At 50.6% G+C, this 138,162-nt stretch overlaps 28 protein-coding genes and 1 non-coding gene across 29 annotated transcripts; 17 read left to right on the top strand and 12 right to left on the bottom strand.

Annotated features, from left to right (window-relative positions):
• Positions 1-16,678: 16,678 nt before the first annotated feature.
• Positions 16,679-17,679, top strand: HRG_06229 (uncharacterized protein; the record flags this gene model as incomplete). The annotated part of the gene is made up of 2 exons (XM_044864700.1): positions 16,679-17,182; positions 17,272-17,679. The coding sequence occupies 2 exons, from the start codon at positions 16,679-16,681 to the stop codon at positions 17,677-17,679; spliced, it is 912 nt and encodes a 303-aa protein (XP_044721232.1).
• Positions 17,680-29,208: 11,529 nt separating this feature from the next.
• HRG_06230 (amino acid permease domain-containing protein) lies at positions 29,209-31,782 on the bottom strand (the record flags this gene model as incomplete). Its single annotated transcript, XM_044864701.1, has 16 exons — positions 29,209-29,351; positions 29,415-29,641; positions 29,700-29,828; positions 29,893-29,970; positions 30,030-30,231; positions 30,312-30,336; positions 30,404-30,436; positions 30,498-30,526; positions 30,579-30,807; positions 30,864-30,935; positions 30,997-31,061; positions 31,178-31,206; positions 31,272-31,344; positions 31,444-31,513; positions 31,611-31,644; positions 31,697-31,782. The coding sequence occupies 16 exons, from the start codon at positions 31,780-31,782 to the stop codon at positions 29,209-29,211; spliced, it is 1,524 nt and encodes a 507-aa protein (XP_044721233.1).
• A 1,820-nt stretch (positions 31,783-33,602) lies between these two features.
• Positions 33,603-35,637, top strand: HRG_06231 (flavin containing amine oxidoreductase domain-containing protein; the record flags this gene model as incomplete). The annotated part of the gene is made up of 7 exons (XM_044864702.1): positions 33,603-33,727; positions 33,803-33,833; positions 33,924-34,061; positions 34,117-34,147; positions 34,210-34,229; positions 34,298-34,550; positions 34,625-35,637. 7 exons carry the CDS (start codon positions 33,603-33,605, stop codon positions 35,635-35,637), a joined length of 1,611 nt encoding a protein of 536 aa, XP_044721234.1.
• Positions 35,638-37,846: 2,209 nt separating this feature from the next.
• On the top strand, positions 37,847-38,919 carry HRG_06232 (SMP-30/Gluconolaconase/LRE-like domain-containing protein; the record flags this gene model as incomplete). The annotated part of the gene is made up of 3 exons (XM_044864703.1): positions 37,847-38,169; positions 38,245-38,550; positions 38,622-38,919. The coding sequence occupies 3 exons, from the start codon at positions 37,847-37,849 to the stop codon at positions 38,917-38,919; spliced, it is 927 nt and encodes a 308-aa protein (XP_044721235.1).
• Positions 38,920-39,534: 615 nt separating this feature from the next.
• HRG_06233 (sugar transporter domain-containing protein) lies at positions 39,535-41,467 on the bottom strand (the record flags this gene model as incomplete). Its single annotated transcript, XM_044864704.1, has 8 exons — positions 39,535-39,777; positions 39,841-39,916; positions 39,974-40,149; positions 40,216-40,358; positions 40,412-40,837; positions 40,898-41,134; positions 41,208-41,285; positions 41,362-41,467. The coding sequence occupies 8 exons, from the start codon at positions 41,465-41,467 to the stop codon at positions 39,535-39,537; spliced, it is 1,485 nt and encodes a 494-aa protein (XP_044721236.1).
• A 3,530-nt stretch (positions 41,468-44,997) lies between these two features.
• HRG_06234 (d-isomer specific 2-hydroxyacid dehydrogenase, NAD binding domain-containing protein) lies at positions 44,998-46,326 on the bottom strand (the record flags this gene model as incomplete). Its single annotated transcript, XM_044864705.1, has 5 exons — positions 44,998-45,102; positions 45,178-45,791; positions 45,842-45,956; positions 46,018-46,116; positions 46,219-46,326. The coding sequence occupies 5 exons, from the start codon at positions 46,324-46,326 to the stop codon at positions 44,998-45,000; spliced, it is 1,041 nt and encodes a 346-aa protein (XP_044721237.1).
• A 337-nt stretch (positions 46,327-46,663) lies between these two features.
• Positions 46,664-49,210, top strand: HRG_06235 (fungal zn(2)-Cys(6) binuclear cluster domain-containing protein; the record flags this gene model as incomplete). The annotated part of the gene is made up of 7 exons (XM_044864706.1): positions 46,664-46,773; positions 46,835-47,392; positions 47,456-47,892; positions 47,948-48,207; positions 48,255-48,309; positions 48,361-48,680; positions 48,737-49,210. 7 exons carry the CDS (start codon positions 46,664-46,666, stop codon positions 49,208-49,210), a joined length of 2,214 nt encoding a protein of 737 aa, XP_044721238.1.
• Positions 49,211-50,679: 1,469 nt separating this feature from the next.
• HRG_06236 (gamma-glutamyltranspeptidase periplasmic precursor) lies at positions 50,680-56,019 on the top strand (the record flags this gene model as incomplete). The annotated part of the gene is made up of 1 exon (XM_044864707.1): positions 50,680-56,019. The coding sequence occupies one exon, from the start codon at positions 50,680-50,682 to the stop codon at positions 56,017-56,019; it is 5,340 nt and encodes a 1,779-aa protein (XP_044721239.1).
• A 2,705-nt stretch (positions 56,020-58,724) lies between these two features.
• HRG_06237 (reverse transcriptase (RNA-dependent DNA polymerase) domain-containing protein) lies at positions 58,725-60,443 on the top strand (the record flags this gene model as incomplete). The annotated part of the gene is made up of 6 exons (XM_044864708.1): positions 58,725-59,100; positions 59,151-59,281; positions 59,348-59,401; positions 59,452-59,847; positions 59,940-60,086; positions 60,147-60,443. The coding sequence occupies 6 exons, from the start codon at positions 58,725-58,727 to the stop codon at positions 60,441-60,443; spliced, it is 1,401 nt and encodes a 466-aa protein (XP_044721240.1).
• Positions 60,444-64,372: 3,929 nt separating this feature from the next.
• Positions 64,373-64,965, top strand: HRG_06238 (uncharacterized protein; the record flags this gene model as incomplete). Its single annotated transcript, XM_044864709.1, has 4 exons — positions 64,373-64,552; positions 64,610-64,699; positions 64,765-64,872; positions 64,933-64,965. 4 exons carry the CDS (start codon positions 64,373-64,375, stop codon positions 64,963-64,965), a joined length of 411 nt encoding a protein of 136 aa, XP_044721241.1.
• Positions 64,966-66,365: 1,400 nt separating this feature from the next.
• Positions 66,366-68,828, top strand: HRG_06239 (uncharacterized protein; the record flags this gene model as incomplete). The annotated part of the gene is made up of 1 exon (XM_044864710.1): positions 66,366-68,828. One exon carries the CDS (start codon positions 66,366-66,368, stop codon positions 68,826-68,828), a length of 2,463 nt encoding a protein of 820 aa, XP_044721242.1.
• Positions 68,829-70,644: 1,816 nt separating this feature from the next.
• Positions 70,645-71,243, bottom strand: HRG_06240 (SOS response associated peptidase (SRAP) domain-containing protein; the record flags this gene model as incomplete). The annotated part of the gene is made up of 2 exons (XM_044864711.1): positions 70,645-71,100; positions 71,217-71,243. 2 exons carry the CDS (start codon positions 71,241-71,243, stop codon positions 70,645-70,647), a joined length of 483 nt encoding a protein of 160 aa, XP_044721243.1.
• Positions 71,244-71,834: 591 nt separating this feature from the next.
• Positions 71,835-72,284, top strand: HRG_06241 (uncharacterized protein; the record flags this gene model as incomplete). The annotated part of the gene is made up of 2 exons (XM_044864712.1): positions 71,835-71,922; positions 71,980-72,284. 2 exons carry the CDS (start codon positions 71,835-71,837, stop codon positions 72,282-72,284), a joined length of 393 nt encoding a protein of 130 aa, XP_044721244.1.
• Positions 72,285-76,669: 4,385 nt separating this feature from the next.
• On the top strand, positions 76,670-78,402 carry HRG_06242 (uncharacterized protein; the record flags this gene model as incomplete). The annotated part of the gene is made up of 3 exons (XM_044864713.1): positions 76,670-77,177; positions 77,238-78,215; positions 78,272-78,402. 3 exons carry the CDS (start codon positions 76,670-76,672, stop codon positions 78,400-78,402), a joined length of 1,617 nt encoding a protein of 538 aa, XP_044721245.1.
• Positions 78,403-80,663: 2,261 nt separating this feature from the next.
• On the bottom strand, positions 80,664-82,250 carry HRG_06243 (centromere DNA-binding protein complex CBF3 subunit; the record flags this gene model as incomplete). Its single annotated transcript, XM_044864714.1, has 5 exons — positions 80,664-80,773; positions 80,853-81,063; positions 81,146-81,691; positions 81,742-81,947; positions 82,136-82,250. The coding sequence occupies 5 exons, from the start codon at positions 82,248-82,250 to the stop codon at positions 80,664-80,666; spliced, it is 1,188 nt and encodes a 395-aa protein (XP_044721246.1).
• A 1,238-nt stretch (positions 82,251-83,488) lies between these two features.
• Positions 83,489-85,079, bottom strand: HRG_06244 (centromere DNA-binding protein complex CBF3 subunit; the record flags this gene model as incomplete). The annotated part of the gene is made up of 4 exons (XM_044864715.1): positions 83,489-83,598; positions 83,678-83,888; positions 83,971-84,516; positions 84,567-85,079. 4 exons carry the CDS (start codon positions 85,077-85,079, stop codon positions 83,489-83,491), a joined length of 1,380 nt encoding a protein of 459 aa, XP_044721247.1.
• A 594-nt stretch (positions 85,080-85,673) lies between these two features.
• On the bottom strand, positions 85,674-85,812 carry HRG_12095. Its single transcript has one exon. It is a non-coding gene; the product is annotated as a tRNA-Val (tRNA).
• Positions 85,813-87,789: 1,977 nt separating this feature from the next.
• On the bottom strand, positions 87,790-89,836 carry HRG_06245 (peroxidase domain-containing protein; the record flags this gene model as incomplete). The annotated part of the gene is made up of 4 exons (XM_044864716.1): positions 87,790-88,490; positions 88,550-88,836; positions 88,886-89,280; positions 89,348-89,836. The coding sequence occupies 4 exons, from the start codon at positions 89,834-89,836 to the stop codon at positions 87,790-87,792; spliced, it is 1,872 nt and encodes a 623-aa protein (XP_044721248.1).
• A 2,504-nt stretch (positions 89,837-92,340) lies between these two features.
• On the bottom strand, positions 92,341-94,027 carry HRG_06246 (major facilitator superfamily domain-containing protein; the record flags this gene model as incomplete). The annotated part of the gene is made up of 2 exons (XM_044864717.1): positions 92,341-93,328; positions 93,384-94,027. 2 exons carry the CDS (start codon positions 94,025-94,027, stop codon positions 92,341-92,343), a joined length of 1,632 nt encoding a protein of 543 aa, XP_044721249.1.
• Positions 94,028-95,975: 1,948 nt separating this feature from the next.
• On the bottom strand, positions 95,976-97,165 carry HRG_06247 (beta-L-arabinofuranosidase domain-containing protein; the record flags this gene model as incomplete). Its single annotated transcript, XM_044864718.1, has 2 exons — positions 95,976-96,709; positions 96,790-97,165. The coding sequence occupies 2 exons, from the start codon at positions 97,163-97,165 to the stop codon at positions 95,976-95,978; spliced, it is 1,110 nt and encodes a 369-aa protein (XP_044721250.1).
• Positions 97,166-98,519: 1,354 nt separating this feature from the next.
• On the top strand, positions 98,520-99,762 carry HRG_06248 (uncharacterized protein; the record flags this gene model as incomplete). Its single annotated transcript, XM_044864719.1, has 3 exons — positions 98,520-98,534; positions 98,608-98,834; positions 98,892-99,762. The coding sequence occupies 3 exons, from the start codon at positions 98,520-98,522 to the stop codon at positions 99,760-99,762; spliced, it is 1,113 nt and encodes a 370-aa protein (XP_044721251.1).
• An 830-nt stretch (positions 99,763-100,592) lies between these two features.
• HRG_06249 (beta-1,3-glucanase domain-containing protein) lies at positions 100,593-101,951 on the top strand (the record flags this gene model as incomplete). Its single annotated transcript, XM_044864720.1, has 1 exon — positions 100,593-101,951. The coding sequence occupies one exon, from the start codon at positions 100,593-100,595 to the stop codon at positions 101,949-101,951; it is 1,359 nt and encodes a 452-aa protein (XP_044721252.1).
• Positions 101,952-104,832: 2,881 nt separating this feature from the next.
• On the top strand, positions 104,833-106,144 carry HRG_06250 (BAR domain-containing protein; the record flags this gene model as incomplete). The annotated part of the gene is made up of 3 exons (XM_044864721.1): positions 104,833-104,965; positions 105,032-105,318; positions 105,377-106,144. The coding sequence occupies 3 exons, from the start codon at positions 104,833-104,835 to the stop codon at positions 106,142-106,144; spliced, it is 1,188 nt and encodes a 395-aa protein (XP_044721253.1).
• A 588-nt stretch (positions 106,145-106,732) lies between these two features.
• Positions 106,733-107,855, top strand: HRG_06251 (Cyclin-related protein; the record flags this gene model as incomplete). Its single annotated transcript, XM_044864722.1, has 2 exons — positions 106,733-107,560; positions 107,619-107,855. The coding sequence occupies 2 exons, from the start codon at positions 106,733-106,735 to the stop codon at positions 107,853-107,855; spliced, it is 1,065 nt and encodes a 354-aa protein (XP_044721254.1).
• Positions 107,856-113,451: 5,596 nt separating this feature from the next.
• HRG_06252 (NADPH-dependent FMN reductase domain-containing protein) lies at positions 113,452-114,060 on the top strand (the record flags this gene model as incomplete). Its single annotated transcript, XM_044864723.1, has 1 exon — positions 113,452-114,060. One exon carries the CDS (start codon positions 113,452-113,454, stop codon positions 114,058-114,060), a length of 609 nt encoding a protein of 202 aa, XP_044721255.1.
• Positions 114,061-122,550: 8,490 nt separating this feature from the next.
• HRG_06253 (triose-phosphate transporter family domain-containing protein) lies at positions 122,551-123,976 on the top strand (the record flags this gene model as incomplete). The annotated part of the gene is made up of 6 exons (XM_044864724.1): positions 122,551-122,601; positions 122,667-122,692; positions 122,773-122,840; positions 122,973-122,998; positions 123,276-123,611; positions 123,665-123,976. 6 exons carry the CDS (start codon positions 122,551-122,553, stop codon positions 123,974-123,976), a joined length of 819 nt encoding a protein of 272 aa, XP_044721256.1.
• Positions 123,977-124,497: 521 nt separating this feature from the next.
• HRG_06254 (glycosyltransferase sugar-binding domain-containing protein) lies at positions 124,498-125,628 on the bottom strand (the record flags this gene model as incomplete). The annotated part of the gene is made up of 1 exon (XM_044864725.1): positions 124,498-125,628. One exon carries the CDS (start codon positions 125,626-125,628, stop codon positions 124,498-124,500), a length of 1,131 nt encoding a protein of 376 aa, XP_044721257.1.
• Positions 125,629-129,923: 4,295 nt separating this feature from the next.
• Positions 129,924-131,032, top strand: HRG_06255 (uncharacterized protein; the record flags this gene model as incomplete). Its single annotated transcript, XM_044864726.1, has 2 exons — positions 129,924-130,508; positions 130,724-131,032. 2 exons carry the CDS (start codon positions 129,924-129,926, stop codon positions 131,030-131,032), a joined length of 894 nt encoding a protein of 297 aa, XP_044721258.1.
• An 813-nt stretch (positions 131,033-131,845) lies between these two features.
• Positions 131,846-132,564, bottom strand: HRG_06256 (uncharacterized protein; the record flags this gene model as incomplete). The annotated part of the gene is made up of 2 exons (XM_044864727.1): positions 131,846-132,193; positions 132,358-132,564. 2 exons carry the CDS (start codon positions 132,562-132,564, stop codon positions 131,846-131,848), a joined length of 555 nt encoding a protein of 184 aa, XP_044721259.1.
• Positions 132,565-138,162: the final 5,598 nt, after the last annotated feature.

Genomic DNA, 138,162 nt, shown 5'->3' on the forward strand with positions numbered 1-138,162 from the left:
CCACACCGTCTCAAAATAACCCCATCGATAAGCAGGGTGCAGGGCCAGTGCTATATAATATATCGGAGTCTTATCTAGCTTATTATAGTATTAGTCAAGCTTCTTCTAGCTAAGATTAATATTAGCCCTAAAATGCTCAGGGTTAGGATACTAATCGATCCTAGCTTTGGCCTTCTCTAATTCCGCTAGCAGGAATTCATATCCTACAATCACGTCCCATATATTGCCATAGGACTCGAAATATCTCTACTTGCGCTTCCGTTGAATCCCATCACCTTTAAGCGCCTTAACTACATCCTCAAAGCTCTATAGGATATCCCCAAACACCTCTAGAACGGACCAGTCCTTGTTATTTAGTTTATTCTCGTCTCGACATATGGCAGGCATAATAGCGCTTGCCTTGAGCCGCTTCGACCGCTTCGACGTGTTGTCCTTTTCCCATTCTTGCTTATGCTTTAGGACCAGCGTCTCGAGATAAGGTCGAAGCTTCAAGGCCCGCCGGATCATATATAGCTGCGACAGCCAGCGCGTTTCGTTGTCGACAACTACATTGAGGGGCTTCCGAATTCTCACGCTCGGGTCCTCGGATGCATCGAACTGGCCAACCGACCAACCGACTCGCCACTCCCCTTGTTAGGGAACCTTGGTAAGGTGGCCTAAGGTCTATTCGCTTTGCTGGCTTGGACCCGTTACATGGGCTTTTGGCGATGCTTGCACCCGTAGCAAGGATACAAGGAGAGCCTGCTGGTTCGCCCTATAGGGTGGGAAATGCGAGATATCGCGATACTTCTAACCTCCTTTTAAGTAACTCGATTTATAAAAATATGCATTAACAGGCGCAGTCTACTTCCTATTCAACACAAGCGCCAGCCGGACACCCTGACCGTGGTTTATTGCTAGTGTGGTCAGGGGCATAAGTATAGTTCAGGGCCGCTATTTATAATGCTGCTTGCACTTGGCCCTATCGCATCTCTCCGCTTATAAACTACTATTAAACTAGACTAATAGTATGGATGTTTGCCTCTCTAGATCATATTATGTTTCCCGGAGCTTCTACCTACTACTCTATATAATCTATTCGTAGCCTTAACTATACACTTAACCTTCTAGAAGACGATATCGCAAACCGAATCTCCTCCTTTCGGCCCCTCCGCATATTCGAAAGGTTCTTCGGCTACCTAGGAACAGTCCGGTCTTCACTCCGATATTACTATAGCCGCTTAACGGCCCTATTTTTAGGACGATGGTAAGAATAACTTTATAATTTATTATAACGATAGTTAGCGATTAGCTAAAGTAAAAGGAATAGGGGTAATAGTCACTACTATAGATAAGTTAAATACTATAAGTAAGCGTAAGCCTAAGACGATACGTATCTAAGAGACTATTAACCCTAACGTCGAGAATCTTTATTAAGCTATTAGACGTGTTCCTAGAATACAATAAGAGTCTCTGCATCACGGACGAAGCTAGGAAGAAGTGACTTATTCGATATCTCACGAAGAGAGCTAGGCAGAGGGTGTAAAGGGGACAATTAGGACGGTAGGGATAGTTAGGGTGCAAAAGTATTAATTCCTTATTATTCTATCTTAGATAGCCTCCTCCCTATAGCGATGAGAATTAGCTAGGCATCTATAGTAGCTTCCCCGAGAGATTCATAGTTACTTATAAGGTAATATTTCGTTAGATATTTAAGTCTACTAGAACTACTTTTATCGGTCCGTTTTACTATCTTAGGTTTAAAAAACACGTAAATAGTCGCTTTAGCCACTTCCTCCTCACGGCTACTAGTCTTAATATATTATAGCACTATAAACTTCCTATAGAGTCGAAAGCGTATAGGGTAGTTGCCGCTTAAAGCGTGGTTATTTCCCTTAGAGTCTAGGCACGACGTAATAATTCAGATTATAAAAAGCCAGGTTAGTCCTAGGTATATATCGAAGCTTAGCAGATAACCTAAGCACCTATAGTATAGGTCTAGGGGCATCTATCTTACGCCTCGTTAACGTTAATAAAGCCGCGGCTCGGGCCACGCCTCGTCGCCAGTGCCGACGCTCCCTCCGTATATATTGCGCCCCCTCGGCCTGCTCGTCTCGCCTCTACACACTTCCTTAGCCTTGAATAGGCGGGCACGTTCCGGCCTCCTCCCTTGGCACCACGTCGCGATAGTTGACCGCGCAGCCACGACGACTTCTAGCACTCTACTATAGCGACGAAGCCTCTTTCGGCTCGCCTAGACACGCAGCTTCGGCCGCGCAAGAATAAGCCGACGAGTCGAATCGAGATAACGCTACGCTCTAAACCGCGCGATTACGTCCCCGGCAGCGGCCCGCCGCTCCAGGGCATATGCCTCCTCCCCTACATTATCGAGGCATTCTGCTGCCCTCGCCGGGCCCGGCTGCCGACCGCAAGCCGCTGTCGAAAAGCATGACGTACGTTGTCGGATAGCACGACCTCCTCGCTGCCCGGCACCTAGTCCCTGCCATAAAGATCCTCGACTACGTTTCGCCGCGAGCCCTCAAGGAATAGGAGTCTAACATAGAGGCAGAGCTCGACGGGGACCGCAAGAAGCTGGCCCATAAAAAGCACGCGGGCGGCGAGAAGTAGGGCTAACCGCCCGCCCACACCGGCATTAAGTCGGCTGCCGTTGCTGAGCCCGGATATGGGACCCCCGACGCGTATCAGAATAGGCGCAATGAGCCTAGGCGTCTACGTCGCACAGGACCAGGCTGGAAGGCTTTGACGGGCTTTCCAACGACGAGGGCGGAATCCCCTCCATGCAGATAGCTCGCGAAGCCCGCTGGTACATGGCCGACGACTTCGAAGTCGACGTTGTTGATGATGGCAAGCAGTTTGCGGCTCCATCTGGTGCGCTGTCAAATGAGGCATGTCTTCCTTCTCAACACACCCCCTTAGGGATCGCAGCAACGCTGGGATTCCTAGACCCCTACCGCCCAGTCATCAACACTCTGCACTATGGTGCTCGCACCGGGTGGCAAGGCCGGCGACTACGCAATGCTGTCTTCGGGAATCGAATCTCGCCCTCTTAGGTGTGTCGCGCGCAGTGTAACCGGAAGATGCAGGGGTGGTTTGCCACCCCCACTCCCGGGCTCATAACTGTCGCGAAGACCACTTTTTGCCTGCGTGTACGGTGGCACATTAGCTAAGGTCCGTAAAGTGTGCCAAAACCTAAACCCACTAAATTACTATACCACTTTATTTATATATCGTTCCTAGTAAGATTCTCGTACGTATATAAAAAAAATAAAGCTATTTATACGCGGGTAATTAACTGGTCTTTGCTTTACCCTAAGGCTCGTACGAGCTAAGGTTACTAACCTAGAACACCACGAGAAGGTGCTAGTCGTCGTTCTAGATCAGCTAGGACTTCCTAACTAATACCTCTATATAAGGCCACTTAGCTAAGGCTTTATAGGTGCCCGCTGCCTATTATTATAGATAAAGAAATACTCGTACGTACCTTTCTAGAGGACGACTAGGTCGTCCGCGGTTCCGTCCTCGAGCAGCAAAATCGCCTAGCTAGACGAGGACCCCGGAGCCTCGTCGACTAAGATCGGCTGCTCTCGAGAACCGGACATAAGGGCGCCTCGTACGCCAGGTGGAAACTAAGGATCTCCTTCGGAACAGCGAGCAGCGCGATCCGGCCACTTACAATTGCCGCAGCAGCCACTAAAGTAGCCCAGGAGGCGAATATAGTAGGGAAAGGGACTTGCGTACGCGTCCCTATCTATAATTATCTTATTTTAGTAAGATTTATATAGACGGGGATAGAGAACGCCTCGACTTTAGATAAGGAAGGCGTTTACGTACGAGTCCCTTATGCCCGTGACCTACTCTAGTCGTACGCGCTCACGGAGGAAAATAACGCGACGGCTAGGCAGGTCAAGGATAGCGCGCTGCACTATATTTTTCGTGTACGGCCGGAGTTGCTGCCTACTTACGTCGACCTCGAGGAGGCGCGGTCTTCGTAGGAGCTCGCGTACGAGATCCTAGTCGAGTGCCTTAAGAAAGTTAGTGTCTCGTATAAGAAGGCAAGTGCTAAAGAGGTTTTACTTACCTAGGGAGGCGCGCCTTAGTAGATAAGCTAGTTATTGGCGTTTCTATATAAATATATTAGCAACTTACTACGTATAAGGAGCTAAGGAAAGAGATACGTACGCGCTTATAGTAGTAATACTGCTAATGCTATTGCTGCTATTGTTATTGCTATTGCTGCTGCTATTACTACTATTGCTACTGCTAGTAATACTAAAAAGAAGAAAAGGAATTTATATACGCGAGCGTAGATTAAATAGGTAGGTAATGCCTAAGGCATACGACCTACTAGCTAGTAGCTGCTAGCTGCTAGCTGCTAGCTACTAGCTACTAGCTAGTAGGTCGTAGTAAATAGAATAAGAGAATAGCTCCTATTAACGATAGCTTTATTATAAGAAGACTATATATTATACTTTCGTATGAATATATAGTGCTATTCTATTTATATAGTAGAGCAAGGTTTTTCTCCCTTTTCTTTTCTCCTCTTTCCTCCTCCCTCTTCCCTTTTTTTCTTTTCTTTCCTTTCCTCTTCTTTTTTCTATTTTTTCGTTACGTACGATGCCGCCTTATTTCTACTAAGAGAAGTGCCCGAAATCTTAGCGCCTTTATTACTTAATTTAGAATATATTTCTATAATCTATCTACTACCTATTTTACGCAGTCTCTTAGCTAGAGACTATTAACCTTACTATAGAAGGAAGTCCCCGTCGTACGGCGTCTATGTTATCCTCTTAAGTCTTTAGCCCTCTTCCTTTAGGAACCTTAAGCTCTTCTTCTCTTTCTAAACGAGACCATACAATAAACTTTACGAAGAACTTCTAAGCAAAGGTATAAGAGGCGTTTAATGCTACTCGTGCTACTAAGGAAGCTAGCCCGTACGACTATCCTACTAGCTTGCCGATTCGACTCTATAGCCTACTCTCTCTTAGAGAGTACGAAGAGGACTTCTTTCTTTTACTAAAAGTTACGTAGCTTCGTACGTATAATCCCTTATAATAAATATTTTTCTCTAACCTTTATTAGATACTATTAACCTTCTACTACTCTCCTTATCCGATTTTAAAGAACCTTTCGGTATTACTAAAAAACAATAGATTAAGCGATACGTATAACCGAGCTTTATAAAGCAATTCGATAAGAAGATTCTATAGGAACTTAGTAAGTCTTAGAATAAGAAGAGTAGCTTTAATAAGCTCCCTGCCCCTTTTAAAGATACGGATCGTATAGTATACGAGCTTTTCTAACGAGATAGGAAGTATAAGTAGAATATCTCTAATAGTAAGATTAAAGTCTAGATTAACTTTTAACTTTATAATTCCTTAACTCTTATATATACGAACTAGCGAAAGAGAAGAAAGTAAAATAAGGTAAAGGAAGAGGAGGAATCTCCTTTATTCTTAAGTTCTTCTCTCCCTTCGCCTCGTATAAACTAGCTAAATATATAAGACGAGGTAAAGAAGGAGGAACGTATTTCTTTAGCTTCTTATACGAGCAATAGTTCTCTTTTGTGTTTCTTTTAAGTAAGTCTAAGCCTTTCCCCTTAAGATAAAACTAATAACTAGAAGGATACCGCTTAAGGTCGTATAACGACCCTATTACTAGACTAAGTAGTATCGCTATAAGCCCCCGAAAGCGGCCCGTCGTACTATATACGCCGCATTTAAGAAAGACGACTAATTTAGATAAAGAAGCGAAGCGTATATAAAGACTAGATATTTTTAACGTCTTCTTATACGAAGTCTTAAAGTTAGGCTTAGAGAGCTTATAGTAGAGGGTCCCCTTAGAGGTCTAGGTTAACGATAGGCTCGTAATTTCGCTAGAGAAGTATATACTAGGAGAATAAGTATATATTCGTACGAGATAAAGAGTTTTCCTTATAAACTACTATACCCCCCCGTACGAGATAGTAGTAAGTAATAAGATCGGAAGTTAGCTACTTTACTAATACTCTTAGATTCGCTATCGAAGTCTAATATACGAAGGTAAGAAAGGCCGTCGATAGTCGTCGATTCTATCTTCGTAAAAAAGGGAAAGCTCTCTTATATACTAAGCTATTATTTCTTCTAAAAGAAAGGAATCGATATCGTAGTCTTTAAGCGGTTTAAGCATCGTACGAAGCGCTGCTCGGTTATTATCCTCTTCGTCCTAGCTTAGAGGGATGCCCTAATTACGTATATCTTACCTATAATAGAGGTCTATTAGGATCCTAGAAAGAATATATTAGCGATTTCTTTACGTATAGATCTTATACTTATTCTAAGGGGATATAAAATTAGCAAATTCGTCTTATAGAATCGTACTATAAATTGCATATAATGCAATTTAATTAGTAAGGGAATCTTTAATAAAGAAAGTATATTCTATAAGCTCGTTAAAGAAAGACTAATAGAATAAGTTAGTATAGATATATTCTATACGAAAGGGGAAAAGTTTATACTATCTACCGATTAGTTACCCCTTTCCTTAACTAAGACTACTAGCTTTTAATACGTACGTTCCTTGTACTCGGGCTATATATATAGTAAGAGTTAATTCGTTCCCCTTATCGGTACTAGTGCTAATTCCCTGCCTCGTCCTTATACGAGATTTAAGCTAGGTTAGCTTAAGTAAGCATTACTTAGGCTACTACCTAGAGAGGCGTTTCAACGCTATAATCCGAGCGAGTAAAGAATAGCCGCATCCCGAGCCGCTATATCGTACGTAAATACTACTTAAGAGTACTTAAAGATATAGTTATAGATCGGCCAACGTAAAACCAAATAATATACCGTAAGTACGTATTAATATAGGCGTATATCTAAAACCCGAATTTCTTTAGTTTCTCGTACCTATCGAGGCACTAAAGGAAATTTAGTCCTAGGACTAAGAAGTCTATACGATGCTTAAAGTTCCCTTCTCGACGTCGTTAAACTTCCTTAGGGAGAATTAACCGATAGAAATTATAGAGGCGATTTTACGAGACTAAGATATTTCCCTTTTATCGTACGTAGTAATAAAGGTAGCCTCTCCTAAAGCCTCGAATTATAGAAGACTCTTAGAGGTCTTTTTCGAGGAATGCGATTATAACTTAAAGGGCAGCCTCTCTTTCTTTACTCGTACGGAAACGTCTTTTTATCCTATTCTCCTAGCGGATACGTCGAATTATAGAAGGAGATACTTAGAGCCTATCTTAATGCTAGATATCTTAAAGGATAGAAGCGTTATTAAATCCGTAGGTATAAAAGTAAAAGCGTACGCGTTAAATAAGCTAGTCTAATACTTGAGTGTGCTATTGCCGGGTAAGGCCCTACGACGTAAGAGATATCTTAAGGGTTCGTAGGCTAATACTCTAACTCCCTTATACGGAAAGTATTTAATTAACTTAGCGAAGAATCTCTTAGTTTAGCGCCTTAGTAGTATAAATTTCGGCAATATCCTCGTACAACGACTTAAGATTAACCTGCCGCGATAGTCCCTAAGTAGAAAGCTAGCGCTAAAGAGTCCGTAGGCTAATAGATTAATGCCCTTAGGCGATAAGGCGCTCGTTTATACGCTAGAGGATGATCTAGTTAGAATATCCTTAATAAAAAGAAGAAAGAATCACGTCTCGTATATACTCGAGGTCTTTTGCTGGTCGCATTGTAAAGAGTAGAGACTAAGTGTATAATCTAAATTGAAGACATTTTTATAAATAAAGTGGTATAGTAATTTAGTGGGTTTAGGTTTTGGCACACTTTGCGGACCTTAGCTAATGTGCCACCGTAGCGTGGCGCGATCTTTGCCTTATCCACCTAACAGTCCCTAAACCAAAGGAGGCATATTAAGGGGAAGTCGCGGCCTAGGGAATCAGCCGAGTCAAGGCATTGATACTATCACCCCCTGATGCCTCAATGGCTCCTAGCGGCAGGACGCCTAAAGGGCATGACTCTTATATATACAGGGACATCTCAATGTCTTTTTCTAGTTAGTTATATCGGCTTATAGAGGGTATCTGTACCTATAAAGCCCCTCACTTGTCTGCATAAATTCATCTTTTTAAGACGCCCTGCGCCTTCCAACGCGTTTGAAACCCTCTGCTTAAGAATTAGCCGTTGCTATGACTACTAGAATTTCGGAATGGCTCCTGTATGCCCGTCAGGCTCTACGCCGCCCGAATCGTGCCACCACAAGCTTAAGGACCCTTAACAGTAGTCCTAGTCTCCCTGGTATTTTATCCTCAAAGCTATTTCGTTTTATCGCGAGCATTTTCATCGCCAGTCTTACCCTTATTCTACTTATCCGAAACCACAACGCTCTGCTTACGGTGCCTGCATGGCCTCAATCGAATAACGACCACGCCGCTCAGCCGCCTGACCTTACCCGCGTTGTCGATATTGACTGGTCGAGATTTGCCTACACCCAGTATGTCACGAATAGTGACTACTTATGCAACTCAGTCATGCTCTTCGAGACATTACACCGACTCGGCAGCAAGGCCGACCGAGTTATGATGTATCCATCTTATATGGTCGACCCGGAAGCGTCTGAGGCTAATACTAATGACGCACGATTGTTAATCAAGGCTCGTGATCAATATCGTGTGCATCTAGTACCTATATCTGTGCAGCACAGAAACAGCGCCGACAGTATGTCTCCTATTGCGTATTTACCCGATAGTTTGCCTAGGCTTCCTATCTTGTTCTAACAAGGGCCTCTATAGATACATGGGCCGATTCTTTTACAAAGCTGCTTGCCTTCAACCAAACACAGTATAGCCGGGTTCTTTCCCTCGACTCCGACTCCGTTATAATGCAAACAATGGACGAGTTGTTTCTTTTACCGCCTTGTTCGGTGGCAATGCCTCGTGCCTACTGGCTCTATCCCGACAAAAAAATCCTATCGTCGCAAGTGATGCTAGTTCAACCGAGTACTGTTCAGTTCCAACGCGTCATGGACAGGATAAAGAGCGCAAATGGTATCGATTATGACATGGAAATTGTCAATGGCTTATATCAAGATAGCGCTCTAGTCCTTCCCCACCGTCCGTACAACCTTATCACAGGTGAATTTCGTACAGACGACCATACGAGCTATCTCGGTTCTGATCGGGAAGTATGGGATGCTGTTACTATCTATAACGAAGCTAAGTTTGTGCACTTCTCAGACTGGCCGGTTCCTAAGCCGTGGATCTTGATGCCGGATGACCTGCGAGGCGAGAAACAGCCCAAGTGCCATGCCCAAGATAGCGTGGAGCAGTGTGCTGACAGAGAGATATGGAATAACTTCTACAACGGCTTTCAAAAGCGCCGAGAGGTAATAACCCTGTTCCCTTCCGAAATACGATCCAGGAACTATAGTATCCCTCTGACCGCCGCTAACCTAATATAGTATGTTTGCTAGTATTGTTGCATTCAGGATACGTACCCTTTGCACTTGACATATCACGGATCCTGTAACAGGACTATTCCCCTTTGTTTAAGCCACTACCCCTTTTCTTATGCATATCTGCAATCTGTCCTCATTAGTTTATGCGTCGTTCCCTAAACTCTTCTACTCTCCTTAATCATAAATAGGGTTCTGGCTCACTCCTTCTTAGATAGAGAAGACGAATCTCAAAGTATATGTTGACCCTTACCTTTCCAAATTACTACCCTGTGAGAGTTATGAGCCCGGTTGGCCCTTAGCTGCGCCATCGGATTCTCTTGCACCTACGTTTGGCATAAATCGTCTCTAAAAATCAGGGAACTAGTCGAAATCGAACCTCTTCGTTAAAATTAGCAATAAGGGGTAAAAAGGGGAGGTTTTTAAGCAGACCTTCCGGATCGGGACGAGGATTCCTCGAAGACACGAAAGACTAGGCGAAACGGCTGCCTAGCCTGCAAATCCCTAGGCCATCGATTATCACAATGCTAGCAGGTCTTCGAGGAAAACCGACCTAAAGGATTTAACCCTTTAAAGAGGTTATAAGAAACGATATAACAGTCTCTTAAGGAGGACCCCTCGTTGCAGAAGAAGATAGACGAGATTCGGGTTGCTAAGAAATAGCAACGAACGCCGCCGCCCTTATTCGAGTCGCAAATTCGAGGAAAAATCGTTAGTATAGCAAATCCGGCCTTCGTCTTCCCCACGGATCAATAAGGCCAAAACCAACCGTTAGAGCCCTCTAATTATCCCCTACGAAAATCAGCTATCCTCGACTCCGGTGCTTCCCTCGATATCTATAATACACTCTTATAATTCCGGTCCTTTAAGAAGGCACGAAGGGAATACCTTATTGCCGGGGAATTAACCGTACGGATAGAGGGATACGGAAGGGTGAATTTCACGATAAAATTACCTAATAGGTCTATATAAATTCTTCGACGAAAAAGGGTAGCTTTTTGCCCTTGATTTTTAACGAGCCTGATTTCCTTCCGCCTTCTTCGAAAGGAAAGGATCTTCTAGGATATAACGTCTAAGCCGACGAGGCTAGTCTAGAAGAATTAGACTATCGGGCTTATCGAGGAAAAATTCGGTTAATTTATTCTCGAATTCCGACCTATCCTTAGGAAGGAACCTCTCGAGAAGTCAGCTTTCCCTGCTAGGAGGAATAGGTCTACTATAAAGGACCCTCTTCTAGCAGCCTAAGGAGACGGCATTCTTTAGCACGCACGACTTAGTTACCCGGGCCCCTTAGCTTTGCATAAGCTAGGCTAATAATAAGGCGTACGAATAAGGGGCCTAAAGACCGTCGAATGCGAATACTACGGTTAAGGAAAGACTAGGAGACGAATTTCTAGACGAACGCCTTTACGGCCGGACTAGCCGTGTAAGGAAATTTAGGTCGACTAGACCGACGTCTCTAGGGATTAGGAAAGCTTCGTTAGGGTAATGTTTTTTATAGACGCTTTTTTAAGGATAGTTTTCCCCTATTTCTTACGGACCTACCTAAGCAAGTATAACTAGTCTGCCCTCCGGGACTTCGTTAACTAGATAAAATCCTACTTTAGCTACGAGGTAAAGAAGATATAGTCTAACGGAGAGCTATTTACGAAGGATATCTTAAATTAGCTTCGAAAAAGGGGCATTTTACCCCTCCCGTTAGCACCGAATACCTAGGCCTAGAACGGAGGGGTAGAAAGATTAGGGGGTGCTATAATAGAAAGGGCCCGTACGATAAGACTTACTGCAAGGCTTCTATACGACCTTTAGAGGGAAGTTGTTAAGACCGCCTATTACCTTCGGAACCGGACCCTAAGGGACCCTAGGGGACTAAGGGACTATAGGGACCTAGAGACCCTTTTTAAGACCTAAGGAATAGACTAGAAATCCCCCCTTAAGCTCTTTACGAAGAAGAGGGCCTCGCTAGCCTACCTTTATGCCTATAGCTATAAGGCATACGCAATAACTACCGATATATAGCTAAAAAGGAAGAAGAAAAGAAAGCTTAATCCTAGAGCCTTTATTAGTTACCTCGTTAGTTATAATTCTACGAATATCTTTTAGATCTAGATTCCTCTTCTATAGAAGGTTATTTCGACTAGGGATATAATTTTCGATGAATCTAGCTTCTTCGACGGAAAGAGGGATTAATAGCCCCTCTTACTCTCTTAACGTTAGCTAATTTAAAAGATTTAAATCCCCCCTTCCTAATAGTCTTAAGAAGAGGTCCTAGATAAGGAAACGGAAGAAGAAACCGACGTCGAAGTAGTCGAGGATAACGCTAACTTCGAGGAAGAAGAAAAAGAGGAAGCTACTAGATTAGATAATCTAGACGAAGAAGGAGACTATAGGAAAGCGGTAGAACTAGAATACGCCTACCTACCTACGCCTCCTCTTACGGAATAAGAAGAAGATCTAGAAGCAGCTTTCTCTATTAGTCTTCCCGTCTCGACCCCTAAGGGGGTAGGAAAGGCACCTCTCTTAAAGGATTACCCGGCTGCCTTTTTATCCCTACTTTAAGAAGCAAAGGAAGGTATAGGGCCCGATACGGATACGAAAGAAGACTAACCTCTCCCCTATTTCGATTATTTTTCCGACTTCTACCTAACGCCTATAGAAGACGGTTCCCACGGAGCGTTCATAGCAGGCCGGCTCTTTAAGCCATAGCTATTAGCAAGGAAGGTATATAAAAGAGACCTCCCGGACCTACTAGTAAACTAGAAGCAGCTAGAAAAACACCCCTTTAGAGACTAGTTTTTCTAGGCCTAGAAAGACCACCTAGCCTTATATAAAGAGATAGGGTCTTTCGAAGAGGTCCTTAAGGAAAAAGCAAGAGGAAAATAGGTCCTTAGCTATAAATAGGTCTTTATCTATAAGACTAATAAACACGGCTTCCTTTAAAAATATAAAGCCCGGCTAGTTATCTATAGGAATTAATAGGAAAAAGGGGATCTACCTACTAAGGCAACCACCCTAGCAGGGATGTCTTTTCGGACCCTTATAGCTATAGTAGTAGAATTCGACCTCGAGCTCGAATAGATAGATATAGTTAACGCCTTTATTAACTGCCTACTTAAGGAAGAAGAAGTTATCTATATACGCCTTCTACTAGGTTTCTAATAGCTAGGAAAGGTTCTACGGCTTAAGAAAGCTCTATATAGACTACGAAGATTACCCCTTCTTTAGCAATAGCATTTAATAGGTTCCCTTAAAGCCTTAGGCTTTAAGAAAGTCCCTTAGGAACTATATATAATATAGAAGGGTAAAATCATAGTCTTCTTCTACGTTAACGATATTATCTAGGCCTACCTAAAAGAGGAAGAAGCTGCTACTAGGGAGGCTATATAAGGCCTATAATAAAGGTATAAGATAACTAGGCTAGGGGAGCTAAAGTGGTTCCTAGGGATACGAATCCTTCGGAATAGGTCCTAACGGACTATCTAGCTTACCTAGGACGCCTATATCGATAAGGTCGCTTATAAATTCCTCCCTAATTCCCTTAATAAGAAGCTTCCCTCTACGCCTATATTAGACGAAGAGCTTTTGCTTAATCCGTCCTTTTAAGCTAGGGAGTAAGAGAAACACTAATATTAATAGAAGGTAGGCTCCCTGCTTTTTTTAGCTATTTTTACTAGACCGGATATCTCTTTTACGGTCTCCCGGCTAGCTAGGCATAACTAGAATCCTAGCCCTAGGCATTAAGAAGTAGTAGATAGAGCTATCCTTTATTTCTATTTAACGAGATTATATAGTTTGCGCCTAGGAGGGTAGGGAAGGAAATAAGCTACCGAAATCTTCCTTTATTTAAGCGATTCGTCCTTTACGGATAATTCCTTAGATAGAAAGAGCTTATAAGGGTATATTATATCCCTTTTTAGAGGAACTATTATATAGAAAGCTTCGAAGTAAGCTACCGTTACTATATTAAGTATAGAGGTAGAGCTACTAGCTCTTTTAGAAGTATTAAAAGAAGCGATTTTCCTTAGCCGGCTACTAATATCTCTACGACTATAAATCCCGACCCCGTTAGCTATAGAATACGATAATACGTAGACTATATATATTCTTACGGAGGAAAATAGTAAGCTATCGACCCGGCTATAGTATATTAATATCTATTAGTATTAGTTACGCTAAGAGGTCTAAAGGGGACTTATTTCTATCCGTTAGGTTCTAATAGTATTAATAAAAGCCGACGGTCTTACGAAGCCCCTACCGAAGTAGAAGCTAGCTGTCTTTTTATAGCAAATTAGGCTAAAAGACGTTCGAGAGAAGCTATCCTTAGAAGCCCGCCTTAAGAGTCTACGAGAGGAGCTAATAGCACGTAGGAGGAAGGAGACGTCTATAGCCGAAGAGAGGAATTAGGACTTATCTTAAAGGAGGGCCCCTAGCTTAATTAGGACTTATTCTTCTTAAAGGCCCCCTTTTTAGGGACATATCCTTAGAGAAGCCCCCCTTTCGTATAGGACTTAATTTCCTCCTTAGGCCCCTTTTTCTTAAAGTAGGTCTAAAAGAGCCTAGGGCTAATATTACGACCACGGTTAGCGGGCCGTAAGAGAGCCGGCTACGTTTACGTAATAAGGCGGCTTAGAATAATAGTCGGGACGAGAAGTTACTTAGGCTTAGCTTACTTAGAGCGTATATAAGCTAAGTAAGCCTTATATAGATAGATTACTACTTAGGAGCATAGCTTACGAGTAAGCTATAGTAAGCTATAAAGGGGATCACGGCTAGGACCGTAATCTAAGGATAGTCTCTATAGGTATATATAGCTACCTACTTTTACTCCTTTAGATAGATAGCTCTCTAGCTTTTAATATAGATCTTTATTACGATTCTATCTCTAATTCTAATTACCTAGTTATAATCTACGGTCTACGACCTCTAACTTATTACTAATATAATATACTTATTATTACTTAGACCACGCCCTATTATATCTACTAATATAAACCCCTCGATAGGTTTATCCCTTAGGAATAATACTAGTCGTTATAGCTAAAACCCGGATTTCTTAAGTAAGGGATAAGTATAAACTAAGACCTCCTCTATACGCTTACTAGCCTAAAGCTATATTTAGCTTTACCCTTTCTATAAGGGCAGGCTATAGCTAAGGGGGTATATCGTAAAGCGTAGCTTAATTTCGTAGTTCTCGGAGATATCTCTTAGTACGAGGGACCTAGGAAGCTAAAAAATAGGTTTTAAAGAAGGAGCTAAAAAGAGGTATAGAGAAGAGGGTAGGGGTATAAGGGGAAGTAAAAGTAGCGATAGCTTCCTATAGAGGTAGCGAGAGATAAGACGGATATACCGGTAACGGCTAGAAAGGAAGGGAAAAACTAGTAAAAAGCTCGGTAGTTAAAGGGATATTAGTAGCTTCTTTAAGTAAGATCTTCTTTATTAATTAAGATACTAAACGGGTATAAAGAGGGGCGTTAGATAGAGGAAAGAAGAAAAATAAAGGCAATATAATAATTACTCCCCTACCTTTACTACTACTCCCGCGAGAATTAAATCTCTCTGCCCTGCCTATCCGACCCCTTACTTTTAATTTTACCTTTATATATTTTTATATACTTCTTATATCTCTCTTTATAAGAAGTTTAGTTCTATACTTTAATAGGGTTTCGAAAGTACTTATCCCTTAAACCTAACTAAGAAAGCGTCGTATTATACCTTTATTTAGAAGTATATTATATAATCTAGGTAAACGTATAATATCTATAAAATATACTTATAGTACTTATAAGTAAGTAGTATTTATAAATTATCTTTAAATTCTCCTTATAGTTACTATTCTTATTATAAAGCTATAAAGGTATCGATATAGCAATAGCTATAGTATAGTCTCTTTTATATAGTACTAGTTAATATTAAATTAATATAGCTTATTAGTTTTCTATAAGAATTTAAGGTATTTATTAGGTTTTAAATTTAAGTATTTCTTTAAAGTCTTTAAAGTATAGAGCGTATTCTCTAATTATAGTATTTTCCCTTAATATTAAGGGTAGTAGTATAAGTTTATTCTTATCTTTTATTTCTCTAGGTATTTTTTATTCTTTAAAGCTTATATTATCGATACTTTATTATTCCTCTTTAGGTTATTATCCGAGTTTTATAAGTATAAGGGCTACGTTTATATCTTCTTTATTATATTATTTATAGACTACCTATTATTATTATCGATTTTTATTTTATATATCTTCCTAGAATTATTTACCGTTCTTCTTAATCTAGTCTTAAGAGACTTCTTTAAGATAAGGGTATTTTAGTTCTATAAATTTAACTTATTTCTATATTTTAAGATCCCTTTATTATATTATTATAAGGGTTTTCCTTAGTAGCTTTATAAACTATCTAGTACTGTTCTTATCGCTTAAGTATACTATATATTTATCGTTATAGTATATAGTCTAACTAAGGAGTTTATACTTTAGTTCCTATCTATTAATAGCGTTTAAGTATTTCTTACCTTTTAGGGCTAGTGCTTAGTAGGTTTTCTTCTCTTTATAAAGTTATCTATATTCTTTAAAGTAATATCTACGTTTCCTATAGTTAAAATACTTTCCTTTACTTTTTTATATTATATCTGGATCTATCCTACCTAGGTTAGTTATATAGGTATAGGTAATAGGAGTTTCGCGGTTCTTTTTATAGTTAGCGTATTAGTTAAAGTTATTCTTATAAGAAGGGTTTTAGTTTCCTCTTTCTTATTTCTTTTCTTAGCGTCGCGTATACTATCTATTATCGATTTATACTACTATAGTAATATAGTCTAAGAGGTTATTAAGTCGATTTTCCTTATAAAGCTCGTCCTTAACTTCTTCTTTAAGCCTATCGTAGAATTATAATATAAAGGGTTCGTCGTCCTAATTAAGCTTTAAGGTAACTTAATAGAACTTCTGTCACACATAGGATATCAGCCTCCAACAGTCTGACCCCCTATTCGCACAGTCCGTTTCCACATTTCCCCACAGAAACTTCTAGGAGGCATCATCAACGCATCAGTGGCTTCCAGATGATCTGATCAGATGCTTCCATTCACTACCATTCCCTTCCATTCTCATATTCAGGCAGTCTATAAAGATCTCGCCTCTTTCCCACCTTAGATAGCAGAATCAAGAGTCTTCCAGTCCCTGATCTTTATGCCCACTTGCTCATCCTCCGTGCGATAGTTATGAGCCCGGTCTGCCATTGACTGGGTATCTTATTCTCGTTCATTCCGCTGCGCAGAATAGCTTCCACAATGAGCTCAGCTCTAGATCTTGATGGCTCTTCCAAGGGCACCGTGCTCAACGGCCCTTGCGACTGGAAACAATGGATTTCTATCATCAAGAAATTCGCCACGTCCCACAGTCTTTGGGACTTTCTGGACCCTGCCGTCAAGGAGGGTAAGCCGGTTCTTCAGCAGCCAGTTGAACCAACATTCCGACAAATCAACCACGAAGCATCTGATCTCGTGGATCTGACCTCGGAGGAATTTCGCCGTCTCGAATTCCTCCACACCCAATACCGCTCGAAGCTTCAAGGGTATAGGGATCAAGTGAAGGCACTCGCCAGCCTTCAACAACACATCGTCAAGACCATCGGCAACTACTACAGCACCATTGCCGAGGAACACGACGTTGCAAAGCAACTTGCCTTGCTTCAGGCTCGTGTGGCCCCAACCGACTGGGCACTCGAGAGGGAAGTTGTTCAGCGTTATCGTTCCACCCTTCAGTCGCCAAACAGGACCAAGATCGAAGCTTGGGTCACCCAATGGCAGAAAGTCCTCACTGAGGCAAAGCAATTAGGGCTTCCTGATGTCCAGGACCTTCGCCCTACCAAGATTTCCTACAGGCTGTTTCGTCCATCAACGCCCCATTCACAGACTATTGGGTCAACAAAATGGAAGACGAGGCCGTATTCGGCAAGCCTGATTGGAAGACGGACTTCCCGGACGGCATTAAGATCAGTGAGATCTTTGAACGAGCTCACCGAATCAAGGCCGCCAACAACAGCAAAGGATCATTCGGAGCTGCCTTCCAAGGCAAGGGAGAGAAATCGGAGAGGAAAGAGGACAAGCCTAAGTGGTCTTCAAGCAAGAACGCTGATGGTGTTCCTATGTGTGTCTGCGGAGAATATCACCGCTTCGTAGATTGCTTCTATCTCATCAAATCAGCTCGGCCTGATGGCTGGACTCCTGATCAGAAGGTTGAGAAGAAGATCAAGGAAATCCTCGACTCAATCCATGGGCAAAGAAGATGACGGAGAAAGCACAAGACTTCAAGAAGAAGGAAATGGAGAAATCGTCCGACTCCTCCGTTAAAGGCACAGCGTTTGCCGGTCTTCTACCAGCTCCTGACAACACACCGCCTCCTCAACACCTCCATCAACCAGTTTCTCGACGGGAAAGGCAGTCTACCCGCTGTATGACTCCTTTATCCTTGATTCCGGATCAGACACACACATTTGCAACAACCGATCCGTTTTCTTGACTACACCGCCCTTGCAGAGCCAAAAGAGCTCTTTGCAGGCGATAGTCAACTTCAGATCCTTGGCTACGGCACAGTCCGTATGAAGCTTGAAGAAGGAGGACTTTTTCAGCTCAACGAAGTTGCCTTCGTGCCAAAATTCCACACCAACATCGCATCCTCGACCGCTTTCTTGGGAAGGGATACAACTGGAATCCACTATCTGGACGCGTCTCTAAAGACGATCAGATTATATTTCATACGAAACGCCGCTTTCGTCAACCGGTCATCGAGTTCAACCCGATTAAGGAGGACTCACGCCTCCAACTTCACATCTTCATCTGCACCTCGCGCAGTGAAAACAGCAGATGCTACGCTTTGGCATAAGCGCCTAGGCCACTTGAACGCTCAAGCCCTAGAGCGTCTTGTTGAGAACACGACGGGTTCGAAGATCAAAGGCCCAGTTACCATCGATTGCACCGCGTGTTCCCTTGGGAAGGGAAAGAAGGTCGTCTCTCGCCGAACCCTCAAAACCGAGCCCCAGACCATTCTGGAGAATCTACGTTGATATCTTCAGTATGAACACCTCATTCAACGGCAAGGAAGCTGTTCTTCTTATCAAAGATGAATTTACAAGCATGATCTTCATCTACCTTCTGAATGACGCGACACAAGGGTCCGTTATGACTGCTTTGAGAAACCATGAGGCAATGATTCAACGCCAATGGAATCTCAATATTTGCATTATCCACCGTGATAACGATCGTTCTCTTCAGAGTGCGTATGAGAGCTGGATCGAGGAAAAGGGTATTCAAGATTAGCCTACAGCCCCTTATACTCCTGCTCAGAACGGCGCTGCAGAACGATCTGGGGGGGTAATATCTGCCCAGGCCAGAACAATGGGAATTGATGCCAATTTACCATCTGATCTTTGGCCAGAGACTTGGAAAGCAGCAGTGTTTTTGCACAACAGATCGCCCATGCAGAACCACAGCTTCCGAACGCCTTTCCAGCTGCTTCATCAGTGGCTGCGAGACAACAACAGAGACATAGGCTACCAGCAAGACCAGCCTGACATCACGTTTCTCAAGGCATACGGCTGCAGAGCCTATCCTTGACACCCCAGGCCCTTCAGAACAGACAGAAGAAGGACCTAAAGACCGACCCTCACACAGAAATCGGTTATCTCGTTGGATATGATTCCACGAACATTTTCAGGATCTGGATTCCGTCCACATCAGAAGTCCGAAGGGTCCGAGATGTGACCTTCAATGAAAGCATCTTCTATGACGGAAATGATCAGCCACCAGAACCTATCCCACAGCGCGTGGAAGTACAGCTTCCAGCCCACATCGAGGACGAGTCGGATTACGAGGAAATCCCCACTCAAATCGATGAACCTGAACCTGACCCCGTTGAGCAATCTCCTCAACCTCAGACCAAGGAGACGCCACCACGATTGTGGTACAACCCGAACCATCTGATCATGAGGACTCGGATGATCAGGATGAGTTTCATGACATTCAGCACCCATATCCGACACCGGACCCCGGTCCGAGTGACTCTCAGCCACGGCGCTCAGCCCGCACTCCAAAGCCTCGCAAGCTCAGTGCTTTTTCGACCAACACTAAGGGTCAATTCCACAGCTCTTTCTTTCTCGGCAGAGAAGAAAACTTCACAGACGACACCTTCCTCCCGAACCTACGACGTATAAGGAACTTCGCACCCACAGATTTGGTCCTCAGTTCAGAGAAGGAGCCCACGCCGAGTGGAAAGCACTCCAACAGAGAGGAACCTTCAGAGCGGTCCCCAGAGACCAGGTCACGGGCAAGCTTTGCCACTTACCTGGGTCTTTAAGTATAAGTTCGACAAGCATGGCTTTCTTACAAAGTTCAAAGCCCGTCTTTGTGTTCGAGGAGATCTTCAACAGCTAGGTGACAAGGACACCTATGCAGCAACCCTTGCAGGACGTTCTTTCCGGATTCTCATGGCCATCACCGCCAAATTCGACCTTGAGACCCGACAGCTCGACGCAGTTAATGCCTTCACAAACGCCCTCTTAGAAGACGAGGAGGAGGTCTATGTAGCCTTCCCAGACGGATACTACAGACAGGGATGGGCTCTTCGCCTCATGCGAGCCCTCTATGGCCTCCGACGGTCCCCTCTTCTTTGGCAGAAGGAACTCACTGCTGCATTCAGAGAGCTTGGTCTTACACAGTGTCCCGACGAACCCTGCATCTTCCAGAACGACTGGCTCACTGTTTTCTTCTTCGTTGACGATATTGTTTTCCTCTATCGCAAGGAAAACGAGGACGCAGCTGATGAGATGGTTGCAGCCCTCAAGAGGAAGTACGCGATGACAGACCAAGGGAATTACAATGGTTCCTTGGTATCAGACTCTACGTTGCTAGGGATCTAGTTTCTTTCTTCAGTTTGCACTGCCCACTAGCCAGCACAACCTGGGGTATGTCACACATAGGATATCAGCCTCCAACAGTCTGACCCCTATTCGCACAGTCCGTTTCCACATTTCCCACAGAAACTTCTAGGAGGCATCATCAACGCATCAGTGGCTTCCAGATGATCTGATCAGATGCTTCCATTCACTACCATTCCCTTCCATTCTCATATTCAGGCAGTCTATAAAGATCTCGCCTCTTTCCCACCTTAGATAGCAGAATCAAGAGTCTTCCAGTCCCTGATCTTTATGCCCACTTGCTCATCCTCCGTGCGAGAACTTCGTAGTATAATCCGATACTAAGATCCTTTATTAGAGTTCTTAAAGTTTCTATTTAGCTTCTTATTCCTTATTAGTTATTTTAAATACCTTTATAATAGCTTCTTTAAATCCTTAGAAACTAGTAAAGACTTTATCTATCTTATTATCTTATTGCGTTAGTTAGTTATTAAGAAAGTCCCTTATAATAGGTCTAAAGTAAGTGCTATTTTAAATAAATAATTTCTTATATAGAGTACCTTTTCGACTAAGTCTAAGAGTTTAATAAGGTAAAACCGGTAGTAGGCTTTAAGTTAAGTAAGAAAGTCTTAAAGCGTGCTATAAGTACCGTCGAATAGTCCTAGCTATTTTAGTTTAACTACTTCTTTATAGTCCCTAACTTATCCGTTACCACCTCTATTCTTAAGTAACTATACCTTATATTAAAGGGTAATAATCTCGCGTATTATATCCTATAAGGAACGGTGTTCCTACTATAAATAAAGCAGCTATAATATACTCTCCTAATTATATAAGCTAATAAGTAGTATATTAATTATAGATAAAATCTTATATTATAAAGTAAGAATCGCTCGTTATTTTATATGTTATTATATATTAAACGGGTTGCCGGTTATCGTATAATCGGGAATCGAAGAAATAGAGCTAGCTTAGAATACTAGCTAAGACCTCTTAAGAATACTAGTATAACTAACCTCCTTTAAACACGAATATTAATAGAACTAAGACACTTCCTAATATACTTAAGGTATTACTAAATTCCTTAGTTTTAGGACTATATAGCAGCCTAAATTTAGTCCCGAAAGGTTCTTCCGTTTAGCTATAATTATCTATATAAGATAGTATGTCCGCTAGTAGATAAAGAGAGGATTATTAACTTTAACACCTCTTCTATATACTAATATATTACTAATATATTCTATTAAAAATCCTACCTTATACTCCTTCTTCCCCTCTATTACGTAGTCTTATATAATTCCTTAATTTCCTAAAATTCCGCTTTTACTTATATACCTTAAGATATCTTAAGGCGATATAATAGCTCTAGAGTTAGTTAATCTAGTTTACTATATAGGTATATTAATAGTTATAATATTATTTAAAGTAACGCGGTATTATACTAAATAAGAGCTTTTAATATATAACGACTAGTATTATTCCTAAGGGATAAACCTATCGAGGGGTTTATATTAGTAGATATAATAGGGTATAGTCTAAGTAATAATAAGTATATTATATTAGTAATAAGTTAGAGGTTATAGACTATAGACTATAACTAGGTAATTAGAATTAGAGATAGAATTATAATAAAGATCTATATTAAAAGCTAGAGAGCTATCTATCTAAAGGAGTAAAAGTAGGTAGCTATATATACCTATAGAGACTATCCTTAGATTACGGTCCTAGCTATAATCCCCTTCGTAGCTTACTATAGCTTACTTATAAGTTATACTCTTAAGTAGTAATCTATCTATATAAGGCTTACTTAGCTTATATACGCTCTAGGTAAGCTAAGCTTAAGTAACTTCTTATCCCGACTATTATTCCGAGCCGCCTTATTACGTAAACGTAGCCGGCTCTCCTACGGCCCGCTAACTATAGTTATAATAGTAGGTAGGGTAGCGGGTAAGGTAAGGGCGTAATCGATAAAGTTATTAATCTTAATAAAAAAGTAAAATAAAGTAAAGGAGGATATATTAAATTATTTAAATAACTAGTAAGGGTATAGGTTAGCTTATATATAGGCTATAGTATATAGCTAGGCGCTAAGAGACTTATAGTTATAGTTATAGCTACTACTATTAATACTAATAATAATAGTATAGTTAAAAGGAAAAAGTAATAAGGGCGTACTAGTAAGTTATTTACCTCTTAGCCGCGCGCTAAGTTATAAGATTAACGTTATAAGGGACCGCTTATAGATAGAAGGGCGAGGACCTTATATAAAGGTATTTACCCTTAGTATAGGTCTAAGCGTTAGCTTAAACCTTAGCCGATAGCGTTATAAGGTAAGGTAAGCTATATATATAAATATATATTTATTAGTAATAGGTATAGTATATAGTTAGATCCTATATAGCTTATTATTATAATATAATAAAAGGTACCTATAGTATAACCCTTTACTTACTTATAATAATAACTTACTTTTACTACTTAACTTAGTAGTTAAAGTTTTATTATTATTAACCCTTCTTATAAGGGATATAGCTATTATAAGGCTAGGTAAAAGAAAAGGGATAGTATATAAAAGATAAAAGCTAGGACTTAAGGGAGAGGATATAGGGCGAAGCCCTTTATTTCCTTTCCCCTTAAGTCCTTAAGTTTATTACCCGCGCCTCCCTTAAAGTATAGTTATATATATAACCTACTCTTTTACCTTAAAGGGAGTTAAACTTATAATTACTAAGGTTATATAGCCTACTCTTACTATTTAACTAATAGTTATAAGTTATATTTATAACCCTTTTTATAAGGAGGGGTATAGCGGGGCATCCCTTTAAGTAGCTTAAGTACTATAGTACCTTTACTAGCGATATTATCCTTTAAGATAAAAGTAATTTTAAAGGTAGGCCTTTTAATAATATATTCCTTATATTAATTAGTCTTAATTTAGTAAAGCTATTATAGTTATTATAAGTTTAAGCGCTATAGTATTATACTATTTAAGGGGTAGTTTAGTAATAGCCTTACTTCTTAATAGTTAATAGGGTAAACCTTTACCCTTAGATCTTTATAGTTTCTTAACTAAATTAAGATCTAACTATACTATTAAAATCCCTTAATCTTAGTATATATAGTAGTACTCTTATTATTAGGATCTAGTAATTATTAAGTTTACTATAGTATAGAGATATTACGCTTTAATATAGTAGTTAGGTATATTATCTCTTAATATATCTTCTAGCTATAATACTTACCTTAGTTACTTAATAAAGCTTTAATACTTTTAGTATATAAGCGCCTTTATTATACTATTAACTAGGTTATTTACTAATATAATCTAGCTAACTTATATCTAATCTTACTATACCTCTTAATAAAGCTAGTATCTATAAACGTTAACGTACTTAAGGTTTATCTTAAGGTTTACGCTTAATTTAGTTAAAAGCTTAATAGTTTAAAGGTTATTATACTAAAGCTCTATAGTCCCTTTAATACTAATACTAAGCTCCTTAATTAGCTAGCTAAATACTACTTATTCCTTAACTATCTATAAGAGTACTAATAATTTAGCTTTTATAAAGGACGTTATTATAATAGCTTACTTAATAGCTTTTTAGTTAATTAGCTTACTAAGAAATAGGAATATATATCCTTATAAGGACTTCTTAGTCTTTAAGTTATTAGCGTATAAAGAGTCGGATATATATATTAGCCGCCTTATTAGGTTTATTACTATAAAGTAAATATAGCGGTTTCTTATATAATAAAAGTAAGCTCGGTACTTATATACTTTATACTTATAGCGCGGCCTAAGGTTATAATTATATTAAGCTAGCTTTCTAGCTATAAATATAATATCTAGCTTAGTATAAATTACTAGATAAATAAGCGACTTAATTAAAGATATATATTTATATATCTCTTCTTTTAAGGCTTAATTTTTATAGGGGATAAGCTTTTTTATTATTAGCGGGATCTTAAGCTTATAAAGGATATTATTATTAAGGATATAATATTTCTTCGCGGTCTTAAAGATATAAAAAGCTTATAAGAGCTATATCTTCTTAAGATCCTTATCCTTAATAATCTTAATACTAAGGAACTAGTATAGCTCTTCTATATATATAATAGTATATTTCTTTATAATAGTCTTATATAGCTATTATTAATCTTATTTTTGCCCTTTAAGATATATTATAATAATATTATCTATAAAGATAAAGATAATAACGCCCTTATAGACTAGTATATAGGCGTCTTTTACGAGCTACTAAGCTCTTAGTTTAGTAAAGAAGCTAAATATCTCTTTAAACTATAGCTTTAAGGAGATATAAAGCCTATATAGTACTTTTAATAGCTTTAAGGATAGCATAGGTATTAAGAATCTTAGTAGAGGCTAGTAATAGACTTCTTAGTATAGGATTATATATAGAAATACTATTTTTATATCGCATTAATCTATCTTAAAGTCCTTAAGGTAATAAAAAGCTATTAATAGTCGAAATATTTATACTTATAGTATAGCTATATATATATCCTTATTACCTTTAGGTTATAAGTCTTTATAAACTATAATATATACTTTAAAGCGTATAATATACCTTTATTTATCGGTCTTATATATAAAGACCTAATATAAGGGGATTAGAAGGTAACCTTTTTATTTAATAATAGCTTTTAAGATAGTCTTTTATATACCCCTTACTAAGTTTTCCTTTATTTTATAGTCTATAGCTTTCTTCTATTTATATACGAATTCTAAAGCTATTACCGCGTTAAAGGAGGTAGGGGGAGGCGGTATATCTTTAATATAAAGCTTATACTTACTTACCTTTATAATAATATTATTAATAAGGGATCTCTTAGGCCTATAAGCCCGTTTTCCTTTAATAACGTTACTTAGGTCGATCCCTTATAATATATCCTTTCGTTTACGTTATTCTTATATTTATAATATCCTTAAGCCGGCCTAACTAACTACTAAGTTAAAGGTATAAGGTTCGGACTAAGGGTTATCTTCTTAAACCTATACTATAATTATTCCTTTACCCCTTAGGTTAAGAGGTATATTATCGCGTTTATCTTAAAGAGATAAGTTAATTAATATAAGTATTATATCTTTAAGCTATATCCTTAACGAGATATAGGAAGGGTTACTAGCTATAGTATCTATTATAGGTATAGGAGGTATAGAGCTTAGTAACTCCGTATTAAATATAGTATTAAGTAAAAGGGGTAATATTAAAATCTCTATCTCTAAGCTTACTATTTCTAGAAGGGAAAGATATATATATCTATATAATCCCTATAAGAGCGTCTTTAATCCTTAATCTTCTAAAGTATATAAGGGTAATAGGTCTTATAAGAGGGTAATTACTTCTTTTAGTATCTAACTATTATCTATATTATCGTTAGATAAACTTAGTACCTTAAAGGTTTTAGGTTCCCCGCTATTTATAACGTTAGTTATAGCTATATCTCTAAGGATATTATAGCTATATATTTAGACTAGCTAAGCTTATTCTTCTCTTTTTATATCGTAGCTTATAGACTCGTTAAACTATATATTAGCTAATACTATTAGTTTATTCTATTTAGTTAACGGTATCTATATAATATATTATTAAGTAGACCTATAGCTTACTAGGTATTTAATATCAGCTCTTTACTTAAGGGGTAACTACGTCTTATATAACTTAATATATTTTAATACTATAATTATTATTAAGAACGCTATATAGCTAATAACCCTTAAATATATAATATTTAGTTTAATATCTTTAATATAGTAATATAGTAGATTATTTTCTTTTATCTAGGTTTACTAACGCTTATATAGGCTCTACTAGCTATAATTATATAACTTAAAGGGTATTATACTAAGTAAGAATACCGCTATATAGTATATCTCTAGCTATAACTTTTCTAAAAGCTTTAAGTTAAGCCTTATAACCCTTACTTTTTCCTTTACTATTACTTTTAATCTCTTTATATAACTATTTTATATAAGTATTAAAAGGGCTAACTATATAACTTATATCCCTTTATTAGTTATATAATCTATTTATTTTATTATTAAAGAGCTTTTTCCTTATTAGTAACTAATATAGTTATTTTAACTTTATACTAAGTCTTAAGTAATACTATAAAGTTATTAAAGATATCCTTAATACCTATTTTTCTTTTTATTAAGTAATAGAACCTTATAAATATATTTATATAAGTAAATAAAGCAAAGTTCTTTTCCCCGTTATATACTATTATAGGGCTAAGGTAAAGGTCGAAGCTAACTTATACCCCTAGACCTTTAGGCCTTAAGGATAGTATTTTTCTTAAGACTTCCCTCTTAGCTTTCCCTATTATATATATTTAATAGCTATATATTATAGGGCCTTAAAACTTAGTGCTTAAGTAGGCTTTTAATAGCTTCTTTAATAATCTTAGACTAAGATGCCTAAGGCGGCGATACTATAGGTTACCTACCCCCTTAGTTAGCGGCTTAAGCGCTTATATAACTATAAATACCCTCTTACGCTATAAGAGTATTTCTATTATAAATTAACCTTTAAAGTCGGTTAGTTTAATATAAACCTCCTTTATAGGTTTTAAATAAAGGTATCCTAAGAGCTAGTTCTAAAATATCCCTACTATTATCCCTAGCCTAGCTAAGAAGACACTTATTAGTATTTCTAGGATAAAGTAAGTATCTAGTAAAGTTATCTTTCTACTATTAATTATAGGGATAACTACTATTCTTATTCCTTATACCTTAAAAGCTTAGTCTTTAACCTAGACTTTATTATTAGAACCCTACTTAAAGGTTCCTTCCTAGAACTAACCTAGGTTATTAAAGAGGTTAATATTAGCCCCTAAGTTATATATTAATTTATCGGTAAGTAACGGCGCCCTTAATAGCTATATTTACCTTAGATAAAGTAACCGTGTTAATAGTCTCTCCTAGCCCGTTATAACTAATAATAGTATCTATTAGTTCTCTTCCTTTAAGGTAGGAATTAAGGGTCTAAGCTATATATTTTACTTTCTTATCTAGATAGTCCTTTAGCCGTTTTTTTAATATTCTATTTAGCTAGATTACTATATTTCTAGCTTAATAAGGGCTTCTTATTATATATTACCTATAATAAGCAGTAATTTTCCTACTAGCTTATTAAGCTATTAATATACTACTTATAGCTACCGTATTTAGCTTAAGTGTTTAATTTCCTAGAGATTTAATTAGCGCTTCCCCTTTTTATAGGTAGTTATAACTTTTTCTTATAGGTATATTCTTAATTAAAGTTAGCGATTAGGTTCCTTAAGGGAAGTTAATCTTTACTATATCTTTCGTTATAGAGGTTAAGAGCCCTTATTATTATAAACTAATATAGGTCCTACTTATCTACCGCTATAAGAAAATCTTATCTAATTCTTATATCGTTAAGTATATTAACCTTAAGGTCTCGTAAATCTATAATAATTTAGTTAAGCTATTCTACCTATACTTTCTAGTCTTATATACCTCTTTTATTAATAGAGGTCGTATATCTCTTATAAATTAGCTTTTTCTCCTCTACCCCTAAGGGTAGGGCTTACTTCTTTAATTCCCTAATTTTCTCTCTTAGGCTATTATATATTAGGGTTGCCCCCTAAAGCCCTTTATTAATCGTTTTCTTAATTAATTCTTCGAGTATAATTAGGGCTTTCTACTAGACCTTATAGCGATCGAATTATAGCTAGAAACCTTTCTTAAAGTTATAAAAGGAGTCCTTTATATCCTAGTATCGTTCGTTATAGCCTATTTACCTCGTAAGGAATATAGCCTTAGTTTTATCTTCTCGTTAAGAAGGTCTCCCTCTAAGGTTAATAATAAATTACTCCTAGTCTGGCTATTAGGGCTATTTAAGCTCCTTTATACCGTCTAGGTTAGTATATTCTTAAATCTTATAAGTCTAAGCCTATAATTTAATCCCCTTAATTTATAGGGTCTAATCGAGGCTTTCCTTTGGTCTTATAAGATAACTATCCCCTCTTACTTCCTTTAACGTTATCTTAGGAAAATTAAGGGTTCTAGCTTAATAAGTAATATCCTTCTTTAAGGGATACCTAATTCGTATAATTTATATATTTCTAGTAGTGCCCCTTAGTATAGCTAGGTACCTTCCTTGCCTTAATACTATAATTTAAGCGTTATAACGGCGTTAATAGCTCGTAAATAGCTTTAAAGGTAATATCGGCGGGTAAAAGATAATCTAACTATATAGACCGGGCTTATAACTCTTAAGTAGGGGCTTAAGAGTATAGTAAAAGAAATAAGGGTATAGAAAGGTAAATTTAGTAATATATATCTTAGTCTATCTATTAGGATAAGGGAGGGGCTTATATAGGTATAGTAACTATATATAGCTAGCTAAAAGAGGGCATTAAGATATTCCTATACCTAAGTTAGGCCTATATAATATCCTTAGGCTAGGGGAGTTATATTAGTTAGGCAGGCTTCCTTATATATAACTATTAGGTCTACTAGGCATAACTATAGCCTTTTATGCCTACTCTCCTTAATAACTATCTAAATAGTAAGTGTTAAAGGCCTATCCTTTTTAACTATCTAGCTATTAGGTTTATCTTATATATATATAGGATAAGTATAGCTCTATCTATCCCTGCCTCGTACCTAGTAGATCTATCCTTTATCCTATAATATATACCCTCTTTTCTTAATATAAAGACCTAATAATAACTAGTGATAAATACCTCGGGGCTGCTCCTGCCCCTCACTGTCGAGCTCACTAAAGGCGGCGGCACGTCCCGCCCGATTCGGTGGGCCCGATTTAGCGCTTTCTATTATTAACTTGTAGCCAAGATGTGCTTTCATCATCTGAGCCAGCGAGTGGAAGAAAAAACTCGCAATACCATTCGCGACTACACCTTTGGCTCGCTGTTTGTATTCTCAGCCTCGGCGCTGAGAGTATTCACTCGTGGCCCTTTAAAGTTTTTTCGCCCATCCACGATCCACTGGAGGGCGGAGACGGTGACTATCATGGCAAATGCAACAATGCAGTAGTCTACTCACTGCTGCTCAGCGCACATTCGACTATGGGAAACGGTTCACTGGGCTTGCCACTCACTCATATTCGTTCCGGTGACGGGTCGTGATGGAGGGAAGAGGAAAAGGACGGTGGTCAGAGAAATGTATGCAAGAGCAATGAGATCTGCGGTCCACCCGAACCAGCCTGGCAGCCGCCATTTTCTCTCTGGAAGAGTATTTCGCCCTTGCAAACAGTTCACAGCAATTGGCATCGCATACGACAGGTCCAGTGCCACGACGGAGGCCGAGATGATGGCGTTGAATGCGCTGTTGCTTGGCTTTCAGCACACAGCTCAGGCTTCTACGGCTTCATGAGTTGACGCACCTCGTTGATCCCAAGAAAATAAACCCAAAAAGAACCACGATTGCTGATGTAAGGATCAATGCGTTCAGTGGCAAACCAAGTCGGGGATGGACCTTTGCGAAGAACGGGGAGGCTGGCAAACCGCCGTCACTTTTTGTCCATACTTGTAAGCATTGCCTAAAGAAGCTTCATCTGACTTCGAGACAACACGTACCGGGCGAATGCAAAAATCATGCGACTGCTGGTTGTCATGACGCTCAAAGTGGCAAAGATGAGACATACAAGCGGCAACCTTGACAGTCAGTGTCCACTCATACACGGCTGATTCCGAAGTGAGATCACACCACTTACATGAGCAGGCAGATGGCACCGACATGGCTTTTCGTCGCATGATAGAATATCTGCAGAAGCGGACCTGCGCTTGATTCAATCACGTCGCTGATGTTGCCGGCGACAAACAGCAGCACGATCAAGAAGATTGCACCAGTGCACGTCCCAATCCCCACACAGAAAACCATAATCTTTGGGCCTTCTATCGAGGCGGATGGGATCTCTGAAGCAGTTCCCATCAGCGCTGAGACTGGCTATCTTGGAGAATCCTGGCGCGAGGGCCTGCCTTTTCTCACGTCTTACCTTCAATCATGTGTGCCACAGCATCCTGGCACGAGTCCAAGGTGTGAGCTCAGAGATCTCTTTCTTTCCTGGTCCTGAGCCGAGAAACTTACAAAGGCAGTGACACCAAGCCCTCCTTGAAGAAGCTGAAATACCATTAACCGACTAACGTCAAGTCGCTTTTCTTTGGATATGAGCTCAACTCACCCCAAGGAGCCAAGCGATACCATCCGGCCCTGGAGATGAATTCAGTAAGCCTCTTAACCCTTTATAATGTGAAGTACTTACATCCTGTCTTGTTGATAAAGTCACGAAAGACAAAGTATGACGAGTTGTAGCTCGGAGACGCACAAGCGAGCACCGTGATACAAACGAGGACAAACCCTCCAATCGACCACACGAAGGCTCCTTTATATACCAATGGCAGTAGGGAGTTCAGAGAGGCGTTGATAGCAAACGAGAGCAACGTCAATCCAATGTAAATCAGAAATTGGTGCCATCGTTGCGCCTCATAACCCTTAAGCATTGATGAGCGAAGAGTTGAAGCAAAGCAGCTTGACGCCTGTGACCTACCGTGTGTAGCAATGATATGATGCCTAAAATGAGCTGGCTAGACAGCAGCGCATTCGTAGCAACAAGAGCAATCTAAAGGGGCGATGTCAGAGGTACAACCCCAGAAAGAACAGGAACATCGGGGGCGCCGAACCCAACCGGCAACGTTTATCCAGCCGGTGACCCAAGACAGAATGGGAACACATCTCGGCCACGAAACTTTATTGGAGATGATTAGAGACTGTGTGCGGTTGGGTGGAAACAAGAGGCATACTAGCTATTGGTGCGTTCTGTAAGCAACTCGAACCGAAGGAACAGGGACGACAGATGCTTACCAGCTACCCAATGATACTGACCCCCCGCACTGTACGGCACAAGGATTCAGCTAAGCCGAGGCCCGGCTGAGAAGGGGTGGCGGCCTGGACTCACGTCGGGTAAGCCGAGAGAAATTCCGCAAGGGATGCTGCAATGCACAAGTTGCAGATACCAGCCGTGACGAGACCTGCGAATGATGACAATCAGAAGCGGCTCTGCATTTCCGAGCGTGCGTGCGTGCGTATGTGTGCGGCTGCTATCACATTCATGGGGAGTGCACACGAACCCCAAACAATGCTCGCGCTACCGCCAGACGTCAAGCTGACCGGCAGGCTTGCCGAGAGTGCAGTCCAAGACTTGCCACGATGAAGAAACGGTTAACAAGGAGTTTTCTTCAAGAGGGGTGATGCATCGCTGACTGGTCAAGGGCGTGAAGCAGGCTGGGGGTCTCACGTTCAAAACAGCAAAGGCCAAACCGAGCATCGACCTAAGAAACCACTCGTCAGCTATGCCATGCGGCAAGACTAGAGCACTCTCACAAGGCCGAGAAATTGCGCTTCAGCTCAGGCTTGTGGCCCATGGCCGCGAGCTGCGCATCGTCGTCGTGTCTGCCATTCCGCTTCATCGTTGGTTGATTCTGTTTGACACGGGCGAGAGCAAATGGTAAAGGGCCGGCACCGGCCAAAGGCACGGGAAGACGTCAGGAGATCAATTAAAAGGATCTGCAGCGTGCAATGTCAATGTATTGTTCCCAAAGAGAGCAACGCACCGTCGCCGAAAGAGGCACAGTATGCAGTCACGACTGTTGCTACGCTATCTGTTTCAGGTAAATTCGACCGACCCAACTGACAGTCTGGGTGGACCTCAAGGCGCCAACAGTCGAGGCGCAGTAGTTGAGGCCTCAGCTTCCAACCGATTCGGATCCTCGGGGCCCACGGGGCGGGTGAAATGTTGACTAGGCGTGCGGGGAAAGCCATAGGCGCATGTAGATCTTGTTCAAGGAGCGGCTCAAGCCGAAAGAGTAGTATCGCCTGGGGGTATCAGATATGGAGCGATGCCGCCTGGGTCCCCCAGGACAATGCCCTGATCTGGCTTGCGATTATCGGTGGACAACTGGGGTCGGAGACCCGAAGCCGTCCGGTCGGAATTGTCACATGAGTCTTTTCGTCGGCGAGGACTCCAAGTTTGGCCCGATCTTTAACGACCGAGCGGCCTCAGCTCGACCGGCTTACTGTGGACTTGCGCGTAATCCCAGAAGTATGTGCTGCTTGCAAGTCATGCGCACGTACGAGTGCTTCGTACGGCTGACCGTGTCATCGGCCCCAACAAATACAGACGAGCCCCGAGCGCATGAGCTTTGATCGGCCACCTCCGCTTGGTGTTACCCAGCTCTTCGTGTTGATGTAGCGATATCACATTATAAAAAGGGCTGCACTTCGTGGCTGATCTCACGTGGCCCTCTTAAACATGAAGTACACGGGTCGGGGATTGCCACGAGCATACGCATGTCTCGCCTTGGCAAACACGTCCATGAGACCCTGTCCGACCACTTCTAGCCGAAGATAAGTGCAGAGCTATATGCCTTATGCCCCACGGTGCCAGGACCGCGCCAAAGGTGCCCGCATGAGACAGCCACAGCCCTTCTCGTCGCCGGGACTGTACCGACTTGGCATCTTATCAGCACCATGCCGGGGCAGTACCACCTCAGTTCTAACTTTCAAGCACCTTTCCCAAGGTGCCCGGCAGAGTGCCAACCAGCTGCCAAGGAACTGACTTCATCGCTCGTTACTTTACTCCGCATGGCTTGACCAACACTTGTCGGTAGCTTTGCCATGGGAAGCCGGAAGATGATATTTTTGTGCCTATCAAGGTTAAGACAAGATCTGTAGCGACATTTGATTACAGTGCCGTTTCAACACCTGTTGTAATTATCCCAAGCAACCTTGTTGGTTCAGCGGGGATGGATTAAATATTCGGTATGGCCTATCTGCCTATGTTTGCCTGTGAGGTCGGCGGTGAGATTTTAGTGCGTGACAAAGCAAATCATACGGCCTTGCTACTCTTCTTCTACACTCACTAGCGCTCAAGCATGATATATAAACGCTGAAGACTTGACAAACGGATGCTAGAGCGGTGTAGTTAAGCGAGATACTTGTCTCGGGCATTGAGCTGAGTGCGGAGAGAGTAGAGCTACTTTCGGCGTGCCGGCCAGCTACGACAGCAAAGGAGTCCCTGTACCCTGTCAACAGGTACGGGGCTTGTACGATGCACCTGTCGCAGGTCTGGAATCTTTGTTTGGCGGTTGTGTGTGCCGACAACAGTCTCAATGCATGCAAGGCGTTTTGGTACATATAAGAAGGGGACCGAGTCTCGGCCGCACTCCAGAGCCGTGTCCGGCGGTGACGCTTGAGCTCTTTTTGCAGCCAAATCCAACCCAGCTCGCCAATGCTTTCCAAATCATCGCTTGTCGCCCTTGCCATTGTGGCGTTGGCCGTCCATTCCTCACAGGCCGCTGTCGCGCAGCCCCTTCAGCAACATGATTCCTGCAGGAAAACCACGGTCGCCGTCTTGTATGTCACTCGCCGGTCCCCGCTCGCGGCATCATGGCGGGGACGTGAAGAAACCTAGCTGAAGCTCGTTTGAAGGGGTGGAGGCATGGCTGGTATAGCTGCCGCTGTAAGTTGATTCTGCTGATATAACGAGAAAACAAGCTGCCGCGAAACTTCTGCCATGTACTTGGTATCCTGTGGCCTGACTCTAGAATAGCAAGCATTGTCAAATGCCTCCATATCGGATTTCCTCATCCTCGAGTATCAGGACAGAATCGGCGGGCGTGCCCATCACACAACCTTTGGCGCAAAGGAAGACGGTTCGCCGTACACGGTGGAATTAGGTGCCAACTGGGTGCGTCGACCCTCGCTCAAAAGCTCTTCGGTCATCTCACAAGCAATCGACACAGATCTCGGGGCTGGCCAGGCCAGGGGGGCCAGGTAAGTCCTTTTCACCCTTTTGCCGGTGAATTTACCTGCTCTTAAACTAATACTGTGATTAGAAAACCCTGTATGGACCTTGGTAAGTATTGACGGGCAAGCCTCGACGAAACGCTGCTGGCGGGCATGAGGGACTGACTGGTATCCAAGGCAAAGAAGTACCGTCTGGAAAACACCTATTCAAATTACAAATCCATCCTTACTTATAACGAGACGGGCTACACAGATTACAGCCATCTCCTCGGAACTTTCGAAGAGGCCCACGGCCGCATGAACGTAGAGGCTGCCAAGCTCCTCGTCGAAAATCTGCAAGATCAGAGCGTTCGCAGTGGGCTGGGCTTGGCTGGATGGAGTCCCAAGCACGGAGATATGGCTGCACAAGCGATCGAGTACTGGAGCTGGGGTGAGTGCTTCTCTGAGAAACTGCCGTGATCGCAAAATGAGTATCGAGTCTCTCTAATGGTACCAAAAACAAAGATTTTGAAGCTGCCTACCCTCCCGAAGAATCATCCATGATCTTTGGGGCGGCGAGTGATAGCCTAACCCTAGCCAAGTTCAGTGACGAAAATAACTTCGTCATTGATCCGCGTGGCTTCAGTTCCATAATCACGGGCGAGGCATCGTCATTCTTGCAGCCCGACGACCAACGACTGTTGCTGAGGAACAAGGTTGCGAACATCTCCCACTCCGACAGCGGCGTGACCGTATACGCCGACGATGGGAGCTGTGTATCTGCCGCCTACGCCATTTGCACCTTTTCGCTGGGCGTTCTGCAGAGCGATGTAGTCCAGTTTAGCCCTGAGCTGCCCAAGTGGAAGGAGACGGCAATTCGAAAGTTTTCCATGGGCACCTATAGCAAAATATTTTTCCAATTCAACGAGACGTTTTGGCCTCAAGACACGCAATACCTTCTCTACGCATCCCCAACCACTCGCGGATACTATACTCTCTGGCAGTCGCTGTCCACCGAAGGATTCTTGCCGGGGTCCAACATCATCTTCGTCACTGTCACGCATGACGAGTCCTATCGAATCGAGCAACAATCAGACGAAGAGACCAAGCAGGAGGCCCTGGAAGTGCTGCGCGACATGTTTCCAGACAAGACGATACCGGAACCGACCGCTTTCATGTATCCACGATGGACAAAGACGCCGTGGGCGTTTGGCAGCTATTCGAACTGGCCCATCGGGACAACCCTGGAAATGCACCAGAACCTGCGGGCCAACGTAGGCCGACTCTGGTTTGCCGGCGAGGCAGCTAGTGCCCAGTATTTTGGATTCCTCCACGGTGCCTGGTTCGAGGGCCGCGAAGCTGGGGCACAAGTTGCCGGGCTTGTCCAAGATCGCTGCGTCAAGCTTGACGACGGGCCAGAACAATGCGGGCCGCGGACACACTACGAGGAGCTGCACGGGACTTCACCATTAGAGCATTACACCTGGCGCAACGGTTGGGCGAACAGGGGCGTCCTCGTCAGCAAATCCGAGGGGTGATGCGATTCGCTTTCATGAGATTGTACGGTTTGCCTACTCAGGTGAAATGAGAAATGATATATGATACTTTCATGTAGCTAAACAATTGTTGTCATTCAACGCGCATATTCACGCAATGGTTGAAGCCAGAGCTTTGGCAGCAAATGGCGTCTTCCCGCTCCCTATTGTGTATCCGAGTTAATTTGCTGCCCCCCCAGAATCGAGTATTCGGGCTCCTGATAAATTAGCTGCATTCACGGGGCTTTGCATCTCCTTGCGTGTTAAATTGGGATGATATATCTGGAACAACGCCGGCTACAAAATTCCAATTCGAAAGCTTTGCCAAGACGTATAGCATAGATGCTGCAGGCCCCGCGCGGAAATTCGTCACTTGACTTCCTGATCCCTTGGCAGCTTAGAAGGTCAAATCGTTGGTAAGCAATGGATTCATAGTCATCCGTCACTCACTGCCCAGGGGCGAATCGAGAAGCCCTTACTGCTTATCCTGGGACATCAGTCACATCCAGCCACACCTACTGCTGAAAACCTGTACACACAGATCCCTGACAGCCTCAGCAAGTATCCGGTGTCCGGTGACGACGAGGGGAGACGTGGAAGCCTTCATTATGCGCGCAGAGTGTATAATATACCACATGCTGCGATGGCGCAGGATCAATCAAGATGTTGAGGCTGCGTGTTTGCGATGAACGCCCCTGCGAGCAAAACCCGAGCTCCCGCATTCGTGTTTAACATCAACACCAACAAGCAGTATCGAACTACTTGGTCTGATCAAGGAAGTGGATCATGTCGTTGCTCTCCATCCGGGTTGTCTCATGCGCGGCAACCCAAGTTCCCGTCGGCAATTGAATAGCTTTGTCCCTTTGCCGGCTGGCCAGCGTCTTCGTCCCAAATTTCGGGCGGCCTCCACAGTGGAGTTGCATGGATGAGAGATCCAAAGAATCTGTAGCGAGTCTTTACGCGATTTGAGTTTTAAGCCCTATGGACCCAAAGTGGAGGCCCGCGCCTTCTGGAGGGACTCGGCAACTGGTGCTGACCCCCTGATTCCTCGCATTCGCACACATTATCAATTGCCGCGGGCAAGTGCACCGGGTGTGCATTGATTGCTTCATGCCGTTTTAGCATGAGCCGCGAATGTGGGATGAGACAGCCAGTGAGTGAGTGGGCTGCGCAGTGGGCAGACTGTGCTCTCATAGCTGCCGACTGCCAAGAGGCCAGTAACTACGTTGCGTTACAGGGCGGGTAAGCTATTACGTTCATGTAATACTTTGTAGGCGCAACGTGCTTGGTAGGGGCCATCCGGTGGTGTCCGTGTAATGGGCAAGTGCATGGATGCATTCTAAATAGTGTCTACAAATACATTTACAGGGCTGTTGTGGCCTCTTGGATTCGACACTACGGGAAAACCCTTTTGAGAAGCATGACTAGAAATCTTCAGCCCCATTTTGGAGCCCCTTTTATTTATACCGTAGACATGTTCCTACGTAGAGTGCTTATGCAAGACGCACCACTGAGCAAGATCCCAGTCGCATTAATACCCTGTTATCAAAGTTGCACCAGTGACCCATCCTGGTCTGTGGTCGGGCTGCGGAGCACCAGGTGTGATTGCTGCAGGACAGCTGTCACAGACCAATGTCGTAATAGGAATTAGACCAACTTGTAGGAATTAGGCCATGGTGTAGGAATTAAACCAACGAGTAACACCACGGGGTGCGCCAACCAAGAGAATAATGGTGACGGAAACAGCCGAGGGCAACAGGGACGCCGCGGGAGGCAGTCAACTTGTGAGACACACGGGGAATTCACAGTTTTCGGTTTGTTCATTATTAGTAAGGAATCCTGTTGTTTTGGGCATGTCATGTACATATAAAGTCGCACCTGTAGACCCCCTTCTTTCATCAAGGTCGGCGCAATCAAACAAGTCTCTTATTAATGCAAGGTCCACATAACTAGCAACAACAGCCACCACCATGGCGATCCAGAAATTAGAGTCGCTTGTGGTGGGCCGGGAGCGGGTCTTGGAACGGGAGCAAATGAATCCAGTCATGCGCGTGTAAGCGGCGAACTTAATTCATCGGCTCTCCCCTTCAATTCCCACCGTACCTGCATTTCCGACAGTCCCGAGGCAACAAGTTCTTCTCTCGTGTCTGCAACCCGCGTAGAGACAGAAATGAGATTTCTTCCTACGGCCGCCATCGGAAACTTGTCCGTCATGGCAGCCGATCTATCCTCGTTCCAAAGGCATGACTCCGCTGTCCACAACATCTTTGGAGATGCCCCTACCCTTGAAGTGCTTCTCGAGAATAAAGACTATCAGTTTGCCCACGAGGCAGGTGTCTTTATCCCATCAGACAATGAAGACACTCTATATGTGACGAGCAACTTCATCACGGACCAGGAAACCAGGCAAAAAAGGACCCAAATCTCCCGGGTCGTGTTGCCCAAGGATGGGTCCAAGGCGCGCGCCGAGGAGATCAATCCGCCTACCGTGCTACCACTGCCAAACGGAGGCGTCAACTATCTGCACGGCATCGTGTTTTGCGTACAGGGGGACAATAACACGGCGGGGGGTCTTGCTTTGATGGAACTGAAACCGCCGTACAACTCCAGCATGCTTGTGGATAAATTCATCAGCCGTCCATTCAACTCTCCTAACGACGTTGTTGCACACAAAGATGGATCGCTCTGGTTCACGGATCCCAAATATGGATCCGAACAGGGTATTCGGCCTCCTCCGAGGCTTCCCCAGCAGGTCTACAGGTTTGACCCCAAGACAAATTCAATCCGTGTCATGGCGGATGGCTTCGGACGACCAAACGGAATAGCATTCAGCCCGGACCAGAAGATTATCTACATCACGGATACAGATTCGACCCATGGCGATGGATCCAAGGACGAGAGCCGAGTATCGCAAATGTAAGAATCCCCGCTTCATCTTGCCTGAATCCCCCACTGCGTTTGGATCACAAGACTTACCGGCCATCCAGTTATGCCTTTGACGTGACAGACCAGCCATTCCTCACCAACAGAAGGGTCTTTGCCATGGCCGATGTGGGAATTCCCGACGGGATCAAGACGGACCAGGAAGGTAATGTCTATAGTGGCTGCGGTGACGGCATTAATATCTGGTCCCCGGGAGGCGTCTTGTTGGGCAAGATCTTGATCGAGGGCGGCGCAGCGAATTTCTGTTTTGGCCGCGACGGGCAGATGTTTATCTTGAATGAGAACAAGATCTGGGTGGCTCAACTAGGGGGTCGCACCAAAGGGGCTCTCTTGAACATTTGACTGAGAGGTCTTCCTCTGTGTTTGAGCGGGTTATGGTGTTCTGATTTCGCTTCAGCTCATACATCATTTTCAACCATAGCGCCTCATAGCTCAAGATACGTCACCTCTAGACTGTGATGAATAAATACTTAAACGGCCTCTTTGCTTCGTGGGTATTCGCGTTTATGATCTTGGGAGATAGCCAACTTGAGGTTGTGTGTTCAAGCATGACTCGAGGAACTCGGAGCGTATGCAAGTGTGATAGAAAGGATCCGTGACGATCCCTCGAGATGATTTTGTTGACCATATATTATGACAAATGGCATGGAACGAGCGACTCAGATTTCCAAGAGTCTTTCACCCCTAATTTACCATGATCTACAAAGTTTCAAGCTTGGTTGGCTGCGAATCGACACGCTTGACATTTGCAAACTAGCCTAGGCATGGAAGCTCGGGGCAGCAGGAGAATGAGCAGGGGACTTCCAGCAGTGAATACGCATATAGTGAAGAGGGGCTGGAGAAATCATGTTTCAAAGAATACAGGTTGACCAAACCTCAGCTAATGCCAACGTGAGAAAGTCCTCATGACGGACGATCGTTGAGCCCCCGCAGCCCGACGCTGCACTCCTGTTAGTCTTAAACGGATTTTTCATGAAAGTCAACCTGGACCGCTGCCACAGAAGTAGGCTGTACTCTGGTAGAGTCATCGAGAAAGTTTTGCTTTGCAAAGAGACGATCCACATCCTCCAACTCAAGCCCCTTAGTCTCGGGGAAGAACAGAAATATAATTGGTACCCAAATGGAGTTTAGAACAGCAAAAATAACATATGTTCTCCAGCCAATTCTATCGATGGCAATAGGGGTCACTTGTACGACCATCTATTCGTAGTGTTTAGGGAATATTTCCATCCAGCGCTGAAAGGGGAGTATTCATGTACTCACGTAGTTGAAAATCCAGTTTGCTGCCGTGGATAGAGATGAGCCTCGCTGGCGCAGTCGCAGCGGAAGGATCTCTGAGCTACGAACGTGTTGGTGCCTGTTGAATTCAGACGCTGCAATGAGGCAAGAAACTTACGGATACACCCAGACTGTCGCTTGGAATCCAACTGTAAAGGCGCCTTGGAAAACAAAAAGCATAACTGCAGCCCCAATGGCGGCCCCATGGGCACGGGGCGTATCATTGTCTACTTGGTAAATGAGTCCTGCCTGTATCGCCATGACGCCGGCCATTAAGCTAATCATGGAGAGAAACTATATGGGAGAGCTTCAAGTTAGGAACAGGTGAAACAAGCATTGGGGATCTCAGGCCACCATTACCAAGGGTTTCCGTCCTATTCTATCAATCAGGAACCACGGAATAAACGACGCGATGAAGAACCACGTCTGCAGTATTCCCGACATGAGCGCGGACATGTGTGGGCTAAATCCCACACTTTTCTCGAAGAGCGTACTCGTGTAATCTGCATAGGCGGAGGGTTATTAACATTCCGTGATGACAAGAAGGGATTCTCACATATCACAGCGTTGATACCGCCGAGCTGCTGGAAACTCTGAATGGCGCAGGCGATGAGCAGTCTCTTTTGAGACTGGACCTGGTCATTTTTTAGAAAATCTCCCCAGGATCCTAAATTCATGGACGACTCTAGAGCAACTGTTTGGAGTATGTTGCCGTGAATCTTCAGAACTTCGGCATCATCAGTCGCAGCCGATCGCATCCTGGCGAGGACCTTGAGACACTCGTCTGGCCGATCATGAGCAGCGAGCCATCGAGGTGTCTCTGGGATGAACGGGAGGATTACTAGGATGGGGACAATGCAGAAGCATTGCAGAATGACCGGCACTCTCCATGCATAGCTGCGAATTCCAGATGAAAAGGCATAGTCAATCCAATAAACAAGAAAAATGCCAAAGTTGAGCGTCGAAAGTTGGGCACAGACATCTGAACCGCGGTTAGCAAGTATGGTTTCCAGGGAAGTTTGCTCTTGCGAGGTGTTCTAACATATGCCCCGACTTGCTCTGGGACTAAACTCTGCCTGTAGGACTGGAACAGTTGAGTTGACAATGCCTAGCCCGATGCCGGACACGATTCGGCCGATGATAAGCTGTTCTCGGCTGAAAGAAGTTGCTTGCAAGACGGCGCCTACTATCATGATCCAGCAGCCATGGCCAATGGTTCGGCGACGTCCGAAGCGGTCCCCAAATACTGCGGCGCTGATGGAGCCAAGGAAGCACCCAACTATGCGTAATCAGAGACGTTCCCGTCTTCAGCAGAGGTCCCAAGAAATTAATTATATCAAGGTTGAACCCACTTTCGAAAATGGCCACGATAAGCCCTATCATTCTCGGCTTGGGGCTGCGAAACGTCGCGTTAAACGCAGGCGAGTTGACTGGCCTCGCACCGTGAGCCAACGCCTCACGCCTTGATTCCAGCAGGGGCTACCGGCCAGAGAAGAGTTATCTTACCAAGTCCACCCATGAGCCCGTTGTCGTACCCGATCAGCATGAAGCCGAGAGATGTCACCGTGCTGATCGTTAGCAGGAGCCCACGTCCGTGAAGTTCTCGCACCATCACTACTGAGTGATGTAGATGCGGCTGAAGGGCTGTCAATGGAGCATGATGTGGACGCCTGAAGGCCAATTTTAGTGGGAACCTGGAGAGTGATGTTGCACGGGCGAGGAAGCAGACTTATCCAGGACTGCCAAGCAAGAGATTCCGAAGGCGTTGCTTCAGCACGACCACTGTTCCATCTTGAAAAACAAGAAACTCTAAATTGCTGACGGGATGGCAGTCTGGAACTCGAAGCTGTGGGGAAGAGGCCCGGGTAGACTCGACCTCGCGGAACACATTTTCAGAGTCAGCAGAAGTCTCCAAGACATGCCAAACCTTCAAGGGTGTACCGCGCATGCTGTATATGCAGGGTCTGTTTTGACTTGCACGGAAGCGTCCGAGGACGATACAGTACATCTATAGGGTGGATCGGGGTTCAACGAGCGTTCGAGAAGCCAAGGCGACATGGCCGGAGGTATCGGGTTAAAGCAGGAAGACAGCAATATGATTGATATTTTCTTTAGATGCGTTTCGTGGATTTGGCCTATATATTAAATGAATTTCTGTGCGTAGCTCGTGTTGTTCTGTCAGCTTTGGTAACACATAAGTATCTTGCTCAGCTGGATTTGTAACAAGGTTCGCGTACATACCTATTTGCCTTCAATGTTGCCATAACTGGACATATATAGAACAAGGGGTCATTGATATGTTTTATGCCTGCGTGTGAGGGCCTAACCCCACAGCGGCTTGGAAACTATCAAGATCCCAGCACCCGCATCTATGTCCGGCCCAGAACGTTTTCGGTGGCCTTGGGTGATATTCAACATCGTTGCTTGCTCTTCGCTGGATTGGACCTTAGCTCTCGTACTTTAATAACGTGATGAATGCCTTGGCGATGACTAGAATCGCTCGCCGACGCATAGCAACGCAATCTAGCCGCTTCTCTTCACAGTTCGCCTGCATGGGGAGAGACCCCCGGAAGCGATTCCGACACACCAAAAAAAATATTGATTGAATAGTTGGAAGACCGTTTTCCTCAAAAGTTCAATATTGTTATCGAGACTCGGGCCATCTGTATCCGACAGCCCCAGGCACAGAGTAGCGTTTCCCGCGTGAAGACCTTTGGCTGGTTCAACCCGTGAACTTCAATGTTGCGTATCTAATACTAGATTGTTTTTAATTTGGTAGAATAGAGTAGCGCTTTCGTTCCCAAGAGCCTACTTACGAGGCACACGCTTTCTCTCTCGAGCATTGCTAAAATTGCAACGTCTCTAGCCACATGTATGACCTGGAAAGGAGAAATGGCGTGTTCATCTGTTGGTATCGCAGGCCGAGATAGCACTGATTGGTCTCATGACAACACGATGGAGTGGTGAGAGGGACTTGTATAATGGTGTCACCGAACTCAAAGTGAATGGAACGTCTAGCTCTCCGGATAGAGCAGTCAATATGACAGAATTCACTAGCATACTAGGCCTCGGAATGTGCAATGCGATTTCTGATGAGATGCATCTCGGAAAGTTGCGAATGGGGGCTCCAATGTCAACGGCGAGGATATGGCCATCACGCGTAAGGAACACGTCCTGAACGGTAGTTGACAGGTGCTTGCGCCAAACATCAAAGTTGTAGATCCATCTCCATTTCGAATAGAAAGGCAATCGAGCGTGATATAGTACCTGGATTGATCTGTCAGACACGCCTCTTCATATCTCCCATGTAGCAAGTGAGAAAACTCTTGGCTTGTTCCATTACGCAACTCACCGATCAGTCTTATCAGATTTCGGCAAAGACACCATGAGTCGCATTTGCTACTGTCAATCTCACCGAAGGTGATTGATCTGGACTTGTATCTGGCGCTGCCGATTAAACAGGAGAAACTCTACCGTTAGTGACGCCTTGCACGACCATGTTGTCTTGTATCAAGAATTCCGCAGCTATGCTGATAAATGTACTGGTCGATCAACGTACATAATTCGTCTCCCTGCATTGGAGCCTAGTGGACAACGCGACCGCCCGACTCTATACGACCTCAAAGAAGTAGTTGGCTCTACAGTAAACTTTGACGGGGCCTTTATATCAGACCCCCTGTGTAGGTGTATTTCGCCAGTCATGTCAGTTCTCAATCTTAATAGAAACAATGTACAGACGCTGCTCAGACATTGGTTGTCGTCATCTAGCTCTACGCCCGACCGCCTTGGATATATGTGAGGGGGAAGACTGTTGTGGGCGTGAGAAAAGAAACAGAATGGGCCAGGCCCTACTACTCTGACGCATCTAAGTTTATCGTCAGTCTTTGGCAGAAAAAAGGATTATAGATAACTTTCATTGCAAGTCAGGGCAAATCGTGTCGCTGCACGCTTCGCGAGCCCGATCTGCGTCTAGTCTGCAGCTTTCCACAGAGGCAAGCCCAACCCTCATTCATTAGCGTAGAAGCTATATGGCCCGCATCGAGCCCTTGCCTGCCATGCTCGAGAATTCGGGCGGCGTCCTTTGTGCGTGCATACGTATACAGAGTATAGAGCCCAAACCAGACAATTCATCGAGCTCGCCTCTCATCCCTTGTTGTTGATGGGGTGTCATCGATACATGCTTGGATACGAGCTCTTGTGATACCGAAGATTGCGTTATAAGAAGGACAGATTTTTGACTGTGGCTAGATCTGATCCCGACGGTGTAGGACCCTGATCTCAAATTTTTGACAAGCACGAACACCTACAACGTAGAAGCACCAGACAATAAGGAGCCGATGGTTCACAACGTCCAAACGACAGGCCCAGACTGACATTTGTTGGTTTACTCTGCGTTCGAAGTTGGCCACATGGCTAGTAAATTGGAAGGACTTGGAAAGCCGCCTCGTATCATGTGGCCGTGGTTTTATGTACTCAGTCAATGACTTGTCTCACCGTCCAGCTGCAGCAGTCGTGGAGTGTTCTTGATAATATTTTGCCCCTAAAGGATTGTCATACTTCTTCTACGTGTAAGTAGATTCCTTCCTTGTGTCAAGCGTGAACCGGAAAAAAAACGAGCGGCTATGAATGGCACGCTTTCGATCTCCATGCCAAGCGCGGCCTTGGTTATTGTTGACGTCGTGCGGATTGGTGGTGGCAGGTTTCCCATCTGAGATAAATGCACGCAAGTTCCACGCCTGACGAAAGTATAGATGGCGCTTTCACTTGGCCGGTTGTCCATCATCAAGCTGTGGTAAACCGGCAGTCCACGCGGTGCTGAAGCAATAACTTAAGGTTTACCCAGACAGGGTCCGCAAGAAGATCAGCAGATTGTGCCTGTGCCCGCTGTGGAGAACGTGGAGTGTCGAAGACTGACGGCAAGACGGGCTTTCTGCCGTGAGGGAGGGGCTTTTGCAACCAGGACAAGTTCACGCGTAACATGACAAGGCAGATGGTGAGAGGCGCGCGTCGCCGCGCAGGTTGATCTGGGGCGTCATGCTGCCAGAAGTCATCGCCAGATGCTCAGAAGTCAGTCTATTGATACATGACAAATACATGCTGTGGTTTCCTGGACCATGACATCTATAAGCTTCCCTCCACCTTCTAGACCTTGGCCACGGGAGGTCTCTGTTCGGGGACCTGGGTAAGTAGCTTTCCTCGGGTGACTGCACTTTTGACATTGTCGATTACGAGAACCTCCATCCTTCTCTGCAACGTCGGGAGCCTGTCAGCAGGGGTCCTTGCGCACCTGGACCTTGGCTTGTGGAGACAGGGGCTACGAACCTGGGTATCGACGGTCGCGGTGCCTATATGTGGCAGAAGCATGGTTCCGGGATGCTTGAGCAGGCCGGGGTGAATCTCCGGCTCCTTTTCGTAAACATCGAGGCCGACGCTTCGCACCTTGCCGGATTCGAGGGCACTGACCAGGGCGGCCTCGTCTATGATGGGGCCTCGAGCCGTGTTGACAATGACAACGCCGTCCTTCATGGCGTCGAGTTCCTTTGCGCCAATCAGACCCCTGGTGGCCGGCCCCAGCGGCAGATGCACCGATATAACATGGCTCGTTCGCAGCAGCTCCTCGAAGCTGACATATCTCGGAGCACCCTGCTCTGCAAACAGCTCGTCCAGCCCGGCCACTCGACTTCTATTGTGGTACTGGAGCCGGAATCCAAACGCAGCTGCTCGTTTAGCCGTCGCGGTGCCAATGCCGCCCATGCCCAGGATGCCCAGCGTCAGGCCGTCGGGGTCGCGGCCAAGAGCGCTGTCGCCTCGCCACTTGCCCTCACGGACGGCGAGCTGAGGAACCCACGCGCGACGCAGGGCGCCCAGCATGAGGAAGATGGCCGTGTTGGCAGTGGCGGCGTCTACTGCGCCCGGCGTGTTGGACACGGAAATGCCTCGTCCCCAATCAGTGGCCGGCCCCCCTGACGGTACGTGGCGGACTTACCCCTTTCTGTGCACGCGTTGACATCAATCTGGTCATAGCCGGCGCCATTGTGCGACAGAAACTTGACGGAGGCCGGGAGGTGCGAGATGAGCTCTGCATCGAATCGTCCGGTAATCTACATGGACGAGAGCTGTTAGCCACGGGTCCAGCGCTGGCGACGCAAACGGGGTCCTTACAGCGACGGAGTCGTAGGTGCGTGATATGGCGACGACATGGCTGTACGTGCCGGCATCACATTCGCGAATGAAGCCCTGACGAGTTCCTGACGTGACTTGCTATAAAGAGCAACGACGCAGACGTTAGCATCTCATGCTTCGCGGGATGCATGGCAGTCTTGTTGTTCTAGCCATGAATGGTGTCTCCCCCGCCAGACGTACCTCTATGCTGGCGACCTCGGAGAGTTTCTCAAGCTCTGGCTTTGCGTGATGGACCGTGCCAAGCATCAAGACGCCGGGTCGGGGCGAGGCGGAGTTTGGGACCGTCATGGTGCGGATTGGGGGGGCTATTTCGGAGAGCTCCAGTTACACGGCAGGGGGAGCAGGCAGGACCAGAGCGTTTTCCGGCCACGTCCTGGAAGAAACCTTGGAAGAAAGTTTGGAGCTGGCGAGACGAGGCAAAGGGCAAAAGGGCGGCTGGTCGCGGCGCCAGGGCCGGTGATGCCGGGGACAATAGCCGGCTCTACTAGACTCGGCAATTGGCGGGTCCGTCCCGCTCGGCGGCCCCTCCTCTGGCGAGCGCTAAATATCAGACATTACCCAGGCGCAGCCGTCGACGGCATTTGATGCCCATTCCCGCACACGCATCCTTGCTTGCTGGGCGACAATGGAAACCGCGCCGACACAGACGCCGAGCGGTGGCTTCGCGCGCGCCAAGGGCAGGCGTGTGTCGCGCGCATGCCTGTCCTGCCGGGTGCGCAAGACCAGATGCGACCTGTGAGTGCAGAAATCTCCTCGTCCAGCGACCAGCAACGCCGCTGATGCCTGCATCCCACAGCGACTCGGACGGCGTGTCTGGCAATCCCCCCTGCCGCCGCTGCGTCGAGCACCAGATCGAGTGCGTCCTGGCCAAGTCGAGGCGTGGCGGCCGCCGCGTCAAGGGCGTCAAGGGCGCGCTGCCGCCTTCGAGCACCAGCAGCCAGCGCGCCATCTCCTCCCACGGCCCGGGCGACGACGCCATCGCCGACTACCGCGCTCAGCAGGCGGACCCCGACGTGCGGCAGGGCTGGCCCTCGCCTCAGTCGGCGCAGAACTGGCGCGGCGAGAGCTCGGTCGAATCGTCGCAGGATACCGCAGAGGAGTCGAGACGCGACTCGGACGGTCTCGAGGGCCACATTGCCTCTACAGACCTCCTCAACCCCTCGGACGCGCTGGATCTGCTCGCACAGGTGGCCGATCTCGATCCTGGCGGGCGCCGCAGCTCGTCAGGGCGAGACGCCGCCAAGAGCCGCAATGCCCCGGGCTCCGGCGACGGCGCCGCCCCCTCCACCGCGTGCTTTCCGCCCGTCGCCAACGGGATACTGACCTGGCCCGAGGCATCCTATCTCGTCAGACGGTGCGTCTTCCCCCAGACCCCACCCCTTGTGCAGCCGTCAGGTATTGACCCGTCCCCTGGCAGCTACCACGACAAGTACCATCCCTTCTTCCCCATAGCCTACAGCAGCATCTTCGACGGCCGGCCCGTCTCGGAGTGGGCGGACAAGGAGCCGCATCTGTTGACGGCCATCCTGACGGTCGCTTCCAAGGACGACCCGTCTTGGTCGCGCGTCTACGAGGCCTGCTCGCAGTACATGGAGAGCCTCGTGTCTAAGCTGATTTACGCGGGATCAACCAACATCGGCTCTGTCGAGGCCCTGCTCATTCTCGCCGAATGGGCTCCTCAGCGCCCGCAGGACAATTCGACCATTGGGTGCGGCCAAGAAGACCACGGGGCGTGGATGCTCGTGGGCATTGCCATCCGGCTGGGATACCTCCAGCGACTCGAGCAGACGGGACTGGTGTCGGAGAATGGAGCTCAGTCGGCCGATGCGAGCAGGAAGCGGATTGCGTGGGCGGGTAGGTCCTCTCTCTTGACGCCGTCGGTCTTGTCAGCCGTTGACCGCCAGCGCAGCCTGTTACATGAGCGACCGCCAGGTCTCGATCCGTCTCGGCAAGGGATTCTGGTCGCGCGGGCCGATCCCTTCCATCAGCTGGCGAGCCGCTGACTTTCCGTCCCTGCAGAACCAGGCGCTCGGGCCCGACAGCCTGGCACTGCTGTTCCAGGCCCAGCTGGAGCTGATTCAACTCTTTAGCAATGCCCACGACATTCTCTACTCGTCTTCGACGCACAGAAAGCAGCTGTACACCGGGGGAGAGTACATTCGATATATAGTAAGCGAGCCGCAACCTTTACCGGTCCCAGCACTGACGCGAGTTAGGATGACTTTGCCTCTGTCTTGCGAAAGTGGAAGCTATCGTGGGCTAATTGCACATGTTGGTCCCCCGTCCGTGCTGCCGCGTACTAGAGCTGACGACTTGAGCAAGTTACACCTCCGGTCAAGGCGTCGCTGGTGCTGTCGTTTGAGTTTCTGCGGCTCTACATCAATGCGTTTGCCTTCCAGGCCACTCTCAACCGCGCCGTCGCCAGAGCAGGCCAGCGAACGTCGGTCAAGGCCCAGGCCATCGGCTCCCTGTTTTCGGATGTCGCCGGCAACCCCGACGCGCGATTCATCTACGAGTCTATCGACGCGGCCAACTCGCTCCTCAGCATCCTCAACACCTTCATCGACCCCGTCGCCGGGCTCAAGTGCATGCCGCTAAAGTACTGCCTCTACGTCATTTACGCCGCCGTGTTCCTGTTCAAGGTGAGTCTGCCGCCAAATCACTGTGTGAACACGAGATGGGTTGCTGACCATTCCAGGCGAGACTGGCCGGGGCCATCAGCGGCGAGGGGGACGGAGGCGTGCGGCGGGCCATCCAAGGGACCATTACACAGCTGCAAAAGACATCCAACAACCCGCACAGCCTGGGCCGGCGCTACGCCACGTCGCTCCGCCTGTTGTGGCGAAAGTCTCCGAGCAAGCACTCGGCCAAGGCCAGCTCCCGAACCGAGTCGGCGCGAGAGCCACCCACGCCGGCGCAAGGGGCCCCGAGCCGGCCGGAGGCGATGCCTGCTGGCGAGAAGGCGATGGAGATGGATCCGCTGAATGGTTTCTCGTGGAGAGACCTGGATTCTCTGGGCCAGTACATTGTCAACAGCTCGGCGCTGAGCACGACCGACGGCATGTTGACGAGCCACGAGTTTGACTGGGAGCACAGCTCGGCCGGGTTGGACGACTTGGCCATGAGACCGCAGCTGGACGCAATGTGGTCGGGGCACGACATCATCTTTTAGCGTAAGATTGTCGATAGTACGGAGCCATGGCATCGGGGTCAATAACCTTTGGACAAACAACACATTGAGTGTGTCTTTGTTCGGGTATGGTTGGCCCGGTCCTGTTGAAAACGATGACCAGAGCCGGTAAGCGCTTGACTGGCTGCTGCTGGTCTTTTGCCGTAAGAGTCTGGGAGTGCCTGTTCAAGTGGTCGGAGACTTGGGGTTAATTTTGGGGTTGCCCCTCCACTCTTTGCGGTGACGACGGTGAGAGCCGTAGTTATGCCCCTCTCAGCGTTATAGTCAAGTATTTAGTCATTGGGAAATTTCACATTCCTTCCGTCTATATAGCAACAAGGGCCTAACGGGGTCATGTAAAGGAAGGCTTTGTGATTCGGAGCTGACTGGACTGACGTTCGCGGCCAGATCACGAAGCGGGCGCGTCTAAACACGACTCGTAGCCTCTCCTGACCGCAACGTTTATGTTGTGAAATCCCACTACGCCATGCAGCTAGCAAAAGTGGAATGCTCCCGCCATTATATCACCAGTGCAGTTTGTGGATGATTATACCGGCAACGGCCCTTATAGTAACAGGCCTTGGCTATCAAGCGCAAGGCTCTGTCTAACAGGTGTACGAACAGTGGGGAGGTGCGGCGCAAAGGGAAGCTGACTGGCTACCAATCAAGCTCCTTGAAGTCCAGCACGATAGAATAATACCCTATGCCGGATTGACAACTGAAATTTAAGCGCCGCAGGCCAAGGCTGAGCGTATGTTATTCCCAAGCAGTGGCTTGAGAGCACAGCGGAAGGTATAGGGGTCTCGGAGAGGTGAATTTAGTTATGCATATCTTGGCCTATCTATCGGGACGAGTGAGGGGCTTATATAGATAGAGATACCGCAAACAACTACTAGCCAAAAGAGGGTAATAACACGTTCCTGTACACGAGTCACGACCTCCGCATGTCATTCTGCTGGGGGTGTCATCTTGGCCCGGCAGACCCCTTTGCGGGCTCTTGGGCCCTCTGGGCTCTGCTCGCCTCCACAGTAAGTTATACTATCTTACTGGGAAGCGAGGGTTTGCCCTTGCGAACGTGGATTTTTTGACTATAAGTATCCGTACTCTCTACCTAGCCAACGTCGCTGACCTTCCCCCTTTTAGGCCGGGGCGCCACACCTTAGCCTGCGCCTATTAGCCAGCTTGATAGCCAAGGTCTACTAATACCCAAGCAACGCTCAGAATCAATGCATTAACGAGGAATACGAGGAATGAAGGGAAATACGCAAGGTTGAAGGATTATACCACTTATGATGTTGAGTGGAGGCGACGAGATTTCAAGGCCCCAGATTAACAAGATGTAATTATAAAGGCAGCAAGATCGGCGACAGATTTTTGGGTCGTTGGGGAAATATCTTTAATGAGCAATTGCTTCCAGAATTGACAGAGGTAGAAAGCATTTGATTGTTTCAATCGAACTATTAGTGTGGACAATGTTTGCTCAAGAGTCCTACCTCTCCGATGCCCGATACGGGTACGACTTTGTCGTCTCGACGGCGCAGGAGAGCATCAACGCGAGCCTCAAGCAGTTTCTCAACCAAGGGAATCATAAGCCCCTCAGCCTGTGCTTTCTGGCGGACGAGGCGGGCCGACCCAGCGTGCAAAAGTCTCTTGACGAGGTTCTCAGGCTCACGCAGGGCGTAAACCCTTTCGACATTCCGGCTGGGACCCCGTCCGACGACTCACGGGTCAAGGCCCTCAGCGAGGCGCGCTTCCAAGTCGGACTCCAGATCCAGCTCGGTCTACCGTCGCAGGTTGATATCAAGAGTCTGCCCCCGGTCGTTGGGCTGCAAACGGGGGCTCGCCGGGTCCAGTTTAACTTGTTGTGCTCGCAGCTCACAGTCATCCAGAACACCTCGCCGGCTGGTTCTGCGTCGACGGGCTGCTGGGACGTTTGGAGCCAGCCGAAAACCGAGGCATGGTACTTTACAACAATGGTGGACCTGGTGATGGCCGACCTGGACAAGGAACTCGACACGCCCTACTTCAACAACCACCCGGCCATCAAGGCCCAGTTGAAGCGGCAGCTGCAGAACATGGGCCAATCAGCCTTTAGCCTGCGGCAGCTGTTCTTCGATCTGGACAATGCGGCGCTGCAAGCCACGCCCGACATCAAGGGGCTGCCCCGAGGTTCTAAGGCGGCCAGCGTACTGCGGGACACCTTTGTCTCTGTCTACAGCGCGGCGGCCAGAGAAAAAGGACTGCCGCTGCTGGGCGTCACAGTCGTCCCCGATGGCGCGGATCCTTCGCCGTTGCAGCTGACGGCTTCCGAGCACCAAGTGTCTCTCTTCAAGGGCATCGACGGCCTCGAAGTCAGGAATCCGACCCGGCAACAGCAAGACGCCGCCACTCTGGACTACCTGTGCGCCACCAGCCATAACAAACTGCCGCCTGCTACTGCCTTTACCTGGAACTGGGTACCTCTCGAGGACCTCGCGTCGCAGAGCGGTACCATTGCCATCAACCGCAACGCCATTGCCCGCTTCTTGATACCGTCTCTCGTGACCGCGGCCAAGATGTCCTGCTTCAAATTCAAGTGTTATGTCACAGCCCATGTTGAAATCATTGAGTATGACCTGACATACAAGGGCCTCCAGAATCCAGATAATGTCACTGTGACGTCCAAGGGCCCGGACGTGATCCACATCGACTATAAGAGTGAAGACGAAACCCACGATTGGTGCTTCCTCAACTACGGCAGCCTACGAGTCAAGTCAACTTACGCGTGCGATGTCACCTTTTCGGGCACGACAATCACGCTTAAGCAGCATGTTGCTTTCCACGCCTATGCCCAAGTTGAATTCTTAAGCATAGACGGCAGCAACCTCGTCGACAAAACCGTCACCACCGAGTACGCCATCTCAGTTGACCAGGCAGGAGGCCTGCGGATGAAACACTTGGACACGAAAGTCAAGGATAACTCCAAGAGTATCGACGACAACTTTTGGCTGCGACAAGTGCGCTTGACGGCACTCCTTGAGCACTTGAAGTTCAAGGGTATCCACGTGGTCGATAATGCTGTAAATGAGGCAACCCTCAACAGCATCCCCAAATTCATATTTCCTGGCTCCAGGGTTTTTGCGTATAAGTCGGCCGAGTTTTCCAAGAACCAGGATCTTGTATGTGCCATCACCTATGTGGATCCCCGGGGAATGACGGCCGGGAACCAGGCCCCGTTGCCGGAGCAGTCGGCAGGGACCACGGAGACGGCGTCGACGGATCTTGCCCTCCCTACCACTGGCTCGTGCCTTGGCCTGATGCACCAGTCGGAGCTGATGCAAAACTACCTGGCCGGCGAAGTCGTGTCCCCCACAGGCAAGTTTGCGGCGCTGCAGACGGCCGATGGGCTCGGCATGCTCTTTGCCCTATCCACATCGGGAGCCCTTGAAGTCATGACAGAAGTGAGCGGGAGGCAGCGCACCGGCTGGCAGGTCAGTGATTTGTCGAAGGCCCTAGTCGCGGAGCAACTGCCGGGTCGCAAGGCTACCGTGTCTACCTTTGATGTCAGGCAGAGCGCCATCAACGGCACCATCAGCCTCGCAATGGCCGTCTCGGTCGAGGGCAGCGACAGGCTCTTCATCTCGCTCAACAACGATGGTCGAGACACGTCGTGGATGTCGTGCCCGGAATGGGTCCATGTCCCCTTTGACGCTGCTGGCCCCCCGCCGGCGGCCGTTGGCGTTGCTGGCGCCCTGTTCGCTGAGACGTCGGACCGCAAGGAGCTGCTTATAGTCGACATTGACCGCGCAGGGAGCGAAGCGACTACCAAGCACATCGTCCGCTACCGCATCGACCTGGCCAAGGCGAGCGGACATTTCTGGGTCAAGCAGGACGTGCCCGTCGACATCGAGCACGGCACCTACCAGAGCTGCATCGGCCGTAGCGCCCAGACCCGCGTCGACGGCGTCTACACGGCGGGCAGTACGGCCGGGGCGGCTCAGCTCGTCTACGTGCCCATAGTCAACGTGTTTGGCGATGGACCGCCGCCGCCGGTCCGACTGGCCCTGCCCGAGGACGCTCCGGCGTCTGCCATCGCAGCGGCCCGCCAAGGCGACAAGTCCAGCCCCCACCTGGCCTCGACGGACTTGTACGCTGTCAGCGGGTCGACGCTGTTCCGCTTCGCCGCCGCCGAGCAGCACGATGGAGCTCGCGGGGCGCCTCTCGTGAGCGACGGCTGCCTGTCTCTGACGGACACGCTGCATGCCATGACGCACGGCGGCGTCACGACCGTCTGGGGCAAGAATGGCAGCGGCCAGGTCTACTATCTCTCGTGTACCGCCGGGCAGGAAGCCGTGCCCGGCGCCTGGAGCCATCCCGTGCCCATCCTGACGGACATGGAGCGCATCTCGGCCTACGTCAACTGCGTCGACGGCGGAAACACAATCTTTGCCTCGGGCGGTGGCAAACTCGTCCGGCTGACACAGGCAACCGACACCGAGGCCCAGCTCTGGCGACCGCACGCGATTGTCGTTGACTCCGGGCGGGGGCTGCCCGCATTGCCCCTGAAGTCATACACAACCACTCTTCACGTCATCAACTCAGCAGCCCAAGACATGCCCGTGGCCGACACCCCCGTGTCCATTGCCGCAGAGTCTCGCACACCGGTGTACATCAACGGCATCTACTATGTGCTAGGCCAGAAGCCAATCAGCATCAGAACGGACCACGCCGGCTCGCTCACGGTTATCGAGGCCACCGACGGCTTGCATGCTGCAACTCTGACCGTCTCAATTCCCAACGGCCTCGAGACCCATGTCATCGACCCCAAGGCCGTCCCCTTTGAGAAGATTGCCGCCCTCGACTCGGCCGACCGTCTCCGCAACGCCGACTTCCCTGCCACGACGATAGCCGGGGGCGTCTCAGGTCACGTCGAACGCCGGCCCCTCGTCCAGCCCTCCACGCCCGAGGAGAGCCTCGATGCCGTCGCCGCCGGCATGGTGAACTTGCACCAGATCTACTCCAAGGTTCGGCTGCCGGCCGCGACGACCACCCTGTTACCGCTCCGGGATCGGGGCTGCGGCCCGCACGTCGTCCCGCGCAGTTTGTATGGCATTGGCCACGGCGACCCTGTCTCGGACATAGCTATTTCGATCGGAAACCTTTTCCGTTGGCTCAGATCGGGGGTCGAGGCATTGGTCGAGATCATCAAGGACGCACTTACTGACGCGTGGCACTTTATCGCCAAGATCGCCGGCAAGGTCTATCGGGCGGTCCTCAACACCGTCGACGCTGTTGTTGGGGCTGTTGAATGGGTCTTCCATGCCATCAAGACGAACATTGCCGATCTCGTCCGCTTCGCCGAGTTCTTGTTCGAGTGGGATGATATCCGTCGAACAAAGGACGTGCTCCACAACATTGTCAAGCTATTTCTCGGCCATCAAATCCAGACTGGACTCGAAACGGCAAAGACCTGTTTCGACCACACCATCTCAGAAGCTGAGAAGGCAATAAACAACTGGGCCAACATTGCCGACTGGCCGTCCCTTGGTCCCGCCGCCTCCTTACCCGCAAAATCTAGTGCCTCGAGCCCGGCAAAGGGGCAAACACCGGCTTCGCTGCTGCTTTCCAACCACTTTGGCACTCATGTCCGGGAGCTGACCATTGTTACGGAGCCTCCTGCGGTCGACCACATGCAGGTTGGGCACCTCATTGACGTCCTTCTGGCTGCTCTCTCAAGGGAAGGCCAGGTTCTCTCCAATGTCTACCTCCGACTGAAGGAACTAGCCGAGGTATTTCATACCATGACAGTTGCCGAGGCTGTTAAGGCATTCGCCGCCACCTTGGCCGACGGCCTCTTGTCGAGCGTGCAGGTCGTTTTTGATGCCCTCGTCGATGCCCTTCGCTCGCTCGTAGGCTCTGCCGTCGAGCTGCTGGATACCAAAATTCATATCCCCGTCATATCGGACCTTCTCAATCTCCTAGGTGTTCCCGATGTCTCGATCCTTGATCTCTTCGCGTGGATTTCTGCCGTTAGTTATACGGTTGTATACAAGGCAGTTTGTAAACAGGCTCCCTTCGCCAACACAGCCAAGGTGAGGAAGCTGATATCGGCTGTAACATGGGATGAGCTTACTGCCGTCATTGACGGCAACTCTGGGCGCCAACTGGCCCTCAGCGAGCAAGTCGACGAGGAAACCGAGGACCATCAAGAACTTGTCGAGAACATAAAGAAGGCGATCTTCACCACGTGCCATTGCGTTGCAGGGACTATTTTAATCACAGGCAACTTTCTCAGCGTGCTCGAGGCCGAAGCGATAACGGGCGACAACCCATTCGGAATCCCAGCTGCTGTCGCCAACATCACTGCGGCCACTCTACAGGGCGCCGCCAACTTTCTCGTGCCCGTATGTCCCATTAAAAACCAAGTATTTGTGGATTTGTCGAGAGCGACCCTTGTGGCCTCACTGGCCGTCACAATCATCTTCTGCGGACCTGTGCAAAAGAGACTGGCCGTTACGGAGAGCAGCTTTAAAGGGCTCGCCGTTGGGGATGGGCGGGCTACAGGGTCCATCTTCGACGCAATTCTCGTCATCCCCGCCCTTGTCACCACGAGCTGGCACTTTCACGAGCTGAGCCACGAAAAGGGTAGTGGTGAAAGGTCGGCAGCGATTGTTGGCGAGGTCTACAATCTGGCGACATATGTATCCAGGCTCTCGTACACTGCGGCCGTGAACCTGGACCCAGCTGACAAGCAGATACCTCTTGGGGTTCTTGCGGTCAGCAACTTGACCAGGAGTGGATTGCAGATTGCCGAGGGTTTGATCGAGATTTGAGACTGCCATGCCTCGAGCTGCTTTTTGTCTCCAGCTGTTGTTGCTTGGAGGAATAGATAGAGGGAGAACCTCGGATTCCCGAATTGACGGCGGGGTGGTTCCCTTTCAAGGAGAGGTTGTTCATGCGGCCGTAAATATAATCAGTTCATCTCATAATTACCTCCTACTCTAGTTCTCTCGTTTCCTATTATATGACGAGAGTGTTTGGCAGCCTTCCTGGCCCAGCTCAACAGTCGCAGGGGCCACGTTGAGCTTAAGCCAAGCCCAATGCGTGAAAAAACACAAGCACGGCCGAGATGAAATAAAGTCAGTGCAAACAGGAGTGAGAGGTGACCAGGCGCCCGGTGGTATAGTTATAGAGCCCCAAAAGGCGCCCAGAAGGACACTTCTCACGAGGAATAGAGCAGGCTCATCTGATTACAAGCCACCTTCATGTATCCAAAATGACCTTTGTGATTTCATAGGTCTGGGGTTAGAACAGTCGGCGTGAAACATGCTACGGCGGCCTATAGGTGAGTTAGAGTTAAAACACGATTTGACATTTTATACTGCTACGCGTATACTAGGTGGGTGGCGATTTTAATAAATAAGACGACAAATAGATAAGGGAGACAAGAGAATAGTGTTATTTGCAATATATTTAGACTTATAGACCTAGCTTTACTTTTAAGGTTACAATTAAGCTATATATTAATTCAGTTTTAAAATAATATATATATATATATATATATATATATTAATTTATTTTAAAAGTGATATATATATAAGTAAATTTAAACTATATAATAGAAATAGTTTAAAGTATATATACGTATAACTATATATATAAATTAAATTTAAACTTGGAAAAAAAACATATATATATATATATATATATATATATTGTAACGGGCAAGCCGCTTTAACGGCGGCTGCGCCGCCTAGCTTCTAGAACCTTCCATTGGCTCGAAGCTATAAAATGCCGTTATGCTCTTATGTAGTAGATTCTCTTTCTTTCTTTCTTTCTTTTCTATCTTGATAGTAAACAGCATAGGGACTAGTTAGTTGTATCAACTCACTAGAGGCCTTTCACATACTATCAAGATCACCGAAGACACTGAAGACACTGAAGACACCAAAGTAACCGAGTCCCATCGGAGCCATTAGCATTCAGCGAAGTCGCGATGGCCGAAGATAACAACAACATGCAGCCGGACGTCCTCAGCGCCCTGGTTGCCGAGATACGAAGTCTGAGAGAAGAGAATTCCCGAAGAAATACCCTGTTTGAAGAACGTTTTATTGCCCTGAACTCCAACAACACCAGCAAGCCCGTTCGTCTGAACTCCTAGAGCCAATGCCATCTGTCACCCCGGCTGTCCCCATCGAGGACACCCATGTGGGCGCCAATCACAACCCTCACCCAACCAAGCGCCCCAAATTACGAGACATCCCTAAATTCGGCGGCGACAAGGCCCAGTGGCGAAGCTGGAAACTAGAAACCGAAGGAAAGCTACGAGTCGATAAAGAAGCCCTTGAGATGCAGAAGGCCACTTTATGTACATCTTCATGAGCCTAGAAGGCAAGGCTAAAGACAACGTGACCACATTTGTGGAGATGCAAACCGAGAAGAGAACGTTCAATGTTGCTGAACTACTCAACCGTCTCGAATTGCTGTACGGGGAGAGGGATCGCAAGCAGAGAGCTACACGCAATCTGCATTCGATTAAGCAAGGAGAGAATGAACCATTCACGTCCTTTACCCCGCTTTGAGAGGAGATCGCCAATGCCAACGCCGAGTATTGGCCAGACGACAGCAAGATTTCCTACCTCAGGAGGCACTAAACGACAAAATGAAAGCAGCCCTCATAGGCTCTGACCCCTCTGCCATCAGCAGCTATGTTGGGCTGGCGAGGAGGTGCGATTCGCTGAGCAGCCAGATGGAACTGTTGGGTCAGTGGAAAAGGCCCCGAGGCAACACAAAGAGTTCGGACAACTATGACAACTACCAGAACCATGGAGGCCAGTCTGCCCAGAAACAGTCTGCCCAGAAAACCGAAGTTAGACGAGAGGATATGATGGAATGGGAGCCAACTCTACAAGCATCCGCGAAAGTGAACGCTGCGCGCACCCGCAGTGATAAGAACACATATGGCTACCAATCCAAGCGACCAGAAGACCAAGCGCTGTTGGGCAAGCGTGCCCAGTGGGTCGACCAGGCCGAGATGGACGCCCGTTACCGTGAAGGGCGTTGCCTCCGTTGTGGAAGAGACAACTGCAGAATCGAGCGCTGTCCATTGGCTGCGCCTATCCGACCCGCAAACACGACCCGACGCACTCAGGTCAATGCCGTGACCCTTCACGACCAGCGGTCACTAAAGCCGAGATCGCCGAAGACGATGCTTCTTCTCATAGCGATGAAGATTCAGACTAGGGACACGCGGCGGCTGTGAGAGAATGGGATGTGAGCGGAAAAGCAAAATGGACGGAGAACCGTTCATAGCAGACGTCAGGGTGAACGGCACAGACTTTGTGCCATCTCTTGTCGACTATGGCTGCCTCTGCTACGGCGCGGTCAGCAAGCGCACATTTCACTCTCTCCAGTTGCCACATATACGCGTCCAGCCGCGCATCTTGGAGAATGCAGCGGAGACGGCAAGGAGGTCAAAATCGACAAGATCACGTATGTGTCGATCGACCTCGATGGACATCAGCAGCATCGTGTTTTCATGTACGTCATCGACGATCTGAACTGGGATATGATCCTGGGTAAACGATGGATGGAAGACCAGGATGTTCACATCCATGCGAAGGAAGGATATCTCGAGATCGGGTCCAATGGAGTCCAAGTACGAGACCGACGACGTTACCAGCCTCCTCAGCTAGACGTCTCTAATGTCATGGCCGCAACCTTTTTAGCAGAAGCACGCCGTGACAAACGCAAAGGCGGCATTGGAGTTCACTCGGTCACAATGGCGGATATTGACAAGGCCCTAAGACCGAAACCGAAGACTGACGTAATGGAGAAGCTGCCACCACAGTACCACAAGTGGTCTCGAGCTTTCTCTCAGCAACTGGCCGACCAGCTGCCCCCTCATCGGCCAGGTGTGGACCTGAAGATCGAAGTGCTGAAAGACGAGCATGGCCGAGAGGAGCCCTACCCTGGGGACCGCTTTACAGCATGTCCCGCGAGGAGCTATTGGTGCTACGAAAGACCCTCACAGAACTACTCGACAAGGGATTTATTAGAGTCAGCAGCTCGCCAGCCGCAGCACCAGTCCTTATGGTGAAGAAGCCCGGCGGAGGCATCCGCTTCTGCGTGGATTACAGAGGTTTGAATCACATAACGAAGAGGGACCGCTATCCCTTGCCTTTACTGAGCGAGACCTTGCGAACGATAGCCAAGGCAAGGTGGTTCACCAAGGTAGATGTTATAGCAGCGTTCCATAAGATCAGGGTCGCCCTGGCGACGAAGAAAAGACAGCCTTCAGAACGCGCTATGGATCCTTCGAATGGCTGGTAGTTCCATTCGGCCTGACAGGCGCACCAGCAGCCTTTCAGCGGTATATTAACAGCGTGCTCCAGGATTACCTCGATGATTTTGTGTCAGCGTATATCGACGATGTCCTGATCTTCTCCTCTGGAAGCCTGCAAGACCACCGCGACAAAGTCGGCAAGGTCCTCCAACGACTGATGGACGCTGGGCTGCAACTGGACATCAACAAGAGCGAATTCGAAGTCAAGGCTGTGAAATACCTTGGGTTCATCATCGAGGCGGAGTGTGGGATCCGAGTCGACCCAGAGAAGGTTGAGGCTGTGAAGGGATGGGCAACCCCGACGAATATTAAATCCGTGAGGAGTTTTATCGGATTCGCGAACTTCTACAGGGTGTTTATGCCAGACTTCTCGGTGATAGCGGAGCGCTAACGCGGCTAACGAAGAAGGACGTGCCATTCCGTTGGGATGGATTGTGCGAAGAAGCCTTCGAGAAGCTCAAGGACCTGTTGATCACGGCCCCGATCCTTGCACACTTCCATCCAGAAAGGGAGACTATCGTGGAAGCGGACGCTTCAGGATTCGCGTCGGGAGGCGTGCTCCTGCAGAGAGATGATAAGGATGGACTGGTACGACCTGTCGCATACTTCTCGAAGAAACATTCGGCAGCCGAAGCGAACTACGCTATCCATGACAAGGAGCTACTCGCCATTCTCAGATGTTTGGAGCAGTGGGAACCAGAGCTACGGGCAGTAGAGCACTTCAAGATCCTAACGGACCACAAGAACCTGAGATACTTCTACTCGGAAAGGAGGTTGACAGAGAGACAAGTGCGGTGGTCGGAGTTCCTGTCCAAGTTCCAATTCAAGCTCGAATGGAGGCCGGGCCGCAAGGGCGGATTGCCTGACGCGATCTCGACGGGACCAGGATATGCCGGCAAACTACTCCGATGAACGACTAAAGGGACGCATTATGAGGCTATTCCAAGACGACCACCTTAGAAGGGTCCCAATATCGACATTGTCTACCAACACCGATGGTGCCCAGGAAATCAACTTCGGAAAAGAGATCAGGATATTTGAAGATGAGGAGTTACAGCAGCTGTGGCACGCCGCACGCCAAGAAGACAAGCTCTATCAAGAACTCACGAAGCTGGTAGCAGATGGAGCGAAGAGTTTGCCAACAGGATTACAGAAGGAGAAGGTTGTCAGCATTTCAGAATGCTCGTTAGACAATAGGGGCCTGCTGTGCTTTAGAGAACGCGTCTGGATACCCGGTTCGGAGCCGCTACGTACGAAGATCATCCAGGAAACTCACGACTCTCATATCACCGGACATCCTGGAAGGGACCTCACGTACTCGACTCTGTCGAGACGCTTCTTCTGGCCGGGTGCCGCTAGCGATGTACGTCGGTTTGTGCGCAACTGCGAGGTTTGCGGACGAAACACCATCTGGAGGGATACAAAGAAAGGACTCCTAAAGCCGCTCCCTATTCCGCAACGCATATGGAGCGAAATTACCATTGACTTTATTACTGACCTCCCACCGTCGGGGAAAGATGGCGCGACGAACTGCATGGTGGTCACGGACCGACTCACCAAAGGCGTCGAACTCGAAGGATTACACGATATTTCTTCAGAAGCGGTTGCAAGAAGACTCTTCGAACGACACTACCCTGTCCATGGCATCCCAACGGCTATTACCAGTGATCGGGGTCCCCAGTTTGTCAGTGGTATGTGGAAACACTTCTGTCAGCTGCTAGGATCGAGCAGCGGTTGTCAACGGCGTACCATCCACAAACCGACGGTGCAACAGAACGAATGAACCAAGAGGTAGAGAGGATTCTTCGGATATGGACAAACTATCTGCAGGAGAACTGGTTGGACTTGCTTCCAGTCGCGATGGCGACAATTAACGAGCGGGAAGCAACCTCCACCGGACTGAGTCCGTTCTTCTTCATGCACGGCTACCACAATGAGCCAATCCAGTTAGTTGAGCATCGAAGCACGGAAGACACAACACAGGAAGAAGCTGCAGCGGAGGATTTTATTCAGAGACTACAGGATGCCACGGAGTTTGCGCAAGCAGCGATAGCTATGGCCCAGGAAATACAGCAAGCGCAAGCCAACAAGCACAGGACAGCCGCACCGAGATACAAGCCTGGGGATTGGGTATACCTCAACTTGAGAAATGTCAAAACATCGCGACCCTGCAAGAAGCTCGATTGGTTACATGCCAAATATCAAGTGCTCACCGAAGTCAGCCCACATGCCTATAGGTTGGATGTGCCTGGACGTATCCATCCAGTCTTTCACGTCGATCTACTCCGGCCAGTACCGGAGACCCATTGCCTTCGCAGAAAATCGATCAAGAGAGTGCCCCACCGGTGCTGGTGGACGGCCAAGAAATGTACCTCGTCGAAAGGATTCTGGATGAAAGAATGGAAGGTACGCATAAGAAGGTGCTCGTAAAATGGCATGATTACTCGCAGCCTACGTGGAGCCCCTTCCCACTATTCGACACACTGATGCATGGAAGCAATGGAAGAAACATAAAAGAGTGTCACCTTCTCAAGTCATCTTGACACAGATTGCCACGATCCCAAGGAAGAGGAAACGTTGGACGGGAGGGAGGTAATGTAACGGGCAAGTTGCTTTAACGGCGGCTGCGCCGCCTAGCTTCTAGAACCTTCCATTGGCTCGAAGCTATAAAATGCCGTTATGCTCTTATGTAGTAGATTCTCTTTCTTTCTTTCTTTCTTTTCTATCTTGATAGTAAACAGCATAGGGACTAGTTAGTTGTATCAACTCACTAGAGGCCTTTCACATATATATAACATTATTTGAAATTTAAGGTAAAGAAGAAAGATGTCTATTAGTTATATGCTTAGTAATATGCCTAGCCGTATAATAGTCTGCTTATATATCCCTTTCTCCCTTTTTGCTAGCTGTAAAAGGGGCATCTTCCCCCCTTCTTTAGCTAGCAATAATCAACTTTCAACTGCTTTTTTTCGCACCAAGGAGTATAGGGCGCTAGGTGGCATAAAGCAATATACTATAACCGAAGATCACTTAGCGCAGCGGCCCTATAGGGGATTCCTACGGGCGTAATATAAAATAATAATAGACATACAGCCGCCCGCCAACGCTGGCCCCTGCGCCCATGCGGACGGCATCTAAGAAGCAGGAGTATGGCACGTACGCCAGTTCTGCGCCAAATTTTCACTTAACAATTAGAAATAGAATACTATACTTCCATAGGCCGACCCTTCTAAAGGACACCAACCTTAGCTGCCAGTGGCTGTGTCACAGTGATGCGAGGAACATCCGCTATCGTACTGCAGGTATTAATGTTGATGTATCCCGCTGGACTGAACCTTGAAGTACTATTGCTTTGTCATTATGTGGGTAGCCTCAAGCTAGTAGGATCTGTTTTTGGCGCCCGGACGCCAGTGTATCGATCACCGTACCTTGTCTCGTCCCTACATCCCGCAGGGTAGTTATTTGGAAAGGTAAGGGTCAACATGTAAATTTAGATTCGTCTGTTCTATCCAAGAAGGGGCAAGCAAGAGCCCTACTTATGACAAAGGAGAGTAGAAGAGTCTAGGAAAGACGCATTAACTAATTAAGACAGATTGCAGATATGCATAAGAAAAGGGGTGGTGGCTTAAGCAGCAATGGGGAATAATCCTATTACAGGATCCGTGATGTGTGAAGTGCGAAGGGCACGTACAGTACCCTGGATGCAATACTACACCTTCAGCTACCATAGCTATCAGGCTTCTGGCCCGAGTCTTAGGCCCTTCTTCTTGACACCACGACCGGAAATACAGCGCATGCCGCGTTCGACCTCGATATACTCCGTACCGGCATGACAGTCTCCATAAGACGCCAGTCAGCTCCAGTTCGTCGGCGGCAAGGGCGGGACTGGCAAGCCGCGCGTGATCGAAGTACTCGTGGGCCATTTTGCCGCGCAGGTCATTTCGAGTCGTCAGCTGATTACGGCGACGTCGGGGGACCGCCGCGCCGCGGGTGACAATCTACTCCGCCTGAGTAGGCTTGGTCCTTTCGTCCCTTCGTTCCTTGAGGCATTTACGAGGTGAAACTCGTAAGTGGCGGTGGGTTTTCCTGGCTCTGTGTCCAGAAGCCGTCTTGTCTCTTCGTTCGTCAAGGCGTTCTCCTCTTTTGGCTAGAGCCGCAGGGCTGTTTTAGCATAAGAGAGCCCTTAATAAGTGAGACTTACGCGTAATTACTGCGTACTTCGTAATAGCATAATGTACTATATGTATAACCACTGGGTAGCCTTAAGTAGACAAATACAGAGTAGGCAGACATAAAGACCATCAAGGTATTCTTCCTCAGCATTTCCAAGGCGACTTACTCACGAGCAGATAAAAGAGGAGACCCTAGACAATGCTATAGAATGCCCTACCTTAGCTGCATGTTAAAAGCAGGTTTGTCACACTTGTCATGTACCTTGTATTGTACGAATTGGCAGGGATCTAGTCGTTGATGCTTGGGGACTTCACAGCACGTTCAATATTGCGCTTTATTGTACTCGATGGGAACCCCTCATCCGCCTTTCCAGCTATTCAAGGTATACCAGACGTGCTTGACCTCGTCAACATCACACTCCCGTAGCGTGTGACAACCGCAAGGCCTTGGATATATGCAACAGGCTTGCTTAGGCAATGGGAGACTCCTTTGTAGACCCCTTACGTATCTGCGCGTTTCCGAGTCAGCCATGTTTTGGCGGATGCTCGTCCTCGGCAATATAAGAACCTCCAACATCGCCTTTGCACAACATCTTTCCAACACCATCACACATGATTCATCATTCGTTCGCATTGATACTTCCATCTCTAGGCACTCCGCACTCCAAAATGAAAACCTCGACCACTCTCTTTGCTATCTTCGCCGGACTGGCTGCAGCTAGACCGGCCCTTCATAACCAAAAGATCGACGCCGATCTTGAGGCTGCCGGCAATAATTTCGGAATCACTGAAAGCAGTGGAGGCTCAGCCACGACCTCGGGCAGTGAAGATCATACCACCGACCCTAACGTATGTAACTCCTACCGATGTCAACAAGCAACCGATGTTAACAATATGTGACCAAAGACCAAAAAGTGGGCTCTCGAGGAGGATAGGAGGCCTGTCGATCCTAAGCAGCCCATAGACGACTATATCCCAAAGACCACCTTTAGCTGGGTAAGCAACTCGTTCGTCGTGGAAAAAACGCGCGGGCTATCAGGAGCTCACCGATACGACCGCAGAACTCGAAGACCAACCCGCAGCCAGACCGTCCGCGCACTCAGCAGGAAATCGATGATTATGAGGATGTGAACGATCTTGTTGATGGAAGGCCTCTTCATGAGCACAACGTAAGCGTTTTTACTGGACCACCAAAGAAGTCTGAGGTGCGCTAATATAAGAAATGACAGCGGGTAAGCAAGCCTCGCCCCCAGGAGGACTAGGAAATGGTCCTGTAGGAACGGCAATTGCTGCACTGGCATGGCTCTTACACTGGCATTGGTCATATCTTTGTCGAAGGAGACCAGATGTATATAGAAGGTTCCATGGCCACGACGACTCCATCGGCTATGTCTATATGAAACAGAGCTTTCCTCTCCTTCCTGTTGCTAGACAGACATGATCAGTAGATCATTCATTCACTCTTTCACAGTCTGCGTATGCAGACAACAATCTTTTTGTTAGTGCATTGAGATTCTGCCAACAGCTCCCGTTGCATGTAGCTTAGGCTTGACCCTGCAAATGCGATGCGACGCATCCTCACTAGCTGGCTATTACACCAACTATCTCTCTGTTGCATGTGAAGTCTACTTGGAATGACTGTTCGCGAAAGATCTCATATTTGTCAAGGTCACAGGACTCCACGAGTTCTCGCGAAGTGAGCAGGCAGAAGGGCATAAAATGCGGAAGATTACGCTGAAGTATTAAATTCCACGACGTACCTTCCGGACCAGGCTGCGTCGTACCGACGAGCTGCTCCCGAAGTGCGCCAGGCCAAACCTGATTCCGCGCAAGTTCGAAGACAATCCGGGTTAGCCTCTATTACAAACCGCGTCGAAAGGGGAATTGTTACAGGATAAAGGCTAGATCCACCAGGTACGAGGTAGAAACAGGCAGAGCCACTCTTATCCTATATACTAGATAGCAACGTTAGACCCGTCCGTATATAAGACGGACCTAACGACTAGATAGTCAGAAAGGACAAGCCTTTTACTCCCACTTCTCGGACGGCATATCTTGCGACTGTCTAGAGTCACGGGAAGACTATCGCTAGACATGGCGAGCACCACTTCGTATTCATCGCTAGTCACGGTAGGTCTGACTGACACCCAGCATCCCTAACAGTAGCCCTGAAATAGCCCGTAGGTAGGTGTGGCAGCCTATAAGCAAAAAGCCATAAGTATTTTTAAGTCCACAGTCGTATAGGAGATGCATGCAACGTTGATTCAGCCCCCGGCGCCGGCCCTGACATGGTTGGCTGGATGAGCTGGGCCGCCTTGCCTCGCCCCCACTCGCCTCGGCCGGCGTAGGCGTCTATGCTCTAGTGTAGGCTGCCGCCTCGGCTCGCGACCATTCTAGAGATTTTGGCAGATGTTGCTCCGAGTGGCTTTGTCCAGAGGGGAGAGCGGCTGCTGCCGCCTACGACACGGCTGGGGGCTTACGGCGCCCAGCATCGAGGACGTAGGGAGTCGGGACCGTCACACAAGGTCTCTGCTGTCACGATGAATGCCTGCCATTTCCCTCCCGTCAGGTTTGAAAGTTATGGGTAGATAAGCTGGGACTGCTCGAGACCTCATCACCAAGCCAAGTGTTCACACTCGGCACCCAGGTGATGCCGTCCGTCATGGCACGCACCGCACCGGGGACACTGGGCGACTACGCGGCCGTGGCCTCGCAGGACATGACCGAAAACACGGAGGCCTCGAGCACGGGCATTGGCGCCGGCGGCCGCGCGCCCGGGACCTCGAGCGACCCTCCGGCGCCTCCTTCCGCGGATGGCACCACTATCATGGAGGCTGGCGGCGCGGGCACGGAGACCGGCGACGGTGAGCTCCAAAACCAGCAGCCCGCCCCCCACGCCGGCGGCCGCGCGCCCGGAGCCTCGAGCGACTCTTTGGCGCCCTCTCCTCCGGACGGCACGACAGACACTGAGGCTGGTGGCGCGGTTACGGAGGCCGGCGGCGCGGGCACGGAGGCTAGCGGTGCGGGCACGGAAACGGGCGACGATGAACCCCGACACCGGCAGCCCGGCACCGAAGCTCGGAGCCTACGCCGGCGCCTCGGCATCGACGGCATCCTCACCTTGATTCCGGGCTCGGTCGTGCTGCTCTTGGTGGTGCTGGCCGAGGCTGCGCTCTGGCAGGAGGCGGCGTGGGCAAGGCAGGGGGGAGAGCCGAGACGGCCTTGGATCAATATCTTCACCCGGAACTGGACTACCACGTCCATCACGATAAGCACGGCCATCGTCCGGACCATCGTGGCCCTCCAGGCCGGGCTTGTCGCCGCGCTACTCGCCGCCATCATCCTCGAGTCCATCGGCGCCCCCCTGCGCGACGGACCCTTCTACTCCATCGTCCGGGCCCTGACCGTCTCACCGCTTACCTTGTTGCTTCGGTCGTCGTCGTGGCCAAAGGGTATCCTGGCATTTTCCGTCTACGCGCTACTAGTCACCGAGGTCCTGGTCACCTTGGCGTGCCAGTTTCTCTCTACCCTGCTCGTGTCCGACTTGGCTAACGCGCCCGTCGTCGGCCTTAGCGTCCCCTTGACCGATACGATCTTCTTGGACCAGTCGCCGACCTTCAATATGGTTCAACTGTGGCAAGCGCCTCCTACCTCGAGCTGGACATTTGCAGAGGTCTCGGGATCGCACTTGCAAAAGGGCAACTTCGACAACACGGGAAACACCTATCGAGCCCTGCTCCCCTTGAATGAGGGGCGCCGAAAGCGTCTCCGACGGTTCCACGGGCCGGCGCCTATCTTGGACTCCCAGGTGGCCTGCTTCAGACCGCAGATGAGAAATATCACTATGCGGAGGCCAGGGCCGCTGCTGACAGGCTTCGTCGGCATCTCATCGGGGCAGATCGGAAACCAGATGCTGATGGAGCCCACCTCTATGAACATCAACTGCGAAATTCCGGATGGAAACCTCTATGCGGCCGGCACGAGCCTGTGCTACCCCAATTCGGGCATGAGACCTAGCCATATGCCGAGTTTGAAACCTGGTCAAGACATCAGTACTATTCCTGTCAACATCCCCCTAGACCCGTTCTACTTGGTCAATCCGAGTCGGCAAGCGTCCGAAATGTTCGTCATGGTGAACATCGGTTCTATCCCGGCCATGGACGGGCTTGTGCCTAACTCGACGGCGGACTCCCACTGGCCCGACAACGTATGGCATGACGACGGCCCCTGGGCGGTGGCTTCTAGCAACCTTAGCAACGACGCCGTCCGTGTCACGGCCTGCATCGCCTCCCTCGGCTACAAGACATTGACTGTCGACATTAACAGCTCCGTCGATGCCCGGGAGCCAAGGGTCACCTGGGACTCGTTGGCCGCCAAGTACGACACCGGGGCAAGCAGGATCCAGCTTGGCGCATCGTCTAAGATGGAGAGCTTCCAAGAACGCGGCGTGCTAAGTCTAGCCCCAGTGTCACAATGGGAGCACGAGGATAAGACGACGCAGAACAACGACTCTGACTACTTCCGGAGAGCCATCGAAGTTTCCTTCCCCGCGAGACTTGGGAATCTACCTCAGCAGGCAGACAGCGGCGTCCTGCTCTCCAAGATAACGCCCGGCGCGCACGAAGTCGAGGGCACAGACCAAGCGCACCCGGCACACGTCGACCTGTTCCACGACGTCCTGGGCGATACGGGGAGCCCGGCCCTGGCGCTGCAGGCGCTGCTGACGAGGCTCTGCCAGATGGCCTACTACGAGCGCCTCGACCGGACTAATACGACGGCGCCCGCGTCCGTCTCCTTCTCCTCCTCCGTCTTGATCCCCGTGCGCTGGACCGGCTTCTCCGCGGCCACGGCTCTCGTCGCGGCGCACTTTGTCCTCGTCGTGGCCGTCACGGTGCTGTTCCTGCGCCTCGCCAGGGACTCGCTAATCGGCAACTCGTGGCAGGCCGTTTCGCAGGCCGTCTCGGAGGACACGCGGCCCCTCCTGGAGCAGGCCGGTGCCATGACGGACAAGGACATTGAGGCCTGGGCCAAGCGCCGGTCGCTCGGCATCGCGCGCCCGGCTGGCCTCGCGTATCGACGCAATGGGCGGAGGGCCCTCGGCCTGCTGGATGGAAAGGCGGGTTAACGTGGACTGCTTCGCGGAACCTTTGGGCGTCTGTGTTCGGGCAGGGTCGTCTTTGCGGCTCAAGCTTGTCGGCATGAATATGCATGGGGGGCATGTCTGTCGAGAATGTCGTTCTTGTACCGTGTTCACGGCACATGTATTTTGTAAGTTCGTTCATCCGTAGGCGGGCCGGTCCCGTGAAGAAGTTGTACATTTCCATTTGGGTGACTTTGGTTCGCATCCACGCCTCCCTTCAACCCAAGATATGTTAATGACCGTTCTTTGATAGACGGTCCGTTTGCGAATGCTCTAAGCTGTGGACGAAAGAACAAGAGGGTAGCTTTTCTACTCTATTTTTTTTAGGTAGACACTTTCTCATTCTTTGAATCACACCAACTCCGAGAGAAGCCACATCAACCCTCGCTCCTGTCCTGTTTTCTACAAATCTTCGAATTTCCACGAGCTTGTTTCGTAATATTCAAGCCTCAGTGTACCGACGGTGCGTAGACACCGAAGGCACTCTTTCTCGATGAAATGAGAAAGTCTTGTGTAAATCGCGAGGTTCTGAGAGAAAATGCAACAGTCTGCGCCACTTGTCGAGGGAGCCTTTAAAGACCAGATTCACCATTTATCCTGAGAGGAGGTGGCATTTTTCTTTTTTGGAGATTGGTATCATAAGACCGATGTCTTTTTGGCAGCCCAAGGATCCCCGACTCGGCGAACGAAGAACAAATCGCCGTAGGCTATTGAAGACTTCATGTCGCCTCCCGTCAGATGTCCGCCTTTGAGAAGAGCCTACCACTGCTGTAGGCTCTTTTGAACAGCATTGCGACTTCAACTACATGCCTCAACGAAGGAACACCTTCAGGAGGGGGGCAAAAGGACGCTACCCAAAAGCGCCGACACTTCCAGAAGAACATGGTTGCAAAAGTGCTACGTGGGGACATGTTGGTAACCGAGCATATCTTCGGCTACGAGCCAGAGGAGTCATGAAACGTCACTCCAAATCTCCCAGCCCGAGGCTCCCCAAGGCGGATTCAACTCCCATATCTTCCCAGCCATGTCATGCCACCCATGTTTGCGCAGGCTGTACACCTCTTCTGCCTCCGACAGTTCTTCATGTGAACTCGTCCGTAAGAGATCTCGTCCTTAAATGATGGGCGATTCTATCGTCGCGTCCGCCCTACTCGTTTCTTCAAGTCCGGCGCAATTCCGCGCGACCGAGCAAGCAGAGCAGCAAAAAGAATTGAGACACAGCTGCGCTGACTTAGGAGCCCGAGAACTGGTTTGGCACCGGCTAGAATGTATTCGTGCTTGCCATCATGCCGGAGCTGCCTGGGCGAAGCGGCTTCATCTGGTTGTGTCGGGTGATGACTGTTGCTCCTCGGCGCCTAGATCCGGTCGCGTTGCTGAATTGGTGGGCCCATGCCTGTCTTGTAGACTTATGCGTCTCGATGCTTCTTCAAGACCATGTGGGTTGAAGCCTCACGAATGATGCTCGTGTAAGGCACCGGCCACGCTGCAAAGTGCGATGGCTGACGAGGCTCCGTAACTAAGATAACGGCCTCGCGGGTCCAGCTGGTCTCGTCGGATCCCGCAAACAACTCGATATGTAAAGTCCCGGTGCAGTTTTCGGGCCTGCTTGTTGGCCATCTCGCAGCCAGATCGACGCTTGGAGCTTGGTATGCCTTGGTCGGCTCGACTCGAGTCGAAGCCTTTTCCTGCATCTACGCGCTATTCCCAAAGAACTTTGTAATTTTTGAGAAGCGGGCTCCTTGGACTTGGCGGGGCTTCTATGCTTGTTCCTGGTCGAGCTGATCTTCCTGTTACCCGTGGGCTACTTCAAAGGAGGGCTGCCTCCGGGCAATGGCGCCGCTTTGCGCTTCCCCGTGGAAAAATCCTTGGCGTCCCCGTTACTCGGACCGTCTGCCCCAGCAGCCGTCGATGGCTTCTCAGCCTGCTCCAGCCTGGCCGCGGCCTGCTTCTTCTGCGGGGCGCCAGCGAAGAATTTGGCAATGTTCGTCTTGTTTTCCTTGTTGTCGAGCGGGATGATGAACGATGGCGAGTTGTTGCCGACCTTACCGACGTCCTTGCTCACGGGGTAGACGTCGAGGGCGCTGTCAAAGGGCCGCAGCAGGCACTGCAGGTCGCGTGTCCACTCGCGGCGCGCCGAGTCCAGCCAGGTCCTGGCCGCGTCGGAGCCCGGGTCCCGGATAACAGGCATGCGGTTGTAGAGAAACTTGAGCTGCTTATTGGAGTCGGTGGTGATGATGGTATACCTATATGTCTTTTCCTAGGACCCTGACGGGGCGTGAGCAAAAGACCGAGTTCCAGGCGCCCCGGGGGGGAGGGGGAGGGGGAACCATTGGTAAGCTTGGGGCGTAGACGGGAGCAGCCGGGGCGACTAACCAGAGTCAGAGCGTATCTGCCACACATGTTGTCTGTGGGCTGACTATGGCGATGGGCGGCGATGGGCGGCGATGGGCGGCGTCGGGCTGCCGGCTACGACTCGGTGACGTCGCGTAGGAACAGCTCGCTCCGGAGTACGCGAGGTCACGTGCTGCCACCTTAAGTCGCGTCACCGACTTCTGGCCTTGTCTTGCGCACTCGGTTCCGCAGCTCGACACCAAGCGGCCGCCATCTTTTCTCGCGACTCCGAGATCAGCCCTCTCTGCCGCAAGAGTAACACCACGCTCCCCAGACCCAGTCGATTGTCGCCTCACTTTCAAAGGACTACGCGGCCGTGCCTCTCCAAGTAGTCCTCATCCGCCACGCCCACGCCCAGCACAACGCTGACGATAGGTCCGTTGTAGCCCTCAAACTGAGACACCTTTCGTATATACGTCAATGCATACACACCCATCCACTCTCCGATCTCGCAGCGACGACTGACTCTTGCCCCTCGGCCCCGCCATCCACTATCCCCCTCTCACCAAGCTTGGTGTCGAACAATGCGCCGCCCTGCGCGCCAGCCTTAAGGAGCGCCTCGAGTCGGCGACTGGCTCCGTCGCCGTCGTCAGCAGCCCCATGCTATGCACCCTGCAGACGGGCACCCTCGCCCTGGACTGGCTTGAGCAACGGGGCGTCGTCTTTGAGGCCAACGCCGACTGGCAAGGTACGCAAATGCCTAGACCTTTCCCCTGCGCTGAGCCAGCTGAATTTGCTTCAACAGAAAACTCGGCTAAGCCGTGCGACACGGGCTCACCCGCCGCCTCTCTTGTGCCTTTGTTCCCCCATGTCGACTTTGGCTGCCTTGACCCTGTCTGGCCCGACCAAACGTGCCCCCGCGCCGGTCGCTATGCCTACACGCGCGGCGCCATCCTCGCCCGCGGCGCCGACGCCCTCGACGCCCTCCGCCGCGGGCCCGAGGATCTTATCTTTGTCGTCTCTCACTCGGGCTTCCTGCGCTCCGGCGTCGCCGGCTGGTGGTTCTTTAACGCCGACTATCGCATCTTTCGCTTCGGCGCCATCCATTAGGGAAGTAATAGCACTGCCATCGCCCAGCAGACAGCCATGACGACAGGACACGTCTTGCGTCAGGACGAAACCACGCTCGCGGGCGGTCTAGGACTGTCTCGCACGTTCCAAGTCCCGCTTGGTGCCGACCTACCCGAGGGAGATAGTGTTCCCGAGGAAGATTTGGTCGTCTAGTGAACGACTCGTGCGCCCCCGGACCGCCTCGGCATGCTGGACAACTTGAGCTTGCACAGCAAAGTATGTCATGTCCAGCCCTCTTGGGACTGGAAGAACCAAGCTGATTGATAAATAGGCGTCCAGGGGCTTAGAAGCACTACAGTAAGCATCGAATTCTCTATAAGGACGTTTCCTCATGCAGCGCCATCGTTAAGACTTGGACTTTTTTGCTCTGGCCCAGACCGTTGAGCCCATCAACACAATTGCTCCCCAGCTTTTGCCTGTGCAGTTTTGTGACGGAGCATATGGTCAATGATATCGAGCAAGCCTCGCCCGGCGGGATAACAGCGACGATGCCCTCGACAAAATGGACAGACGTCCCTGGTGTTAATGACACCACGGCTGCACCTGAGTGATCTCCCCCTTGGACCACGGGAGGATCGTTCCCCAATCCCCAGGCTTGAACAAGTAATATATCGGCAGGATCGGATATCAAGAGAGGCGTCTTTATAAAGCCACGAAGTCGCGTTGCGCCTACTTCTTCACAACTCGTCGTCAGAAGCTGCCTCTTTGGGGACAAGACCAGTTAGTAGTCACCCAAAAAAACTATTTGAACGTAGACCTTTGGCTTGAATGAGCTCAGATTGAGACAGGGCGAATGGTGGACTGCGGGGGCGAGGTGGGCTGTTGCAAGGCGGGCGGGATGATACTAACCACAGCAGAGGACTGCAGTACCCTATAAGGTATAACATAGGGTCTAGAGGTCCGCCTTGAGCATGGCGCAGGGCTGAGGGACAACGATTTGGCGACAAATGGCTGTGGTGAAAAAGCCCGTTGAGAGGAGACGGCCATGGTGCAGCAGGAGCCGCCATTCACGTTGGCAGATGGCCGGTTTGGCGCCGTTGCAGGGTGGATCGCTGCCACTCGTTTCTGGACAGCCTCCGCTGCAACTGGATGGCCTCAGACAGCGGTCTTTACTGTCCAAACAGCAGCTTGCCAGGCGACCTGACTACGGTTTGGCTGGCCCAGTTGCGGCGACTTCTTCGCATTTGCACAGGAGTTCCCTATTGACAAGTGCCGAGTCGATACACTCTAGTGATACATAGTCGTTGAGGCCCTTCAGCCATTCGTCGTCCGCAGCAAGTCTTATTCCATCGCGATATCTGCTGGCAGATTAGTGCAGTACATTAGCAAATGGTGTAGAAGCAATCTCTAACCCTCTTTTCCAAGCGTTTTTGCTCGCGCTCTAGAGCCGCCGCATCCAGACGACCCAGGCGTTTAGTTGGTATCACCCAACCCGCATACCTTGATTCTGTCGGGCTGGGATTCCCACACCATAACGAAATGAGTAATACTATTTTCCAGATTACATTCATATAACTTCTGCTTAGATGCTATGTGGACATAAGCAACTCTCTGAAGCTCTTGGTTATATCGTGGCAATGACTATTCGCCGAACTACTTCGCTAAGTTCGCTTCGGGTGCCACACTCAAGGGGGCCCGCGGCTTCTGATCTAGTACCCAAGGCCGAGGCCATGCCGGACTACAGAACGATGCTCATAAACGACCCCGGCGTCGAGAACTTGACCATGGCTCGTCTGGGTCAGATCTGGGCCGCTTTCGAAGAGTCATCTGCCATTTCCGACAGCCACGGCGGCCCACTGCCGCCGTGGCCCGTCTTGTTCAGATCATTTGGCTCCTCCTTGAAGAAGATCGACTGAGTGCTGAACGGCCAAGGCAGCGGCGGTTGACAGACAGTGAGCTGTGGGAAAAGTTGTATACCTACAATAATGCCTGGAACGGGCTGTAGAGCCTCAGCCAAGGGTCTGTCCAGCACCGAATGCTGCCCGATCTGGACAACTTCAACAACACCGAGGGGCTACGGGTGATGGAAGTGGCGCACTGGCGAGCAGATGTACCCGAATATCGGCTGGCTGCTGCTGCTTTTGTGCGAGGAGTCGCTCTCGAAGTCAGAGAAGCCGAGAGAGGCCCATGGTCCTCTCCGTCGCCGGCGGTACTATTCGACGACAACATGCAGCTTGCCGCTGGAGATTTCGACCTGCCTATTAAGTGTGAAACATGGCCGTTTCCTCGTGATGCGGAGATCAAGGTACAACGGGTCCTGCTAGAGTGGAAGGTCTACGGGATCAAGGACCCAGAAATTTCACCAAGGAGCAGTGCGAGAGCCTTCCGAAGCTGCTCTCGCAAGAATCCAAACCAGCCAGGCTGAAAGCCCTCGACTGCCTCGGTTTCTACGAGACCCAGGCTTAGGTCTAAATTCCCACGTGTGCTTTGCCTTCTGGCCTGCTCCTAACTCGGTTTCAAGCCCATGTTCCTCGCAACCCTCATCAACCGGGGCAAGGTCAAGTTCGACCACGTTTGTATCTCGGTCGATCCCTTCCTCCTCCGGGGACAACGCTTCGCCAAGACCCTCACGCTCGCGAGTGCCGTCCGCCAGCTTCAGTATCTGGGCTGGCTGCAGACCACTAGACGATGCAGGGAAACGTTTAATGCACAGTCTGACAGATGCAGCTGCAAGTGGCCGTTACGTGGTGCGTGGGGAAGTGTAATGGCAGCATGACATCGCTTTCAGTTAGCTTGGCTGTCAGCCCGGCTGCTTGTGAAACAACCGTTCGTATTCTTTTGACGTCCAGTCCCTCTCACGTGGAATTGCTTCAGGCTTGCCCGGGTTGGGGAGCCTTGAAAGCTTGCGGTGGCAGCAGCTCCGTCCGCAACCCGAGCCAGACGATCCAATGAGAGTATTAGTAGAATGTACCGTAAGAGGGGAATTGAAAGTGACATAGCGGCCGTTACCTCTTCAATGGCAGCCACCGACTCGCAACATTGGTCCATGGTACGGAGTACGGCTCTAGAAGACCAAGCGGCCGTTAGCTAGACCGCTTCGCGCTTTTTGGTTTCAGTATGTCTTTCTTGAAAATGCATGTCTGGGAAAACGACGCGTGATCACAATTGCTGTCTTAGGGCCCTGGAGTTTTGAGGATTCCCATTGGTTCACGCTGATTGTTCGTTGTCGACCTCCTGGGGTTGTCGCGCGTTTGCCGTCGAGTGTCTCACTCGCTTGTCTAAATTTAACTACCTTCTCCCAGATGAAAGTAGACCAGAGCACGGTTAGTATATCTACATATACCGTCCATCATATCCTACGCCGGATCAATCATGCTAAATGATCAACGATGCAATGCACCGCCATATCACTTCATGAGACAAGCTCGCGGCACAGCGTTGTCGCCCGCATGTGTCGGATGACTGTTTCTAATTGGGCCAGCCTCGCTGCCCTAAAGCTATGCAGAGCACCGCCCTCCGTGTATGTGCAAGACTGCTACGAAGGGCATGTTATTCCGCGTGGCATTTAGTGTGCTGTGGATGTTGGATTCATTGGAGATACCACGCAACTCTAGAGGACGACCTACCTTATAAAGCGACAACGAGTTTGAAATTCTAAAGCAGTATATTGCATCGTGGATTATAGGTTGATCAACTAGGCGCAGGAGATGATGACCAGCAGGTCACATTATTTAGAACTCGCGAACTCGGACCACCTCAGGTACGGTTAGCTCGTATAAGTATGACAGCAGACGACTGGCAATGCCAGTCGAAGTCGATATCGCGCTCCATTGTCTGTTACAGCATAGGTAACTATACCGGCGCCGGTAACCAGCGCATGTGGATATATATTTGGAACAGGGCTGACTTTCAAGCCACGGCGTAGCACATAGGGATTGCTTGACTTGATTGGCACCGTTTGCGACGATCCGCCAGCTGTGGGCCAGCTGAATGAAGGGTTCTAGCAACACATTCGTGACATTGAGGTGTCGTCGGCATCTCTCTGCTCCTTTGACTAACCCCGCCGTGAAAACGATGTCAACCTATCCGACGAGATGAGACTAGACAGGAGTGAAGTGCACACGTCAGTCGATGCAGTGATATCCAGTGGCTGTCATATCCGGTGTGACTGAATGTGACAAACTATCCTTTAATCAGCCTAGAAGAAGCTGATTCAGTCTCATGTTTTGTTGCTCCGTATAGTCCTGGCGATCAAGACTGCGTTGGGGATTTAGACCTGGAAAGTGGAGGTCTCATGGGAATCAGCTCCGATGTATTCCTTATAGCCTAGGTCAAAATCTATATAATATCCTCATAGACCCTCGAAGTTCCGCAACAGAGACTACATCGCTATCGATTTCGATTGTCTTTGTTTTGACTACAAAATGAGACTAAGCATTTTTGCCATCACACTCCAGGCCACCCTGAGCTCGGCCAACATACGTCGTGACCTCGGCGTCAGGAACGTTATAGTTGCTGAGATCAAAGACGGCCACCACATTGACGAAGAGAACCAGCAGATTGTTTTCGTCAAGCCTGAATCGCCATTTCAGGAATCCTTCCGCTGCTCTCCAGAGAGCGGCAAAAAACTCACATACAACTCTGAGAAGACATTCGTTGCCTGCTGTAAGCCTGGGCAGTCTCTGCTTGGCAGTCCACAGGCTGTATTCGAATGCTGTGACTCCGGCTTCATACTTGCCGGAGCTGCGGGTACCGGCTATGCATGTTGTGCTTCGGGACAGATCTACGATGGTTCTACCTGCAAGCCGAAGGTGAAGATCTGCGAAAAGGGAAAGCAACTCGATGTCAACAACGAATGTGTTTGTCCTTCGGGCACAAGTGAGACGCCTGACGGCGGCTGCCGCTCAAAATGCAGCTCGGGTGTTTCAGCAGGTCTGCTCTCGCCAGGTGCGCATATGCTCATTGTTTAGAGACCGGCTAATCTGTCCTCAGGCAAGTGCTATATCTTCATCTCGGAAAACGGTTACCGGTTCGGCTACAACAATCAGGGCTGGTACAGCGCGGCCAAGGACGGCCCCGATCAACGATTCGGCAAGTTTCAACTCTGCAAGGACCAGGAATGCACAGCCAGCGGACAGATCAACCCAAACGATGCATTCCGTGTTAAGGATGTTCACGGTGATGCCAAGGGTGGGCAAAACGCCAACCACTGGCTCACCCATCCAAAGGACGCAGGAAATGTCAAAAAGACGCAGGAGTACTCAGATGCTGGTGTTTATGCCATCACCAAGTGGGCGTGTGGCAGATACTGTCTAGGCGGGCTTGAGACCGGCCTCGTTTCTTCTTATCCAAAGGAGGCGCTCTCAGCCATGTCCACCTCGGTTGACAAGCAAGCTTGTGTCCCCATCGATATCACCGAGATACCATGCGATATTCGCGACGCACGGAACAACTGCATGGCGCACGACCCCTCGAAGCCATGTCTGCTTGGCAAAGCGCCGGATCAACTTGATCAAGGAACCCACACGGACCCAGACGAGACCGCACCTGTCTCAGACGTGTGCAGTCGTAGCAGCGCAAAACCCATCAAAGACCGAGCAACCAGAGTGCACAAATGCGACACCAGCTATGCGGAGGAGAACTTCCCCTGCAGCAAGGGCAAGGAGCCACCCTGCCGCGGAGCTGAAGTCAAGGGCTGGTCGAGTGCTAAACTTCCGTGGGGAGGGGCATACAAACAGCCTGGCCCCCCAAAGCCCTTCGAAATGTGGGTAAACTATGATGACCCGGTGGTCATGAGTATTGTGGATGTTGAGGCACAGTCTGAGCACTTTCTTCTCAAGTTGGATGACGAGTTCTTGGGCGAGACAGGCGGCGAGGATGGCTACGTGAACAAGTACATTGGTGACTGGAACAATCCGGAATGGTGCCTCTTGAACGGATATACTCGCGGCTACTTCCGCATTCCAGCCGGTAAGTTCTCCCACGATCAAGCACCAAGAACAGTCATTAACAAAGAGGGAATGCAGGTCGGCATAAAATCACTATTGAGTGGCCACAGGGCACAGGAATGTACACCAGAAATAACGGTGCGCGTTGGTTGTACGGCATTGCCAAATACCGATTTGACCGGCTCTGCGACCCAACCAAATGCACATAAGTAGCCCTGAAGGCCGAATCCGAAGCAAGGAGATGTCGAGGAGCTGCCCAAGTGCGTAAGGCAAGTGTCGGTGGGAGATAGCAGCCGGTCGTTGTATGGAGTTCTCCGTTGGAGTTTAAGCTCGGCCGACCGTTGGCGGGTTCCTGTCTTTAGCGGTTGTAACTTCTCTGAAGAGTCTGGACGGGGTGATTGCATTTACCTTGACTGCCGGGCTTGCGCTCCAGCAATCTCTTGCCTTTCGTCTCTTTTGTTCTTCGAGGCTCTTCGTCACACGCCCTCCCCCCGGCCCAGCTGGGCAACGCAAAAGCAGCGGGGGATGGGGTGGCCGAGAAGCCTTGGGCGGGTAGGGAAATAATGACTTAATGACCAAAATAATACTCTTTGAAAAGAGTAGAGCAGCCAACATTTTCTCCTTTATGCTATGATTAGAACTTCCATATGATGATGCGAGTCTCAGGGAGCGCCGTTGATTTACTGAGATGTGGTTGGCGCTTAGGGTGTTCTTTTCATTGTTACCAGAGTGGTTGGAGGTGATGGCCACCAACCGCAGCGGAATTAAGTGTACATGCCTGACTCCATCATAGAGGAAGTGAAAGAAAAGGTAATGGCAGGCACGTTATGGAAGGCGCCCGGGGAAGACGGCCTACCCGGCGATGGTCTGGAAACAGTTATGGCTGGTGGACAAAGATCGGCGGCCGATGCATGGGCACCAGGTTGCCCGAATAGAATGGGCATCTGAACCCCAGCCGGACCGCTGCAATTTTAGTGTGTTCGCGCCTGACTTCAGTGCGGGAACTCACCGAAGGACTGTCTTCCGGACGGTAAGCTACATGCTCAATCATTCGTTTCAGCCGACAATCTTGGTCAAGCTAATGTTTGATGGTATTCTATATTTTGACAGAAAATGCATTGCTCTAAGTTGTCACTCGTTGAGTGCAAGACTTCTTTCTCCCGAATGTCCTTTTCTATCCTTCGCCAGATTTCTTCTACGCCGGACGCCCCTTCTATTACTGGCTAAAGGTTTGTCTCCCATCTCCTCAGCGACCTAAGCTTCGATGTCGTCGTTTTCTGCTTTGCTTTAACCTCCCAGTTGGCGACAAGATTATATAGTTTTCTTATATTAGAAGCAGCAATGGCGAAATACATTAGAACGGCTTAAAGCGGCCTAGGGCGAGGCAAGTGCCTATAGATGCAATGAAGCATGAAAGGCTTTCCGGGCTGCTGAATTATTCAATTTGTCATGACGACTGGCCTGTTTCTTCTCTGTCTATAATGTCACAGGGGATAAAACATAGAGATTCTGCTGACAAACGAGAAAGGTAATAGCCCCTTAGCAAGAGAAGAGTATAGATAGATAATGATAGGAATATCAATAGGATATCCACAGCGGGGTTTTGGTGGCTGATTCAGCGGCTGAGCGCCACAACACCGCAGTTTAGCGTCCGTGCCCTCAGCGGCTTCCAATATCCACCCTTGTCCACGGTCGGCCGTCCGGCCGACCGCCGCCCGGAACGCCGCGTCTTGAAGGGCTCTCAAGGCTCGACGAGCTCGTCAAATTACGAGGGGGAGGGGAAACAAAAATAGTGTATTTCTACCTCTTTAGTTGTACAACTTTTGCCTTTCTGTTGGCTCGGAGCTGTTTGCAAAATAAGTCCAGCGAGCAGCCGGTTTGCTGCTGTTGTAAGTTGACAATGTGCATCGCGGCCTCCTCGCTACACCTGTGGGCCTTCGCCACCTTGCGAATCTCCCTTATAACCTCGAGCCGTAACGAATACCACTGCAATTCATTTTGTCGCCCGGCGCGCCACCGGCTTCCGATCTACCGTCGAGGTCGGCAATGGCTGGCCCGCCTCGAAGGCCAACCGTCCACTCGCTCCAGAGCGCCTCGACCATTTTTACTGCTCGGCACATCTGATACCGTGGCGGTGGCTCTGTCTTAACCGTGATCGTATCTGTCGCCGTCGGGCTCGTGGCACGGCTATCAACAATGCTCGACTGAGCCGAGACGAATCGGCTTCCATCTCCTCGTCCTCCCTGCCCAACGACATCAACCACGGCCGGGGCCGTGGTGGCAGTGGTGGTCGTCGCGGCCGTAACTTGGAAGTTGAAACCATTCGAAAAAAGGGACGACTGGGCTACCGCAAGACGTTCTTCGGTGGCTCGAAGCTGCTCGCTTAGCTCTGTTTTAAGCTGGATCGTCCTTGCTTCGTTCCGCGCGTCGATGGATTTAAGATAGTCCGCGAGGACCGGCATCGCCTGGACTAGGACTGCAAGCTGGCTTGGACGCTCCTCTTCAAGGATGAAGTCCGATAGCTGGTGCGCGAACGGGGCGTAGGCCGGATGCCGGAAGACCGGGTGGTTCCAAACGGGGCTGCCGGGGTATTTCTTCATCAGGACAACGGAATCCTGCAAGACAACCTCCCGTAAATAGAAGATGAGGTTCGTCGAACCCATCGCTGCCAGGTCGTTCTCCTGCTCGGTACCGGGACCGAACCGGCCTCGCCAACGGTCCAGCTCGGGCCAGATCATCGAGAGCAGGACCTCCGGCGGCGTCACGCCGGCACGGCGTATCTCGAAGCATCCGGCCTGCGGCGGGTGCCCGGCCATCGTACGCATGAACTTGCGAGGCAACGAGTTCAGGTAACAGCCGACCATCTGCTCCTGGTTCCAACGACCCGCGCGACGGATCTGGTCTTCGCTAATCCCTTTAGTTCAGCCGTCCTCGCCCCGAGCTGCGGCCGACATGCGTCTTCTTCTGCGACGTGACGCCGGCGTAGGCGAAGGCCTTGACAACCCACTCGCGCTGTGAGTTGTACGAGAAAGCCGCCGTCCGGCCGGTGCCGTTACCCTTGATTAGCCGGATGTCGTACCACGAGGACCGCCTGCTGAAATCGGGAAACGGCTCACTACCGAGATCCCAACGATACAAGAGGTAGAACGAGAGGCCACCCAAGATGCAGATTAGCGGGTTCCTATTCCGATACGCGCCGGCGGTCTCGAGGCGGCCGTGCTGGTTCTGCTTGCCGGCTCGTGTCGTAAAGATGAGCGGCATGCACCGGGTCGAGCCCTCCCCGGCAAACTCAAAGGTGAATAGGTCTGAGATCTCTGCAGCCCGACGATCGCCGCCACGGGTGAGAAGATAATGGCCAAAGAGGAGATCCACGAGGGTCCGAAAATGACACTCGGGCGATGTGCCGCTGTGGGCCCACAGCTCGTGGCATACTCGTTCGAACTCGGACTCCGAGTAACCATCGAGCAGAGTATCGCGGCCTTTATCGGCATAGTTCTCCTGTCTCGTTGGGCGTCCCGGCGCTGTAGGGACTTGAGGTACTCTCGTACGTTGTCCTCGCGCGGCGACGGGTGCGTATTCATTCCGAGGGCCTTCTGCGTCCGGTAAAGATCCGTGATTGCGGTGACATAAGTTCGGACCGACCGCCAGGCCAGGCGGGTCTCGTCCTGCGGAGTATCAGTGGCGGCCTTGCGGCTCCTGACCTTCAAGGGCCGACCGGCCACCTCCTCGACGAGGAAGAGGAGGAGCTTCTCCTCTGACCGTAGCGCCGTCACAGTACTGTTTGTGGCGGCAGAATTGCTCGAATTCCTCTTGCTTCGGTGCGTACGCCGAGGTCGTATTCCTTGGCCGAGACTCGTGGATCGCAGAGAGGATCGTCTGCGCATTGGCGCGTAGCTCCGCGTCGTTTATCGCGTTCTGCCGGATGCGTTGGTCCACTCGTACGCTCGACGGCTTTGCGCGACTCCCTGCCCCTGCCCCTGCCCCGGCCGCTGCTCCTGCGAGCTTCGGCTTGGGCCCCTTTTGTCTTCGCCTTCCGTCGATTTGGCGTCCGGGCCATGGGATATATCGTGACGGGAAGACCAAGGCAAGCCTGCGAGTGACCACCAGTCCGGGTTGGAGCGGGGTGGCGCGCGGCGACGAGAGATGCCCTATCTAGCGATCACGATGCGCACCGCCTGGTCGGGTCGCCCGCTAAAATTCCAGTGGACAGGGCGCCGTAGCGAACGTGAATAGCGGCTTCTCCATCGAATCAGCGACGCAATCAGCGGGGGGCACCGATATCTGCGTATATCCACGGCGCGCGCCGTTCGGGTGGGGTGGATATCCGCAGATACGATTGGCCCGCCTGGTCGCTGATTCTCGGATTGCCCCACCCGACCAGATCAGCGGCGCTCAGCAAACCCTCGGATACCAATAGGATATCCACAGCGGGTTTTGGTGGCTGATTCAGCGGCTGAGCGCCACAACACCGCAGTTTAGCGTCCGTGCCTCAGCGGCTTCCAATATCCACCCTTGTCCACGGTCGGCCGTCCGGCCGACCGCCGCGGAACGCCGCGTCTTGAAGGGCTCTCAAGGCTCGACGAGCTCGTCAAATTACGAGGGGAGAAACAAAAATAGTGTATTTCTACCTCTTTAGTTGTACAACTTTTGCCTTTCTGTTGGCTCGGAGCTGTTTGCAAAATAAGTCCAGCGAGCAGCCGGTTTGCTGCTGTTGTAAGTTGACAATGTGCATCGCGGCCTCCTCGCTACACCTGTGGGCCTTCGCCACCTTGCGAATCTCCCTTATAACCTCGAGCCGTAACGAATACCACTGCAATTCATTTTGTCGCCCGGCGCGCCACCGGCTTCCCCATCTACCGTCGAGGTCGGCAATGGCTGGCCCGCCTCGAAGGCCAACCGTCCACTCGCTCCAGAGCGCCTCGACCATTTTTACTGCTCGGCACATCTGATACCGTGGCGGTGGCTCTGTCTTAACCGTGATCGTATCTGTCGCCGTCGGGCTCGTGGCACGGCTATCAACAATGCTCGACTGAGCCGAGACGAATCGGCTTCCATCTCCTCGTCCTCCCTGCCCAACGACATCAACCACGGCCGGGGCCGTGGTGGCAGTGGTGGTCGTCGCGGCCGTAACTTGGAAGTTGAAACCATTCGAAAAAAGGGACGACTGGGCTACCGCAAGACGTTCTTCGGTGGCTCGAAGCTGCTCGCTTAGCTCTGTTTTAAGCTGGATCGTCCTTGCTTCGTTCCGCGCGTCGATGGATTTAAGATAGTCCGCGAGGACCGGCATCGCCTGGACTAGGACTGCAAGCTGGCTTGGACGCTCCTCTTCAAGGATGAAGTCCGATAGCTGGTGCGCGAACGGGGCGTAGGCCGGATGCCGGAAGACCGGGTGGTTCCAAACGGGGCTGCCGGGGTATTTCTTCATCAGGACAACGGAATCCTGCAAGACAACCTCCCGTAAATAGAAGATGAGGTTCGTCGAACCCATCGCTGCCAGGTCGTTCTCCTGCTCGGTACCGGGACCGAACCGGCCTCGCCAACGGTCCAGCTCGGGCCAGATCATCGAGAGCAGGACCTCCGGCGGCGTCACGCCGGCACGGCGTATCTCGAAGCATCCGGCCTGCGGCGGGTGCCCGGCCATCGTACGCATGAACTTGCGAGGCAACGAGTTCAGGTAACAGCCGACCATCTGCTCCTGGTTCCAACGACCCGCGCGACGGATCTGGTCTTCGCTAATCCCTTTAGTTCAGCCGTCCTCGCCCCGAGCTGCGGCCGACATGCGTCTTCTTCTGCGACGTGACGCCGGCGTAGGCGAAGGCCTTGACAACCCACTCGCGCTGTGAGTTGTACGAGAAAGCCGCCGTCCGGCCGGTGCCGTTACCCTTGATTAGCCGGATGTCGTACCACGAGGACCGCCTGCTGAAATCGGGAAACGGCTCACTACCGAGATCCCAACGATACAAGAGGTAGAACGAGAGGCCACCCAAGATGCAGATTAGCGGGTTCCTATTCCGATACGCGCCGGCGGTCTCGAGGCGGCCGTGCTGGTTCTGCTTGCCGGCTCGTGTCGTAAAGATGAGCGGCATGCACCGGGTCGAGCCCTCCCCGGCAAACTCAAAGGTGAATAGGTCTGAGATCTCTGCAGCCCGACGATCGCCGCCACGGGTGAGAAGATAATGGCCAAAGAGGAGATCCACGAGGGTCCGAAAATGACACTCGGGCGATGTGCCGCTGTGGGCCCACAGCTCGTGGCATACTCGTTCGAACTCGGACTCCGAGTAACCATCGAGCAGAGTATCGCGGCCTTTATCGGCATAGTTCTCCTGTCTCGTTGGGCGTCCCGGCGCTGTAGGGACTTGAGGTACTCTCGTACGTTGTCCTCGCGCGGCGACGGGTGCGTATTCATTCCGAGGGCCTTCTGCGTCCGGTAAAGATCCGTGATTGCGGTGACATAAGTTCGGACCGACCGCCAGGCCAGGCGGGTCTCGTCCTGCGGAGTATCAGTGGCGGCCTTGCGGCTCCTGACCTTCAAGGGCCGACCGGCCACCTCCTCGACGAGGAAGAGGAGGAGCTTCTCCTCTGTGACCGTAGCGCCGTCACAGTACTGTTTGTGGCGGCAGAATTGCTCGAATTCCTCTTGCTTCGGTGCGTACGCCGAGGTCGTATTCCTTGGCCGAGACTCGTGGATCGCAGAGAGGATCGTCTGCGCATTGGCGCGTAGCTCCGCGTCGTTTATCGCGTTCTGCCGGATGCGTTGGTCCACTCGTACGCTCGACGGCTTTGCGCGACTCCCTGCCCCTGCCCCTGCCCCGGCCGCTGCTCCTGCGAGCTTCGGCTTGGGCCCCGCTTTTGTCTTCGCCTTCCGTCGATTTGGCGTCCGGGCCATGGGATATATCGTGACGGGGAAGACCAAGGCAAGCCTGCGAGTGACCACCAGTCCGGGTTGGAGCGGGGTGGCGCGCGGCGACGAGAGATGCCCTATCTAGCGATCACGATGCGCACCGCCTGGTCGGGTCGCCCGCTAAAATTCCAGTGGACAGGGCGCCGTAGCGAACGTGAATAGCGGCTTCTCCATCGAATCAGCGACGCAATCAGCGGGGGGCACCGATATCTGCGTATATCCACGGCGCGCGCCGTTCGGGTGGGGTGGATATCCGCAGATACGATTGGCCCGCCTGGTCGCTGATTCTCGGATTGCCCCACCCGACCAGATCAGCGGCGCTCAGCAAACCCTCGGATACCATTGAGCAGTCAAGTAAGTTAGTTTACTGCCAAAGGGGTTAGTGGTGCACCATTGGCACGTGCCTCTCAGTACTTAGGCCAAGACTCCGTCGCATGTCCCAACTAGGGGCTGCGACAAGACCTTTTCCCGGGTTGGGCCAGCACGGTAAGGCTTTCACGCATCAGTTAGCAGCTGCTATCCTTGCAGGGAAAAGCAATGTATACCATTAAGGAAAGCTGTGGAAGAGGGCAAAAAATGTCTCCAGAGCGTGAATCGAACACGCGACCTTCAGGTTTAACTGAACAATTACACTATTTGATGGGTTAATCGGATGCTGCGAGATATAAGGAACGGGAAACGTACGCCCGACGTGATGAACCAACTACACCATCCGGAGGAACAGATGTTGAACCTTCCGACGAAATTGAGCTATATATTGGCTTGCTGGCGATGGAGAGGGTAAGAGTCGGTGCAAACACATGGCCACCACCCCCCAAGATGCTTGCTAGAGTCAATTCTCCCTCAAGGGAATTCACTATTGTTTACCAGATCTAAGAAATGCTCTGACACGGGCGTGTAAGTGGCACAACCTGGCCATATCATAAGATCTAGCGTACGTTGACGGCTGGCTCTGAGTCATATTTGCAAGTCCCAGCGGGTCGGCACGATGATGATTTCTCGACAAACCTGCCTTCGGCTCTCTCTCAACTGGTTGGCTACAAGGCCACGGCGCCGCCGGCCCGGTAGCGTTACCGGGCGTCGCGGCGACCGGAGACGAGGCTGCTGCTTCAGTCGGGCGGGCTCTTCCGGGAACGGCGGTGGAGGTTATCAAGGTGGCGCTGCCCTCGGCGGCCACTGACGGCAGCATCGGCGAGGGCGACGAGGAGAGCGGGCGCGCGGGCCGTTGTAGCGGTCGGTTGCCGGTGTCCGGAGTAAGAGGCGTCACCGAAGGTCGGGGGCAGTTATCCAAGGCAAGGAACGTAAACCTCGAACAAAGAGAACCCGACGCATATATGGGTGACTTGATCGTATGGTGGAGAGCGCGTCTGTCCAGAAAATTGCAATGCCGTCCTGCAACGGAAGCACTGTACCTATGCAGGACTGGTGCCCTTGTCTACCATGGGCGTATGTCCAACGGCATGCCTCATCATTTTTTTTTGGTAGAAGATCAATACGTCCCAAGTTACCAGGAGTCCAACGGCCAGCGGGGATGCGGCGCTGCCGCCCAAGTGATGAAGAGATTCGCATCTCTGCAACAGCGGCGACAACGACGATTGTCATCGCTCGTGGCCCTTGTCAAGCATCCTCTAAACTCGGTGAGCGGCTGTGGGCCTAGGCCGCCACCTCGTCCGCTCGCAGGACACTGCTCTCGTCAACAGCGTGGCCGACACGGCGAGGCACGCGGCCGCTGCCCGTGGCTATAGAGAGGAGTAAATGTGCCAAGACAAGGCCGAAATCCAATGATGAAGTTGAGAAGTAAATGAAGGTGATAGCCTAGAGCCCGGTCAACCAATTGACGCCGAACCTCTGCAGCAACGAGGGTGATTTGTCGTTTAATGACTCGGCGACCTGTCGCTGGCTATCCCCAGGAGAATCAGGAACATCCGAGATTTTACTAAAGGGCCTCGTCTTCTCAGTCCCGTCGTTCAGCGTAGCATTCGCGTCACCTGGTTCAACCAGACGGACGCTGACATCTCACCTACATGAAGAAGCTGCTCGCCGGCGGATGGGCAGCTCCTGAAGTACTTTAGACGGGACAATATCATCGCGACTCCGCTGCTGCAGTCCGTCCTGCGAGCACCGGCAGCTTCTCCGCTATAGAGGCCGTCCTGGGCACTTGTACTTGGGGTGTAAGGCCGGACTCTATCGTAAAGGTCTCCAAGGGGTTCTGAGGAAACGTTACAATGCTTCCTCGTAGACTAGAAATAAACCGGGTTTAAGGAGAGCAATGGCACCACTTGTGCGTGTTGTTCGCTTTCACAAGGGCTCAACGCGGTGTGCAGTTTCCAGCCTTGGATTTTTTGCTTAGTGGTAAAAGTTATCTTGCAACCAGACGATGGTGAAGTAATAAATCGGCCGCGTTAGGTCATACCGATAGGTTGAACGATGACCCGGGTTACCGCAAATGTCGTTGAAGAATTTCCTTTATGGGAGTCTCCAGAAGCAACGGTTGGCGATTACACGGCATGCGAGGGATAGAAAACAGCCAAGTGGAGGTCGGACCGCAATCTGAAGGAGTGGCGATGATGGGATACTAAAGCACAATTGTATAAGGTAAGGCCCTCTTATTTCTGAAGCCGCTAATGGTTCAGCAACACAATGAACTCATACAGCAGCAAATAAAAAAGAGCTGCGAATACCCGTGTCCCAGCTCTTACGCATTCGTCTCGACACCGCCGTACGAAGTTGACTTGGGCAACTTGTCCCACGGCGCAAAGACATTCTTGGTCCCCTTCTTGAGCACCCTACCCAGCTCAGGACAATGCCTCACCAGGACGTCCTTCATCGTCGTGTGCTGCACCCAACGCAGCCCCTCCTTGCTGTACGTCTCCTCGTTCCACTGGTCGGCAAAGAACCTGTCGCTCTTGAGCCTGCCGCTCGCCATGACGATGAATACGCGAAACGCCGTCTCGCTGAAGCCGAAGCCCTTGGGCAGCGGCTCGCTGTGGGACCCAACGAGCGTGTCCACGGCCTCAATGTCGTCATCGTAGGCCTCCCGCAGCTCCTGCGCGAGCTCCTTGTTGCCGCCAGTGAGCTCCTCAAATGTCTTTGGTGTCGACATTCCAAGCAGGCGACGGAACTGGTTGTACCGCGGGACGCCGCGCTCACGATCACGCAGGATGTCGACGGTGCCCATGTCCCGGAACTGGCCGTCGGGCGTGCGAAGGCGGCGGAGGAACTCGGGGTAGTTATTATTGGTAATGGCGCCCGCGTAGTTGATACCAAACGAGTAGCAGGCATCGTCGAGGCCAAGTCCTGCATCAAAGGGCTTTCGAGCCTTGCTAAAAATCATCTCCTCGGTGGGCACGGTAGAGTGGTGGTTGCCAGAGGCGGCTTTGAAGAAGGCAACGTTGTCTGCGGGCGTCAATGTTAGCTCGAGATGCATCATGGAAGGGCTCGACGGTGCAGCTTGCCTGGAATCAGAGAATGCATCCTGTACACGGATACAAACTCCTCAGTCAGGGAATATGGAACGCCAAAGTAGTCGACGCCCGACCCCGGGATGCCGCTGACAGACTCGCTCGTCTTGGATATTCTTCCGACCAGCTTCGTCAGCGTCTCGCCAGCAAGCCCCCACCAGTTCGCCTTCATGCCAATCTTGAGAGCAGGATGGGCCAGCACGGCAGGCGTCCACTCGACGGTGTGTATCTTGGCCATCAATGCACAGTTGACCAGCCGAGCCGTGTCGAAGAGCTTGTCACTGGCCCAAGGTTAGAGGCCGGAAAGCCATGGGACAAGGGGCTACATACCCAGACCAGTTCGGATGCGCCTCCCGGAGCATGTCACAGATGGCATTGTGCTCGAGCACAAACAGTGAGTGCAGCATCTCTAGCCCGAGCCACCAGTTGTCGTAAAAGCCCGTGGTGGGTATGCCAGTTGCGTCGTGGGGAAGCGTGCCCAGCATGCCGTCTTCGGACATGGCCAGCTTGCCATCCGGATGCTGGGCTCGAAGCATATGTGTGGCAGCCTCGCTCGAGCCGTAGACCTGCGACGCGTCCCACCACGACGTGTTTTCGTTTCTGTATCCCGGGGTCTCGAAGTCTGACGGATCGAGAATGTCGTCGGTCTTGGTCTTGGCTAGCTTCATGTGACCCTGAGGCCAGGCGTCGCCAGGGGAAAGGGGGATATCAAACGAATCGTTGCTCTTGGGCAGCAGGCTCGGTCAGCGGCAGCAAACATACTTTCGAAGACGAGTCAATAAATAGACAGACCTTTTGGTGACTGAACCAGTCGTGGGTCTGGAACTGGATCCACGCGGCCGCCAGCAGGTTCAAACCAGTTGCCGGTATGAAGCCTTGCGCCCTCCTGGCCATGAACCTCTCACTAATCATGCGCGGGTTCGGGGTCCAGAGCTCCCTCTCCGTTGGCTTTTTGCAGTGCTCGCGGGGGAATTGGCGGCCAAAGCGCATGCCGGCACATCCCATACGCGGCATGTCGAGCGAGTTGAATTTGCCGTCCGAGTTGCGGGCATGAAGGAAGCGCTCGTCCGTCAGGGGGTCGTCGAGGCTGTTGCCCTGAGTTTCGGTAGAGGCATAGCCATCGTGGAGGTTGTTGGAGCGGAGGGAGACGCGGAGGGCGACGAGGTTGAAAGCGCCAAGGAAGCCGGGCAGCCTGTGCCAGGGGACGACCTTGTTGACGACGTCAAAAACTTTGACGTTGATGCGCTCGATCAGGCTGGGCCGGTAGCTGGGAATGTCCATGTTGATGGCAGTGTGGTTGGGCGTCGAAGCGGTGATGGTGGTCCAGTGTCTGAAAGATCAAGTGCCTGTGGAAGCATCAGACACAGCTGCCACTGATGAGTCGAGGCGGGTTGGCGTCCCCTACAGATTCTATCAACGTCTTTATCTGGTCCTACCCGCAGAATAAGCGAGCCATGGTCTCGGCTGCCAGCCATGACACGGCCATCTTCAGGTATTTACTGGAAGGAGCGAGTGCACCGGGATTTGCTCCGAGGCAAGTACTGTCTGATGTTAAGGGCTCAGCTTCGAGGCGTGGACGATGCTGTGTAACCAAGAAGTCACATTGACTGGCCCATCACTTTGCCAGCGACATGGGAGCTGACACGTTGCTTTCAACTGCCTTTTGCCGCTCGCTTGGAGTGCCTTCTTGCCGACCTTGATGAGGGGAGTGGTCAGCAAAGGCGAAGCATTGTAGACGAGCTTAACGCTGCTGCTACAGGGTTAGCTTTGTGTCTGCCACGTAATGGACTTGTCAAGCTGGTAAAATACCGCTACACCATGCAAAATAGGGGCACCCCCATTGGAGGTGCTACTAACGCGTATCATAAATCCTTTCTCTGCTCTGACACACTCCCTAGGTTGATAGCTGTACTTGTGCGGCCAGCAAGCTACCCTTGGAGCCCGGTAAGGACTTGTCTGGCAATATGTACTGTCCATTCTCCTTCTTCTCCGACTTCTTCCTGGCAGCGATCTCCACTCTATCTGCCGTGGCCGCCTTCTTGGCCGCCCCGGATGTGCCCTCGAGGGGGCTCGAGATGAAGTCTTCGCCCTCCTTGGACTCGGCGTTGTCGGCAGAACCGCTCTCACCCATGCCGCTCTCGTTGTCGGCGGCGTCGTCGACGAAGGAGTTATCGGTTAGCTACCTTGGTATCCCCAAAATCGGCGGAGACGAGGACGTATCACGCCCAAGCGCTTGGTACCAGCAAGGCTCCATCCGGCACATGAGCCTCCATGGACGCCCCAAAGGACTCGCACAGATAGTAGAAGGCCAAGACAAGCCGGCAGCGCTGGTCCTCCCCAAAGATGTAGGCACGCTGGTCCTCGTCGTCTTCCCCCTCGTCCTCCATCACAATGTCACCTCCCTCCATGCGGGCAGACCAAAGACGGTAGATGACCACGCGGAGGGCCATTAGGTCTTCGCGGTCGCCCATCATTCTGGCGGGAGCCCCGTCAACATAGAGAACAAGAACTCGAGCTGCAGGGACCTGAGCTACGCGACCGTGTGCAGGATGCTTGAACCTGACGGCGGCGTTCGAAGACCGCCCGGCAGTTGGCCAATCTCATCCATCTAAAGGAGGGCGAAGCGGCCGGACAGTGGCGGGACCCAACCCAGGGCCTGAGCGACGGCCGCGTCCCGTTTGATATAAACTGCGCTGTTGTGCCGGCCGCGCTCCATGCCAATCCAACCTGGCAGCCATGTCCAGCGTCTATCCAGAGGACGCGCACACGAGAGACTGGGCTTGTCATGCGGCGATAAGTGCCAAGGTAGGGGAAGACCAAACGCTGCAATTCTTCCAATTCAACGTTTCGGTTAGCCAAGCCACGTCTTTGGTGCAGAATGACGTCGGCAACCATACATTCTATCATGGCCCGGCACACACGGACTCGCTCGCCACGTGCTCGATGGACAGTGTAATCGTCGACTATACCTTGGCCATCAAAGGCCCGAAAACACCCGACCTCGTTTCCATGACCCATATCTGCATACACCTTCTCTCGCCACGGCCCGCTGAACTCGATAGACGATGAGCAATTGCTGACCAAATGCCTCGGCCAACGCCATACCGCTGGCCTGACCAAGCCTGTCGGAGTCATAATGGCCAACATAGCACTTCAGTTTCAGGCATCAGCGTCCCCATGATAAACTTTATCAACGCTGCATACCATGGAACCATCATAAGGAGATGGCAACTGGCACCGATGGCCAAGGGCTTCGAGGTACAAGTCGATCGCTGTTTCGGTCCGGGCTCCCGGGACACGGCGCAGTCCAAGTCTCAGACACATGCTTTCCGCAGGAATGTAAATGTGCATGCCTGCCGTCTTACGAAGCGCATACAACAGTCCGAGGGACGTCATCGCGGATAGCAAGGGCCGACTCCAGTTAGAAGACCGGAGTTGGATGTGCTCGGAGGCGACGAGTCAGGGCGAAGGGGGTGACAGTCTTGCCGCTTGGAGTGCTGCTGCCGGCGGTAAGTAGCGGCACGGAGAGCAACACCAGACAGCCGCGGAGTTTGACTTTTTTGAGATTATCGCAGTTGTTCAAGCTCTGCGACCGGAAACCATCAGCATCTTCCCAGACGAAGGTGATATCGAGAGATTAGTCGGTCGGGTAGAGGGCGAGAGTGCCAGCTGTACCTTTTTTGTCCTAAAGGAGACTTGTGAATGGCATCTGGACTGATGTTTTCACAGTCGACGTCGAGTGATCTGCAGAGGGGGCTTTAATCAAGGCCCAAGTGACCCCATAGTTAATAAATGTAAATGAAATCGTCGTTTTCTCGGTCCGTCAAGTCCGGAAGCACCTTTCCCCCCCGACGAGACGCCGTGGCTGGCGGCGAGTCGCTCGAGCCCTCGTTGACGACAGAAGTCTCATCGTCATTGTTGCCGACTTGCTGAAGGCTGTCAAAGCGCTCCTGCATCGATTGATCAACAACCTTGGCACTCTTGCCGTTGCGCACGCGCCTCTTCTCCTGCATCTTGTTGAGAACCATGAGGTTGGCCCACTGCATGAAGACGACGGCGACGAGGGCAACAAAGATGCCCAGGCAGGCGCGCAGGCCGGGCCTGTATTCGGGCGCGTCCTTGTCGTTAAAGAGGAGCGGTCCAATGATGTTGCCGGCGGAGCTGGCGGCATTGTAGATGCTCATAATGGCCGACTTCTTGGTGGTGCCGGCCGTGTTGCCGACGATCCAGGTGACGATGAGCGGGTTGCCGCCAAAGAGAAAGGCGAGGAGATAGTATCCCACCAGCAGAGGCGCCTGCGCGTGGCTGTCGCGAGGGACGGAGAAGAGGACAGCCAGGCCGGCGACGACGGGCAACATAAAGGCGGCGAGGACGGCGCCCTTGAGCCTCGCCTTTTGGGCCAGGTAACTCGCCAGCAGGATGACAATGGTCTGGACGGCGCCAAAGGGCATGTTGAGGAGGCTCGTGTAGCGCTTGTCGGAGATGAGACCGCCGAGGATGAGGGGGCCAAAGGTGTTTGTGACGCTGGCGCCGACGTTGAGCAGTAGCGTCATGGCGATCCAGAGATACGTCTTGGGCTCGAGGGCGGCCTCGGCGACGTGCCTCCACTCAAAGGTGCGGGAGCCGGTTCCTGTCTGGTTGGCCCGCAGGCGCTCGATGGCCTGGGCCTTTTCGTGGTCGGTGAGGAAACGGGCCGAGGGGATGTCGTTGTCGAGTTTCCAGTAGACGAAGGGGGCCGAGACGATGGTGACGAGGCCGACGAAGAGGAAGATGCTGGGAGGGGGGTGTCAGCAGGGATTCTTTTTTTTTCTGGACCGGGATTCCTCACATCTGCCATTGGGCGAGCACAGGCGACTTGATCTGACCGAGGCCGTAGGAGACAGCGGCGCCGAATATGGTGGCGGCGCCATTTGTGCTGTACCAGGCGGCGACGCGGAGCGGCTGCTCGGAGCGGCGGTACCACTGGCTGGTGATGACACTGAATAGCGGCAGGCAGCCGGCTTCAAAGAGGCCGAGGAAGAAACGGGCGGCCATGAGGCCCGCAAAGCTGTGGCAGGCGGCGGTGGCAGCCTGGGCGATGCCCCAGCCGAGGCACAGGGCGGGCATGAGGACGCGATGCCGGACCTTGACGATGAGGACCGACGACAGCGGCTGCCAGGCCAGCTGGGCAATCGGGGCAATGGAGCCGACGAGCGAGTACTGGTTGCCCGTCAGGCGGGTGTCCTCCTTGAGGCCGTAGGCGGCGCCGTAGCCGAGGACCGACTTGTCGAGGATCTGCAGGAAGTAGACCCAGACGAGGATGACGAGGATGGTGCGGTCCGTCTTGCGGCAGATGCGCCGGCTGTCGTCGTCGGTGAGGCGGACCAGGGTCGGGGGAGCGGCCGTTAGCGACGGCACGGCGTCGTCTTTGCCATGGCCGTCCATGTGCTCGTCGTGGGCAATGTCCAGCTTGTCGGCTGCGGCGGCCACCATGGTCGGGGGCCGTGAAGGAGGGAGGATGGAGCAGGGGACCGTTCAGTGGGCGAGGTGAGCTTCGGGGGGGGGGCGCCTGGTTTACGGCGGGCCTGGAGGATCTGTGGTTGCTGTGCTGCCGAAGCCTGTAAGGACCTAGTGGCCCTGCTAGCTGACGGGTGTGCGCCTGTGAAGATATGCAGATATGCACGCGCCGAGAGGCAGGACCCCACGAGGCCATTGCCTGGGAAAAATGGGGGCGGTCGTCCACCTCGTGCAGCCGACTCCATATCGCCTGAAGATGCCGGGAGGTGGGGAGGTGGTGTGTTTATGTACCTGATTTTACCAGAGATGAATGTACGATTTGGCCCATCTATACCGAGATAAAGGAGATGGGGACGAGAAAAACTCAACAAGCCGGTGACGACGAGCCTATCTTATGCTTCCCCTGGCGGCCCATGACGGCGAGGTGCCGCTCCGATTCCACACATACATTAATACAGACTTGACCAAGCATGGATGGGATGGACTCCCCGTCTACAACGCATGTACTGTGACGCTCTCCCCTGGGCCCGTCCTCCACCCGCTGGTGCGAGTGTCCAGTTTGTATCCTTTACAAGCTCTCGTCCACTGCCTCGCCGTAGAGTCCCGTCTTCTTGTACCCAGACGCCTTGCGCCATCACGGAATCGGTGCGAGTCTTTGACCTTCTCCAAAGTCTTGAGCTGCCGTCACAGTCAGACCCGGCCCAGAGACACAGGGTCTGACTGTTTCTGCTGCTAATTAGAGGGCTTCCCCGTTGCACACACTTACCCACTCCTACAGCTTTGTACGTCCACACTCCGTTGATAACAAGAGCAACGGCGATTGGTCCCGTTCACGGACCGCACGTGGGGTGTGCCGTTTCAATAACCGCCCTGTCCATCCAACGAATGTCTTCATCAACGTCTTCATCAACGTCTTCATCAACGTCTTCATCACTCGTTCGCCATGGCCCCGGAGTCCCGGATCGTGGACCGGCCTCGGCCCCGCCCGCCTTCCACGTACATGTACGGATAGTGGTGGGGTGTTGAAGCTGCCTCCCCGCGCGGAGCCCGACCCGAAAGAATCTCGACATCTCCGATCCTTGCGTTGCACGCAAAGTCTAATTCTAATGCCCGACCGATTGGATTTACCAGCCCTTGCGTGAACCCTCCATCCGGTGGAACGTTGACAATGGAACTTGAAATTTGACTTTGGCAAGAAGAAACGAGTGAACGCTGCAAGCCGGGCCTCACAAGACATCGCTCGATGCCCTCGGCCAACCGGCCCATTTGCCGTCAAAGCGGCGATTCACCTCCAAGACTGGCTGCCCGTCGTCTCTCTAATCCATTTCAGTGGCCCGCTGTGAGACTTGGCGCACAAGGTTTCGCTGTACCGATCGGCCAACTGGAACGCCAAGGGAGGTGCCAGCCACCCCCAGATGATACGACCTCGTCATACAGCACCGCCAGCAGACGCTACACCTGGCTGTCAGTTCGAAGTCAGTCCTTGTCTGGGCTCGATGTCTGATCCCAAAGAGGACGTCATCTAATAGCACATTGAACCATTCACGGCTATTGCCTCTAGAGCCAGTACATGAGAACAATCTCAATAGCCATGGCATACCATCTACGCGCTTATTGGCACGGCCAAGAGCCCAAAGCGCCAATCGGATTGTCTTGCTTCCTGGGAGTTGACATCATTCAGCCATGGTGGAGCATATAGTCTCGGCAACGAGACTGGCGCTGGGTTGGAGAGGGCAAAATCAGACCCCTGAAGGATCATTCTCCAATTGCTGCTTGGCTACTTCATTTCACCAGACTTGCCCTGGATAGTCATGCGCAGCTTTGAATAGGTCATGAGGTTTCGACCCCAGAAGTGCGCAGTTCCAAGGATGTGCCCCCAATGATATCGACAGACAGGCATCACTCAACCGATCCGCGCACACCTTCAAAATTTGACGACCGGCAAGTCCGACATGTGCACCTTGGCCGCCCCGTACGGAACCAGCTTAAACGACCTCCTCTCCCCGATACACGTCCTGTTCGACGGAGCCCAGTCCGGCGTGATGCCCAGCCGCAGACCCCAGGAAATCTCGCAGCCGTCCACCGTAATGTGATTCGGCGGCGCGCCGTGCTCAAAGACAGGGTCAGGCAGGCGGGCCCCGCTCAGGCCATGGTACCGGAGGGTTGCAGGGTCGATTGCCACGTTCCAGGGCGTGGTGCTGTTGATGTAGTGGTCTCGGAGCTGGGGGAATGGCAAGTATGATAGCCCAGGGCCTCTGGTGTCGTACCAGGCGTGCGGGAACGACGATGTCTGAGAGAAGCCGACGTCGAGCGCGTAGAGCAGATTGCCGTACAGCACGGCGACGGTGTCGTTGGCTCGGGCCTCGGTTCGGACTTCGGTCGACACGATGCACACAACCTTGGTCTGGTCCGGATTGACAAGGATCTTGTACATGCCCGATGTGGCATCTCGCTTGGGGAGGTTGATGAGGCCTTGGACGGCTTTGAAGGAATGAGACCACCTCGGCACGCGAATGTAAAGGTTAAACTGCCTGTCCGTCGTGATCGTGTACGAAAGCGTGTCATCAAAAGGATATGCCGTGTCGCACGAGATGGCGACGGAGCCGCCATCCACCGTGGCCGTCACAGTCGACGGGCCCAGCAGGACGTGCGCCAGACCTTCCTCTCCGACGGCGGCCCAGCTGTTGGACACAAACTTGGGGTAGCCCTGCGGGTGGTTGACGGTGCAGCACGGATACATCGGCTCCATGCCAAAGGTGGTGGCGAGCCGCTGTTGGCCGTGGTGAAGAGCGGCGGGAGGTGGCCGTCGCTGGCCGTCGTGTTGAGGGCAAACGGCTGGTTGGGCTGGGCCATGTACTGGTGCGCCCACTTGTCGCCCGTCATCATGGCGGGAAAGGCGTTGAAGATGGCCCGCTCCGCGCGGTCGGCATGTTCACTTCTTCCGAGCACCTGGTACATATAGACGAGCGAGTAGGCTGTCTCGACGGCGGTGCACAGCTCGCTTCCCATAGAGGGCCCCAGGTCGCGCTCTATCTCGTCGGCAAGAACCGACCCGGAGGCGGAGCCGTGGTAGCGAAACGTCCAGCTTATGGCGTCGAGGCTCTTCTGGACCATGCTGCTGCTGCCGTTTATGCGATATATGACGGCAGAGGCTTTCAGGCTTATTCAAGGCGGTTAGCAGAGGCGCTCACTCAGGGGAGCAGGGGCAGAGTATACCTTGACCGACGTTGACGCCGTGAATGTATGGGAAAATAGATTCATCGTTCGAAGCGACCACTTTTTCAAAGGTGCCCTCGGTGTACCACTTGTCCCATTTGTACCGATTCTGCGCATAGAACAAGTCCATATTCTCCCACAGAACAGAGTCCTGGTCCGATGAATGGTTCTCGAGCAGCCACTGGATCGTGATGATCAAGTCGTGAATGCGCGCTTGCCCCCACCTGCAGTCAACGTCCTTGGCGCAGTTTGTGAAGCCCCGGCTGTTGTCCTTGAGCATGGCATTGCTCAGAGACATGAAACTTCTCAAGCTCGTCACGACCGGATCCTGCCACGTCTTGTTTGCCTCGGCGAGCTGGACGAGGCCCAGGAGAAAGGGCGTGCGTGCCCAAAAGTTGCGCGCCTCTCCCACCTCGGGCCCGATCCAGCCGTCTGGGGCCTGGTGGCCGAGGACGGTGCTGGCGACCTGGTGAACCTGAGCCTTGAGCCGGGCATGGTCGAGCTCGTAGGCCATGGGCACCAGCGAATTGAACCAGTAGGGGAGCGCCTCGTTGAGGTTGCTGTACTCGGTGCCGCCATGGCCCGGGACGTTGAGCCAGCTAGACTCTTTGACGTAGACGTAAAAGTCGTGCTCGTGGCCGGCGAGCCCGTCGGCCATGGCCCGCATCTCGCCGAGGAGCCATCCGGCCGGCTTGATGGAGCCGACAGGGAGAGGCGAGAATTTCCACGGCCGGACTGCTCTGCCGGTTAGCGACCGAGTGGCTGAGCGGCGTCAGGACATACGAGTTCTGGATGGCCCTGCAGCGAGCGTTGAGCAAACCTGCAGCGGCAAGACCGCCATGCAACGTGAGGGTCTCTTGCTCCCTCAAGGCGGCTCGGGTTTTGTTTTCATTTCAATGCATCGACTGAAGACGGCGTCCAAAGGTCTACATGTAGGTGGACCTTGCCGCATAAGTCCTCCCTTTGCCTGGACCGGCGCAGGCGAGCAGAGTTCAAAGCGAGGCGGAAGACACATCATATCAAGTGACCTCACGTGGACCAAGCATGCATGGAAGAAGAAACCAGGCTGCGGGCCGGAATCGTCGGGGCGGCGAAGGAAGGGAGGCACTGTTACATTGGAGGATCGTCTCGTGAACAATTGGTGGGCGAAGAAGGGTGTGAGACCACTTATGCCTCTTGTCAGCTGACCTGTTGATCTTCCTAGAGACTATTCGCGAATTGAATTATAGCAACGGATGCAACGTCAGTCGAAATGAGGCGGATCCCTGTAGGCGATATGCTACTAGCGGATTGCACTTGGTAGCTGCATGCTCCGGCACTGACACTTGGCCCGTCTCCAGCCGTTCCACGATCGCAGTCCCTATTCCACGCGCATCCAACTCATGAGCTGGTCTCTCTCGGCCCGGGACTTTGTCCTGGGAGTCGTCGTCGGCGCCGTTGTCGCCTTTCTTCTTGGGACGGCTGTGTTTGCTGCCGTGCTCCGCTCAACCAACGGCTACAGCCTGGGTCACTGGAAGCTCAACGTGAGAACCCCCTTGGACTCCATGTGGATGAACCTGGGATACTGGTAGGCCAGCCTGGTCTTGCAGCCAATGACGCAGTTTGTTCATCCGTGTCTGTATAGGAAAGCCGCAGACGGAAAGCCTGTTCACCACTTCGACGAGGCCTGCCTCGGCCTCCTCACGGAAATCCTCAAGACAGCCGGACTTCTGGACCAGAATACGACTTCAGCCTCCCGCACCCTGTCAATTCTCGACCTCGGTTTCGGATGCGGGGACCAGACATGGGCACTGGCTCGCCTCCTCCGGCCCCGATCCAGCGACCACTTCCGCTATGTAGGCCTCACTCTGGACGAGTCGCAGCTTCGGACGGCCATGAGGAAGCTCCACCGCGAGCTCGCATCGCCTGCAAATGTCAACCCCGTCCTTGAAAGGGCCTCCTTTCACCTCTACTGCGCCAATGCTGCCAAGCCCGACTCCTGGACCCCGGCCGCCCGAGGCGCAGTCCAGGGCCTAGCCGACCCCGACCGCACCGACAGATGGCTTCTCGCCCTCGACTGCCTCTACCACTTCTCACCTTCGCGGAAGCCCATCTTTCAGTATGCAGCGTGGAAGCTCGACGCCAACGTCATGGCCTTTGACCTGATTCTCAACGAAAAGGCATCCAGGCGGGACAAGCTGCTCGTGCGCGCTGTCGGGTTGATGATGAGCTGTCCCCTCCACACTTTCTTGACCGAGGACCAGTACAGGGCCCAAATGGTTGAGTGCGGCTACGATGGAGGTGGTGTTGTCATCCGCGACATCTCTGACGACGTATATGCCGGCGTCGCCAATTATCTTCGGCGGCAGGAAGAGGCGCTCAGCCTGTATGGCGTATCGATCGGCGGCTTCAAGCTGGCTGGGCGATTGTTCGATTGGTTCAACAAGTCGAGAGTCGTCAAGGCCTCCATTGTCGTCGGGCGTATAAAAGACAAGCCGGAAACCAACAATCGCTGATCTCTCCACCCCAGCCTCTGCGACTCATGATTCTATCCTCGATGCGTCCCACCTCGGCCGAGCCCAGCAGTTGATCCCATCTCAGCAACTGCTGGTCTTGTTCAACTTTTATCGGAACCCAGCTGGCTTTGCACCGCCAGCCGCATCCTCGTCTCGGTTGCATGGACCAATGTCTAGCATGCGCCGAAGCAGCATTGAAGGGCCGCTCGCCTCTAGAAAATGATCGACAACGCCCTCGCAATTGCCGCTTTTCACTTTTATTCTAGCGATTCTGACAACAATTGAAGCTTTTACTGGATGCAACTCCGCCAAATCTCCCCGCTGTTTGTCCTGGGAGCATGTTCAATATCGGCAGGGGATCGGTGCCCTGGCGCCATATGGGATTGCACCTCCAGGACCTTGATTTAATGACCCTGGGCGCAAACTCATTTGTCCTGCGCGCGGGCCAGATTCCAAGGAACCACCAACTGCTCAAGATCGGGGATTATTCATCTCTTTCGAGCGCCGAGGCAAGCCCGCTGCTGGTAATCCTCGCGGCTGTCGATGGCTTCTACTCCTGAGCTCAAAATACAACTCTCCATCTTCAAATCATCTTGAAACGCACTGTTCCACGAAGCAAGACAAGGCCGCGTGCTTTGAAAATGTCTCAGACTATCGTATTCGCACACAATGGGTCGAGAACATGTCTGGTGAGTCACTGGCCTGGGTTGGCATTCCAGCCCGTGGCTTCGCAATCAAGCACGATCTTCCCAAGATATCTATATGGCCTCCAAGCCTGGCCGTCTTGCTTGCGGATTGGTTGTGTTGGGCCACTTCCCGGGGTTTGCACCATGCGCCAATCGACCTTTCTCCTTGCGCTCCTCGGGGTAGCGTCGGCGTCTCCGTCCTGGGTTCGCCGAGCCAAGATGTCTTTCAGTATAGCTCGTCCAGGGGGAGTCGGGGACGTCGTCGTAAATGAGGAAAACCTACTCCACGGCACCTATCATGATCCCGCCACAAGAGTCGTCCATCATCACGTCCAACGAACATCCTATGTGGACAATGAGTCGCTGCAGCTAGAATTCGTCAACAACCACCGCGGGGGCCAAATCCGCGCCTACATCTCGGGCTTGGACTCCTCCAAGCGAGTCGTCTTCGTCAAGGCCGACGGTTCGCTGGTGTATCCGAGCTCTGGCGGCTCCAACGTTCCCGTACCCGTCAAGGAGAACATCGCCATTCCTATTCGCGCCGGGAGCACCAGTTTCAAAATGACTCTGCCAATACCCATATATTCCGGTCGCGTTTGGTTCGCCGAAGGAGAACTCCGCTTCTTCATGGTCAAGACCTCGGACGGTGACGGCCTGGTGCAGCCCTCGCCGAGCAACCTTCGAGATCCTAGCTCAGGGATCCACTGGGGATTCGCCGAGTTGACTTACACCAAAGCACGCGAGATTTTCGCAAACATCAGCTACGTCGACTTTGTCGGACTCATCCTCAGTGTGAGCTTGAAGGAGAGGGACAAAAGAGGGACCCAGCTTACCCGCGGTTTGGGGCCCGACTCCATCTCCAAGATATGCAGTGGCATGGTCAATCAGTCGGGCAAGGATGGCTTCCCATGGGACCGCATGTGCGTCGCCAATGATTCGGGGACGCCCATCCGAGTACTGTCGCCGAACAACTACGCCATCATCAACGACGCGGACTTTCGGGCATATTGGAACGCCTACGTCGACGATGTGTGGAAACGGTACAGCACCTCTACTTTGACAATCAATACGCAATCTCACGCCGGCAATGTCAAGTGCAAAGTATCGGACGACATGCTCAAGTGCAGTGGCGGCGACAATCGCGGCTATCCCAAGCCAACAGCGGAGGACATTTGGGGCTGCAACAGCGGGCCGTTTGAGAGGCACAAAGACGACAACCCCGTCCACGTAGCCGTCATTCCGCGTCTCTGCGCCGCCTTTGTACGCTCTACTCTGCTGCTCTCGGGCGGCGAGGTCCAGCCGCGTCTGGCGTCTTCGTCATACTACACCATCAATCCCGCCAGTCACTACAGCCGCCTCATCCACGAACTCGAAGTTGACGGCAGAGGCTACGCCTTCCCGTACGACGACGTCAACCCTGACGAAGGGGGCAACGCCTCGGGCCTGGTGTCCTCGGCTGTCCCAGACACGCTCACGATATACGTTGGCGGATCCCCGCCGTGATATGAGCCCACGGTCCATGACCCCTGGGCTTAGTGATTAGCATGGGCAGAGGACCGAGTACATTTTGGACGTGTTATGAGAATGTGGCACTTTTTACTATTTGGCAAGCATGATGGAGCCGGGAAACCCCGCGGTACATACAAGCCCCGGTCATTCGAGGCTGTACTGTATCTGGACTCGTGGCGCATTGGACATGATTCTTTAGAATTTCTCCAATCTCAATCTTCTCTTGCTTTCATTCTCGCTTCAAGTATCTTGCTCAAACGAGGATGGCAAGTGGGTTTCAGAACGACGGCCGTCGGGATGCCCACTAGGTATCAGCACTGGTCCTACTGACTTGTATCCACACAGCTCGGTGCCGCTGCTGGGGTGACTCGACGAGTCATCCATCCTCTTGCCAGTCTTCACTCAGTGCGCCCAATGCCAATTTGAGAAGTGTCCGGTTCTGTTCCATCTCCTCCCCGTTCGCCGCCGGTTGATGGGCGCCTGTGGCGGAGAGAAGGGATCTAGTCATTGTACTACGAACACAGTATCGGGAGGTATCCGCAGTTTTGTCGAGCCCATGTGACTCGTCCGAACGCAAATGGCTCCTTTTGTTCTTCGTTTTGTTTTGTCGTCGCGCACGGCCAAGGTTAAAATGCCCTTGGACTACCTAGGGTCTGAAGTACAGGCAATTCTGGGTCCTATAGGGCTGTATTATCAAGGCAGGTCGCGAGCCATCCCCGGGCGCGCTTTTGGGGGCGACTGAGCGCCGCCGCCCATGTCTTGCTGATAAGGTCGCCATTCCCCGGGCCGGCGTCGCCTCCATTGTCGCCAGTGCTCGGAGCCGGCGGCCGTCAATGCTAGCGTGCTTATGTGCCGGCATTATTTGACCCTGTTTACAGAGTACATTGGAGCTTATCTGGCCACCGGCCTCCCCAATCGCCTGATCGGAGGGCGCTGAGGAGAGAGGTATAAATAGAGGCCGGGCCAGAACAGCCCCTGAATCCTCCCATTCAGCAAACAGTTATCAGGCATAAAACGAGGGCAGGCCGATTTTCAGGCATGGAGACCGGGGCATGGGGTCTGGGGGATCACGTTTCCCTTGCTGTGCCGCGCGTCGGGGCCGTCGCATTGATGATGTGCAAAGGCAAACACCAGACGGTTACGCGTGAATAGGGGGTGTAGGGTGAGCGAGTGAGTACCGTGGAATTGGAGGCTTTGTGATTACCAGTTGATTTCCCAACTTGATCGTATCGTGTCCGAGCGAGCCGCCGGCGCCCTGCATGCCAAGCGGTCATGGCAGGGAGGAATGTGTCCCTGAGAGATGTGCTCCGTACTCGGTACAGGAGACGCAAGCAGAGCCCGCACTGTATTTGCGGGATCCGTAACTTAGATGCCGGCAGAAACGGCCGTCTTGATGCGATGCTCATGCAAGTAAATTGCCCTGCCACCTCCCTTGGACCCCTTCGATGGGCACGGCATATCGCACGGAACCTACGAGACACCTCGAAAAGCCCCTGCTGGTGGGTATCATCTGATAACTCGCCGCCTCTCACCCCTGGTGGCGCAGTCTCTCTGGATCGACTCGTGCGGCTGTCAGTGGGCTCTGTCTTTGCTGCCGCTGGGGCAATCTGGAACGGCCGACCTTTTCCTCGACAGCGATTACTCGCATGAAACGGGGCCGAGGGTGGTTGGATGGGCAGGCATTGGCTGGGACGTGGCGAGACGCGGCGGACCCAACCTGGCGCATGAATGCCGGCCGTCAACAGAGGTCAACGGTCACTAAAAATGGCACCCGCCCACCATCCCACCATCCCACCATCCCACCATCCCCACCACTGCCCTCCTGCCTCTCGCCTCTCTTGGCGCGCGCGTCTTTTGAGTGGTGGTACCCGTAATTATACCCGTACTCCGTACAGCAGGCGGCACGCAGCATTTCGTACAGGTAGGGACATCGTATATCCCATCGTATATCCGCTGGCCCTCGCCGATCCAGGCTGTTACAGGGGCCGTGGAGGTTGATGCAGGCCGCCCCTCTCCAAGCTGCAGCCAGTACCGGACGGTGAGTTGTACTGTAGCAGAGCTCATCTCATGTACTCGCACTCAGGCCTCGGCTGATGGGTTGAACAGCTGAACAGCCCTGGAGCATACACGGACGTTGATTCACGGTCAGATCATGCACGGCTTGATCACGTAGAGGCGTTGGCATGTCTCCTTCGGGGAAACAGCCTGTTTGCTACAACCTTCTAACACAAAGCGCAGCAAAGTTTCGAGGCTTACTGCCTGGTGCTACGGCCCGAGTAATGTCTAAAGCCAGGGTAGGGCCGGGTACACCGTGCCCACACACTGTCTCCAGGAGGTGTGCCGCCCCCCGCGCCCGGGCTTCCTCATTGGTCACCCGCCCCGTCCCCCGTACCTCGCTGCCAATTGTCGTCGGCAAGGTACCTCGTGCATTAGAGCCTACGGCTGTCACCACCACGCCGCCACCTGTCTTGTGTACTTTCCCAACCTCGTCTCCTTGCCTTGTTTCCTTGGTTTATTTTGTCTTTGACGACGTCCTCGTCTCCCTCGTTGTCTGCTCCCATCCATTCATTCCAGCAGAAGCTCCGAAGTCTCTCACGACCCGGCCCCGCGCACCAGACTTTCGTTTTGTCTCCCCATTGTTCAGCCACGTCCCCCCATGACGTTACCCGGCAGCACCTGAAATTGCACGTCCGTCTCTGATTCTTTATCCACCACCCTCTTGCTCTCGCTCTTACTCTTCCCCTACCCTACCTGCTCGCTCCTCTGGCCTCCCAGAGACACTGTCCGACCTATCTTCTTCGAAGGCTGAGCGACGCCGAGCAGCACCCACGCCTTCAAACCCTCACAACCCTCTCCTGCGTACGCGTCATTCGAAATGACCATGGCATTCACCAAAAAGATTGACCGCGCCCGGCAATGGGCCGGCGAAAAGATGGGCGGCGAGGCCCGGACCAGCCAGTCTGACGAGTTCCAGACGCTCGAGGCCGAGATGGGCATGCGCCAAGCCGGTAAGTCGAGAGCCCTGACCATCCGCCCTGCCATCCACGACTGACAGTATCTCTTCTCTCAAACAGGTATGGAGAATCTCCAGAAATCCGCCAGCGTCTACGTCAAATGGGCCTCCCGTCGATGCGATGGCTACGAAGACAAGAACCGCAGCACTCCCCTCGCCCTCGTCGGCCGCTCCATGTCCGCCCACGCCAACGAGTTGGAGGCCAACTCCGAGTTCGGCAGCTGTCTTTCCCACGTCGGCCGCGCCAACGAACGCGTCGCCGATATTCACAGCAGCTACGTCGAAGATGTCTCGACGAGCTGGCTGCAGCATCTTGAGCGGAGCGTCACCATGATGAAGGAGTACCAGGTACGCCGCACAAACCCCCCACTGGACCAGCCATCACTCGCTAACCCTGTGTCCACAGGCTGCCCGCAAGAAACTCGAAAGCCGCCGCCTTGCCTACGACGCCAGTCTGGCCAAGATGCAAAAGTCAAAGCGCGACGATTTCCGCGTCGAGGACGAGATGCGCGTCTGCAAGACAAAATTTGACGATTCAACCGAGGACGTTCTCCGCAGGATGCAGGACATCAAGGATGCCGAGGTAGACAACGTCAGCGCACTCAACTCGCTCCTTGATGCCGAGCTGGACTTCCATGAGCGGGCAGCTGAGGAGCTGCGCCGCACTCGCCAGTCCCTCGCCGAGGTCACCCTCTCCGCCCCGGCTTCCCGGGACGGTCTCCACGTGGCTCGGGCTCGTTCACGCCCAGCCTTGATCGAGCGTATACCGAGCAGCCGTCGTCTCGCTTCCTCGCAAGCCATGCCCCCACCGCCACCACCGCCTCAAACCACCAGACCGTCCATGGCGAGGGCGTCCACGTTCGCAACGCGCAGAGCCTCTTCCAACACGGCGGCGGCAAGGGCTCCCGCGTTCCCAAGACACACGACCGACACGGCCCTGCACGGCGGTAGGCTGGATGATGGTTTCAGCGATGATGAGTCGTCGGCTAGCGAGAGCGGAAGTCCGGGCTGGGGGAACCGCAGCATCAGCTCCACGACGAGCCACGACAGCCTCGCTCGGGTGGCAAGCGCGCCGGCAGCCAAGAAGGGCCGGCCTCCTCCTCCTCCCGTTAACCGGGCCAATAAGCCGCCTCCCCCGCCTGTGCCTGCACGGAGGGCCCATCTGGGGTGCTGAGGGAATCTCGTCGCACTGGATGCTCGGGGTGTGTATTATCATAGCAGGCGGCGTGTGCGCACGCGGCGAAATTGGACGCATATGGGCGCCAATGTACCTATTACTGAGTACTGGATGGATGCGAAGCCCGAAATAGTTTTTACGCAATCTGCTGCATGGGCTGGATGGACGGGGGTTAACCTGAAGGCTTCGCTCGAGCAGCGACGGCACACGAAATTGAGCTTGTATCAATATAGGACGGAACTGTTTGTGTTCTGCTTCCCAGGTGTTGACCCGTGAATTGCAAATGTCGAGTTGATTGAGCCGTGTCCCGTGTTGGGTCGTGGCCTGTGACATGAGTCACGTGCGTCATTAGCCAAGTACTCGGTTCGGAATGAATGCTTGAGCTCTCGCCAATAACGCGCAGATGCAGCACCATCAGTCCGCGCCTTTATCGCCAACGGACTCGGTCCATCCAAGTGCAATACGGTGTCTACATCTCGTGAAAGTCATGTGAAGCACTCCGCCAAATCTTGTGGCGTTCAGACCGCATCCAAGCTCTAACTCCACCGCCAGCCGAGACGAGCCTCGGGGCTCCCTCCAGACAAAATGGCCACCGAAGACGAACGTTACCGACAATCGAGCCAATTCCGCCTCTGGTCCTTCTCCCCCGGCAGCTTGCAGGAGCTGCGGGCCAAGACAAACTCCCTCGCCAAGCAGCAAATAACAGCCCGCATGGGCTCTGCCCTCGACTTCCTCACCCCCGATGAAGAGTCGCGGCTCGTCAAATTCTTCACCGTCGAGCTCATCCGCGCAGCCCAGTTTTGCGAGCTGCCCACCGAGATTCGCTCGACCGCGGCCGTATTCCTGAGACGATTCTACGTCACCAATTCGGTCATGACGTACCCGCCGACCGAGCTGCTCAAGACTTGTCTGTTCTTTGGGTGCAAGGCAGAAGGCTTCTACATTCGACTGGCCAAGCTGGCGGAGAAGTTCCCCAACACTACGAGCGAGCAAATACTGGCGGGCGAGTTCTTGCTGTGCCAGGGCATCCGATTTGCCTTTGATGTGCGGCATCCATTCAGGGCCTTGGAGGGCGCCATCCTGGAGCTGAGGCGACGGCGGCCGGACGAGGAATCTCGGATTATCAAGGCGCACGCGCGGGCGAGAGAGGTGCTCAAGTTCAGCGCCTTGCTGACGGACGTCTACTTTCACTTTGCGCCCAGCCAGGTCATGATGGCTGCTCTCCTCCTGGCAGACCCGGGGCTGGTAGATGTTTTACTACCCAAACCAGACCAGAATGGGGCCGGCGACGGCGGCAGTGATGCTGTTGGGGCATCCACCGACATGTACGAGAAGATTATGACGACGGTTGAAAGCTGCCGCGCAATGCTCGAGGAGGAACCCCCCGAGAGGATGACTGATCACTGGGGCACGGTGCGTTGACTCTTCCCATGCATCTTACTTGAAAGCACATGTGACTGACTCTTGACAGGCCGAGGTTGTCAAATCGATGAAACCGCTTAGGAAGAAACTCCAAAAGTGTCGAGATCCGGACCGAGCTGACCTGGTAGGCCTGCAGCGAGCTAGACGAGAGCAGGCTGCGGGCAAGGTCACAAAGCCTGGCGCAAGCACGGCGAGCGATGCGGCGGTCTTTGGCGACGGTGACCCCAGAGACGTCAAGCGGAGAAAGGTCGAGGGCGGACCTGATGCGTTTGGGCCGCCGTTATGACGGGCGCAGTACTTGAATGAATGGTGTCTGCTCCAGAATCATCCGCCATCGAACGACTTGAGTCTCAAATTGGTACATCTTGTCTGTTGATCAGGGCAGACGAGCTGGTGTGTCTTTGGGAACGGTGACACACTCGCAAAATCGCGAGCTCGTTATTTTGCGGTCCTCGTCAGGACGATATCGGGGGTTCTCACGAGACTGGTCTGGTTTGCGTTGCCATTGGCGAGCAGACGCACACGCTCGCCGGGCACGCTGTGCGCACAGTTGGCTTAGCCCGGTGACAAGCCTTTGCAGACTTGGCCTTGGCCAGTTGCTGTGGGGACAGGCAGGGTCGATGGCATGGCCGTCGATAGTCAAACATGACTCTCTACGGGTTCAATATCCCACGACAGAGCCCTGGAAGGCTCATGAGATGTGCGAGCTGGTTCCCGAACGAGAAGCACCGTGTCCAACCCACGACGATGGATGATGCGGCTGGGTCATCACGTTTCAAAATCTGGGATCTCGGCCAAGATGCGAATTGTTCTCACAAAGCTGGGCGCCGTCTAAAAGCTACTCCTTCTGCTTGCACTTCTTGGCGCGGGCGTGACCATGGCGTTATTGGAAAGCAGCTAGCATCAATCGGAGCAAGTTTGCCTGATGTCATGCGATTGGTTGGTGATGTCAATGCACTACAGCATGCGGGGGCGTTTACACAAGCGGCTCTCTCGCCTAGGCCACCTTTTTGCCCCTACCGACCTCGTCTTTACGCAAGACGCGCCGCGTTGCCCAACTATGAAACCCAACGTCCTCTTGGCGAATGGGGTATCTTGAAACACTAGCAAGTAGAAAGCCCTAAACTCCTAGCTAACCAGACTGCCAAGCGCAGTAACAGGCTCTGGTACCATGCTCCTCGCGTTTATGAGCCCCGAGTAAAGATATTCAAGAAATTTATTCAGTGTCGTGTCCAGGCCAGAAATGTCGTCGATTTGTCGCCCTGCCATCCCGGAATCCTCGGAATGCGCTGGCTCAGTCGGATCTGACGTATTTCGTCTCTCATTGGCCTTGAAAGTTTCATTGGGGATCTTTTTCGTCTCTCTTAACAAGGCGAGCCCTTCTTTGAGAGCGCTGAGTGCCTCTTCATCAGGCTGACATGGGTCTTTCCAGTCTCCCAAGTCGGGTTCCCTTTTCGCCGCCAGAGGTTGAACCTCGTCAGCCGCAGTATCATTTGCGCCTTTACGCGAATATCTGCCCGGTAGTCCCGCGGGAGGTACTTCCTGGTTCCACTGAGTTTGGCCGGCTTTATGAGCTCGACGATACGGGGTAGAATTTTTTTTTTCAGGGGGCATTGTTGAGTATGCGCGTCGAGCGGCTTTGCAGGTTCAATGGGGTGCTGATGCGCTCATCATCCGTGGTGCCCGGTGCGGGATCGAGCCTGACGGGGGTTTCTCGGCCTGGCTGGCTGGGAACTGGTGCCGCATCGTTGGCATTCAAGGTCAGCTCGTGGTTTCCTGTCTCCGGCGGGCTTCCGAGAATGGTGCTTCAGTCGACGGATATGCGCCTAGCCGCCACGGCAGTGCTGAGAACTACCGCGAGGAACATGACAGTGAAGCCAGCCATTCTTCTCATCGTGGTTAACGGGGCATAGCTTTCAACTCGGCTCCAATGCTTTTTGATTGTGTGTGTGCAGAGAGCAGAGGTAAGCAGAAGCGTGATGTTGCAAGGGCGTGGGCCTTAGGACGTTGAGGTTATCAATGAAGACGGCTTCATCTTATACACTTATAAAGAGCGTGCCACGGTGAGCTTGCCGCCATTGCCTCGTAGCGGCATGTCACGCATCGCGCTGTCGCATTTGCACGATTGGCGCTGGCGCTTGGGCTGTATCGATGCAACTCTTGCCAACCCCGTGGCCAGCGGACCTCGCAACTGATTGCACATGTAGGAAGCACCAGAGCTTCAGTCAACTCTAGTAGACCAGACCCTCCATCTCGAGCGCTGATCTTGCAAAGCAGACCCTCAGCAGTTTTTGTCGCTGCCAATGACTGGAACCACGTGCTTGACTAGCAAGATTCAATCATCGAATCCTTCCCACTCTGGCCGCAGTGTATCGGCAGCAAAGGATCAACAGTAGGAATAAAGGGCACATCTCGTCGAAGATGGCCACTATTTACAGGCAGTCATGGCTGGAAGAACTAGTAGCAAAAGGGCTGATAGGTCAGTCCCAATGAGCCGCCCCTGGATAAGTTTTTATGGCTGCAACCAGATTCTCGTTTGGTCCCTACTTGACTATCGAGTATCATGGCCTCAACAATCAACTAGATAGCCCATACCGCCCGCTCCAACACCCCGGGTCTGCCTGGCCGCTGGCTGTCCGGAAACTACCCACGTGGACGATGCCCTGTGTTCAGACGCGCTAGACTCCCGAGTTATCTAGTCCAGGGCCCGCTGCCGGACTGGAGGATCAGCCTGCTGTAAATAGCAGACCACTTTCACTTTATGTACAGCAATGCGAGCCAATGATGTGCTGCTATTTCTACACGTGACTTCGAACCTGTTACAGGGTCTCGTGGAGTATATAAACGGCAAATAAAACGCTCAAGTCCCAATTTTTCCTGCTCTGCTGAGAAGCATACATGTATGTGTTGCCGGTGCCGGTGCCACTTGGGCCGACGGTGGCTCCACGCGTATATGCAAGGACGAAGACGAGAAAAGACAATACTGTACATCTTGCATACATAGTAAGTGGGCAAGGAAGGTGTCGTGCTCGGTTCTTGGCTATATCGGAGCCCATTACACCGTCACGGTTCAATTTAGAGTTGAAAACGGAGTTGGGAAGGATCGACGAGCACATAAGTACTGCAGCGTCTAGAATGCTCTGCGGCGTACGCTGATGGGAAAACACCCCAAATCTTGTACAGCATTATCCCAGGGGCTCATTTTTGTCAATATACCGCCGGAAGACATTAAATTAACGCCATAGCTGTGGTCAGTTGCTTGTCCCTCGTTGAATTCGCGACATATATCCCAAGTTCGCGACGGGGCCAGTAAAAGGACGGTGGTTATGCAGCACAAGCAGGTGATTCTAAGCAAAGATTCCATGCAATTAATCTAGACCCGACATCCACTTGACCGTCCAGCCATTTCATTGCTCGCGCACACGCTCGACTGCTTCACCATGCGCCGGCCCACGACATGTGCTTATGTCCACTGGAGCAATTGGTGTCGCGGTTTTGCTTGCCTAGGGATCACGAGATAGCTCTAGTCACGCAGAAGAGTTGTCCGAGCCTATCTGACACGAGATTGAACCGGACCCCGGCCAGCTGCACGCACCCTCGATCAACCTCTTCGTGGATATTCAGCCGGTTGGTCTTGATGCCAGGCCTTAACACCTGCTTGGGCCTTCTGCTTTTCAGGGCCGGACCCCTTCGACGGTGCTGTTAGTGGCCCCCAATCACTTTGCGACGCACACTCTATCAAACCAGACTTGAACTTTCGGTTCTCGTCGTTTCCTCGGCTACCAAGTCCCGCGAAATGCGGATTATACCCAACACGTTTTCATCTTTTCTTCGAATAGTCATCGCAGCCCAGGCCCTTCCAACTTCCGGGACACCGTACTTGAACTCAACGAAACTGACTCAAAGCGGACAGAGCGGACAGAACTGTAGAACGGGGGTAGTGGAGTCCTTGAAATGAGAGCGGCAGAAGCTTGATGAACGACTCTGAGACCGACGCCGCACAGCCATTTGTCCTAAGCCCAAGCAAGAGGAGCGCCCCCAAAACAGACATCGGAGAGGCAAGAGATGGCTCTGAGATGACATAAAAGGAGCCATCAAATCCTGGAGCAAACCGGCCATGATCATTGAGAAGAAACAGCTTACATGGGCTCACCCGGATCAGGCGGAAAGCTTTTCAGCTGCCTCTGAGCTTCAGGATAGCGAGGTTCCTGAGAGGATCTCCCTCTTGGAAAGTGCCATCTGCCTGAAATCGTTCGGCTCTACAGACGGCGAGGTTGGCTTTATGAACATATTTTGCGTCGATTGCCGGGCTTTTGGCAAAGCAATATTCGCCGGCGGAGCCAATTGGAATCATTTCGACGGCATTATCAAGGGTAAAGTCAAGCTCCATGCGGACATTATGGTATGCCTCAAGATTGGCGTTGAAGCCCAGGTGAGCCACGAAGCCGAGCTTTCTACAGACCTGTTTAGGCTCGGTCTGCCAGGTCTCAGCTACTGTATCGTCACCATTGGCCCGCAACTGTCCGTCAGCTTCCGGGCTTAAATCCAGGCGGCAGCTGAGGGGAGATTGATTATCGGAGCTGAGATGGCGCTCCTCGACGCCCGCATCGTCTTGGACCTTGTTGATTCCGCGACCGTGGAAAGCGAAATCAACAGCTTGGAGCCCTACTTTAAGCCCACGCTCGAGGCCGAGGGAGATATCACGTTGTCTGCGATACTAGCATTACTGGTAGGGCTGGAACTGGGCCTCTAGGTTGACTCATGGCACAAGTCCGTGCCGGGATAGACAAGCCTTCCAAGTCGCCGGGACCACCACCTTGACGGACGATTCCGGTCTCAACGAGACAGACGGTTGCAAGAGCCTAAGTACCTAACTCAGCTTGCGCAATAAACTGCTCATCTATGTCATGGACCTCGCAGTGTGTTATCTACATGGCACCGGCGACCATGAAATATCTCATGAGTGCATCCAGTAAGCCTTGCTCGCTGCTCTCGTGGGCTTAAGAAACCCCGATAGCAAGCCACCCCTTAAATTCACATCAGTTTCGCTAACCTGGCCACTCGAAAGACTACCCCAAGACCGAGAATACGACCAAGGACAGCTCCAGCCTGCGTCCAACTCTGCCGGCCTAAAAGGCAGCCTTTTGTCACCGTTGTCGTTTTGCGAGCAGCTTGTTGGAAGAAAACTGTTTGATGTAAAACTTGCTGCTCTGCATGCCTCAGGGCAACCTGTACGCCTATTGCATTGGTCACTAGAGCCTGGGAGCAAGATGAGGTACAACGACTGAGCTCTGATATGAGGAAAGGACACTGACCGTAAGCAAACCCCACTGTTCTTCCAACACGGATTCATGGTGTCCAAACCTCACGCAGGATGTCGACGAGGCTTGGTGCATACTGCCGGGATACCAGGATACTGAAGTGGGTGACAGGTTTGGAACAAGGCGTGGGCGTTCCATGGTGTGATGCTGCGTTGGAAGCGGCAGTCCGTTCCTTCATCATCATTACGTTCAAACTCCAAAGTCCCCATGAAATGACCGGTGCGAAGGAATGAATAGCGATGAGCATTACGGTATTTCAATACGCAACGGCCGACATGGTCGAGAGCTCGACAGCTCAGACATGCAAGCCGCCGCTAGCTCGTCTAAGCCACGACCGGCAGCGTGCTTTTGGCCTTTGGCGCTGAGCATGTTGCTGACGAATTCGCAGCTTGCTTACGCGTCGGCTGGCAGCGCGATTTCCATGGCTTGATAAAGGTGCCCGGGGCCACCAAGCACGCCCTCCATCCGCAGTCACCTCCACGTTGGAGCTTGTCCTCGGCCTTGACGCTCCAAAGCAGTAAACCTCGACCCAAGACAGTTCCCTACGCGTCTGAGTACATCATGGCGGCAGGGAAGAAGATTGCGCTGGTCACCTGCAGCACCCGCGGCCGTCGTCTCAATCCCTTCATCACGAGCTATGTCCAACAAGTGGTGGCTCCCTTGTGGCCCAGCATCACCATCGAAACACTTGACCTGGCAAGCCCTCGTCTGCCCCTCTTTGACGAGCCGACCACACCGGCCCAGCACCCGCACGACGACCCAACACCGCACTATGCAAGGGAGCACACGAGGGCATGGTCTGCAGCCGTTCGTCAGTACGACGGCTTCATATTCGTGACGCCGCAGTACAACTGGAGCGTTCCTGCCAGCCTCAAGAACGCCCTCGACTACCTGTTTCACGAATGGAAAGGCAAACCGGCGGGCATCGTGTCGTATGGAAGCAGAGGGGGCGGCAAATCGGCGAGCCATTTGCGAGATATTCTTCATGGCTTGCGGATGAAGCCGGCTCCTTCGGCCCCCGGCCTGACCACTACTCTGGACATGGTTGGCCTTTGCGAAGAGCTGGGCAGCGTCAGGCAAGAGGATAAGGTGCGGTGGAAGGAGGCGGGTGTTGAAGAGCAGCTGGCAAGCATGATGGAGGAGATGAGGCTGGAACTGTCTGCAGCATAAGCCGCCAATGTCAGACTGTCACAGTGTTATAGCCGATAGCATGAAAGAGGACAACATGCACTCGGAAATCGTATCATACTTAGTAGTATCGGCATATCCGGCATCGCACGGGAACAGCAGCCAGCCACCCAGGCCTTAATGGCCTGCTCATATTGCAAGAAGGTCAACTCCGGCAGTTATTCGTGAGCAATGCATACCAAACTTAACGTCAAGGATCTCAAGCGCAGACACGGCGACAAGCACCATGATGGTCGACCACAGCATCGGGTCTTTCGGTTTATGTGGTCGCCCTATGAACGTGAAGAAAAACTGCGGTACTTCGATCACAGGACATGAACCGAGCACAAAATTGGCTGAAATTGGAGCGTCGGGCGCTCCATTCCATCTCATGTCCTTTTGTGACGTGCCCAAGGGTCGTTCGTGGTAGCAACACAGGGAGCCTCAACCAGCATCTCAGTCACTGATACTAGGGTCGGTCGAATCCTTTCCGCGCAGTCCAAAGTCGGGCTTGAAGCAATGCCTGACCCCCCATCATCGGCCCATGCGTTCATTCATCGATCGCACTTCCGCAAGCCCCGTCATTCGCTGCTCCTACTTCGCTGACGCCGCTGCGAGATGGATTTCCATTGGATGCAAAGATTGGTTGGGGGTCGACTTCGACGGTCTGACTGGCTCGTGGCATTCACAGGTATTCATTCATTGCGGGTTGGTGCTTCATGAGTGAGGTTTTTTGTTCCACAGGTCCCCTTTGGAAACCTCCCCCCGCCCCCAATGCTTTGCAAACTCACGTCTTCGTGCCTTGGACATCGTTGGCTCATGCGAAAGCGCTAAATCGCCATCAAGATATGTAATTGCGATATCCCTGACGATGAGATAAGACGTGAGCTGGGTACGACGTCCACCTATGGTCTGCAAGCCTCAAGGCGCTGCATCCTGGGCACGGCGCTTGAGGGCCACAGAATAGTGTCGCCCCGGGGAGATATGTACCCTGCCCACGTGGTCAAACCTCGAGAGAACCACTATGGCTTTTCGGGAAGCACATTGCGCAACAAGGGAGCATTCTCTTACGTGGATCTCCCCCTTTTCAAAGCATGAGGGAGGCCACTTCGAGTTGAAACACTTCTTCGGCGGGTGACTTAGTGTACGGACCCTGGCTGGAAAAAACTTAGCAAAAGTTGACTCGTCGGTGTTTCAGCCCGACTGCATCAGCCCGCCTGCATCAGCCCGACTGCATCAGCCTGCAAAACCATCTTGATATACCGATCCACTCTAGAACCGGTCCAGTTCCCGGAGCTGCTTGATGTGGGATGTTTCGGGGGAATTCACCCCTTGATTTAATACAGCTTGTGGATTTAGAAGGAGTATTGCCAGTCCTCTTCCCCCCTCCCGCGTTGTCGTCTCTGGATAGCTCAACAGAGTCAGTTATGCCCATTAAACCATACATTGCAGATGGAAGAAAGTTATTTATGTGCCACAAGAAGCTTACGTTAAATTCGGAGCTCGGAATAGCCGCAGCGGAATAGTAAACAGTCACTATCGCTTGAGGTCTGTGAAAAGGAGCATGTATATCTCACATGTTCACTTTTGGCATATTCCAAGTTTTAGGAGCTCTAGCCTCTAGATCGGTGGAAGTTATTTTATTATCAGTGTGGATTAATGTCGAACCTACTCCGTATCCCCGCTGACATCGTTTGTTTCTCCCTCAGACTGGAGTCAACTGACAGGGCTATCGCGCTAAGCAATGGTTTGAAAAGCTATCACGCCTTACGCAGTAGTGACCTAATTCAGAACAATGCCCACTTCCATCCGACCCCAATTGACTCGCCTGTTACTTACGCGATCGGTCGGGCCTCTCGGCGCGAACGACCCCTCGGGCCCGGTCAAGCCCGCCCACAGGGAGCCTGCCCAACCGGCCTTTCCACCGCCCGCGTGCCCAAGGCTAGAAACATCAGGCCTGGTAGGGCAGCCCTCGGAACTGCTATCGGAATTCAATAATGATAATAATAATGCCGACTTCCAGGGCCGCATAACTGGAACGAGACCACTACATAGAGCCGGCGGCCTGCGGAGACGAATCCTTCTTTGGAGACATGATTTTACGATTAATAGATGGCTGAACGATCTCCCGTGACGCCTTCGAGGGTCTCCTAGGCCGCTGGCTTAGCTAACAGACCCAGAGCCCTAGAGTGGCATTTTGGGTCTGTCGGTCTGGGTTTACCGTGGCTATCGGGCTGTCAGTCTAGATCTGTTTACTGTTGGCGTGCAGTCGGTCTAGGTCTGGCAGGTTGATGCCCAGGGGCACCAGCAAGGGGGGCTATTCAATGACCAAGGTGTCCTTCCTCTAATTTCACAGACACTGCTACACTTTCAACCCTCTAATTAGTTAGCCATTGTTTCTAAAGCTGATCAACATCGACTATCTCAGGCGACAGCTGATTTCGCTCGTCTGTGATTATCTTCTTTGCCCGGCTAAATTTCAGTGTCCAACAAGGCTCTGAAGAGTTCTAGATACTACAGCTAAGAGCCACGGCGTCCTCAGCTGAGGGTGGAATTGGGGTTTTCCGTTGCTCTGTAAGATGAACGCTCAATATTGAACACTTCTCATGATGCAATAAGATCATCTCGTGCCACGCCATTGGAGCTGATGTATTAAATCCCTTTTTTCGGTTTATTGTTCGCAAAGCGACTTGGAGGAATTTCATCTAGGGACTCCAATTGAAATTCCCATGATGCCAATACCAGCCGAGTCGTCCTTTCAGCGATACTCAGCGTCATTTCTAAGACCTCATTACTATGATAAGAAATAGCGTACTTTTCAGCTTGCGCGCTTAAGCTACCCCCGTCATCAAGACAAACGAACAGATAGGTGATATTTCGACGGCCCTAGGCGAAAACAACATGTATGACGCCTGAAGTGCCGAGTAGCTTTTGTAGAGCGCGTGACCACGTTCGAGCCTCGACGCACTTTGGATATATGTAATTATGTACGTTATTTTAGTATTGGCCATGTTCAGGAAGCAAATAACAGGAAACCTCCAAAAGAACTCCCATCCACGGTCTCAGTGCCGCCGCCGTTTTATTCAAGGCAGAACATGCTTAGACGGTGCTTCCGGTTTTATAATTGAAGAGTCTGCCATCGGGAATTCGAAGCACAAACGAACCTGACTTTGATGCCTTGTCTGCTGCTACTGATGTATTGCCCCGGAGTGGTGCACGTGTCCCAGTGCTGAACCATGGCAATGACGAGCACGCTCACCAAGGCCAGAACAGCCAAAATGCGCGTCATGATGGCGCTATATGAATCGAATCCTCAAGAGGCAAGAAGTCCTTTGAATTGGATTGAAGGCGATCCCGAGTAGAGATATAGTTTCGGTTATTTATATCCATGTAATAGTGCTTCTGTATGTGCCGTGGGTTCGTGGAAAATGAGTAGACGAAGCCCATCTATAAGGAAGGGCCTGATCCACGACAGCTGAAGGGTTTTAAGTGACTGCATTGACCCCTGTCTTAATGTATCGCGCTAGCAGGGGTCGCTCTGCGGCCTACATTAACCAAGGTTGCCAAGCGATATTTATTTCTGCTGCTTTTCCCCTTATTGACGTCCAGGCGCGACGACAGCTTTTTGCGATTCAGGCGCGAGCACATGAGAATGTCCCCACTGCAGCAAGCCACTCATCACGCCTCGCCGCCAGTTCCTGTTTAGCTGTCGTAGATTAGGCCCTAAATATTATAGTTGCTTCCTCCGTAAGAACGGGGAACCGGCTAGGCCTTAATAGGGGGATAAGCGTCATTTATAAAACCTAGATGGGCAGAATCGCTCTATAGACCTAATACAGCTCGTCCGGACGAGTGTTCTATTTTTTGTTTATTCTGGCAAGGAGGCTACTTGCGTCCTTTGGTGTTACGCAGTCCGAGGATCAGGAGGAGTCTTCGTCGGCTGACTCGAGGAGGACGTGCTTTCTAGTCGCCAGCTAGTCATTTTCGTGAGTGTGCGAATTGTCTGCACGAAGATTTTCGTGTACATGTTCAACTTGACCGTCAGTTCCAAGTTCTAGCGGGATCAGCGCTGGAATGGGAGAAAGGAAGCTTTGCCTCTTTTTCAAGCCCTCCAGCGGAGCTGCGTAAACGTATAACTTTGATCTTTTATATGGACGAGAGCCGCAGCGTAATTAGAGAATCATTTCGCCTCCTCTCGGGATTTAAGATACCGTATGTCAAACTTCATCCCCTTCCAGTTGGAGGCACTTTGAAGAGGCTGTCACGGGCGGGCGGTCTTCCGTGTTGTAGGGCACAGCCTGAGCTGCAGCTCTTACCAAGGCAATTGCAACGAGCTATACTATTCCTTACCAGGTAGCTTTGACGGCATGATCCTATTGGCTTAGCCGTTTGGGGCTACATTAATGAATCCTACCGCTCAGAGCAATCCCACTTGCTCTAGAGAACATGTCTGAATCGATGGGCGCTTTCAAGACATCTTTACCACCTAGAGAGTGCATCTAAGACCATCTCATGTTCCTGTCAATTAGTTTGGCGGGATATGAACTCGATAATTCGATTGTTTGGTTGATTCCTACTCGGCTGCGCCGGCGAGAACATCCACCAATGCGTCCCACCTAATCCCCCACTCCACCCTCTTGTTAACATGAGGGCCGTCTCGTTATAAGGTACTTAGGGGGTACTTATCTCTTAAATGGCGCCTGGGCGCCAGCGTATCAGTCGGTCCCAGCATCAGGAGCTGGAAATTCCTATTTTGATCCATAAAACTGGAGTCAGCCTGGGTGGGCAGAGCATTTCTTCCGGGTCCATGTCATGCAAGAAGGTGACACAGAGTGGGAAGCTTCCCATTCAGATGGTATTGTATCAATCACCGGATCAAGGGTCAACGTTGAAACAAGAGAGAAGCCCACTGCCCTTCCACCACGTGCGGTTGGAATGATGGCTCCCCCGAGGGATTAGTATCGGAACAAGGTAAGGATAGCCCGCACAGTTCCATATGTCTGATTGCTAATTATTTACTCATGCAGCAAGTTTCGGATATGTGTGCGGTCATCAGACCCAAGAAAACATTGGTACCTGCCCCTTTGTACCTATAATCATCGCATGTTGCTCAAGCGGTGGTCCGCCCATGATGTGTCTGCGGACTTATTGGTTCGGCAGTCCTTGATTCAAAGCACGCCCTTGATCTGGGCATTGACTCGGCGGCAATGGTCCTGTCATTTGCTTCTAATGCCCAACCGTGTGTGTCCCAGTCTGAGTGGCTGGCATTTATTAGACCCTCTATAGGAAAACTGCTTCAAGACTCATGCCTCTTGTCGTGCAGAATGCATAACACGCCGTCACACTTGGCGTGCATGAAGCCCAAGGATTCCTCCCACAAAACGATGTAGCCTTGTTCCTGCGCTGAGCTGGGGGCGGCTGGTACATTGGATGAAACGCGATGTTAAGCAGGAACGTAGATTCGGGGTTTTAGCCTAAGTAACAGTACGTCGATGGATGCTCCTAGCATATCGAACTAAGTAAAATGATAACCATCTATAAATGTAGTTACTCTACAAGAACCGAGACTTGGGTAGGCATTTCTGTAAGGGGATAAGCGATGGTCCTAGAGTCCGGAAAGTAAGCAGGCAGACTTGCCAGGTGGTCCCATAAAGTAGCCCGTTGGGAGGAGTACTCTATTTTCCTGCCTACTCATGATAAAGAGACTACTGGCGTCCGTCTTTATCATGTGGTCCTTTGGAATGATTACCGTACCAGGGGTGTTTTAAAGGAGTATTGCTATTTACACAATAGCATTTTGCTGTTTGCACACTCGAACCCATTTTTAAGATACGTACCAAAGCCAGCCCGCCCCGCCTATTTGTACCGCGCGCGCCTGGCAAGTACCCGTACCGCCTAAATGCCCGCACCCGCGCCTGCGCCCGCCCGCACACACACACAACCCGCACACACAACCTACACACACACAACCCACACACATATACCAAATTTAAAGCTATCACCAGCGCTGCGATGGACCCCCTTCTCTCCCTCCTCAATACGTTAGATAATGCCCACGATGCCCGCGATGCGTACCAAGAACGCGAAGTATCGCAACTTCGGGCAGCGGGTGAACAGCCTAGTTAAAGACCGCCTATAAGGATATGAAGTCTTATTTAGTCATAGGCACCTCTGACCTCTTGCATCTTCACGATGCCCTTATATAGATGATCAAGAATAAAGAGATGACATATACACAAACGGCTGCCCGGCAAGAGATGCGACAAAGGCGTCAGTTCCTTGGGCAGACTTGGCTCGGGGATCTTAGTGTGAAAATCACCTACGAAGCAGTTAACCTACTTACTATACAACATAGGCTTGCCCTCGCCGCGATGCCTTTACTAACGCGGGAGCTATAGCCATTGCGGCCTTATAGCGGGCGATTTACACACCAACTTGGGCTGCCTTATGCATACACGATCCTTTAACGCCTTTAAGCTAGGTTGACGCTTAAAAAGCATAATGTTCTCTCGCGATGGTGGCTTGAGAAGCCGTTGGTAAAGACCCCCCCCCCTTTTTAGGTAAATTTAATACTAATTACTACTATTAGGACCTCGAGGAGCTATTACTACGAATCCGCGACCCCGACGTTGTTACTATTATACGCGGCCGGCCCCGTAATAATAAGCTACCTATACTAAGCTCCCTTACAGCGAGGGTATCATAGACAGCATCACAGACGGCATCATAGACGGCATCACAGTCATAGCCGGCTATAAGGGCATCCCAGCTACCTAATTCGAGTCAGGCTAGCTTAAGGCGGCTCAACGCAAGCGTTCGAAGGCGCCGGGGGCGCGACGAGGTTGATGAACTTAGCTATAGCCCGCGGTCTCTCGCAGCGTCACAACAAGGATCATCAGCTCGAGGAAATACAAGGGGAAGGGGATCAAGAGGAGGACGCGGCAGGAGGGGCGCGCCGCCGGCTTCGTCAGGGCAGCCGGCTTCGTCAGGCGTTGGAGGGATCGTTGAGTGGGATGCAATTGAGGCGCCGACGCCGCCGCCCACACAGCCGTAAGGGCCAAGGAGGAGCCGGGTCAATTGACGGGCCGATTGTTGCAACTTCGAGCTCAAGGCCAGGAAATGCGTTATTTGAGCGAATTGAGAGGCATGCGTTATATGGCCTTTATTGCCTCTTATGTATATGCGGGTTGTGTGTATGTGCGGGCGGGCGTAGGCGCGGGTGCGGGCATTTAGGCGGTACGGGTACTTGCCAGGCGCGCGCGGTATAAATAGGCGGGGCGGGCTGGCTTTGGTACGTATCTTAAAAATAGGTCGAGTGTGCAAACAGCAATATGCTATTGTGTAAATAGCAATACTCGTTTTAAAGTCCATGATCCCTAAGCATGAGGCGGACTGGGGTGCGAATACGGAGACCTCCACTCAACCGTTTGTCTGACTCGCCAAGGAGGACTTTCTTCCAGCTCAGCTAAGCTGATTTAGGTATTTACCATGTATAAATCCGGGCCCCTTGAACTTTATTACTATAGGTGGGCGGCCCGCGTATGCGACTTACAAGACTAATACAGGGCACTGACCGCCTAAGAGGGAGCTCAAGTCGGTTAGACGAAGAAAGCCATGCATGAAAAGCTTCATACAACATGCGCTCGCCCCGACTGCCCGTTCAGGCTACCGCTGCGGCAACTCGAAGACACCCACCGTGGCGTTAACTGCGGAAAACCAGGTGCGCGCCCTGAAGGCTTGCCCAAAACTCCACGAAGATTAAGCCTAAATATACGTTGACTCCTGAAAGTCGCGACCCCGCTTCCCCCCGTAGCGATGTTATTTTATCCCTTTGACGGCGTAAGGCTGACGTTGCGACGCCAATACTCGTTGAAAAGCCCCGGTGACTGCAAGAGCCCGCGGAGCCATAGGTATCTGATCAACCTATGGCGAGGCTGACTGGCAATATCCAGTCCCGCTTATTGCGCGGCGTTTTGATTCGTTATAATATAATATCTGCCCGTGACCTGCGTGCAGTCTTACCGCAGTCAAAGGGATAGCGCTCCAGTGCCCCTTAGTAACCTCACACTTGGGCTCAGCTTTCGCAGACGGCGACAAACCCCTTGCTGCAAAGTTGTGCGGTGCTTCTAGTCATGTGGCTTGTATGTATTTGACTCCATGTCCACCGACTGAACAGCCACAAACTCTAAACATCAGGCTGCCTGGCCTCGTTCGTCTTTTCCTCACGACTCATGTATATAGCGGTAAGACGTGCCGAATGGTAAAACACATCAGATACCTAGGACATGTACCTAATAAGTGATAGCGGGACATGACCTGGTGGGTATGTACAGTATGTAAATTACCATCCGCCGATACCGTTAATGCCCTGCCCATCCCATCTATGTGCCGGTTATGCTGCACGCCACACTCTTGTCACTTATTTAAATATTTCTTAACCTTCTGGATCTTGTCTCTCATCGCACACGGAGAATCGCTCATCTCCAGATCATCATGGTCGCCGTGCCGTCGCCGTCGCCGTGCCGTCGCCGTCAGCCTCGTCCGGTCCGCCCTCTTCGAAGTACGATGAAGAGAATGGTTTGCGGGAGGAGGACACGCCAGCTGGCAAGGGACTGCATCCTGCTTTTTATATCATGTCCGTTCACCCTTCGACGACGTGGCCCATTGCGCACGCACATACGTCTACAGACCGACAAATATTAATAACGGCGGTAGAAATTGGATGTTCTTCTCCAACCTGACAATCTTGTTCAATAAATGGATCATCGATTCAGCTGGCTTCAGTAAGTCCCAGGCGCTTGCAGTCGAGGCAGATAAACTTTAAGGCTAACCGTTGTACCCAAGGATACCGTACGTAAAGACATCCCCGAGATCTATCACCACAGTCTAAGCCTAAACATTTGCCCCATGCTTAGCTATCCTCCTCACCTGCTGGCATCTCGTATTCGCGACGCTCGCGACGCAGCTACTTGCCCGCACTACTTCCGTCCTCGATTCGCGCTTCGCGCTTCGCTTCCCCGATAAACGGCCGTCGCTATCTACGGATAATCTGCCCTATTGGCATCCTTTATACGGCGTCGCTCGTCTGCTCTAACCTCGTTTACCTTCACCTCTCCGTCGCCTTTATCCAGATGTTAAAGTCGTCTGGCCCTATTGCCGTGCTCTTTGTCTCTTGGGTTTTCGGAGTTGCACAACCTTCGCTTGCCTCCCTTGTCCAGGTCCTCGTCATCGTCGCTGGCGTCGCTATTGCCTCCGCTGGCGAGATTGAATTTTCCCTCACTGGCTTCATCTACCAAGTTGGCGGTATCATCTTCGAGGCTATACGCATCGTTCTAATAGAGGTCATGCTTAGCGATAAGAGTCATAGACCAAAGATAGACCCCCTCGTTAGCCTCTACTATTACGCCCCTATCTGCGCCGTTATGAATTTCCTCGTCGCTATCCCCACTGAGCTCCCTACATTTCAATGGCAAGATGTCACCCAGGTGGGATTTTCTGTATTTTTTCTCAACGCCTTGGCTGCTTTTATGCTAAACGTAGCGAGTGTCTTTCTGGTACGTCCCCTAGATAATCTCGCTCTTCCTATTTAGTTGCTAATTTGGCATAGATTGGAAAGACGTCCGGCCTCATCATGACCCTCGCCAGCATCATGAAAAATATGCTCCTCGTCTTGATCTCTATTATAATCTGGAATACCAAAATCACCCTTACGCAGTTTTTCGGCTACAGCATTTCCCTCGCCGGTCTTGTCTACTACTCAGTCGGCTTCGACCAGCTTTTCTGGAGTTATCAGACCGCTGTCAAGTGGGCTGCTGCGACACTCGACTCTTCGCCCATCAACGCGGACAGAAGGGTTGTCCTCGCATCCGGCATTGCCCTATGCGTCATCGTTATCTACGTAATTGCCACGCAGTTCTAGGACTTGGAGTGCATTTCTTCTTCCGAGAAGCGTATGCTTTACTTTACATAGACAAATGTTAACATGATAAGACACCTTGGAGAGGATTTGGAGTAATACCAAAAACAGCGCATAGCTTTATTGGTTTGGATTCAACGGGCATTAAGCCGCGATGAACAGTATCAGAAAACTCCGTCTAGAGTACCATTTATAAGCCTCAAGTAGAGACTAGCTCGTCCAAATTAATCACCGTTACGTGTGTCCTGTCCTTCAATAATTCTTCCTAGCGGCATGTCTTGGTAGTTCTGTTGGACACAAGTTCTAAGACTGTTTCGTCTACGCCGACTTGGCCGCTTCCGACTTTCTCCCCCTCCTCCCCTTTCTCTACCACATATCCTAGGTGGCAGCAGCAGACATGCTTGACTTGCTTCACGATCGACGGTTATCTCAGAGTATACGACATGGATATCCTGACGGTTGAAAACTTTATAATAGACAAGTTTAAGTACAGCTTGATGTAAGTATTTTACTTTACTATGTCGTTACTTTTCATCTAATGAAATGACGCCCTGGTTGTACATATCCCTCACGACAGGGTACAAGACTCGGCCGATGTCGCTTCGTCTTTCTAGTATACTGCGTGGTGAAACCTCAATACCTGTCTCCTCGATTCGGAACGCGTGTACACTATATGATTTATTAAAATTCATGGCCCCTGACCCCTGTGGCTCGTCGTAATGGTTCAAGAAAGGTAAGGTTTCCCCGTCTTTGTGATCTTGTAGGGCAGACGGTACGTTTTGGTGAGATTCAAGGAAGCTTTCCACGCCTCCTGGTGAATAGGTGACTGGTGTAAAGGCATCCTGCTCTAAGACCAGTATTTGCCGCGGGTCTGGAATAAGCTGTTCGCCGATTCGAGTCATCAAGCCATTCGAATGAGTTATCCAACCCTGGTCAAAGACTTGATGCATCTGCTCAGCCCACATATTCATAATCTTACTTTGTTTTTGAGCGAGGAAGGCTCCGGCCGTCATTAGGCCACCTGGTTCCCGTCCACTTATAGACTCAAAGCCACTTGTTAGAAGTTGTCTTAGGTCCCGTATAGCGAAAACATCAAAATCCATATAAAGTCCTCCGAACTCGCGGATCGCTTCGACTCTAATAAAATCCGATTTATGCGCCATATGCTGTATCTTAACGCCATTCCGCGCAACGGTCGGACTTTTAACGTGATTAATGGTAAGACCTGGTATCTCGAAGATAAGCTTTGACCATTTTCCAGCTAAACCTTCCCGTGCGCGCTTGATCTGCTGCTCGCGTGCGTCGGTGTGTAGGTATATTTTATCAGGGCGTAGATAGTACCATGCAGCGTACATGGAAAGATACTGGAAGAAGACGAAGGGGAAGTCGGATTCAGGCTTTTCGAGAAGAAACACGAAATGGGCGTAGTTGGGGATGTCGGGTTGCAACCGAGCAGGAGCTGCTGTCGAGGCTGCCGTCGAGACTGCCGTCGAGACTACCGTAGAGTCCGCCGTCGAGACTGCCGTAGAGACTGTATCTGAGCTAAATCGGGCTTGCGGGGAAGATATCCATATCAAGAGAATGACAAAGAGGACAGCAAACAAAAGGCTTTGGATGAAAATATGCCGCGACATCTTGCTAGAAGGGGCAAGCATTTTCCAAGAACTTAGTGCTATACCAAGCCACAGAGAGCGACTACACAACAGAGGGCCGGAGGAGATCGGTTATGTATTAGGCTGGACTTGTAAAAAGGCCCTTGTTCCCTGTCGTCCCTATATGACTTGGCGGCATATTAGAACGTGGGTTGCCGAGGCGATATTTTTAAGTTCACAGGGCCGCTGACCAACGCTGAAGATTAGGGGCCTGTTTAACATGAAAAAGTCGGATGAGCCAGCTCCGAGCCCACTGGTTAGCAAGCTCAGTTTTTATTAGCGTCGCCAAGGCAAGGCGCGCTGTCTATGAAGTTGAATCAGAGTCCAGCGTGTTCCAATCTGGACCGGGGGCCGGGGTCGATAATGCAGCTGAGTCGCTTCCAGCCACGAGTAGCAGGTGCGCGGGACGGCATGTCATTGTAAGTAGCTACGATAAGGGCGTGTCCCCAACAATTCTCATGCAATTAATACGAGACCCCTTGCACTTGCTCCTTTTTCCGGCTCTCAAAGACTGGTGCATGAGAACCATGATACGTACATGGTAGGTGTGGGAGCCGGTGGAGGGGAAGGTGGGTAATTAGTGTGCAGGGCGGGAAAACATGAGACATGCTTGACAAAGCTTATTATTCGTACTTTGGAAGCAGAGTGCGCAAAAGCTATCACATGAAACAATCAACAGTTAATTAAGAATCATTGTCTCGGTGACGCTAGCTCGGTGACGCTAGCACGGCTTCTATCTATAAAGAGATCTCGTGGCTTCTAAAAGACATTACACTCAGAAAAGCGTTGATAATGTAACAAATCCTGTTTCCTTAGGGGAGACGGAAAACAGGGGCATGCCTCGCGAAATTTTCGCCGCCTGGTGACTTAGTCGGAAAACGCGCCCAAGCGCCGGTGTATCAGTCGTTTGGGGCGCTGCTGTCTAGACTACGCTTCTGGGGAATGGGAGGGTGCATCGTATGTTTGACTGGATGGAGGGTGATACTAATTACAAGCTGAAACGCGAGACCAGCCAGGAAACGTATCTCCATGTTCGACCTAAAAGTAATCCTCGAAGACTTTACTCTAGAAATATCTTCTGTTCGCTACTAAGATTAAATATGTACAGTACTTAGTTAATTTAATCGTTACCCATTCAGGCTATTTAGCGCCTTTTCATCTACTCCCTTTCTTTTAACTAGCTGATATACCCGCTTCAGTTACCTGCACTTACATCAAGTACTGAAAAGTCGCTTCTTTGCAGCCCGGACGAGCCGTAGGAGAGAGCAATAGACAGAGAAGTAAGGCAGCTTTCCGTGCAGACGGCAGGCAAAGGTACTAACTAGTAAATATAACAGGCAGTAGAGGCAGTAGGCAGTAGAGGTATATTATATCTAGACGGCAGAGGCGTAGACTATCGCGGTCAATAGAGGGCAGCACAGTAGACTATTGCTGTTAGGGAAGCTGGCTGACAGTAAGACTTACCGTGGCTAGCGATGAAAATGTAGTAATGCTCGCTATGTCTGGCGAGGTCTTCCCGCGACTCTGGACAGTCGCAAGATATGCTGTCCGAGTAGTGGGAGGTAACAAGCTTGTCTCTTTTCGCTATCTGGACGTCAGGTCAGACTTATATACAGACGGGTGTGATGTCTCTAGCTAGTGTGCAAGAGAGAGCCAGATATCCCTAGGCCCTGATGGGTCTGGCCTCTATCCCGTAACAATTGTTGTAGACGTGCCAACAGATTTAATTTAAGGGTACCTAAGAATTTGGTGGGAGTTCAACACTTGAGAGACGGTGTCCTTTTGACATAATGGCATCCTCCGTTTCTGACGGCTTCGCTCCGAGAAATCTCGGAGGTCTGCCTTGAGCTGGCGTGTGACATTTTATTCGGATAATCAGCTGCCCGGCACATGCACCAGGAAAAGGGCACTTACTGAAAGAGTAGTAGGCTTCTTGCCTGTATAAAAGAGGTGTAAGAGAATACCTCAACAGATCGGGCGACTCTAACAAGGTGATAACTTAGTGGTCTATGGAAGCGAATTAAGACAGTGAACTAATCATGATAGTATCATTAGTATCCCACTCCCCCGCTCTATTTTTCGATATATTCCTCCAATGGCTATACTACGGTCTGGAAGGCATCTCTCAAGCACTCGCTGTTGCTTAGGCTTGCAGGTGTCGAGAACTTAGTTCCGATGCACCGTCTTATGGGCTCCTCTAGACCTTCCTCTAGGGCTGGGTCGCTTGCGAGCTTCTCATACCAGTCATGAGCAGCAGCTTTGGCGGTGACTTCATCTGGCCGACCCCCTGGGCAATGAAGGTCCCAGTATAGAGAGTGTTCCAAAGGTTCCCGATAGTAGAGCTCCAGCAGGAATACACCGAGTGCGAATGGGACTGTCTCTGCGTGGGATTCGGCAGTCGTTGGGTCTTCTTGGAGCGTGATTGATAGGGAGCCGTATTTCAAATAGGGACCGAAGGTCAAGCCCCGGCCGTCACAATCATTGTCGAACCGCATCAAGAAGGCGTTCTCCCGGCTCCAATTACGTGGGATCCAGGCTGAGGTGGCAAGACATAGGAGAGTAACGGCCATGGATAGACCAACTTGCAAGCGTGTGCAAGGATCTTTCGTTGAGGTCCAGAATGTCTCCATTGTCTCGTTCTGAGCCCTCAAAAGCCGCTTCTGTGACCGCGGCTCGAGATAAAATCCAATATCATGGTGATCAACCTTTATCGTCCCCAAAAATTTGTAGTTCTGTGGCGCGATCTAAACCAAACAGCATATATTGGTGACCTGTGAGTTTTCTCTTGGCGCCGAGGGCGCGGCGATCTGGACACGTTTTTCGACAGGTCGGACAGCTTGAGTAATTTGTAGCTGCGTCGCTTGCGTCTTGGATGGTCTGTACCTGGCTGGAGGAAACCACTGCCGAGTCTTTGAGTGCTGATTTACAAGCCTTGACAGGTTTCTTCAGCTTTCTGCGGCTATATGTCCAAACATTTTCTGTCTTTATGTTCGAGGGGCTAATCACCGCCGCAAAAGTTGAGACTGCTAGCACTCCTGGTTTGCCGTCTGGTGCCGCCTTGACGAAACCCTTCTTCTGTTCCTGAAGCTCAACTTTCCGGTTCAGCTCATATCTGATCTACGCCAAGTTGCTTGTCCCTGGTTATCGAGGACGCTGATCGATCAGCCGCTTCCGCTTCCATCTGACCTGTTTACGTCCCTGGGGGTCGACCAGGAGGTTTAAATTTGGGCCTTTGCTAAGTTTCTTGGTCTTTTCCCACTGGGTCGAGAGGCCGCATCTGTGTTGGTCGTTGCAGCCGCAGCAAAATCCGGACTTCAGTGCCCAGTAGAGTGCTTGTGACCGTTTCTGAAGTTTGACAAAGAGGCTCGCGTCCACCAATCTTGAGGACGTCGACCTGGCACGCGTCATAAACCCGAAGTCGTTAGAAATCCTGAGAGTCCGCTCAAGTTGTTTGTTCGTTGTCTTGATGCTGTCAAGAGCAGCCTTCTTGTTTTGGCTAAAGCTGATACACGACTTAAGGATTTCGGGTGCGGCTGTGTGCGGCAGTGGTGAACAACCCTCATGTCTAGTTAGCAAAGATGAGTAAGAAGTGTATCGAGAACGTATTTACCCTGCCGCATTTGGTAGGTAGAATTTCATAAGAATTGTTGAGCGAGCCGTCCAACTCTCTCAGCACCTGTGTGTAGAGCGGTAGTGCTTCCTTGAGATGCTGTCTGATCTTATCCACAATATCGGGGTGATGCCAGAGGATCGAAGCAGGCGAATCTTTGAGAGACCGACGCTCCGTGTCGGATATCTCAAGGGGCGCGAATAACAGATCGAGATTCTGACAGCAAATTCCTCAAATGTGATTGCGTGAACGAACCCATAATACTTTTTATGCCTTTGATGTAGGATTCGGTGGACTTCGCCGCTTCAATGACGAGAGGCAGGCCGCCGAGAATGACGCCAACGATTTTGACCCCCGACATTAGGAAATATTATATGTCTGGCGTACCAGGCGGAAGGTATTAAGTGAGGTTTCGACTCAGCTGCACTAACTTAGCACCTTGATGTAGTAGACTTTTGTTTCGGAGTCTACGCCCGATGGAAGCATCCGCAACGGATCAGATGAGGGATTGATTTTTTCGTAAGTCAGCTCGGGGGCTGCAGTAACAGAGGACATGGTCGTGTGTCAATGCAGGCTGAACGCAGCTTGACAGCGCCATTGGACAATTTGGACCCAGCCTTCTTCTGACTAGCCTTCATATGAAGAGTCGTCTATTCTCTCGACTCCTTGGTCTTGAGAGACTAAGGAGATGAGCTTCTCGATGAGCTCAACTGGAAGTCTTTTTGGCGTCGAAGCTCGACGCAATAACCACGAAGACCCCATGACTATCAGCGAGCTTAGCCAGAAATGCGAACAGGCATTCGAGGTCATCTGCGAGGATCCGGATGCGAGGGCTGAAGCTCCTGATGGCAAGGTGGCTGGCCGAGAGAAGCTACTAGAGGTCCTGGGGCGCGAGCAAGGACGAGTCAGAATATGGGCAAGGAACATCGATGCCCTTCGAGATCCGACATCTACAAGCTCCTTGGGTTCGCGGCTTCACGATGCGCCCAAAGTTCGGAACACCATAGCATCTGTTTTGGAGGGACTATTGGAATCTCTTGAGATAGTCTTTGGGATCCTGAAAGGAGATCTTCCCAATAGAGCCGCCGCTATCGCGGTGATGGATGCAGGGGCCTCTCAGAGTAATACGACGGAGCTGAAGGAGTTGGCTCTCGACATTCGATCTTCGATAACGGACCTTTTCCGTTACTCCATGTTTCTTCGACGACAACGGTCGCGCGGCCGAGAAGTACCGACTGAGGCCGAGCGGCGAGAACCTGATGCGTCACTGGATGTCAGACATACAGTGGTAAGCTCGGTGTTTCGGACTTGCCCTGATATTTGATATACTTCCTTTTTTTTGCTCTTCGTATCGGGTCAGACCTCGGTGACTCTGGGTTCAGTCAACCAGGCTTCGATCAGACAGTTTTAATCCAGGACCCATTGCGGGAGGGCAGCGTGACCAGCTGCATCTTTCCTTGCATCCACATGACTGATCGCAGTCGTAAGAACAACTTCATTTTAAGAGCCCCAACTAGAAGCCTTCAATCCGAGATGCGGCACTTTCCTGTGCAGCTCTTCGAAGAGCTCCCACCGGAAATCAAGGCTACTGGTATTGCGCCTCCGGATCAATTGCAGACAGCAGCTCCTGGTCATGGCTTGTTCCAGCATGCCGAAGCTCACTGGCAGTGTTGGAGAGCCGAGTCTTATCTCCCCACCACATCCGACCACTCTCGTCTGTCTTCCAGTCGTCGACAAGATCTGCAATGGTCTGCAAATGCCCAAGCGTGGCAGGCTGACAGCCCCGAGGTCGCCTAAGAGCCAGATATGTGGTGAAAATGGCCAAAAGAAGGGCCAGTGCTGCATATAATAAGAGACGCGGGTATATAAAAACGATGATGACGCCTAGTTCTCCTTCATGGTTGGATTCGTTTCGGTCAGTAGAAGGGAGCACACCCTGGGCAACGGCCCAATGCAGGACTGACTTGGCAATGAACAGAACTATGTTTTCCCAGCTTGACACAGCTGCTCGGAAGGGATTCGTCGACAGCTGGAGTCCCGGGGCCTCTGATTTTGTCTCACTATACGCCCGTCTCCAGGCGGCTTCGTCTCTTGACATGTTGACCAGTAGTTCCACACAATGCAGTCCAAAAGTCTGCATGCCCTGAACCGCACAGAAGAAGAAGACGCAAAACATGGTCTACAACCTATATAAAAAGCCGGTGTTCCAATCCGGGGTATCACGTTCTGGCCATTTTTGGGTCTAGGTGCAGCATTATCGAGTCTATGGTGCACGGTTCGATGTCGCTCTTCCATTAAATTCCAAATTTCCAGCACGAGGGCCTAACGGTAATGCTCGAGATGACGGCAACGATTAGTGGCCATGCAGTGGCGAGAAGAGCGAGTCCCCATAAGAGGGCGAGGATGTATTTCACGGTGCGCTGTGCTCGAACCATGCTTCCTTGCCGGTTTGCCGAATACACCCCTTGGCTTGGCCAATAGTGTTTTTGGTGGACTGACAACATGCATCTTTGCGGGCGGCGAGTAAGATTGCCCTTCTGCAGCGCGGCCAGCGCCGTGCTGAGCGGATTAGAACCCCATGTCGGTATCGAATCGCCCCCAGACACTACACTATGCCGCGATAGCAGCTTGGCCGGCGAGTGCCACGCCCAGGCCTACCAGAGCTGTTGCATTGATCAGAAACTGATAGCCCGGGTAGATTCCGTTGTATGGGGTTGATTCCCCAGTGGCTATCCAGGTTGGGATCAGCACCAGAGCAGACGAAGAGCCATATGACAGGATCAGGAAGAAGAGCGACGCCGCATTGCTGTACCAGCGGTTGGGGCGGCTCCTCCATGAGCTGGTGAGGAGGTGGAGATTGGTGTTATGCTCGAGCCGCTTCTCATGATATATAGCGCCCGACGCAGCGAGACGGAATGCATGAACATTATGCCATCGATGCAGATCGCAACGATGATACTGACGCTGACGGTCAGTAGTTCTAACCCCAGAGAGAATATGTTTAATCGAGCTCCCAAGATTGCCGGTTGCGTGGCGATCATGTAAACCCCCGACGCCAAGCAAAAGAGGGCAAGCGCCGAACCGATGAATATGGCCATGATACAATTCATTCGTATACTGACCGCCTCGTCATAGTCGGGCTCATCATTTCCATTCTCGCCGCCTGATGGCGGCTTTTCGATGAATAGTCGGGTTTCCTCTTGGCTCAGGGAAATGTCCTGCCCCAGTTTGTGTCTTGAATTTTGACTGGGGAAACTCCTGGCCGTTGAAGCCGGGGAATTCATGTTGTGACGGGTGCAGGTGGAGGAATCGGTATCTGTCCGGGCCATGACCTGTTAACGTAGTCGTATAGACTCGGTTTTGGGTCAAGTCTCTGTCTGCCGGAAGACTTCTTTGTCTGCTCTCTCTCACTGTTGGCAGGAGGGTAAAGCATGATGCGGGCACCCGGCACCTATATAAACCTCGAATTACAAAAGAGGGCGAACAGGGCGGCGAATTCCAAGGCGTGGGTATTATATAAACTCTGCAGTGCCCTGACCAGCCACACCCGACCCGCTTTTGGTCTGCGCAGCAGGCAGAGTGGTCGGCTCCCTAGTCAAGGCCTAGAGGAACATGCAGCTTTGTGTCTTGGGACGTGGCCTCCGGAACAGCCGTAACCTCTCGAAACTCTGATGAAGCCCGGAAGCGCTGCGAGGCTGCTTCCTTTGATCCTGCGTAGATATCGAGGTACTGAGCTATATCCTCCTGAAGGTCCAATATATTATATAAATAACGAGCACGGGGGCCGGCATTTGAAAGCCATACAAGTGCAAACTTGGCTTTATTCGCAAAACATAGATAGCCCGAATTCATGTTTCTCCGGGCAGAGCTAAATGCGTCCGACCATAAGAAAAAGACATTCTCCTGCCTGTTCGTTTATGACTCAACCTCCCGCCCTCGTTCAACCTGAGCATTGGGTGATTCTATCCCCACCATTTGTTCTCTTGCAAGGCTTTGTAATTCCTTGCAATTGCGTTCGCCGTAAAGTCGGTCGTTGCAAATTCCCCGCCGCCCCCCACCGCCTTCCGCTTTGGGCAAGCCCCTTCCCCTTTTGGCCCGTCGCTGCATACGGGATTTGTTGAGGAGAGTGGGCATAAGAGGCCACAGTCATGCCCAGTAAGTCAGCCCACCTAAAGTCCGGCACACCCCAACACCGGCACTCTCCACAACACTATCGCGTCGTTAAATACATTACATTGCAACCGCGTTTTCTCGTGCATCTCTTGCCCTATAATTATAAAATAAATACTATTTATATTAGCGATGCCTCGGCTTTCTAAGTATACCGAAAACCAGCTCTAAGAAGCACTCGAAGCTATTAAAAACGGGATACCTTAGCTTTATACTAGTCGAAAGTAGGGTATTCTAAGAGGGACCCTCTATATACGTCTTAAAGGGGCTCTGCCTATTAAGGAGGCAAAAGAGGCATATTAGAGGCTTAGCCGAGAGCAGGAAAAATACCTTGCCGACTAGGTTCTTACCTAGGCCGCCTTTAGGCTGCCTCTAAAGTATTATTAGGTTAAGGAATTTACCGGCCGTATCGTTAAGGCCGGCGGCGATACCCGTCTACTTAGGAAGTAGTAGATTTCGGGCTTTTTAGCCCGGAACCTAGAGATTAGTACTATTAAAGGTAGATCTCTCGATTCTACTCGCGTTAACGGCGCCTCTATAGCCCGTATCGAGGAATAGTTCTAATTACTTAAGCTACCGGCTATATAGGCAATCCTACCGGAGTCCCGCTTTAATATAGACGAAACGGGCATCCTCGAGGGCCTTAGCTCTAATAGTCTAGTACTAGGGAGCTTAGAGAAGCGAGAGACTCTTAAAAAGCAGCTAGGATCGCGTTATTAGACTATAATAGTTAAATGCGTCTCTGCTATAGGCTAGACCTTAACTCCCCTTATAATTTTTAAGGGTTAAGACCTTTAATATTAATAGTTCCTTAACGAACTTAATTTTCTACGAGATTAGGACTTTATTGCCTCCCTAAAGGGCTAGATAAGTAATGCTATCGCTATTTAGTAGCTAAAGTAGGTTTTTATCCCTTAAATAAGGCACTATAAGTAGGGCAATACTCTTTTTATTATTAACGGCTACGGGAGTTATTAGACTAAAGATTTTATATACGAATACTTCTAGAATAGTATATATCTCCTTTTCCTACTATTATACTCCTTATATATCCTCTAACTACTCGATATCTTAGTTTTCTCGCCTATTAAGGCCGTATACCGACGTTAACTCGAGAAAATCATATCTTTTAACGATATAGCGCTAATTAGTAAGGCTACCTTCCTTTATATCTACTATAAAGCCCGGTAGGCTAGCTTAACCGAAAAGAATATTAAGGGAGGTTAGCGCGGGTCTAGTTTATAGCTAATTAATATAGTAAAGCCCTTATTAAGCCGCTTTGTCTTACTATAGCCGTTAACGCCGTTAACGCTATTAAAAAGGAAGAATATTAGCTCCTTAGCTAATAACGATACCCTTAAAACGCCTAAACGATTATAAGAAGTTCGCCGCCTTATTATAGGGCTAGAAAATCGCGGTTAAGTTAACTATATAATCCGACTACTCTTTAATAAAGTTAGCCGCGCCCTTAACAATTAAAAATTAGCAGCTTATAGCTGCCTAGCTTCGAATATAATAGCTTAAGCATTAATTATATCGTCTATAGCCTCGAAAATAGAAAAAGGTTCTATAAGATCCTAATAGCTGGTTTATACGGATTAATTAAGTTATTAAGACGAGGCAGCGGCTCGAGCGTATCCTTAAGCCGGCTGCTATTACCGCAGCTAATTAAGATATAGATTTTAAAGCTCTATATAGTAGCTAGTAGCTTAAATAGCTAGAAAACACTATAATTAACTATCGTAACGTTAAAATACGGCTTTAATTACTATTAGAATATACCTACCTTAGTATTATAGAAAGTACCGGTATTAGGTATGCCGGACTTTAGGTAGGCTAACTTAGACCTAATAGTTATATATAAGGAAGCCTGCCTAACTAATATAACTCCCCTAGCCTAAGGATGTTATATAGGCCTAACTTAGGTATAGGAATATCCTAATACCCTCTTTTAGCTAGCTATATATAGTTACTATACCTATATAAGCCCCTCCCTTATCCTAATAGATAGACTAAGATATATATTACTAAATTTACCTTTCTATGCCCCTATTTCTTTTACTATGCTCTTAAGCCCCTGCTTAAGAGTTATAAGCCCGGCCTATATAGCTAGATTATCTTTTGCCCGCCGATATTACCTTTAAAGCTATTTACGAGCTATTAACGCTATTATAACGCTTAAATCGTAGTATTAAGGCAAGGAACCTAGCTATACTAAGGGGCACTACTAGAAACATATAAATTATATAAATTATAATTATATATCCCTTAAAGAAGGATATTACTTATTAAGCTAGAACCCCTTATTTTCCTAAGACAACGTTAAAGGAAGTAAGAGGGGATAATTATATCGTAAGACTAAAGGAAAGCCTCGATTAGACCTTATAGATTAAGGGGATTAAATCGTAGGCCTAGACTTATAAGATTTAGGAATATACTAACCTAGACGGTATAAAGGAGCTTAAATAACCCTAATAGCCGGACTAAGAGTAATTTATTATTAACCTTAGAGGGAGACCTTCCTAACGAGAAGATAAAACCGAGGCTACGTTCCTAGCAAGGCGAATAGGCTATAACGAACAATACTAAGATATAAAGGACTCCTTTCGTAACCTTAAGAAAAGGTTCTAGCTATAATTCGATCGCTATAAGGTCTAGTAGAAAGCCCTAATTATACTTAAAGAATTAATTAAGAAAACGATTAGTAAAGGGCTTTAGGGGATAACCCTAATATATAATAGCCTAAGAGAGAAAATTAGGGAATTAAAGAAGTAAGCCCTACCTTTAGGGGTAGAGGAGAAAAAGCTAATTTACGAGAGATATACGACCTCTATTAATAAAAAAAGCACGCGAGACTAGAAAGTATAGGTAGAATAGCTCGACTAAATTATTATAGATTTATAAGACCTTAAGGTCGATATACTTAACGATATAAGAATTAGATAGGATTTTCTTATAGCGGTAGATAAGTAGGACCTATATTAGTCTATAATAATAAGGGCTCTCGACCTCTATAACGAAAGATATAGTAAAGATTAACTTCCCTTAAGGAACTTAATCGCTAACTTTAAATAAGAATATATTTATAGGAAGAAGTTATAACTACCTATAAAAAGAGGAAGCGCTAATTAAATCTCTAGGAAATTAGATACCTAAGCTAAATACGCTAGCTATAAGTAGCACGTTAATAGCTTAATAAGCTAGTAGGAAAATTGCTACTTACTATAGGTAATATATAATAAGAAGCCCTTATTAGGCTAGAAATATAGTAATCTAGCTAAATAGAATATCGAAAAACGGCTAAAGGACTATTTAAATAAGAAAGTAAAATATATAGCCTAGACCCCTAATTCCTACCTTAAAGGAAGAGAACTAGTAGATACTATTATTAGTAATAACGGGCTAGGAAAGACTATTAATATAGTTACTCTATCTAGGGTAAATATAGCTATTAAGGGAACGCTATTGCTTACTAATAAATTAATATACGACTTAAGGGCCGATATTAACCTCTTTAATAACCTAGGTTAGTTCTAGGAAGGAACCTTTAAGTAGGGTTCTAACGATAAAGTCTAGGTTAAAGACTAAGCTTTTAGGGTATAAGGAATAAGAATAGCAGTTATCCCTATAATTAACGGTAGAAAGATAACCTTACTAGATACCTACTTTATCCTAGAAATACTAATAAGTATCTTCTTAGCTAGGCTAGGGATAATAGTAGGGATATTCTAGAACTAGCTCCTAGGATACCTTTATTTAAAACCTACGAAGGAGGTTTATATTAAACTAACTAACTTCGAAGGTTAATTTATAATAGGAATACTCCTATAGTATAAGCGGGTATTCGTAGTTATATAAGCGCCTAAGCCGCTAACTAGGGGGGTAGGTAACCTATAGTATCGCCGCCTTAGGCATCCTAGTCTAAGATTACTAGAGAAGCTATTAAAAGCCTGCCTAGGCACTAAGCTTTAAGGCCCTATAATATATAGCTATTAGATATACGTAATAAGGAAAGCTAAGAAGGAAGTCTTAAGAAAAATACTATCCCTAAGGCCTAAAGGTCTAAGGGTATAAGTTAGCTTCGACCTTTACCCTAGCCCTATAATAGTATATAATAAGGAAAAGAACTTCGCTTTATTTACTTATATAGATATATTTATAATGTTCTATTACTTAATAAAAAGAAAAATAAGTATTAGGGATATCTTTAATAACTTTATAGCGTTACTTAAGACTTAGTATAGAGTTAAAATAACTATATTAATTACTAATAGGGAAAAGGCTCTTTTAATAACTAAATAAAGGGATTATATAACTAATAGAGAGATATAAGTTATATAGTTAGCCCCTTTAACGCCTACGTAAAACGGTTACGTAGAGAGATTAAGGGCAATAGTAAAGGAAAAAGTAAGGGTTATAAGGCTTAACTTAAAGCTTTTAAAAGAGCTATAGCTAGAGATATACCGTATAGCGGTATACCTACTTAATATAATACCCTTTAAATTATATAATTATAGCTAGCAGAGCCTATATAAGCGTTAGTAGACCTAGATAAAAGAAAATAATCTATTATATTACTATATTAAAGATATTAAACTAGATATTATATATTTAAGGGTCTTTAGCTATATAGCGTTCTTAATAATAATTATAGTATTAGAATATATTAAGTTATATAAGACGTAATTACCCCTTAAGTAGAGAGCTTATATCGGCTACCTAGTAGGCTATAGGTCTACTTAATAATACGTTATAAC

Source organism: Hirsutella rhossiliensis, assembly GCF_020360975.1.
Source record: "Hirsutella rhossiliensis strain HR02 chromosome Unknown scaffold00005, whole genome shotgun sequence".
Classification (NCBI taxonomy): domain Eukaryota; kingdom Fungi; phylum Ascomycota; class Sordariomycetes; order Hypocreales; family Ophiocordycipitaceae; genus Hirsutella; species Hirsutella rhossiliensis.